General features: G+C 38.2%; 2 protein-coding genes across 7 annotated transcripts in view; one reads left to right on the top strand and one right to left on the bottom strand.

Annotated features, from left to right (window-relative positions):
- Positions 1-34600: 34600 nt before the first annotated feature.
- LOC131984728 (growth factor receptor-bound protein 10-like) lies at positions 34601-106287 on the top strand. 4 transcript variants are annotated; one of them, XM_059349661.1, is made up of 17 exons: positions 34601-34778; positions 37793-37905; positions 45482-45575; positions 58425-58653; positions 59417-59540; positions 78366-78522; positions 82803-82918; positions 85816-85890; positions 86320-86457; positions 86662-86772; positions 90102-90200; positions 90891-90968; positions 93779-93895; positions 95260-95326; positions 96608-96695; positions 98548-98641; positions 101996-106287. In XM_059349661.1, exons 2-17 carry the CDS (start codon positions 37855-37857, stop codon positions 102140-102142), a joined length of 1785 nt encoding a protein of 594 aa, XP_059205644.1. In that variant the 5' UTR covers positions 34601-34778; positions 37793-37854; the 3' UTR covers positions 102143-106287. The 4 variants fall into 4 exon arrangements, with proteins under 4 accessions (XP_059205644.1, XP_059205645.1, XP_059205646.1 ...); XM_059349662.1 differs by lacking the exon at positions 34601-34778 and adding an exon at positions 36915-37395; XM_059349663.1 differs by lacking the exons at positions 34601-34778; positions 37793-37905; positions 45482-45575; positions 58425-58653; positions 59417-59540 and adding an exon at positions 76872-76974 and having other exon boundaries at positions 101996-106286.
- Positions 106288-115571: 9284 nt separating this feature from the next.
- LOC131984720 (triple functional domain protein-like) overlaps positions 115572-144179 on the bottom strand; it is a 114667-nt gene continuing 86059 nt past the window's right edge. The window contains exons 35-63 of one of the 3 annotated variants that reach the window (XM_059349650.1): positions 143589-143618; positions 141987-142132; positions 141389-141488; positions 139681-139924; positions 139494-139601; positions 138477-138670; positions 137707-137877; positions 133421-133516; positions 132003-132151; positions 131849-131915; positions 131558-131661; positions 130770-130839; positions 130594-130683; positions 130418-130510; positions 129250-129300; positions 128963-129040; positions 128603-128794; positions 127395-127575; positions 127038-127286; positions 126437-126945; positions 125380-125627; positions 124114-124255; positions 123997-124024; positions 121959-122121; positions 121082-121203; positions 120915-120993; positions 119733-119933; positions 119113-119251; positions 115572-118190 (exon numbers count right to left, since the gene is read on the bottom strand). In XM_059349650.1, coding sequence (XP_059205633.1) covers positions 117633-118190; positions 119113-119251; positions 119733-119933; positions 120915-120993; positions 121082-121203; positions 121959-122121; positions 123997-124024; positions 124114-124255; positions 125380-125627; positions 126437-126945; positions 127038-127286; positions 127395-127575; positions 128603-128794; positions 128963-129040; positions 129250-129300; positions 130418-130510; positions 130594-130683; positions 130770-130839; positions 131558-131661; positions 131849-131915; positions 132003-132151; positions 133421-133516; positions 137707-137877; positions 138477-138670; positions 139494-139601; positions 139681-139924; positions 141389-141488; positions 141987-142132; positions 143589-143618 — 4602 coding nt within the window. In that variant the 3' untranslated portion in view covers positions 115572-117632. Of the gene's footprint in view, positions 118191-119112; positions 119252-119732; positions 119934-120914; positions 120994-121081; positions 121204-121958; positions 122122-123996; positions 124025-124113; positions 124256-125379; positions 125628-126436; positions 126946-127037; positions 127305-127394; positions 127576-128602; positions 128795-128962; positions 129041-129249; positions 129301-130417; positions 130511-130593; positions 130684-130769; positions 130840-131557; positions 131662-131848; positions 131916-132002; positions 132152-133420; positions 133517-137706; positions 137878-138476; positions 138671-139493; positions 139602-139680; positions 139925-141388; positions 141489-141986; positions 142133-143588; positions 143619-144179 lie in introns of all 3 variants that reach the window. The other 2 variants (XM_059349649.1, XM_059349648.1) reach the window with 2 other exon arrangements.

Genomic DNA, 144179 nt, shown 5'->3' on the forward strand with positions numbered 1-144179 from the left:
CCTGTCAGAAGTAACCACAACTGCATAAGATGACCTCAGCAATATAAAAACAGGAGACATCTGCGCTGCGTGGGAGCAAATAAGACTACGTGAACTGTAGACTTGAGCCACTATCTGTGACAAAACTGCTACAGTTTTTTTGTGGTTCTATTGAGCCAAAACTGAAAGCTTTGTTGGTCATCTGTCATCAGTTTCTACAGCTATGATAAGTATTGGACCGTAAGCATGAGCTGAAACAAAGTATCTTTATGAGCACACTGTGACAACAAAAAGTTTAGAGACAGCAAAAAGCTTTTATTCACATTAAATATAATCAAATCAAACTGCTCCAGCTTCTTTATACTGAACATAACCCTATAATTAGGGCCTCGGGGCAATGCTGCACTACTGTTATACTGTGGATTTTTCTTATTCCTCTTCCGGACGCAATTTCGTCCCGCTACTAGTCCTACAACTTGAAGAGTGGCAGGACAAATTATATATCAAAACGTGCGGTTTGATATATAACGGCCGAAAAAAAATGAGCAAAAAAGAACAATAATTGGAGATTTTTAAACGTCTACTCCTCCGGCATAATTTCACCTACAGACTCCATTTAAACTTTAAACAGTAGACACAAGTCTTGTGTATCGGTGTATTAATCCACGTTTCGATAGGTCATACAGTTTTTTATCAGTCCCTGTTCAATGAGCATGATCATTTTTGGAGAAATTCTGAGATTATAATGGGTGTGTATTGCACGGAATGTTCGTGTCACAGTGTGTGACATCATCGCCAGAGTGTAGAGGGAGAGAAGAAATTGTCAAAAAATAAATTTGAAAACTGCGCTCCAGGCCGCAAATTTCACTCTACAGAGATAATTTATACATAGAAACGTAGGAAAATTTGTCTTCTCCCTCACAATCCTCTGGTAAAGCTGTCAGAGTTATAGTTTGGGCGTACGACGCAGAGATGATCCACCAACACCACCAACAGCCTCATTGGCTCCCATATTAAAAACGCAGGAAGATTTCAGAAAAATTTAACAGTTTTTGTAGATCGCTCTAACAAAGCTATTTTTTCATTTTTCTCAAAAAAAACAAACATATGTAGACGTTCAGGAAGAACTCAGGAGTTCGCTCAAAGTGAAGTCGGATCAATGATAGGTATTATGGTTTTGCCAAAAATGCTTTCTGTTCGAGGCCAGAAATTTCAGTCTGTCTACCTCTGCTGTCACTGAGCCGTAACAGGTGTCAATTATTTCTGTTGATTGCTTTGATCTGATTGCCTTTGATCTTTGATGTGATTACAGTTACAGATACACACACACACACACGGACTAAAGTGCGCACACTCCTCACACATGCATACATATGCTTCAAACACACACGTGCACACACACACACACACACACACACACACACACAAACAGGTAACTTTATGTGATTTTAATTACACACACACACACACACACACACACACATACACACACACACACACACACACACACACACACACACACACACACAGGTAACTTTATGCGATTTTCTCCACACACACACACACACACACACACACACACACACATTTTGAGGTTAAAGGGCATAGTTTTAAATCTCTGAAGAGTCTCATCATAGTGTCCACACACCGGCAGTAGCCCCCGTGGCCCTTTCAGAATTTCCCCAGAGGAAATTTTCTAGTTTACACTTACAACTCTGTATGACTGGAGATTTCATACTGCCTGTATCCTCCAGTGGGTTTGTCTCAGTGGCAAAGATGCACCACTTGATGGCAGCATAACCATATTCATTTTAAGTAATTCTTGCAATTAATGTTGGTCTAATTGCTTGGTTTTATTTGCTTCAAACCTTTTGTATTCCTGTTTATACTGTTCTACATGCATTTGAGCATGAAATATGTTAAGTTACTGCACTGTAAACATATTTAAAATTGCAGTTTCATCATATCGGTCCTATATGTGGCCCTCTGGCAGTGTCAATGAAAAATTGTGGCCCCCTCCAGCAGTTAAGTTGCCCATCCCTGGTTTAAACCAATAGCGGAGAAGTCACACTTTCTCAGATCTGTATTTTTGAGTTATAGTGTCCTGATCCCCCAACTCTATATTATAGGTGACTTTTTCTACAACCTTCACCTCTGACAGGCCACATTGTTTCTTTCACAGCAAACAATGACAGGAAGCGTGCTCTCGTCTATAGAATTATTTGCCATCTTTTAAAGGAAAGGCAAGAATCAAAGTGCAACAGGAAGAGCAAATAATTCACAATCATCCGTCATCGGGTATTTATTTAAGCCTATTCAGTGCTTTCTTAACCCACCCATGCATTCTGTGGAAATAAAATACCATTGCAGGTTTATCCAGATTATTTTTGGCAAAATATGGACAGTGAAAAAACTCAATTTAGGGCACATTTGGATGATATTTTTATTATGCACCTTGTCAAATGCCGTCAAATGTTACGTAAGGCAGTCTGTGCTTGTGGTCATTTCCAGATCAGAAGTCTTGAGAACCAAAACAAAGTGCCATTCTTCAGGAAACGTCTGATGAGTGATGGGAAATCCTATTTATTTTCAGCTGCTACGTCACAGACGCTTTGTCTGGCTTTTCCTGTGGCCCTCTCTCCAATAACATGTTTGTCTGCAGGTCTATATTTGTGAAGCCAACTGCTACCGGAGGGGGAAATCCTGTGTGACCTCTTAGCTTTTTCTGATGAAAACACTTGCACTCAGTGACGTCCAGGAGATGGAATGTTAATTTTTTGTCTAAATCTTACATAATTCACAGCTCTAATCTTAGTTTGCCTTGCAGAAGGACCTATAGGTCCTTTGGTTGGACTCTGAAATATTCGTTACTATGAGAGCAACTCACAGTATACACATCAGTATACACTCAGATAATGAATGCTGCATCACACTTGCGTGAACACACATAAACACACACAGATGGTTGCAGTTAGACTGTAATATTTTCACTAAAGTTGCCCTTGGTGTTTCATTTCTGGAAAATCTGAGTCATGCTTGTTTGACAGATCATCTCTGATCTAATGTAGGCTTGTTTAATCACACTATAATGCATTAAAGCATGTTTGTAAGTGAAACAGATGCTCTTAAAATTAACACACAACGACATCATCATACTTGAGCGTGTACTTGCAGTATGATTAACTGTCCAGTATTCATTCATTCTCTTACAAACTTTTTATTGACTTCAGTTACTTATTTATACAAGATAAGCAGAGCTAAGGTAACTGTTAGCGCTAGCCATAGCACCAGATGTACAATCAAGGATCCAAGACTGACGATATTGTCAATCCTTTAAAAAAAATGCAGTTACTCAAAAAAAAAAAAAAAAAAAAAAAAAAAGTCATAAAAAAAAGTCATACTTTAGCATGGCGTTTTTTGTCAAAAACTGGCAAATCTTAAAATGGTTAAATTTGGTCAATTATAGTCTGTTGATACACATTAGAGCATAATATGGCCTGAAATGACAGAAAAACATATCATGGGATTTCAAAAATTTGAAAGAAAAAAAAAGTCATACTATAGCATGTCGTTTTTTTGTCAAAAATGGTCAAAATTTAAAATGCCTAAAAATGCTTAAAATGGAACAATAATAGTCTGTTGATACATATTAAACCATAATATGACCTGAAATGACAGAAAAACATCATATTATAGGATGTCCCCCTAAAAAAAAAGTCATATTATAGCATGGCGTTTTTTGTCAAACATTGTCAAAATTTAAAATGCTTAAAATGGAACAATAATAGTCTGTAGATACATATCAAAGCATAATATGGTCACAAATGACAGAAAAACATCATATCATGGGATTTAAAAAATTTGAAAGAAAAAAAAAAGTCATACTATAGCATGTCGTTTTTTTGTCAAAAATGGTCAAAATTTAAAATGCCTAAAAATGCTTAAAATGGAACAATAATACTCTGTAGATACATATTAAACCATAATATGGTCACAAATGACAAGAAAAACATTGGGATGTGTATTTAGTCAGATTTTCACATCCCTCAAAAGGAAATAATATTCAGATTTAATAAAATCTGAATTTCCTCGTAGGAGGATTTTGTTAGCGTCTGTTGGAGCCTAGCTGCTGGTTCCAGTTGTACAGTGGTATCAATCTTCTCATCTCTTGTTAATAAATAAATAAATAACAGTGCATTTCCCAAAATGTTTTACTATTTCTTAAAGTCTATTCTCTAGTCATTTCATTTTACTTAATATATTTGGTAAAATGTATTAAATATAAATGCATCCTTGATTTTGAAGCAGTTGTTTAAGTAAATTTAATATAAAAATGTTTGAGATAGAATCTCTAGAATCTACTTATTTTGATCACATTAAATATAATCTTTTTGTGTATGTAATTCTAAATCAAGAGAATTTTGAATGAATCCAACACAATAGAATCAGTCCGTTTTTAATTGACAGGCACTTCCTGTTAAGTTATTAACTCAACTTGTAACGTAGTTAGATTTAATTAATAATATTGTGTGCAATCTGTTGCCTCAATTTTATTGAGTAGCTCTTGTTTATCTTTTTTTTTTACAGTGTACTCATCATACAATGGGTTTGTAAAGCATATTTTTAACAAACCAAACACTGGACCACAAGCACTTTGGCCTTCTTTCTAAGATGTTCTTCAAATAAAATAAGCTGTAAAAACGTTTTTCTATAAATCTGAAGCATCAGGTCCTGTCCCCTCAGAAATCTGCTGTTTGTGGGTCAGTCTGCTGCTCTGTGTGTACAGTACCTCTGGTAGCTTTAATGCTAAGCTCTTTCTGGTATGTACCAATCCCTCTGACCACCCAATCAACAGTATGTTTGTTTGGGTGTAAACACTGTAGAGGACAACCGGAGGACTGTGTGTGTGTGTGTGTGTGTGTGTGTGTGTGTGTGTGTGTGTGTGTGTGTGTGTGTGTGTGTTCTTGTACGTCTTACATAGTGGGGACCACAACACGTTTTTAACCAACAGAGTGAGGACATTTAAGGGTTAAAGGTTAATGATAATTAACTGAAACTGTATTGTGTGGTTACAAAACTAACTGAAATTACAGTGAAAATGTCCTTCGTTTTCGTCTTTGTCAACTTTTTTCATACATAATGAAGATGGATAAGACAAAGGAAATAAAGGCAAAATTTACTGTGACCTCTTTTAATCTCCCACCCAACAAATACCCCATTACAAAAAAAACTAACACTAAAACTAATAAAAACTAAACTAAAACTAGCAAACTCATTCTGAGAACTAATTAAAACTAACTTGAAAACAAAAACAAAAATTCACAACAAAATTAAAACTAAAACTGATGAAAAATTCAAAACTTTTATAACTTTGCTAGGGAATGCATTGTTCCAATGAGGGCCCTCACAAAGATAGAAGTACAAGAATGTGTGTGTGTGTGTGTGTGTGTGTGTGTGTGTGTGTGTGTGTGTGTGTGTGTGTGTGTGTGTTCTTGTACTTCCTACATAGTGGGGACCACAACACGTTTTTAACCAACAGAGTGAGGACATTTTTGCAAAGTGAGGACATTTCGGCCAGTCCTCACTTCTTTAAAGGCTTTTTTGAGATTTCAGACTTTGTTTTAAGGGTTAAAGGTTACATGATAATGATAATTAACTGAAACTGTATTGTGTGGTCACAAAACTAACTGAAATTACAGTGAAAATGTCCTTCGTTTTCGTCTTTGTCAACGTTTTTCATACATAATGAAGATGGATAAGGCAAAGGAAATAAAGGCAAAATTTACTGTGACCTCTTTTAATCTCCCACCCAACAAATACCCCATTACAAAAAACTAATGAAAACTAAACTAAAACTAGCAAACTCACTCTAAGAACTAATTAAAAGTAACAGAATTTGAAAACAAAAATTCACGACAAAAATAAAACTAAAACTGATGAAAAATTCAAAACTATTATAACTTTGCTAGGGAATGCATTGTTCCAATGAGGGCCCTCAAAGATAGAAGTACAAGAATGTGTGTGTGTGTGTGTGTGTGTGTGTGTGTGTGTGTGTGTGTGTGTGTGAGACAAAAATAGTCAAAAGTAAGTTATTTGTTGTTGGGACATGTTGAAACAGGCCAGTGCTTGGTACACACAATCAGCGTGGTTAACAATATCTTTTGTGAATGAATATTTCTGTATTTGTATGTGTGTGTTTTGTGCTGTTGTGTCTGTCTGCAACTACTGATCCAGACAGACTGCCAGGCAGTCCCAGCAGGGGGGTTTGAGGGATTTTGGTGAGCCTCCGGACCACCACTTCCCATCATGCCCGTCAGTATGGTCACTTCTGAATGGGTGACTCAGCAAGCTCTCAGTGGAAGTGTTCATTTCGCTGCTCTGTAACAAAGGAAAGTAACACAGTGCTCCCTGTGGTGTGTGTCTGTGTGTGTGTGGAAGAAAGCAGGCTTTCCCCACCAATCAGAGGCCAGCTGTTGCTTTTACAGTCTCTAATGAAGACTGTGTCTTGTGTATTCAACTGTGATCATGTTTTCCTGCACTCCTGTATTTTAATGTGTACGGCCAGAGGCATACCGTTCTCACGCTCATTCACGTTAGCATCACAGAGACACTGGTGGAGGTTTTTCATAAAATAAAACTAGCAAACTCACTCTAAGAACTAATTAAAACCAACTGAATTTGAAAACAAAAATTTGCAGCAAAATTAAAACTAAAACTGATGAAAAATTCAAAACTATTATAACTTTGCTATGGAATGCATTGTTCCAATGAGGGCCCTCACTAAGATAGAAGTACAAGAATGTGTGTGTGTGTGTGTGTGTGTGTGTGTGTGTGTGTGTGTGTGTGTGTGTGTGTGTGTGTGTTCTTGTACTTCCTACATAGTGGGGACCAGAACACGTTTTTAACCAACAGAGTGAGGACATTTTTGGAAAGTGAGGACATTTCGGCCGGTCCTCACTTCTTTAAAGGCTTTTTTGAGATTTCAGACCTTGTTTTAAGGGTTAAAGGTTACATGATAATGATAATTAACTGAAACTGTATTGTGTGGTCACAAAACTAACTAAAATTATAGTGAAAATGTCCTTCGTTTTTGTCTTTGTCAACTTTGTTCATACATAATGAAGATGGATAAGACAAAGGAAATAAAGGCAAAATTTACTGTGACCTCTTTTAATCTCCCACCCAACAAATACCCATTCAGCCATCCCTTTAGGGCTAATTCATTCTTGATGAACAAATAAAAAGAACAATGTGAGACATGAGTGTGATTGTAGCACAAAGTGGGAGGATATATTCCTCTCTGGCCAATAAAACCTGACATGAAATCATTTATAAAGTGTTGCTGCTGGAAAATACAGTGAACCAACCAGCGTCAGTGCAGGTCTTATATAACAGGCCATATACAGAGCAAGTGGGCCCCAGCCCTTGTGAAGCTGTCATCTGCTGAAGTAGTAAAACAATGGAAGTGAAGGGTGAGAGATAACAGTGCACTACCCCTGCTGTGATAATAACACTGTGCTATAGCTATATTTAGGGGCTCACTTTGACAAAATTGCTTGGTGTGTGTGTGTGTTGCAGTGAACACTGCACTGCAAAAAAAGCCAACTTGTATTTTTTGGCCTAAAACAGTGATTTAAGTTGGTAAAACTTGGAAATATAAATTATTGACATTTAGGGCAATAATGTAAGTTAGCACAACAAAGGAAGCCAGTTGTCTGCTCAGAAACAAGTTTGTGAGTTGTTGTTACTTATATCTTTATGTTGGGGTTCACAACAAGAGACAATAGTTCTGCTAACTCTTATTTCTTTGTTGTGAAATGCGGGAAAGCGGTGAAATTCGGTCATTAGCGAAAGCTAGCGGCTAACTGATGCTAGCGGCTAACTGATGCTAGCAGCTAACTGATGCTAGCTGCTTACTGATGCTAGCGGCTAACTGATGCTAGCGGCGCTGCTAGTTACAGCTACAAGAGTATCCATTAGCGTATCAATGCTAACTCAAAATTGTGGTCGCAACATTAGCTGACATTTCATAGCGGCGTTACAATCGTGCCAGAGAAATTCAGAGTTGAGCAAACTCAAAAACAAAACTTAAAATATTTAGTTTAATTGTCCAACTTAAAATTTTATCGAAGTTTCTTGCCTTGAAATTTTGAGTTCACCCAACTTTTACTTTTTTTGCAGTGTGGGCTGTCCAGAGCCAGTGAAATCACTTTCAAATGCACTAATGTCTGCAGTTACACTTCCCCTGTAACAGACATGTGATGTCAAATAAAAGGATAGGTGAGTAAATTTCACAAAAAATAATAATTTGTTTGTTTGTTGCTTTTAAAACAAGCCTCATATGCTATTATATGATTTTTTCAGTGAGTTTTCCTCATGACAGTTCATGTCCAACAGAGGTTGGGTATCCTGATTCGAGGTATGATTGTGTTCACCACACACACACACACACACACATACACACACTTAAACTCCTGGTTTTAAACTTGACCTTTTCGTAAAGGGACATTGTGGCCTTTCTCCTGCATTCTCAGGCCGAAGCACACCGCTCATTAAACCAGCACCAGAGCTTGCTACCACGACCTTACCTCCAATAAAAAACAGCTCAGGCCTGGACAGCAGAATAATGACTTTTCAATAGATTTTTACTTGGGTTTGAGGCCAGCTGATGCATTAACAGGAGGTGCAAAAAAAAGCCCTCCTGCTTTCCTTTCTCCTCCTGTGCTCTTAAGTGAGCCAAACTACTGTTGGCTCCGTTTACACACAGACTAACCACAGTATAGACATTGAGTAGATTTTCCTTCATTTCATTAGATCTATGACATAAGCAAGGACAGCCTATTCTGGGATTTAACAAACAAGTTAAGCAAGTTTTAATCAATTTCTTTGAATCTGCAATAACATATTTTTGTGCCACTTGGAGGCAGCAGAAACAAATTATGACAAGCATTAATTTTTTTTTATTTATGGCAAAGGTGTTAGCAAACCATAGACCATAAAAGATGTGAATGAAGTCCCAGAGGCGTCACCCATTGGTTTGTTGACTACTTGTAGAACCTGATAATCTAATAAATTCCTGTTAATGTAATAAAAATCAGCACTTGAGTCCATTGAAAATGTAATAAAACCTGATAATGTAATAACTTCCCGATAATGTAAAAAAGTGCATTTCCCAATAATGTAATACACTTTTTTTTTTTTTTACCAATAATGTAATAAAGTATTACATTAACGGGAATTTATTACATTATCAGGTTCTACACTACTAATATGAAGCCTTTAGTTTGGCATTTTGGTGGCTACCATCTTGTCTTTTTGAATCAGAATTACCATATGTAGTGGCATGTACAGACTCTGCATAAGTGACATCTAACTCAATCTCCTGGTAGATTAAATGAACATAATAAGGTCAAACAATTTACATCTTCATCAGTGGCTGTGTCAAATATCCACACATCCCCCATATTATAGACACTTATAGGGAGCAGTTAGTGTTAGGCCTACATGACTAATCTAACCCAGCTGTTCTCAACCTTGGGGTCGGGACCCCAATTGGGGTCGCGAGATGATTTCTGGGGGTCGCCAAATCATTTTGGAAGTCAGCTCTGTCTCCACTGTGTTAATGTGATCATGTGTTAATGTGTTTTAGTCTTTTTGGTCACTTAATGTCTTTTTTTGGTCATTTTGTGTCTTTTTTGTTTCCTTTTTTGGTCATTTTCTGTCTTTTTTTCCCGTCATTTTCTGTCTTTTTGGTAATTTTGGGTTTTTTTTGGGTCATTTTGTGTCGTGTTTTGGTCATTTTGTGTCTTTTTTGGTCATTTTGTGTCTTTTCTGGTCATTTTGTTTCCTTTATTTGGTCATTTTGTTTCTTTTTTGGGTGATCTGAACTGTGCGTGTGAGATTCCGTTCAGTGAGCGGGGGTCACGACTCAAAATGGTTGAGAACTACTGGGCTAGCTAACATAGCTAGCTACTGTGTTCAACCATTATGAATGGATTTGTTTGGCTTCTTGGGGGCAGCACAAGAAGCTGTAAACACAAAGGGGACATACTATGATCCTGTTAAGTTGTTAATGTGAACACTAGTTACTAACATCATGTTCCACAAGCGTACAATGGGTTTATCAGAGATTTTCTGTAAACCAAAACAACAGACTAATACGTGCTAAGACCATGGGAAAAGATTAATGATTATTAATGTTATTCTATTTCTATGAGTAAGACTTTCCATTCTGTTGTGGGGAACTGCAGATATAGTCAAGCCTCATTCACATGCCCCATTTCTGGAGGAAGGAAATTGTTCTTACGACTTTGCAGTGTTAAGTCATAATGTGAAAACAACAACGATGTGTTGTATTTTATTGCTCAGAGCTCATTAGCTGTTTCCTACTAAGATGTTGGTTTACCAGGCTTTTTGGTTCTTTTTTCTTTTTCAAACAAATCCAGGTCTCTCTACATGGACAGCTGTTGTTACAACCGAAAACCATACTCTGGGAACAGGAATATACAATATGCAATATGTGAATTAATAAACTTGATACTAACTAACTAAATATTTAATTGAGCAATGTTTTGATTATTTTTTAAAATTGGAAATGAATCCTCTGATTAACTTACACAAAACTAACAACCATAACTTCTACCATTCATCGTATAACCTTTTATTTAGATAATTTAATATAATAAAAAGACAGTCCTATAAAATTAAAATAGATATGGTTCCCTATAAGCTGTCGGCCCCAGGTCGGGGAAATAAGTGCATTCTTTCTGTTCTTCTGAAGTCTGAACCAAGACGGCTCATTGTCATTAATAGTGCATTACACACTATTTATGTTTGGTTCTTTAAAAATGAAAGTTTACCAGGGAGAATTAAGCTAAGATGCATCTCAACAAGATAGTTTAGAACAGGGGTGGGCAATTAATTTTCCTAAGGGGCCACATGAGACACTGGAAAGTCTGAGGAGGGCCAGACCAACACTCTAAATTCATTTTGAGCACAATTAAGTTAAATCGCTTAATAAAATGCAGTAAATCATCTGGTTCTGAGCTGTAGAATACATGTTATGATAAGACTATGTTAGTTTGGAGTAAGTCGAATATAGCAGTAAGAAAATAGTAAAAATACTCCAATTATTATCTCACTTTTCCATTTAGTTTAAACACAACAACCTTGTTTTTGACAAGCCAACTCAGTGTTTTTTGTGGAACGCATTTCTGTGCAGGTGCATATATACGCATCCTTCAAAATAAAAGCACTGCGTTTGTATGGGTTTCTTTTTTCTGGGTAACCTCACGCAGGTTGGATAGGGACAGCCAATGGGCCGGATGTGGCCCGCGGGCCGGCTAATGCCCAGGTCTGGTTTAGAAGTAAATAAAATAGCTCACATCTCAATAAAATAGCTTGTGGCTTGTAATATGAAGTAACTTTCGTCAGGTAGAGGGAATGGATGGAATCATAGCTCTGAGATTGGGGTTCAAATTGGGATAAAGCGATGCGAACAAATTTAATGCAAATCGATGTACACTACCGGTCAAAAGTTTTAGAACACCCCAATTTTCCAGTTTTTTATTGAAATTCAAGCAGTTCAAGTCAAATGAACAGCTTGAAAGGGTACGAAGGTAAGTGGTGAACTGCCAGAGGTAAATAAAAAAAGGTAAGCTTAACCAAAACTGGAAAATAATGTACATTTCAGAATTATACAAGTAGGCCTTTTTCAGGGAACAAGAAACTTAACTCTATGGAGTCTTGGGCTATTTTGTCCATTTTTTAATTCTTTTCATGTCTTTGTAAGTCATATTGTGTCTATTTTGGTCATTTTGTGTCTTTTTTTGTCATTTTGTGTCTTTTTTTGGTCATTTTGTGTCTTTTTTTAGTCCTTTAGTCCAACATAAAATGTGATTTTGAATCTTTTTTTTACTTTCAAAACACTATCATGCTCAATCAAGAATTTTAAATGTTGCAAATGTGCATTCATTTCAGAGTACACTGAGACATTAAACTGCATAATTTTCGATTCAATTCTGGAAAAGTTGGTGTGTTCTAAAACTTTTGACCAGTAGTGTAGTCACGTAATCGACCGATCAACCCAAACTTAACTTTAATCCACCGTGTTTCTGTGTAATGTGACGTCGACTTACTTTGCTCACTCTTGTTGTTGGAGTTGTTGTTCCAAATTGAGGGGGCATTAACATGGATTATCCAAGTTTGGAACTGCTTTTTCAGATTATTCCACCATGAGCAACACAGCTAAAATTAAAGTCTTAGAATGAATAAACACAGTCTCAAATAGCAATGACGAGGTCTAGCAAGCACTGACAGACAGGCCATATCTACTGTACAGTAACCAAGACCTCAAGACCAGTGGCGGTTCTAGACCAGTTTTACTGTGGGGGCCAAGGAGGGGCCAGTGTTTAATCAGAGGGGCACATTAGCACATTAACAAATGGCAAAGATGATATTTAAGAATTCAAAATCTTTATTTTAGCTTATTTAAACATCTCATCTAAGTACATTTTTGGAAGATACAAATACATTGATCTAAATAATGACACTCACCAACAAGAACAGTTTTTTTTTTGTATGACAATGACATTTCTCATTTTTGTGCACAATCACTTTTTTTATTTTGAAAGTGCAGTAAAAACAAAGCAGAACAAAAAAAGACACAAAATTACCAAAAAGGACACTAAATGAGACAAAAAAAAGACAGAAAATGACCAAAAAAGACACAAAATGACAAAAAAAAGATACAAAATAACTAAAAAAGACACAACAACAGACACAAAATGACCAAAAAACACACAAAAGACCAAAAAAGACACAAAATTATTTACAAAGACACGTAAAGACATGAAAAGGATTCAAAAATTGACAAAATAGCCCTATAAGACTCCATAGAGTTAAACTATTATACAATGTAACATTCTGGGTTCCTTTTGTGTACAATGAGATATTGTTTGAACAAAAAAAAGGTGAGAATTGTTCCATTGTTCATCATTATAAATTGATCATTGTATTATTAATTTGACACAGGGGCCACAGCAGGGGCCAAAGGCTTCTTCACAGGGGCAGTGGCCCCTGGAGGCCCCTGTGTAGAACCACCACTGCTCAAGACCTGTGACTCCTCACAGGTTCACTCCATTCCTGTGTCTCAGCACAACATGTTTTCCTGCCATTGATTGGGGCAGAGTGTTCCCTGCTCTGTTTCTATTGGCTGGCAGCCAGGGTTTTTTGAAACCATCGTGAAGAGATAAGCCAATCAGAGTGGCCAGGTTAACCCCAGGGTTATCAACGCTACCGTTGACTTAACCCTGTTCACCACAGATACTCAACACGTGTGGATATGTGTGCACGTTTGCAGCTCCAGCTTTGTTAGCTGTGTACAGTACAGTGTTTCATTGTTATTGTATGAAACGAACCATCACAGGAGCAGATGTCCCAAGAAACTAGACACTTATTCATCTAGACACCTTAATACACACACACACACACACACACACACACACACACACACACACATTCTTGTACTTCTATCTTTGTGAGGGCCCTCATTGGAACAATGCATTCCCTTGCAAAGTTATAATAGTTTTGAATTTTTCATCAGTTTTAGTTTAAATTTTGTTGTGAATTTTTGTTTTCAAATTCTGTTAGTTTTAATTAGTTCTTAGAGTGAGTTTGCTAGTTTTAGTTTAGTTTTTATTAGTTTTAGTTTTTTTGTAATGGGGTATTTGTTGGGTGGGAGATTAAAAGAGGTCACAGTAAATTTTGCCTTTATTTCCTTTGTCTGATCCATCTTCATTATGTATGAAAAAAGTTGACAAAGACGAAAACGAAGGACATTTTCACTATAATTTTAGTTAGTTTTGTAACCACACAATACAGTTTCAGTTAATTATCATTATCATGTAACCTTTAACCCTTAAAACAAAGTCTGAAATCTCAAAAAAGCCTTTAAAGAAGTGAGGACCGGCCGAAATGTCTTTGCAAAAATGTCCTCACTCTGTTGGTTAAAAACGTGTTGTGGTCCCCACTATGTAGGAAGTACAAGAACACACACACACACACTGTCTTTATTTTGCACAGTCTTCCCGTCCTTCTTTTTTTCGTCTTCAAATTCTGGACAGATGCATCAGGGTTTGGGTGAATGCCAGTTCCAGAGATACTTCAGACATGGCCCTGCAGAACAAACTCTGTGTCATGCACACACACACACACACACACACACACACACATACACACACACACACACACACACACACACACACACACACACACACACCCATCTTCCTGTTGGATTTCATTCCTGCTGTTCTGAGAAAAATGAGGCTTGACTTTTAAAAGGGAATGTTCTGGACCTTGTCAGCAGGGTTCGGTACCGGTCATCCAGTCACGGTCCACCGGGACAAACTCGCAGCCTTACATGTTACATCATGCTCTCCAGGTTTGCTCATGTTTGACCTTTCCCTGCTACCTTAAACGGAAAGTCCCGCTGGGCTCTGACAAAGTCCTAATCCAGACTTTTCTGAGCTCTGTTGCAAAATCAAAGTGGTGACCATTAAGCTGCATTGAGAAGGTTGCCATTGTAGTTGTTTTATTAATATGGCTGAGCTTATTGTTGCAGCTGAAATAATAATGTGTACAATATGTACAAATCATGTCCATTTTTCCATGTCTGCCGAGGCCAGTGCACTAGATGTCACTGTTTTACATAGAGACACCCTTGCTGTGCATAACCCCACTAACTAACTGTATTTGCAGTGGTGGAAAGTAACTAAGTACTTTTACTCAAGTACTGTACTTAAGTACAATTTTGAGGTACTTGTACTTTACTTGAGTATTTCCATTTTATGTCACTTTATACTTCTACTTCACTACATTTTGAGGCAAATATTGTACTTTTTACTCCACTACATTTAGCTGACAGCTTTAGTTACTTTTCACTCGAGGTTTAACATAAAAAACACAATAAATTTAGGTGATTAGACACTTTTTTAAATAAACCTCATAACAGAATATTAAATAGTCAATATGAGCCCTACCTTGAGAAAATTAAAACGCTGTATACATAAATGCATCAATAATAATAATAATATAATATGATATTTGGAATATATAAAACAATCTAAGTGGCTCCATTCTGCATAACAAGTACTTTTACTTTTGACACTTTAAGTACATTTTGATGCTGATACTTTTGTACTTTCACTTAAGTACATTTTGAATGCAGGACTTTTACTTGTAGTGAAGTAATTTCACAGTGTGGTATTAGTACTTTTACTTAAGTAAGGGATCTGAATACTTTTTCCACCTCTGTGTATTTGTTTTAATGTGCTGAAGCTCACAGTAACACCACAGCACTTTCAGCATGAACGCAGTCAGCTCATACATGAAAAGCAACATTTACACTTCATTTTTGGCGAGATAACATGTTGCATAGTAGAGGCTAGATTGCAAACTGACATAAAACGAGCTGTAACTTCTAATCTAGTACAAAATTAAAAGTGTTTCTGATCTAAAGTGGTTGTTTGAGATTAAACAGCTTTTGGCTTCTTGGTCTTCCAGTTGATCTCGGTGCTGCTACCCTCACTCTGGCTTGGCCGTCGTTCAGCAGCGAGACTCCAAGTTGCTGGCTGACGCATGTACAGTGCACTCACTGTTACCGAGTTTAAATGATTAACCTCTTCAATCGACTTTTTTCCATCTGAGGCAGTTAGAACATCGGATATCTGTTTAGTTTATCTCTCATTCCTCCTCTTTACGCTGCCAGAGTCATTTGAGTTTCTCTGTATTGTTTAATGGACGCTGAGCTCAGCCTTGACCTAAACAAATGTGGTTTAGATTCGGGGAGTGTTGCTATTAATATCCAGTCTGTCTTTTGGCAGCAGATAGCTGATACTTAAAGAGGGAGACAGGGCATGATGGGAGGGAACTGCCTGCCTGCCTGGTGCACAGGGGAAAATCTGTAAATCTACTGAGTGTTTCACAGTCAGCAGCTTAATATATCAGGAATCTGCAATTACACAGCAGCATTTCCAGCAGAATGGTGTGTTTTTAGCCACAGTTGAAGTTGATAAGCACTGACTGGGGTGTAGTTTCTTCGTGATGCTCTGGGTCGGCAGTTTAAAGTGTTTAATGGTTGAGTAGTCTTTTGCAGTGGTGGAAAGTAACTAAGTACTTTTACTCAAGTACTGTACTTAAGTACAATTTTGAGGTACTTGTACTTTACTTGAGTATTTCCATTTTATTTCACTTTATACTTCTACTTCACTACATTTTGAGGCAAATATTGTACTTTTTACTCCACTACATTTAGCTGACAGCTTTAGTTACTTTTCACTCGAGGTTTAACATAAAAAACACAATAAATTTAGGTGATTAGACACTTTTTTAAATAAACCTCATAACAGAATATTAAATAGTCAATATGAGCCCTACCTTGAGAAAATTAAAACGCTGTAAATGCATCAATAATAATAATACAATATGATATTTGGAATATATAAAACAATCTAAGTGGCTCCATTCTGCATAACAAGTACTTTTACTTTTGATACTTTAAGTACATTTTGATGCTGATACTTTTGTACTTTCACTTAAGTATATTTTGAATGCAGGACTTTTACTTGTAGTGGAGTAATTTCACAGTGTGGTATTAGTACTTTTACTTAAGTAAGGGATCTGAATACTTTTCCCACCTCTGGTCTTTTGTAAACTCCAAAAAAAAGTGTTGTTTTATATCCATTATCAATGATTAATTAACAGTATTTATGACTGTAATGCAGATGTTTGAAATATGATTGGAATCCAGATAGATGCTCATTGTCTAAGAATGTAAGCCCTTAATGACAAAACATTAATATAGAAAAACAGACTTTGTGTTTCACTTGTAATCTCATTTACAATCACAGAGTGTTTGTTGTTGAACTTCACTCTCGACAAGACAGATATTTCATGCCAGCCTCGCTCTCAGGGTTCATTTGCTTTGCTCATAATGAAAATCCCTGGTTGGCGGGACAGACTCAGTTTCTGAGGTGCAATGCAAACATTCCAAGTGATTTAGCCAAGGCAAAATTAAATTCCTCAAATGATTATTGCTCAAGTCTTTTTTTTCTTTTTCTTCTGGTGCACTCATAAAAGAAAAGACTTGCAGGTGCAGGAAGAACATTCCCCGATCATGCTATCGCTATTGAAAGGGGAGTTGTGTTCCCTGCTTTCTCAGTACTCTATTCCTGTAGCCTACGGAGCCCGAGCCAGATGGAAGGGTGGCGTTCCACCACACGCCGTTCCAACCCAAACATCTGCCTGGCAACGGCCGAGGCCTTCTCACTGAGACAAAACACAGGCCCGCTCTGTGCAATACCATTACAAATGATTTCTCTGTTTGATCGGGAAATAGCTGCTGCATGCTGCTTCCGGCAGGGAGATGTTTGGTTGGAAATACACTATTGGTCAAAAGTTTTAGAACACACCAACTTTTCCAGAATTTAAGTGAAAATGATGCAGTTTAATGTCTCAGTGTACTCTGAAATTAATGCACATTTGCAACATTTAAAATTCTTTATTGAGCATGATAGTGTTTTGAAAGTAAAAAAAAGATTCAAAATCACATTTTATGTTGGACTAAAGGACTAAAAAAAGACACAAAATGACCAAAAAAAGACACAAAATAACCAAAAAAGACACTAAAAGACACAAAATGACTAAAAAAAGACACAAAATAACCAAAAAAAGACACAAAATGACAAAAAAAAACACCAAAAGACACAAAATGACTAAAAAAAGACACAAAATGACAAAAAAAGACACAAAATGACAAAAAAAGACACAAAAAGACACCAAATGACTTAGAAAGACATGAAAAGAATTCAAAAATGGACAAAATAGCCCAAGAGTTAAGTTGTTAACCCATTTCTTGTTCCCTGAAAAAAGGCCTTCTTGTATAATTCTGAAATGTACATTATATTTCAGTTTTGGTTAAGCTTACCTTTTTTTTATTTACCTCTGGCAGTTCACCACTTACCTTTGTACCCTTTCAAGCTGTTCATTTGACTTGAACTGCTTGATTTTCAATAAAAAACTGGAAAAATTGGGGTGTTCTAAAACTTTTGACCGGTAGTGTGGTAGTGTCGGTCTCAAAGTGGTTGAAGTATGAGTTTCTGTCGCTTTATCCACGGGTTATTGAAGTGATGTTTTTAAATCTTCGGCTTAAAACTTGCCCCGAGGTGTGTTTTCAAGTCCTATGCCTCGAAATTGAGTCAGCCTCAAGTAATAATTTAGTTGACTTTGGATTTGACAAAATAAATAAAAACTTGGCTATAACATTTGACACCAATGACTTGTGATTATAGTTGGACCTTGGCCTTGGAATAACTTGGTATCCTCCCCAAGTTGTAAATAAGCGTACAACCTGTCAACTCTTCAATCTCTTGATGCTGGATGGACTGTTAGAGTGGCTCCGTCTAGTTTTACCTTTAAAACGCACACTTCAATTATGGAGCGTGAGGATGTAGTTGACGCGTGTCTTAAGCCGAATAAATCCCACAGTTTCTTTCTTATGGTTTATTGAAATCCTTTCGTTTGAGTATGACAAACAATAAACTGCAGCAATCCAAAAAATAATAATAATTATGAGCACGGTCAAAAACTAGTGTGCTCTCCTCGTCTCCATAATCTTAAAATAAAACAAAGTACACAATTATGACGTTACACACATCTCAGCCAATAAGAAGAGTGCAATTACCACTAACCAATAGGCATTCCTACAACCTCAATAAAGAACTATGAACTACAAATCTGAGTTATTTATCAGCTTCTCCTTGCTCATACTCAAGAGTCAAGAGTAAACGTTTTTGTATTTGGCAACTGTTGAGATTTGCACTTCACACTACATTTTAGATTTTTATTTATTCATACAGACATACAGAAAAAATCATCTTTTCTATATCTTTTGAAGTATTTCGTAATATTGTCAAGAATATCGTTATCCTGAAATATCGTGATGTTCTTTTAGGGCCATATCGCCCAGCCCTACCTGCAATTACCGCTTATTGCCATAGGTGCTGCTGAGAGAACGAAACAGAGATCTTAGAGATTGTAACTTTAATATAATTCTCTTATATTTGTCCTGCAATTACATAATAATAATAATAATAATAATGCATTTTATTTATAGGCGCCTTTCAGGACTCTCAAGGTCACCTTACAATAAACAATTAAAAACAAAACAATAATAATAAAACAGCAATGGCAGTAATAATAGTACATACAGGGAAGGTGTGTCATTCTAGTGGCAGTTACATCAGCTATAATCCCAATGTAGAGCCCCTGATTAATCTGTGATTACCATTTGATTTGTGTATTGTACAAAACATTGTCATAATCATAGTAATCAGGCACAATGTTGCACAAGGGTACATGAATGCTCTCTAAGAAGGATAGTTTAGCTAAGTACTTTATATCATGTTCTATCCTTTTGATATTTATAATATTTACCACTCTGACAAGTGAAACAGAAGAGTCAAGTCAAAGTTTATTTATAGAGCAGATTTAAAAACAACTTCAGTTGACCAAAGTGCTGTACAGTTATTAAAATAGAATAAATCACACACAAATAGGTATAAATAAAAACAATAAAATACTAAAAAAACAGTAAAACAATAAAATAGTAATAAAAACTCAATCCTAAACAGAGTTAGAGATAATAAAAAAAAAGAGACAAATAAAAGGGTAAAAAAAAAGAGTCTCCACTTATTCAGTAGACATTGTAGTTGTGGTTGAATTTACTTTTCCTGAGTCCTGGTTAGAGCTCTGTGTTGGTGTGACTGCAGAGGCTCGGTGGCACTGACGTACCAGGCAGCCAGAATGAAAAGAATGTTCTGTTATTAGTGGAAAAGCTCCTGTTATGTGGATTAATCTACAGCTTCGACTTTGATCTCCTGGTTCACTCTAAGCGACTTTGGAGGGCCAGTGTTGGGGCCAGCGCACATTTCACACACACACACACACACACACACACACACACAAACACACTTCGCCACACACCTCGCCACACACACGCAGAGTGTACATGCTGAAAATAATGTCCATCATGAGTCACATAATCTGGGTTGAAAACGAAATGTAGTCTTTCAAAACAAGTCAAAATAATCTGTCAGATTCCTCAGTGTTTGGTTAATTCATTTAATCAACATAAATGTTCTATTGAAGTTTCCTGATACTGACACTTCTTTCTCTAAAATGCCTCAGACAATTTAAATTATTCTCAAAGCAAATACAATCCCTTACCCAATTAGCAAAAATGGTTTATCGCAAGGTATTACGTTTGATTTTTTTTTGCGCTGTGCAAATTGAATATAGATTTACTGTAAATAAAGCAATTAAAATGTACTTGTGTGCATGTGTTTATGTGTGTACATGTGTGTTCGTGTGTGTGTGTGTGTGTGTGTGTGTGTGTGTGTGTGTGTGTGTGTATGTGTGTGTGTGTGTGTGTGTGTGTGTGGCTCAGGGCTTATGATGAAAAAAAACGAAATCTCTGAAAGTCTCAGAGTGTTCCAAGCTCTTAATAAGATTTCAGTTTGTAATGTAGATGCCTGATAATATCCCAATCCCATGTGGAGGCAAAGGACAGAAAAAAATATTTTGTTACTAATTAAGATTTAATGATTATCAAGGGATTAATGACACTTAAAATATTACAACAACTATTGTGTAAAGTCCAGAGGACCCTGTCCAGATATGTTTTTAGGAAGCAATGACCTGAAAATCATAATTTAATTTTGTTGGCTAATCCAGGGGAAAATGTAACCTTAGAAATGGAAACCTTTGCAGTTGCAGATACAAATGATCAGGTACAGATGATTAAAAAACTGCTACATAAAGATAGCAAAAAAAAAGTACAAGTTTAATTAACTTGGTTGTGATTGACCCAGTCCCAGAACAGGCATGCAGCTCTGATTGGCCAAATTAAAAAAAATATTAATTTCAATCAATAAAAGTTCATTGTAACACTTTGGTTGCATACAGATGTCTTGATCAGTGTACAGTTGGACTAAGAAACACTAACGGCGCTTTCACAACCCTAAATTTAGTCAAGTTTAATTGAACTCTGCACTCAAAAAAATGATTCAAGCCCTTCTTAGATGTGACACATTAATGTATTGTTTATCCAATGAAAATATATCAATTAAAATCAAATCAAAAGTAGTTTAAGAAGTGTAACCTAAAATGTATTAATTTACTCCCCTGTCCTTCCCTTAAACCCAAAAAGAATGACTTTCGGCAACAGGAAACAGAAATACTATGAAGAACTACAAAGAGATGCAAAACAGAGACTAACAATGACTTTGACAATGGGGGGAACACACCCCAAAGAGACACAAAATGACCACAAAGAGGAAAAAAATAACAAAAAAGGGACAAAACATAATAAACAATAACTGCAAAAAGACTAAAACATTTACAAAGTGAAACAAAACAACTATCGAGAGACACAAACTACCTCAAGGAGACACAAAATGACCCCGAAGAGATATTAACTTAAAACAAAGAGACACAAAGCAACTACAAAAACACACTACAACATGACCACAAAGAGACTGAAGATGACCAATAAAAGGACAAAACATCCACAGATTAAAATAACTGCAAAAAGACAAAAGCATCTACACTCAAAAAAATGATTCAAGCCCTTCTTAGATGTCACACATTAATGTATTGTTTATCTAATGAAAATATATCAATTAAAATCAAATCAAAAGCAGTTTAAGAAGTGTAACCTAAAATGTATTAATTGACTCCCCTGTCCTTCCCTTCAACCCAAAAAGAATGAGTTTCAGTTTTCCAATTCTATGTTTTTAGGTTGAATGAACACAATTTCTTTATTTTAGCTCTCCTTGACATAAATGAGTTGAGGTAACTCAATTTAAATACAATACATACATGTTTTTAATTTGAGTTCGACCAAATGTAAAAAAAAGTGAGCTACCTTAACTCAAATACATTATATTGCATCGATGCACTTGTTTTGAGTTTGGGCTACATATATTTGTTGGATGGAAATTCTGCCCACAATTTAATTGAGTTCATCCAATGAGTTATTTTTTGGAGTGTGGTGCGGTTAAATCCTTGTCACGGTTGGTTTGGTTGCTTGTGAAAGCTCCAGTCGTGCAACTGGTTTGAGACCACTTGCAGAGAGAGTCTTGGTCCATTTCCAAACAGACCCTAGTGCGGTTCGATTCCACTGTGAAAGTAATCCAACCAGAATTCGATCCATTTAAAGGAGTATGACAAACAATAAACTGCAGCAATCCAAAAAATAATAATAATTATGAGCACGGTCAAAAACTAGTGTGCTCTCCTCGTCTCCATAATCTTAAAATAAAACAAAGTACACAATACAACAGTCATGCTCCTCAACTCACATGTGGTCAAAGTGGTAGACTGTGTTTTTCCAAACGCTGCTAGCAAGGGGTTTGTGTAAAAAACACACCTGCAATTAGGGGTGTGCCATATCGTATCGTTCACGATAATATCGGTATATTTTTTTATGGTTAAAAAAATGCATATCATGATTGGCAACATTCCTACTTCTTGATGTAGTGGTTAAAGTTGTTTTTATCACAAAAAGCTACTTACTCCCTGTCGCTAAACACATGCAGCTTTCAAAATAAGAGCACAGTGTGTTAAGAGAATCCACCACAGAATTTCCAAGAAGACTGTCAAAATAAGATGCCTTAAATAAAACATACAAGAACCTTTATTCTCCTTTACAAAATGTCATTTAAATATTTAAAGGAAACGAACCAAAACGCAGTGGATTGTGGGCTACCTGTGCAGCGGAAGAACTAAGATAATTTATAAACATTAAATTTGTGTCATCCAGTCTCACTCTGTAGGCTACCACTGAGCTAAAACGTATTTGTCATTGCAGAATTTTTAACATTTTGCTCAAAATAACATAATATTTGCCTTTGTGGTAGAAGCAGATGGTGGTAGGAGTATCAAGGTTTGCCTTCTATGATGATACAGGTGTCTAATCGCAGCACGTTGTAAATGATGGATCAGCACTTTATTGACGACCCGGAGCCTCAACAGGAGCTTGTTCTGAGCATTTCTCTCTAAAGTAGTTTGGTCGTTACACCAGAGCAGATTACGGCCGTATAATCAAACCTACTCAGTTTACACTCAGTTCCATGTTGCGTTGTTTACATTTTTCAACGACAACTTTTCAACCAATAAGAAATATTAGTGAGAGTAGATTTCCAGCCCTCTGCCTTCTTAAACGCCCCTCTTCAAATCTTTTTGTTTTATTTGGTCTGCTTATATTTCTGCACTATGAAAGCAAACCAGATTAAATACAAAAAGGAACCAAATGTATCAATTTCACTCTGATTCGGATTTACCAAACGGACTTGGCTTGTGAGAGCACCCTAAGGAGTCAGCTGTTCATTTTAAATAATGATTGCTAACCAAGCTGGCTAGCTACCACTAGCATTAGCTGATGGCATAGCAGCCCCTGGACTGCTCAGCTCATGCACTGGTTGCAAAAAGCCAATATGGTGACGGACATGAACCAAGATGGCAACAATCAAAGTGCAGAGATGTAGCTACACTGTAAAAAATAATCTGTTTAATTTACGGTAAAATACCGGCAGCTCCGGTTGCCAGAACTTCACCGTAATAAATAAAGTGAATGGTTTTCTGCTATAAATTTAAATGTAAATATCAGCAAAAACTGTAATCTAGACTGAATATTCCTGCTAGTTTTATGGCAAGTGTGTCATTTATAAACACATCATGATATTTCTCTATTAACTTTACATGAAAATGTTATATTTTAACAGCAAAACGGTGTTTCTTCCAGTTTATGACAGAAAAAAGGAAAAAGTTTGGTGCTATTCTTTGATTAATAGTAATTAAAAGTGTCTAATACGGTGATATACAATTTTTCATTTTACACCCCATTTCTGATGTATTTGACAGTGTTTTACTGTTATTTCTACAAACATTTTTACAGTGTACAGCCATCATTTTTTTACATTCTGTAGCCACACCACTAGCATGGCTAAAGAAGACTCATCCCTCCTGCTTTATACAGATCTCAGTCACATCTTCCACCTCTCTGCACTGAACCCTCTCTGTTTGATGCTATGTTTAGAGAAGTAGCGGCATTCCAGCTCGGAGGTGAAGATCACTAAAAAACAGCAGGTTGTCAACAACAGCTTTCAGACCACCCAACCACAGGAACACTGTCCACAAAGACACACCCACAAACACAGACGCACACAATGAATCACCTCCAAAACTTGCTGTGAGCACTAGTTGTACACTGGAAGAGATGACACACACATGGACACACAATTTCAGGATGACCCAGTTCCATGTGGCTGGACTTTGAGTTTTGTTTACTCTGCGGAGCGCTCAGAGGTTTCAAAACGGTCACAACACACTGAGTTTGTGACCCAGCCATTTATGGCATTTTAATTGTCTCACACATCAAAACGCACACTCAGACAGGGTAGCGCTTTGATGTCACTCTTTAGCCTGTTATGCTTCCCTTGTAAGCATACTGTACGCTGTATTTACAACTGGAGACAATTTAGCCCATGGGGATGGTGGCGTGAGTAGTGGTGTGTTGTGTGTGTAACTGAGTTGACCTCTCAAGACCTTGAGAGACCCAGATTCCACCACATCTGGGAAGCCTAACTATTTCCCAAAAAGGGTCAGTGGAATTTTTATGTAAGAGCCACGCTTCTCCAGTGTTTTCAAAACACTCTGCTTGTCCATGTGTTTGTTCGTCTGACCCATTTCAGTGGGAAGCATCAAGCTGTTTCTGTTGCCCATTGCGTAACTCTATTACACTTAACCTATGAATGCAAACAAACAGAGCAGTGGGAGTCATCGGTCATCGGACCAAGCCAGAACTCAGCCTTTAAAGTTTGTTGGCCTTCCTCGAAGGCACTGTGCTTTGAAGTGGTGGAGGTTTTTCGTCTCTTAAAGCTTGTGCTTTGGTTTCCACCAGCACACAGAGTTTTATATTGAAGCCCATGAGCGGTGTTCCAAGCTAAGCATTCAAACAAACCTCAGATATTCCTAAAATCTTCTCTAACTGAGGCTTGTTGTCAATATCTTTTTTAAAAGTTCGAAAATCTGCCAGTTGGAGCCAGATAACTACAATTGCTTCCAAACCAATATAGCTTGTTTAAATCAGCATTTTAGCTATATCCTGCATTCTTTCAAGACACTTTTTATAGATTTTATACATTTATTTAAACAGGTGATGCTGCAGGGAAAATAAAAACTACAAAGCTTTACTGGCAGAAATATACAGTTTGTCCTTAACATATTCAGTTTCCCCAAAGTAAATATTTTAATATGAAACTTTTTGCAATCTGCATGCATATTTAAGATGATCCAATTGACTGTTTCTCCTCACCCAATAATAAGTTGCAATATGTATATATGTACAAGTGGCCAGTAGTTTAATGTTGCATGTAAGAGGGTGTCCATGATTGGATGCGAAGTCAAGGGAGTTGTTGTATTTACACCGGCTTGTTAACCTGATTGAAAGGAAATATAAAATGCATTCCCTTCCTGGTACAAATACATCACAGCTTTGTACAGGGTTCAGTCTACACTCTCTGGCCACTTTAAGAGTTACATCTTGCTGGTACCAAGTCGGATCCCCTTATTGCTTCAGAACTGTCTTAAATATTTGTGGCATTGATTCAAATAGGTGCCGGAAACATTCCTTCCTTCCAAAGATTTGGTCCATATTGCCATGATAGCATAACACAGTTGCTGCAGATGTGTCGGCTGCACATCCATGATGCAAATCTCCTGTTCCACCACGTCCCAAAGGTGCTCTATTGGATTGAAACCTGGTGACTTTGGAGGCCATTTGAGTAAAGTGAATTCATTGTTATATTCAAGAAACCAGCTTGGTGATTTGAGCTTGGTGACTTGGTGCATTATCCTTCTGGAAGTAGCCACACTGCAAAAAAGCCAACTTGTATTTTTTGGCCTAAAACAGTGATTTAGGTTGGTAAAACTTGGAAATATAAATTATTGACATTTAGGGCAATAATGTAAGTTAGCACAACAAAGGAAGCCAGCTGTATGCTCAAAAACAAGTTTGTGAGTTGTTGTTACTTATATCTTTAAGTTGGGGTTCACAACAAGGGACAATAGTTCTGATAACTCTTATTTCTTTGTTGTGAAATTCGGTCATTAGCGAAAGCTAGCGTCTAACTGATGCTAGCGGCTAACTGATGCTAGCGGCTAACTGATGCCATCGGCGCTGCTTGTTACAGCTACAAGAGTATCCATTAGCGTATCAATGCTAACTCAAAATTGTGGTCACAACATTAGCTGACATTTCATAGCGGCGTTACAATCGTGCCAGAGAAATTCAGAGTTGAGCAAACTCAAAAACAAAACTTAGAATATTTAGTTTAATCGTCCAACTTAAAATTTTATCGAAGTTTGTTGCCTTGAAATTTTGAGTTCACCCAACTTTTCTTTTTTTGCAGTGCATCAGAGGATGGTACACTGTGGTCATAAAGGGATGAACATTGTCAGCAACAATATTCAGGTACGCTGTGGCGTTTAAACAATGCTCAGTTGGTACTAAGGGGCCCAAAGTGTGCCAAAAAGATATATATCCCTACACCATTACACCACCACTACCACCACCTTGATACAAGACTAGATGAAGCCATGCTTTCATGCTTCCCAAATTCTGACCTTAACATCTGAATGTTGTTGCAGAAATCGAGACTCATGACACCAGGCAACGTTTTTCCAATCTCCCATTGTCCAATTTTGTAGAGCCCTTGCCAACTGCAGCTTCAGTTTCTTGTTCTTAGCTGACAGGAGTGGCACCCGAGTGACTCTGGCAACATGAAGGGAAGCTCAATTCATCACAACGACACAAACCAAGTTGAAAATTGGCAAAGTTTCCATTTTAAATCATCATCATCTTTCAATGTGGGGGGAAAAGTATCAAGACATCCAGAGAAAACTCTCAAAGCATTCCTGCAGCATAATTTATTTCTCCACTGTCCATCTGTATGCTCAGCTTGTTCCAAACACTCGAAATGTATCCAAAAATTGGACTAAATACAGACATTTTGTGTTTTGCTCTTGCCCTCCTTGAAGCTCAGCTGGACGCAGGCTACTGAGTGATGTAGAACTACAAAGACGTCATGTTTGAAAAGTATACAATGTCAATATTGGGATGTTGTCATGGTGGTTCTAATGGTTTGTAGGGATTACTCAGAAGAGTAAGCTGTCCCACAAAATGTTGTCAGTTCATGTTGTCTCTGTATGTGCATACAGAGCTTGGATGCATTAAGGATAGATGATGGATGGCGCATATCCAAGGCGTTGGTGTCCTGTTGGAAACTTTGGCTCACCGAGGTAACTGCATCCAATAGTTCGGTGATTTTAAGCCTAACCCTGTTATTTTTTCCTAACCCAAAACAAGGGATTTAGTTATTTAATCAATCAACATTACCAACATGTTTAAAACAGTGTCTGTCAAAAGTATTCCAGAAAAGTTTTAATAAAGATCCCAAGATGGTAATGTTTGGACTCATACCAAATTACATAACTGGAAGGGAGAAAAAATATCTTTTACAAATATTACTGATTTCAGCTCTTAAATGTATTACTGTTAAATGGTTAAAACCCGACCCTCCAACATACAATATGTGGATTGAGAAGGTCTGGGAAATTTATCACATGGAACAAATAACTTACTCCGTGAGGCTTCAAAAAGATATATTTGTTAACAGATGGAGACCTGCCATGACCATACTAATGCAATAATCTCATGTTACCTTTATTTTATTTTACTTTATTTCACTTAATTTAATTTGATTTATTTCCATTAACACAGTTTATTATTTAATTACTTATTGTTTGTTTGTGTTACTTTGGTTTAACTATGTCATTTATACATATTTGACTTGATGTATATGCTTTAATGCTGTATTAAGCAGATTACAAATGAAAAACAGCAGACTAAATGTGAATTTGTATATATATGTTTGTATATGCTGCAAAAATTGAAATAAAATTTAAGTTTAAAAAAAAAAACAGTGTCTGTCAGCTGTTCGAAACAGCAACTGTTGTTTTGTAGGACATCGTACAACTCACATTGCAAAAGTTTTTATTAGATATCATACAAGCTCGTTCATGAGAATACACTACAATGTTATCTTGGTCCTGAGTTGGCAACAATGATTTCTTCAAAGATAAAGGACAACTTACCCTGATTGTCCTGTACACTGCAAAAAAAGCCAACTTGTATTTTTTGCCTAAAACAGTGATTTAAGTTGGTAAAACTTGGAAATATAAATTATTGACATTTAGGGCAATAATGTAAGTTAGCACAACAAAGGAAGCCAGTTGTCTGCTCAAAAACAAGTTTGTAAGTTGTTGTTACTTATATCTTTAAGTTGTGGTTCACAACAAGGGACAATAGTTCTGATAACTCTTATTTCTTTGTTGTGAAATGCGGGAAATCGGTGAAATTCTGTCATTAGTGAAAGCTAGTGGCTAACTGATGCTAGCGGCTAACTGATGCTAGTGGCTAACTGCTAGCGGCTAACTGATGCTAGCGGCTAACTGATGCTAGCGGCGCTGCTTGTTATAGCTACAAGAGTAGCCATTAGCGTATCAATGCTAACTCAAAATTGTGGTCGCAACATTAGCTGACATTTCATAGCGGCGTTACAATCGTGCTAATTCAACACATTTCAGAAGTAAGGATTAAAAGTTATTACAATGTAAAAGTATAAGTTCAAAAATCTGAATTCAGAGTTGAGCAAACTCAAAAACAAAACTCTAAATATTTAGTTTAATTGTCCAACTTAAAGTTTTATCGAAGTTTGTTGCCTTGAAATTTTGAGTTCACCCAACTTTTCTTTTTTTGCAGTGTATGATTCTATTTTAACATCTGTAAAGAGACAAACACATTGGAGAAGACCTGAAAAAAATGTAATTCCTGGGAGGTTTTGAATAGATTTAATGATAACCTGCATTTTCATTAAAACTTCTTCAATGGTGATGATGTTGAAGATGATGTTAATGAGAACACACCCATTGTGTGCACAGGAAAAATATCCATTGGCTGTGAAAAATGGACAGCAACTTGACCCAGCTGCCAATGGTGTAAATACAGCACCGTAAAAGCTTAAAGCTGTCACCACTATCGCTACTGGCTACTTGGATAACACACTCTGAGCAATGGTAAAGTAAGCCGAGGACTTAGAGAACTGTAGCAACCAGAATTATATTAGAATGCAAAAATCTTTTGTGTCAAAACGTCCATAGAAACTTCAAACTTGTTCTGCATCACAATCAACTTTTTTGCTATCCGTACATATGTTCAAACAATCACTGTCTGGTTAAATACAGAGGTGGAAAAAGTATTCAGATCCCTTACTTAAGTAAAAGTACTAATACCACACTGTGAAATTACTCCACTACAAGTAAAAGTCCTGCATTCAAAATGTACTTAAGTGAAAGTACAAAAGTATCAGCATCAAAATGTACTTAAAGTATCAAAAGTAAAAGTACTTGTTATGCAGAATGGAGCCACTTAGATTGTTTTATATATTCCAAATATCATATTATATTATTATTATTGATGCATTTATGTATACAGCGTTTTTATTTTCTCAAGGTAGGGCTCATATTGACTATTTAATATTCTGTTATGAGGTTTATTTAAAAAAGTGTCTAATCACCTAAATTTATTGTGTTTTTTATGTTAAACCTCGAGTGAAAAGTAACTTAATCTGTCAGCTAAATGTAGTGGAGTAAAAAGTACAATATTTGCCTCAAAATGTAGTGAAGTAGAAGTATAAAGTGACATAAAATGGAAATACTCAAGTAAAGTACAAGTACCTCAAAATTGTACTTAAGTACAGTACTTGAGTAAAAGTACTTAGTTACTTTCCACCACTGGTTAAATATAATGCAATTTACTGCACGGAAGTGCAAAGATTTTGACTAGATCTTGAAGCTCTGCCTTTTACCTTCAGGGGTGTCTCAATACGGATTCTTTCCAGACTTCACTGGACTGGGTTTAGGTTGTTGATAGTGCTGTGTCCCATTCACAGATGTGAGTACAGAATACTCTGGGCTCCAGCTGCTGTGAACCCCAGGCTACAGCAAGTACAGTCTAACCTAAAAAAAGACCATCACAAACTGATTAAAATGTTCAATCTGATATGTGATCACAGCCAGCACTTTAATGAGTACAAATGCTACAAAAGTGCTGCAGAGTTCTGTAAGTGAGTATAAACACTTCCATGTGATTGTTAGGGGGGTTTGATACTCCATGTGTTTTTCTAGTGTACCTCCCGGTGTTGGTTTTGTAAACAAAGGCCTACGTAGAGCACTGATTCTGGAAATAGCCTGTACCATTGACCTATTTACAGAGCAGACTTCTTCCTGAGAAGGCTCATGTTGGATTTTGGCATGCTTACACATATGCAGTGGTGGAATGAAACTAAGTACATTTACTCAAGTACTGTACTTAAGTACAATTTTGAGGTACTTATACTTTACTTGAGTATTCCCATTTTATGTAACTTTATACATCTACTTCACTAGCCTACATTTTGAGGCAAATATTGTACTTTTTACTCCACTACATTTAGCTGACAGATTAAGTTACTAGTTACTTTTTGGGTTAAGATTTAACATGAGAACATGATCAATTTAAAGTGATTAGACATTTGTTTTTTAAAATGATAAAATTATCAGCTCTATCTTTACAGAATTAAAACGCTGTTTACATAAATGCATCAATTCAAATAATGCAATAATATATTTAGAATATATAAAACAATCTCAGTGCACTGCAAAAAAGCCAACTTGTATTTTTTGGCCTAAAACAGTGATTTAAGTTGGTAAAACTTGGAAATATAAATTATTGATATTTAGGGCAATAATGTAAGTTAGCACAACAAAGGAAGCCAGTTGTCTGCTCAAAAACAAGTTGGTGAGTTGTTGTTACTTATATCTTTAAGTTGGGGTTCACAACAAGGGACAATAGTTCTGATAACTCTTATTTCTTTGTTGTGAAATGCGGGAAAGCGGTGAAATTCTGTCATTAGCGAAAGCTAGCGGCTAACTGATGCTAGCGGCTAACTGATGCTAGCGGCGCTGCTTGTTACAGCTACAAGAGTAGCCATTAGCGTATCAATGCTAACTCAAAATTGTGGTCGCAACATTAGCTGACATTTCATAGTGGCGTTACAATCGTGCCAATTCAGCACATTGCAGAAGTTAGCAGAAGTAAGGATTAAAAGTTATTACAATGTAAATTATAAGTTAGTACAACTTACAGTTGAGTTGACAAAAATCTGAATTCAGAGTTGAGAAAACTCAAAAACAAAACCTAAAATATTTAGTTTAATTGTCCAACTTAAAATTTTATCGAAGTTTGTTGCCTTGAAATTTTGAGTTCACCCAACATTTCTTTTTTTGCAGTGTGGGTCCATTCTGCATGACAAGTACTTTTACTTTTGATACTTTAAGTACATTTTGATCCTGATACTTTAGTACTTTTACTTCAGTAAGTTTTGACTTTTACTTGTAGTAGAGTAATATCACAGTGTGGTATTAGTACTTTTACTTAAGTAAGGGATCTGAATACTTCTTCCACCACTGCACATATGTGGCCTGGCTGTCTGTGTGGCAGATAAGGTGCCAGGTTACATATATGTCTAACCTTGAAATAAGTGAATGTTGTGTGGTTATATGAATAGCTAGGTTTCAAATAAAGTATCCTCTCTCCTGACTTGATCCACTTCTCCAAGCCCAGTCCTTATCTGCTGTCAACCCCAACATGTGTCTACATACTGCAGCTCTGAAAGCAGATAAGGTGAAGGCTTTAGTTAACCTGTGAGTGGGTGAAACCCGAGTTTGTGAATGGCCGCTGGATGATGGATGGGTGAAATGAGAGGAGGTGCCAAGGATTATCTAACACCGTACAAACAATTTATGGCCTGCAAAAGAAGTTTAACTGCATTAGAGGCAGCATGTGTACATAGTGTTGGTGGAAGCTATGAAATTGTACCACTGCCAAAGCTTTTTTCACATTTAGCTGCTTGAGAAATGGGATATTCAGCCATTGAGGTGAAAAAAAGATGACACTTCTAACAAAATTTAAAAAAAAATCTCCAATGTGTGGCCAATATACACTACTGGTCAAAAGTTTTAGAACACACCAACTTTTCCAGAATTTAATTGAAAATTATGCAGTTTAATGCCTCAGTGTACTCTGAAATTAATGCACATTTGCAACATTTAAAATTCTTGATTGAGCATGATAGTGTTTTGAAAGTAAAAAAAAGATTCAAAATCACATTTTATGTTGGACTAAAGGACTAAAAAAGACACAAAATGACCAAAAAAAGACACCAAAAGACACAAAATGACTAAAAAAAGACACAAAATGACCAAAAAAAGACACAAAATGACAAAAAAAGACACCAAAATACACAAAATGACCAAAAAAAGACACAAAATGACAAAAAAAGACACCAAAAGACACAAAATGACTAAAAAAAGACACAAAATGATCAAAAAAAGACACAAAATGACTTACAAAGACATGAAAAGAATTCAAAAATGGACAAAATAGCCCAAGACTCCATAGAGTTAAGTTGTTAACCCATTTCTTGTTCCCTACTTGTATAATTCTGAAATGTACATTATTTTTCAGTTTTGGTTAAGCTTACCTTTTTTTATTTACCTCTGGCAGTTCACCACTTACCTTTGTACCCTTTCAAGCTGTTCATTTGACTTGAACTGCTTGAATTTCAATAAAAAACTGGAAAAATTGGGGTGTTCTAAAACTTTTGACCGGTAGTGTATGTGTGCAGACAAATACCATACACTTCCTATAGTATTATTTTTTTATCATGGGTTATAAGAAGGGCTGTAACTACCCCTGGCACACTAATTTAGAAGATTTGGAAAAGTTGCTGACACCTAGTCTGGAAACCATGTTTTATTTGCCCTGGCAACTGCATCTGGTCACTCTCCCATTCACACAGATTTCTAACCAATGTGAACTCTGCCATGCCAAACACAACCATTTATCTCATAAAGGATCTAGTGCAACTCACAAACTCACACACAGCTCACTACACAGTGCTGAATCAATATTCTGTCTCGCCTTAAAAGTTCTTAGAAACATATGTTAGTGTTCTGTTTAGCTGTAAAATAACCAAGCCACCATGTTTTTACCAGTTGAAAATAAACCAAGACCTTCTTGATTAAGTCTTATCAGTTACGATATCATCCTTCCTATCTGGATACACAGCATAATCTGTAGTGTTGTTTTTTCAGTGTTAATAATTTTGAGTTGGTGGGTTGATTTTGGAGTTGTTTTAACATTGTAGTGATCAAAAAACTCTGCCAGCGTTGTTACATGTTAACACCTGAGTTAGATTCACTTCAGTTGGAGTTGATTTTCAGATTTTGTGACTTGTATGTTCGGCTAAAGACAGACTGCATTTTTAATGTATCGTAAAACAAAAAAATGAATGTTAATTATCACATTAGTGAAAGGAAATAACATGATTTTAGGGTTAAAAATACACTTTAATGTGTCATAAAATAACACGATGTATGTTAAAAAGTAATACTTGCAATGCGCTGTATAGATTTTTTTCTACTTTAAGGCAAATAAAATGAATACTAATGCTTTAGTGTTTCTCATCAGGGTTTATTCATAGTAGGTGGAAGGCTACTAAACAAAATTTAGACCGACATGTCAGGGAAATATAATTTACAGACAATATATTTGAACAAGTTAATACAAATATTATAAAAAAAAATGTTTTCCTGCTAGCTCTTTAATGAGATACATTTATAAATTGAACAATTCCAAATGTGATGTGTTTATGGTACTTTGTATTAAGTTTAGAGGGATTTTTACTGAACTGCAATATTCTGTTGGGATCTTTTTACAGCCCTCAATACTGTAGTCAAGTTCTCACGGCACACAGTGTGTTTATGGTGCTCAATAGTGAGATAGTGAAATTAACTCCTGTGGTATGGCTGTTATATGCCTGTAGGAACTTTAGTTCTGAGTTTGGCTGTTTTGTTAGTCTGCTGTTGTAAAGGAGTGATGAGATTTGACATAAAGAACATATGCTGCAGGCAACAGTGCAGGTATACAGTACTGCAGCAGTGACACCAGATAGATGGATGACTGTAATGACTACACAGGTCAGGTCTAGAACACACTGCAAAAAATGTCAACCTTCACAGTTATTTTTAAGCTGAAAACCAACATGACAATTCTTTTAAAAATCAAACAACAACTTCAGAAGAGGGGATTCTTCCTTATTACTCTCTAATTTTTTTTAAATTAGTTTACTGACCAGCTTGGAGAAAAAAAAGTCTATTTTTTGCAGTGTGCTGTTGTGAACAGGGCGGGGCGGAGAGAGGAGGTTTCCTTCAGAGTGTGCGCGCGCGTGTGTGTGTGAGCGTGCGCGCAGAGAGAGAGAGCAAGAAAAGTCAGCTGGTCGAGAAAGTGCAGGTTGAGAGAGCAGTGCACGTGTGCGTGTGTGCGTATGTGTGTGCGTATGTGTGCAAGGAAAAGCACCTCGTGGGGGAACAAGGTGCAGACAACAGAGGAGCTGCAGAGTTTTGTTGGAGGAGCAGTTTGTGAGGAGATCCAGACGAGGACAGTCGAAGCGCGCCGGGTGCTGCTGCTGCTCCGCCGCTAGACCTGGACACGATTGTTGAGCTGCTGCCCTTTGATTACCGTAAGCACTTTTGTATTATTTGTTTGGGAACTCAGTATAGAAGGCATATGGTTTAACTCGGGGCCAGACATTCTTCCTAGTGAAACATAATGTTCGTGCACAGGGATGCAGAGGATGAGACGCGTTTTCTTACTTTCCCAACGCTTTAGTTGGTTGAAATAAGACATTTTTTAGCAGTGGCATTAGATATAAAGTCACTGTTTATATCTAAGAGTATGTAGGTGTTACCAGCCATGCAGAGGTTGACAATTAAAAGACACAGAGCATGCATATCTGCAAGAGAAGATGTTGACTTTATGAAAGTCAGCTGGAGTTACTTTCTGACATCACTGCAGGCAAACTGGGACTGTATTGGTAATGATTGAAGGGATATGGGTTTTTTTTTTTACAAGAGAAAGATTGACATAACTTCACATCACACCAGTCAGTCTCCATCAGTGTCAAAAAGCCTCTACACAGTGACTGTTTCATCTTCTCCCTGTAGCTGCACTTTGGGTTTTTTCCACTAATTGCTACTTTGTAAGGGAGTTATATGAACCCACAGCATATACAAGAACAGCTACATCAAGGCGGATAAGTGAGTCTGTGTGTGTGTGTTGATGGTCTGTCATAAAGCTCCATTAGCTGTGACTTAATGTAGGCTAATCTCTGCATGCTGCTAAACTTCCTCCTTGCTTCCTTCCTTGTGCATAAAGAAGACTACAGGTCTGTTTATGATCAGGCAACATTAAGGCCTTTAAAAGGCCCTGAGTGGTAGAATTATACCACTGTGTGTGTGCAGATGCACAATATAGCTTTAAAGACTGTCACTGGTGAGGTTGCAGTGCAGTCCTTGTATTATTTCTGGAGAAAATACAGTCATGATCAGTGAAAAAACTGCTGCTTAAATGCACTCAATGTCATAATCTGAGCTGATTTGTACTTGGAAACATGTAGGTGTGCAGTGTGTTATATCCACACACACACACACACACACACACACTTGTGGCATTATTAAGTTGCACTCTGCTCCAATTAATTCTCTAGATCTCCCCGTATGACCAGTAAAGCTGAATTACTCCCTTTCTCCGCAGGAGGAACTACAAATGTCAGTAAATGTCAAGCACTCCGAGCTTTGGCTTTGCTTTCAGGCTTATTAGCCACACATACGATCAGCCCCGCTTGCCCTTTTGGCCAGCAGTTTGATTGGTGTGAACACACGCATAAGCCAATGGGAGAAAGTGTGAGATATAAAACCGGTTGCATTAAAAAAAAAGTATGCAATTATCAGCAGTGTAGAGGCTGTCTTTTCAATGTGTGTGCAACTGTGCACACACATTTAGGCACAGATTCTCAGTCAGCAGAGCGACCTAAAGATAGCAGAGCCCCAGTGGAAACAGTAATTAGTGGGGTGAAAAGAGAGGGAGAAGAGGGGAGGAGGAGGAGAGGAGGTGGAGGAGGAGGAGGAGGAGGAAGAGATATTGTTTGAACCATCTGATATCTGTTATATAATGACCTGTACAATGGAGACATGCTGGGAGAGAAAGTGAAGAGAAACCAGCAGAGTCAAAGAGTGAGTGGAGCTATTTAGTGAGAGATGCAGAGTTCAGTGTGTGTGTGTGTGTGTGTGTTTGTGTGTGTGTGTGGATTCAGTTTGCTGAACCTTTGTTGAAAGCAGTATCGGTTGCAGCACTTCCCTGAAATTTTTATGTGGGCTGCAGAAATATCCATCTTAACAAGTAATTTCTTCCTTTGTGGAGCATTAGTGTTTTTCTTGAATTGAGAGCTGGACATGTCTAACATGTTATTGTAGCTTTCCATTAAAGTAGATGAGCAGAAAGAAGGCATCTAAGAACCCATTTATCCTCATATTTAAAGGGACAGTTCACAGTTAAAATACACCGTTTTTTTCCTCTTTCCTGTAGTGTTATTTAGCAATCTAGATAGTTTTGGTGTGAGTTGCAAAGTGTTGGAGATTCAGCCATATAGACGTCTACCTTCTCTTGAATATATCGCACTTCGCTTGGTGTACTCAAGGTGCCAAAAAAAGCATTTGAACATCTCTTTCATGTCACTTTCCAGAAATCATGGCCCAGTTACTGAAGATAATCTACGACCTTGTTGTGAGCAGTTTCACGAGGGAACTATTAGGGTTTGGCGATATGACTGTATATTCCGCTTCAGATTTGGCAATGCCGTTTCCACTGCGGTAGCTATTCTTACGTGATCTTGTGCGGTCTCGTAATCTTGCCAATCCAACGTTGTAAATACATTACAATTAACTGGAAATGTACATTTTTGTTTTCAGGAACATTAAAGATTCAAATTCTGAACGTTTTCTCAAGTGTTATCTCATGTGGAAAGTTGTTTTTCTTTGTAAGCTTCAAATAAGAAATATGTTTATTTTAGTTTTTTCTTGAAGGAAACAATGCAGCAGAATAAATTGATAGCTGTGTGATTGCTGTGTGTGTGTGTGTGGATCCTCTTTCCAACACACACATATATGCACAGCTTCCTCTTGCTTTCTCACAGCAGATAATGCTGCACAATGCAGTGGATAGCCGACTCCTATTTCAAGTTTCTTCAGAGGCTCTCCCCCTTTTCCCCTCCTTTTGCCGTCCCCTTCAATCTGCAGGTGGTGAGTGGTCATGTGTTGTTAGCTTGGAGAGGGTTTCTTATTTAGTCTTAAGCCCCAGGCTTTGTTTGGGAACTGACTTGTGTGTGTGTGTGTCGTACACAATGGCTGTGTTTACATTGGATTCGGTGTGCACATGTTCATCCATGCACGCACATGCAGGCTTTGTTTTCTCTTTACCAGAGAGAGGGGTGCAGGGTTTTTGTTTCTTGTCTTTAGGAATACCAAATAGATGCCGTTTTTCCCCCCCAAAGCTGTTGCCTTGTGTTTAACATGGATCACAACACTCACCTGGGAATTAGTGTTTTCTCTTGTAATCTTTATTCAGTCAGTTTTAGTGATAGGAGCTTTCTTTCCTCTTTTTCACTCGTCTGCTTTGTGTGCTGTGGTCTTCCTTCAGGAGCAGGGTGCTGCTGAGACCAGAGGCTGTCATTCCCTCCAGAGGGAACACTGAAGGACAACATGGCCTTAGCGGGATGCCCTGACTACTTCTTACGTCACTCAAACTACCAGGTAAATATTCTGTGTGTTTTATGTACTATGTATGCCTGCATGTCAGTGGTGAATGAGAGGATATTAATCAAGAACATGTTAGTCATTTTAACCTACAGTCTAGAGCAGGGGTCTCAAACTCAAATTACCTGGGGGCCGCTGGAGGCAGATTCAAAATGACCAAAAAAAGACACAAAATTACAAAAAAAGACTCAAAATGACAGAAAAAAACTAAATTACTTAAAAAAAGACACAAAATGACAAAAAAAAAGACACAAAATGACTAAAAAAAGACACAAAATGACAGGAAAAACTGAATTACTGTAAAAAAAAAGACACTAAATGACAGAAAAAAGACACTAAATGACAGAAAAAAGACACTAAATGACAGAAAAAAGAATCAAAATGACTGAAAAAAGACACAAAATGACCAAAAAAGACACAAACTGACAGGAAAAAAACTAAATTACTCAGAGAAACAAAATGACCAAAAAAAGACACAGAATTACCAAAAATGATAAAAAAAAAGACACACAATTATTAAAAAAAGGCACAAAATTATTTTAAAAAAAGACACAAAATTACCCAAAAAAGTAATTAAAGGGACCTTCCACACACAACACGGTAAAGTGCCATTCATATAAAACTCACATTAAACTTTCATATCAAGGTGGGGGCCACAAAATATTGTCACGAGGGCCGCAATCGGCCCGTGGGCCGCGAGTTTGAGACCCATGGTCTAGAGAAAAGCTCATGCTGGACTACAGACCTTTTTCGGGTAATGATTTAAATATCTATCTACAAAAGTAAGATGGAGGTTGTTAAAGTGGCTGTACATGGATTTCAGAGCATATCGATTTTTTTGCTCGAGGCTCTCCACATGCAGTGAAATGCACACACAGCTGGACCACCTACCACAAAAGTGTGTTGTTTATTGTCAACAAATAACAAAGAAGGTGTTTAGTTTTCAAATGATGCACCTGGGACTTACACAACAGGTACAACACAGCAGTTGTGGTTTAGTGGTTGTTTTCAGCCATGGTTTATAATTGTGAGACAAAAGAAATGTTTTGGTATCCACACCAGCTCATCTTGTTGGGGGGTAATGCTAATAAATGCAAATGATCCTGTGGTTGTGAGTAATGCTATAAGTCCAATACGCTCCCTCTCTTTTAGCTCTGTTTTGGCCCCCTCCAATTTTAAGACATTTTTGGTTCTCTAGCTTATTTTTCCTGTGTTTACATGCTAGCTGCTGCAGCTACATTGTCTGTCCACCGTTTGATGCCGACATATCAGTGCACAGTGGGTTTAATATTATGCAAGAATATCTTATTAAGAATCAAATGTGTGTGGGGTAGAAAACCAAAATAATGAGCTAAAAAGCGGCGAAAACACTTGTTGTTGGTCCAAAATTTCATTGTGAGTTGTCATTTCTACTTCTTCTTCTCTTGATATGATAATATTAAAATATATTGGGGGGTGGGGCTGTGTTTACAGGAAGTTCTAACAGTGACTCTACAATGAGTCTACTTGCTTCACAGTGAATGACTCCTGGCCTAGTTGGGTGAAATATGGCGTTGCTGCAGCACAACAGACCCACTTCCACTGTCCAACTCCTGCAGAATGAGCCCTTTGTTTCTGAGCTTGGATTTTCTCCTCTCCAACCCTCCAGTAACCTAAAGAATTTGGCTTAAGAGCGTCGTAGAGGTCTATAAATAGAGCACTAAACAAACAGCAACAACAAGCTGTGGGCTTTGTTGTGTGACAGGCTTGAAAGCTCGGGATTGATGGCGTGACGTCTTACTGGGGCCGATGGGACGATGGAGGTGACGTAGCCTCAGCTGCCTTATTCCTCTTAGCGGAGGTACAAAAATGCAGCTCCCTGCTAACCCAAACCGTGGGACCGCTGAGCCCCCGTTGAGCTGACATGAAGTTGGATTGGTTCATGTTAGCTTCCAGGAAAAGGGTTTTGCACCAGTAAGACTGCAGTGAATAGTGAATTGAATCCCCATAGAAAACAACATTCCTCCACCCTGCATCTAGCGCAGAAAAAACAGAGTTTGATAGTTAGAGGGAGAAAAGTGGGTTACAACATTGCTCTGTGTGTGTGTGTGTTATGTAAAGCTTGCCAGTTGACGTGACACAGCATGGCACACACGCACACATACACCCCATGGAGTCTCTCTGTAGGCAGCCACTGTAGGTTTAGTGTGCATAGATAAGGAGCAAATGAGCCCTCTTTTTCTGCATACTTACATAATGCTATACATAACGCCAGGCATGTTTGGGAATCTGGGCAGCGTTCCAGGCCTGTGTGGCCTCCAAAGTGTGTGTGTGTCTGTCTATCTTAGTGAGAACTTTGGATCTGTGCCAGAGATGTCTCAGAGGAAGCAGCCAGCAACTCTTTCTCTCTTTTCCCTCCCATCTCCTTATATATGAGTGTGTGTGTTTGTGAATGTGTATACACACATGCAACTGCAGAGAACTGTGAATCCACAGTCCACGGACGGACTGGAAGCTCAGCTGTGTTATAACCAGTCAGAAGAGCAGAAAGAATGACTCGTTTAACCAGAACGTCAACATTTGTGCCGACAGTCCTGAACGTGTCCGTTCTGATTGAGAACATGGACTACAGTTCTTTCTTTATCTTCTGAAAAGTCAGGGGTCAGTGACTGTACGCAGTAGTCGCTAAGGCAACAGGCACGCTCAATCTTGCACTTGTGCTTTCGAGGAAGCTGAGTCTTTGATTCTCCCAGAGAAAGTATGCTGAAATGTGGAGATGTTAATGTCATGGGCTATAGAGGGAAAGGGGAGCTCGTCATCAAAGAGATGTCAGGAGCTGTCATGACTATCCAGAGCAACCCAAATGTGTCAAGCTGATCGAAGCTCCAGGCGAAACTTTTCCTCCACAAGTTCTGCTGACTCCAAGAACCATAACATTGATCCATGCAAATGTATCTTCAAGACGAGAAATAACTCAGTCGGATCCAAGAAAATCACAGGGGTTCGTTGACTCTTTGATTTCAGCAGGACAGAGGATCAAAGCAAGCAGTAATGTGGAGAAAAAGAACAAGCAGGAGGAGACGAGACCACGCTCCAAGCCAGAAACCTTAAACGAGATTTCTTTGCACTCCCTCCAACAGCAGTTTTCCACTGTTCATGGCTCTGTGGATGGCAATGTTGCTCGTTGGGTTGGTTGATTGGACCACCACATATCTCACCAACTCAAGTTTTGTGGATTGCCTACAGAGAGAGAGACTACAGACATATAGACACATACTTGCAACTTCTCATCACTGCAACAATTAGTCAATTAATTGATTAAGATTCATTGTCAAACTAATTTTTCATGCAAAAATGCTGCTTTCAGCCTCCAAATATCGAGATCTTCTGCTTTTCTTCGTTTTTATATCCTATTTACCCTTTATAGGGCACTCCTGGAAATTGAAAATGTCAACCCTGAAGTGTTATTAGAGGATATTACAAGACTTTTTGCAAAATGTTTCATTTTTATATTGCAAATCGAGGTCAATTGAGTCATTATTATTATAAGATTTATTATAGTCTCTTTCCCACAGCAATCCTAAATAGACAATAACACATAATTTGCATCCATCACCACTTTATCTTTTACCTTTAAACTATTTATTATCTTTCTAGACTACTTATTACATATGCGTAATGTCTGAATGTCTTTTTTAAAGCACCTTATATATGAGAAGCACACATAAATTTAGTTGTATACTTTTTTAATACAATGACAATAAAGGAAAGCTTGAATCTTGTGTGATTTACTGATTGGTCAGATGCCACAGTGTCACTATCTGTGATGTAGAAATCCATGTGGTTCTATGACTTCAAGTTACCAAATATGGTTCTTTGCCTGATAAAGGGTTAAACTGAAGTTGGGTCTTGGACAAAAAAAAAAAGACATTTGCAGACATCATCTTGGACTTTGAAAAACTGGGATTGACATTTATTACTATTTTATCGACCAAACAATGAATGAATGAATTAATTAATTGAGGAAATAATTAATTATTCATTCATTCATTATCAGAGTGGCGGGGTACACCCTGGACAGGTCCCCAGACTATCACAGGGCTGACTCATAGAGACAGACAACCATTCACGCTCTCATTCACTCCTACGGACATTTTTAGAGTCACCAGTCCCAAACCTAACCAGTCACCAAACCTAATTAAACCACTAAGTGGTTTAATTAGGTTTTAATTAGGTTTTTTAATTTAGGTTTAATTTTAGGTTTTTAGGAAATAATCAGTAATGAAAATAATTGTTCGTTGCAGCCTTAGTAATAAGCAAAAGCTAGCATGCTAACATGCTAAGCAAAGGTAAGCATGGTAAATTAATTAATTAATTAATTAATTAATTGAGGAAATAATTAATTATTCATTCATTCATTATCAGAGTGGCGGGGTACACCCTGGACAGGTTGCCAGACTATCACAGGGCTGACTCATAGAGACAGACAACCATTCACGCTCTCACTCACTCCTACGGACATTTTTAGAGTCACCAGTCAAACCTAAGTGGTTTAATTAGGTTTTAATTAGGTTTTTTTAATTTAGGTTTAATTTTAGGTTTTTAGGAAATAATCAGTAATGAAAATAATTGTTCGTTGCAGCCTTAGTAATAAGCAAAAGCTAGCATGCTAACATGCTAAGCAAAGGTAAGCATGGTAAACAAAATCGTATAAGCATCAACAAGGTCTGCACACTTTATCTACTCTATGTACTCAATCTATTAACATCAGTCAACAATCTATCTACAAGCTTCCTAGATCATTTCATATTTAAAAGAATTAGAAAAGTAGTTTTTTTTAATATAATTTTATCATGACTAATGGAAATTGGTGATACAACTACACACAGATTTTAGCTATATATCAACTTAGTGGTCAATCTATCCTGTCACTGAACTGAACATTTTCTGCAAGAGTTATGCTGTTGTGAAACTTAAAACACAAAAGTCAAAGACTGACTCACAATCCATAAAACTTCAAGAAGAAAGCCTCAGTTTATGTACTGTGCTACTTACACCCTTAAGACTAGTAATATCAAGAATGTTGTTTATAACTATTGGCACATTGTGCAGAACAATCCACATCTGGAAAACGTTCTTACTGAGGAACCAGTGGCTACTTTTAAGTTACTTTGTCAGTTCCTGTCACTTCGGGACCTAGTTAAACATTGAGGAGCATCAGTACACTCGCTCTGCAGGCTATAGAGTCGGAGAACGTGCATTACTGGGACCTCACAATCATGTTTTTATGGGGAATGTAACCGTTAAAGCTGACCCTTTTACTGTACGAGTGCTGCCGAGAGGAGGGTGTGTTTACTTGTAGCTATATATTAACACTGCTGATATCTGTCACTAGATCCAGGACACTGTCCTGAACCAACACCACACAGTGTACACAATTACACTATTATGTGGGAGAAGGCCATCTGAAGCACTGCTGATAGTGCTGAAAGAGGAATGACAGACACACAGGCCTTATAGATTTAATGTTTATAATTTTGTTAATTAAATAAAATGTAAACTCTTGAAGTTTCTTAAAATTGAGAAGGCAAGCACATACATACACTGCAAAAAAAAGAAAATGTGGGTGAACTATTAAACTAAATATTTTAAGGTTTTTTTTTTGAGTCTGCTCAAAATTCAGATTTTTGTCAACTCAACTGTAAGTTGTACTTACTTATAGTTTTACATTGTAATAACTTTTAATCCTTACTTCTGCTAACTTTTGTAATGTGCTGAATTGGCACGATTGTAACGCCGCTATGAAATGTCAGCTAATGTTGCGACCACAATTTTAAGTTAGCATTGATACGCTAATGGCTACTCTTGTAGCTGTAACAAGCAGCGCCGCTAGCATCAGTTAGCCGCTAGCATCAGTTAGCCACTAGCTTTCGCTAATGACCGAATTTCACAACAAAGAAATAAGAGTTAGCAGAACTATTGTCCCTTGTTTTGAACCCCAACTTAAAGATATAAGTAACAACAACTCACACTACTAACTTACATTATTGCCCTAAATGTCAATACTTTATATTTCCAAGTTTTACCAACTTAAATCACTGTTTTAGGCCAAAAAATACAAGTTGGCTTTTTTGCAGTGTACATATTATCCATGCGCTTGTCCTAACTTGAAGCTAATGGTTTCACCTTTATTCATTTTGTTACCAAGATGTTGTATCTTCATGGCTGCTGTTTAAATCAAAAATTGAAAGAAATCTTGTCCTTTGTAGCTAAAGTCTAATTAAACTGCTGTTTAGAGAATAATGACACCACTATAATTAATATGTTGTATTTTGTTTGTTTAATCTGTGCAAAAAATAAAATGCCAAAACCACAATTTGTTTTTTTATGGGTCTTTAAATACTGGACTATTTCCTAGCTCCATTAAGTTACTGCTTTTAACCCAGAGTAGTCTGGCACGAAACCTGGCATGACACATTTCAGTATTAGAAACAAACAGAGGTGTTGTAACCACATTATTTACCTCTGCACTGTCAGGTTAGCTATTTCCCCATTTCCAGTTGATGCTAAGCTCCACTTACTGTTGGCTGTATTCAACGGACGTGGTTTGAATAGTGCTTGGCCATGCAACATTTAGGCTTCAGGCCCTACCTGAAGGATTTGGCAGAGTCAAAGAGGTGAATGTGGAGATATCTTGTCCACTCTGTGGATTTCAACTAATGCTTATCGTGATTGCATGTTTGCTTGAATGTTTCTGACATGATGAGTAAGATATCCGAGGGAGTTTCGTGTGCAAGTTGTTGTATCTTTAGCTAATCAGCTCTAGCTCAAGCCTGCAGACTTTCTTTGTCAGCACACAGGCCCTGCAGCCAAGTTGCCTTCCTTGGAAAGCTCTTGGCTGCTGCTTCTCAGAGCTATAAATCGTACTCTGGGCATTTATGGATGTTTTCGAAGCACTGAGAGGAGCTGCGAGTGTGTGTGTATGTGCATACATGCACAACGGGACCCCTGGCCACGAGCAGTTCCTGGAAGCAATGCTTCCTCGTTCTTCTTTTTCCTGGAAAAGGGAAGATTGAAAATTTGTTTGGCTTTCTTCCCTCTCTTTCTCCTCTGCAGCTTTCCTGCCTCAAGGCTGCTTCAAATTAGACAATGTGTGAGGAACTTGGCAGTGTGTGCGTGCATCTCCAGACGTGTGAGATTGTATAAGTGTGCCTTAGCTGGTATGTTTTTCCTCTTAGAATGATTGATAGTATTTTTTTTTTTATGCGCACAAATCAGTATCTGATGTGAGTTTAACATGTTAGAGTTTAGTGAGTTTGTGTGCAAAAGTGCATGCGTCTAAGAGAGACAGAGAGAGGGAGGGCAGGGGTCATAAAGTCACAGTGTCAAAGTGTCACTGCTCTCTGAACTTGATGTTCCTCGAGAGCAGAAGCATGAACCCACCCTTTGTCTGACCCTCTGAACTCTGTGAAAATAACATGTTTTGTCTTAGCCTTCACTGAAATAACTGACGCGTTAAACCCACTGTATGGTTTTTACCGCATTGGCCTTCGCCTTTTTAAAAAATCATTCTTTTTTTTGCTTTTTTTGACAGGAAAGCATGGACCGCACTTCCACTCGCAGGCCTGAGGAGCTGATTGTTCCAGGCTTTCAGCGCTCTGCCAATCAAAATTTGCCACATCACCATGGTAACTCTTTGCTCCTCATCCAACCTATGTCAGAATCTATGAAATACAGTCATTATCCCCCAATCCCTTTATCTACTCCTCTATTCTACATGTATATATGCTATATATATATCTATATATATATAGAGAGAGAAAGAGCATATAGTATATATATATATATATATATATATATATTATATATTATATTTGTTGTATTTAGGTGTTTTGAAGCGCCATGTATACTGACCACGTATAAACTGGACAAAAGGCATTCAGTTAGTGCTGATATAGAGTTTTTTAACGCTAGTAATCTTAGAACAGCTGACATGTATCACTTGCTTAGTGATGCATGTCAGCTGTTCTAAGCATTACTTACATTTTTATGGGAATTTTCAGCTTTAGTAGACAGTGCCAGGGAGAATGGAAGACATACAGTAAAGGGACCTCAATTCAATTCAACTTTTATTTATAGAGCGCATTTCATGCACAAGGCAGACTCAATGTGCTTCACAATGTATACACATAATTACAGTTGTAGAGAAAAAATAGGTTTTTAATCTGTTTTTAAAAATGGCTACTGATGTGGCATGTTTAACTGTGTCAGGCAGGGTGTTCCACTTTTATGTGTTCCACATAAATACTAAAAGCTGCTTCTCCTTCTTTGGATCTGGTGTGAGGGATGAGTAAGATGAACACTTTTCAACATTTGAGTCTTAGGATTTCATTACTTGTTGTCAGAAACTAGTCGACAACTTTGTTGTCATAGCCAAACATTAAGAAAGTACAACAACACAAGACATAGCAAGTCAGCTTATATTTACCAACTAATTAGTCCAACAGCAAGAAGACCAGCTCAGAGCAACCTTTTGTTCCACAAAGATCTCTTAAAGCCAGTCCGAGATTATCTCTTGTCCGGCAGCCTCTTGCTCGGTCACTCTATTTTTTTCTCTTACTTCCCTCTGTCAACGTCCTCTTCTGCCTCTTCGCCTCTGCCATGATGTCCATAGATGCTTCCAAACCCGGTTTCTTTTGTTACATCATGCCTGTCTCCGATATCCCCTCCTGGGCCTGAAAGCTTACTCCCAGAGGTCCAAGGCTCCTATGCCAGCGATGTAAACACCAACACTGCTCCAAGCAGTTCTGGCAGCAGAGCAAATGTGACAGTAAGCAGCAGTTAGCTTTACAGCTGGAGGACAAATATTTTCTCCATAAAATGTGATCCGACCTCAAGTGTGATTTTGCTATATTGTCCTAGGCATTGTTTTTTTTGTTGTTTTTTTAAAAAGTAGACAATCTTCCAATAATACATTTTGGTGCTGCTTATGAACCTTTAGATTTTATAACTATTTAAATTTTGTTGCACTTGATTTCCTCTGAGAGCGTAGAATCTCATGGTTCAGACACATTTCAAAGCTTACCTCAAGCTCGAACGGTTCCAGAGTTATTCAATGTTTTTGTAGAAAGTGAAGCATAGCATCGATGCTCCTTGAGGGTTAATGTTTTAATAAATGGGTGACACAGTTCTATCCATATTTCACTCGTTTCCCTTTTTCATACCTTTCTTTATGGGATCTCTCCACAGCCAAAATTAATTTGCTGGCCCACTGAATGTTCTTCCTGTGTTCCTAGAAATCCCCCCTCTTCTCTATCTCCATCTCCATCTAGGACATTGTGTATCCCTTCATCATTGCAGGCTCTGCTCTCCAGATGGACAGGTTATAGACAAATGTTAAAGTGCCTCTCCCTCGTTTTTAGCAATGCTCAGCACTTTTTAAAAAAAAAAACCCTCCACACACACACACACACACACACATACATGCATTACCCTGCTCCCAATATATTCCCAGAAATCCCTTCAGCCATCGTGGAAAATCATGGGAATCCTTCTTGGAAAGCAGCCAGCTTCTGGAGAGGAGAGGGTGTAAATTCTCTGTCCCAGACCTTTTTTTTTCTCCTCTCATTTGGCTTGGTGGTTTAGTGGATTGTCTGCTCTGCTGATGTGTGGAGGCCATGCTTGTGTGAGAGCATTAAATATGGGTTCACGTGAACGGGGTGAATGGACGTGGTGTTTATATAGGCCTGTAGGTCACCCAGTGCCGGGCAGAGAGGAGTTTATGGTAAGTAGGCCATAGGTCTGTGGGGCGGGGGTACAGATAGTACAAGGTATGCAGGGCCAGACTGAAATACAGCCAGTGACACCACAGACGGTCCAAGAGTGTTCAAGCAGGTTTTTCTGCCTTTTTTTTTTAGAAGTGGAAAAACTATTGCAAGATTATTACTCCTGCTCCTTTCAACTACACATAAAAATATCGATTGCAGCAGTTTCATATCCACTTAGTGGTTGTTATAAATGTAATCATGGGAAGGGAAAAAGCAGGCACTGCAGTACAGCTGGTGAGTTAGAAGAAGTCAGCTACAATTCTTATCATGAATAATTCCTAGACTGCATTGAATCAAACCACCGTTTGATGACAAACTGGTGAAAATCTATTGGACGTTCACGGATGAGTTCATGTATCATAGTTTTATTCACGTTTAATCCTATTATGTAATTTAAATCTAATGAAGTTACACTAGCTAACATAATATTTATTTGCCATTTTCCCATTAGATGAGTTGACTACGCATACAGCTACTGTAGCTAACAAAATTCAGTCGAGGTATAGCCCAGCACTGTTATCTGTGGTCGAACCAGTCATACTAATAATACATTTATAGTCCTGTATAATTACTTTCTGAGGTATCATCTGGTGTTTCTCTTGTTTCCTGGGAAGTAAGAGCCATTTGCAGCCTAATATTGTTAACACACTGTTTAGTTCTGTTCTAAGCTGCTTTAGCTTAGCAGTTAGCAATGGCGTTTTTTTCTCCCTCTCCATTTCCTGTTCCTGCTAAAAGTTCCTTTGCCTCCATTTCTGATAATGATACGTGGAGGCGCGGCTTGTTGAATTGGATGTGTGGCTTTACACTGTGGACAAACTGCTGAAGTTAGCCAGCCCCCACCAGTGCAGTGTGGGTCGACCTAATGTAGCTCCTGTTAACTGTCTCCCTGCAGCTCCTTTGGGGCCGGGAAGTTGGGCTGGCTTGGTAAAAGAGATGGCCAACTGGTTTGTAATGAAGGATTTGAAAATTCACTCATCACTCATGCTAAATAATATGTTTCAGTGGGCAGACACGCTGCTCCATCTCAAAACATCTCTGAATGCACAGTAGATTAGTTAGTTCTGATGGTAAGTTGATTGCCTTAATATGTGTGTAAGAAAAGTTATCGTCAGTCATCCCTTCAATCGCTGAGTACTGATCTGATAGCCAATTGGCCCAAGTGGCCTGAAATGTTACATATTGTACCTTTCAAAGCCATGGACACTCAGATCTTACGACCTCCTTTTTTTTGAAAAAGTCAGTGTACTGTAGGTCTGTGCACGCCAACTCATCCACACTAATCTATGTTGATTACATGCACTGGCAGCAGTTTGCATTTTCCTCATGCTACTTCAAGTTAAATTAATATACATGCAAGAGAGGAATTAAAAAGAGTTGTTTGGTCAAGCACTTATTTCACTGAATAGTTATTGTTCAACAGAGTGAACACCAGCTCCAAAAAAATAAGACGAAGACTATATCTGTGTGAATGAGTTAGATGTGTCAGGTTGGCTGTATAACCAGGTCAAGTCTATCAAATGTCTTCAATGTTTACAAGGTGAAAAGCAAAAGAGTTAAAGACACCCAGCTGCTGTTTCATTCTGACTTTGCACTCCAGAGAAACATCACATTAACCTCAGCGATGGAAGTGCTGTATATTTAGATCATGCCAGGCTCAGGTTGCATGCCGTTCATTTATGCAGGGCCTGTCTTTCTGATGATCTGATGACATGTGTCTTAATACATACCATGGTGTTGACTGCATGTAAGCCAGCTAATATACTGTACCAGATTTAATGTTTTGTTAATTATTGTTATTTGAAGCCTCTGGGGTTTTTTTGCCTCACTTTTATGGAGTTATTTAATTGAGTTGCTCAGTATAAATGCAGGCTTGGCTTAAGAGTTCAGTAACTTGCATCTCGGTTATGATTAAGAGAGGAAAACTTCTTACTGACTTTATGCTTTATGTCCGTCAACATCTTTGCTTTTTGAAACCGGGAGCAACCATATTTGGACTGGGAGGCGCAAGGACTGCTTTCTTTGTCCCATTTTGTATTGAGATGGATGGGACTGGAGTGTTGTTGCACCCGGCGTTAGTGACCCCTGTTGGAATTTTTAATAGAATACAGGCTCCGGGTTTGCTTCACTGCTCAGATCCGGAGGTTATGAAAACGTGCATACACTGACAACAGCAAATATCAGTGTGGTCTCAGTACAGAATACAATAATTTGTTGAATTCTTGTACAGAATACCACAGTGCATTTTGATGCTCAATATAACTGTGTTGTTTTTATTGCATATAAAGAACCTCAAATGCACTTTGCCTTTAAAAAACTGAACGTCCAGCTCTCTTCTCTGACCTTCAGACCAGTAGTTCTCAACCTTTTTGAGTCGCGACCCCCAATTTAACATGCATGTTGTCCGCGACCCCCGCTCACTGAACACAATCTCACGCGCACAGTTCAGATCACCCAGAAAAGAAACAAAATGACCAAAAAAAGGAAACAAAATGACCAAAAAAAGGAAACAAAATGACCAAGAAAGACTCAAAATGACCACAAAATGACCATAAGACACAAAATGGCCAGAAAAGACTCTAAATGACCAAAAAAAGACACAAAATGACCAAAAAAAGACTCAAAATGAACAAAAAAAGACACAAAATGACCAAAAAAGACACAAAATGACCCAAGAAGACACAAAATGACCAAGAAGACACTAAATGACCAAAAAAGACACTAAATGACCAAAAAAAGACACAAAATGACCCAAAAAAGACACAAAATTACCCAAAACAGAAACAAAATGACAAAAAAGACACAAAATTACACAAAAAAGACCCAAAATTACCCAAAAAAGAAACAAAATGACCAAAAAGGACATTAAATTAAATGACATTAAATGACCAAAAAGACTAAAACACATTAACACATGAACACTTTAACACAGTGGAGACAGAGCTGACTTCCAAAATGATTTGGCGACCCCCAGAAATCATCTCGCGACCCCAATTGGGGTCCCGACCCCAAGGTTGAGAATAGCTGCTCTAGACTGCTGTCACAGATCAATGACTGCAGGTTGTCGTGGCCAGAGAGCGATCATTCAGTGTGTTTGGGGAACGGTTGTCATGTAGGACTTATTGTCGGGTGCTAACCAGAGTGCTGCAGCAGTTCATCTGCATTTAAAGTTGCAGTTAGTAAAAAGGAGGGAGAACGAGACATTTTCATGCTATATGTCCTCTGGCTTCCCTGACTGAAGCAGTGCAGTGTGGGCCGAGTCGGCAACAGGAGGAGGGAAAGGAATGCCAATGATACCATCATTATCCTCTCAAAGCTGCACTCGGCTACATTTTTATGTAAAAGTCCGTCCGGGTTATCAGCCTTAATCACAAAGTGGTGCTTCAACAGAGAACAGCTGCACCAGAGAAAACATTCTTGCGCCCCAAATTAAGATGATGGAGGATATTTTTGCCTTGACGAAATGTTTGTTTTAAGTGTAACCACATGAAGGAAATCTTGTTTATACATCAAATGTGACAAATTGGAAATTTGCTGCCTGACTTTCAAAAGACACTGAACCAATGATTCTTCACCTCCTCCTCTGCTGTCAGAGCTTATGTTTAACTCCCACAGAGCCATCTCAAAAGGAATAGCTGTTTCCAATCACAGTGCAGTTTGCACTTCAGTTCAATGAAAAGTAAAATCAGCTGGCCTTGGCTAGATATCTGACCAAGGTGCTTCCTTAGTTCAAAATTAAGGAGCGAATCTTAATACATTTTAGTCTTTTACTCTGAAAAAGACACTTAGGTGACCAAAGTGTTACAATTAATTTTGCTGAGCTGAAAACACACTGTGAAAGGGTCAAAATTGAACATGAAGACAAAAACAGAAAGAGTACCATGGTCGCTTCTTGTCAATCACAAGATAGCCTTGCCCTAAAACATACCCCTCCATACTGTCTATTTCTATATAAATGGGATCTTGATTTACAAAAACGCATCATGGTTATTGGCTTGAGACCATAAACTCATTAAGAAAAAGTTGACTAAGTTAATAAATCAAGTAGGGTCATTCTTCTATTCAAGACTTCTATACAGTCATACTTATTTTTTTTGCAACCAATGAAGTCGCCCCCTTCTGGCCAATAGAAAGAGTGCAAGTTTATGGTACTTTCATATTGGCTTCACTTTTCTAAGTATTGGGCAAAATATTTGGCCAGATGATGGAACCAAATGAAAAGACAGGCTCGCCAAAATCGATGGTTATCGTCCTCTGGAAACCATGAATCTGTATAAAATGGTCAAAAGGTCTTTTGATTGATTTTTTTCCCCAATTCGGAATCAAAATCGGGAGAGCCTAATCACAAGAAACCCAGAACTCTTCATAACCAATCTTCATGGTTTGTCTACATTCATTCATTCATTATGAACCATTTATCTGGACTGGGGGGACTGGAACCGATCCCAGCTGACACTGGGTGAGAGGCGGGGTACACCCTGGACAGGTCACCAGACTATCACAGGGCTGACACAAAGAGACAGACAGTCACGCTCTCATTCACTCCTACGGACAACTGGTGACAAATAGAGTCACCAGTTAAACCTAAGTGGTTTTATTAGGTTTTAATTAGGTTTTTTAATTTAGGTTTAATTTGAGGTTTTTAGGAAATAATCAGTAATGAAAATGAAAATGAAAATAATGCTCTCATTCACTCCTACGGGCAATTTAAAGTCCAATTTAAATGAAAAGACAGGCTCGCCAAAATCGATGGTTATCGTCCTCTGGAAACCATGAATCTGTATAAAATGTATAGAAGTCTTTCCAGTGGTTGTTGAGGTAGTTTAATCTGGACCAAAGTGGACGGACATCTCCACAGCCAGGCTGCTAGCTTGTCGGCTTCCAGTACCTTCCTCGACTGGAACAACTGAAGGTGTGCTTTTTAAGCCCAATACTCTGAGAGTAATGCTAACTCAATTTCACACTTTTATGACTTACTGGGACACTCGAATAGGACAGAGGGCCACTGTTTATGCTATCAGTAACACCTGTGCTTTTCCAACTATAGTCAAAATGTCTGCTGTGGAAAATGCCTTCAGTATATTGCAGCTTTACATAATAACCATCTCTGCCTGTCCTCATGTGCTCTCTTGTTCTTTTCCAACTGTGCGTCCCTCGTCCATGTTCCCCCCAACCCATGTCCTACTCATGAACCCCAGCATCACATGACCCTATGTCCCAGACTGTCCTTTCTGTGTGCGTATGTGTGTCATGTGTACTTCTTTGTGATCTGAGATCAGACGTGCCGACTCCTGCTGTTTCTGGTACAGTGGCTTTTTTTCCACTCAGTAGGCTCAGCATGTATGTTCACTGTGTGTGTGTTTGTACTTTCAGTACAATGCGTGCTCTTTTCCTCTTAATTATCCTGTATAATTACATGCACATGCTCATCAACCCTGCATAGTGTACATGGCGTCCTAGGCTCTTCAGTGTGCGTGCGTGTGTATGTGTGTGCGTGTGTTTTGGTGCCCCACTTTGTCCTGATCATTTGGCCACCATATGCCATGAACAGGCTGGTGAACGTTCCCTGAGTGCTGTAATTTCTTCCTACAGGAATGTCAGGAATTCTGTGTGTGGTGTCGGGGTGGGACGCACACAGGACCAAAGGGCTTTGGACACACACATACAGAAACACATTGAGACATACCACACTTGTGAGGACATTTTAAAGGACGTACTAAATCTTGCACTCATTCTGCCCTTAACCCATAAGAACCCATGGTGACACGGGCGTAAGAAAAACTTTAAATCTTCTAGAATCTCACATATTCAGCTTTATGCTTCACCTTAACTCATTCAGTCCCTTAGCAAGACTGTTTGACTGTGACAAGAAGTGACTTCTCCAAAATGTGGCTGTGACTGGAAACAGAAATGTGAAAAAGTAGCTATTTTCAAAAAGTGTATTTTTTTGTTAAAAGGCTAAGTTTAAACCCATTTAACAATTCTAATCCGTTAATGTCCTGTATTAGCCTGGGTATACCCATACTGCCTTGCGCGCTCGAATTTCATTTCGAACCTCCAGGCAGTCTGGCAACCAGGGAGGTTTCTTAGCCCAGTTTTAGGGATCCAATCACAGAGCGGGGAGGGACGGCAAGACGATGACGTGTACTACTCGGCACTTGGAAGCTTGTAGTTTTCTTACGGATCCAACATGGCTGCTGCAGACGCGAAACTCTCTTTAGCTGTAGATGGTGTTTTGAATAGTTTAGAGCGAAAGTTGAAAGGACAATTAAACTAAATATTTTAAGTTTGTTTTTGAGTTTGCTCAACTCTGAATTCAGATTTTTGTCAACTCAACTGTAAGTTGTACTAACTTATCATTTTACATTGTAATAACTTTTAATCCTTACTTCTGCTAACTTCTGCAATGTGTTGAATCGACACGATTGTAACGCCGCTATGAAATGTCAGCTAATGTTGCGACCACAATTTTGAGTTAGCATTGATACGCTAATGGCTACTCTTGTAGCTGTAACAAGCAGCGCCACTAGCATCAGTTAGCCGATAGCATCAGTTAGCTGCTAGCATCAGTTACCCGCTAGCTTTCACCGCGATTTCACCGCTTTCCCGCATTTCACAACAAAGAAATAAGAGTTATCAGAACTATTGTCCCTTGTTGTGAACCCCAACTTAAAGATATAATGTCAATAATTTATATTTCCAAGTTTTACCAACTTAATTCACTATTTTAGGTAATACAAGTTGGCTTTGTTGCAGTGCAGTGCACATTAGCTTGTAAGAGGTGTCAGTTTGTGAATAATGAGTTTCAGTCTGCAAGGTCAGCACCATTTGTCCCTGGAGGTCAATTGATTTTGTAATATTTCTAAGTATAAACCCTGGACTGACTTCAGGTAATTACTAACAGGTCAGGTTAAAAGACTAGCAGTGACTAGTGTCTGCCTTGTTGATTGTCCTGCAAGAGCAGCTCCAGAAACCCTTTCACCCTGCTTTGGTTTGGTGTGGATTCAGTATGTGGTTGACTGTTGGTTCCAACTTCCACTTCCTGATGGACAACTCTGCCCCTTGAATGACAGGTTTCACATAATTTGACCAATGACAGGCTAGTGAGTTAGTCTACTACACAGCCATTGGAAGAAATCCAAACCAAAGTGAAATCCAACATGAGGACGAGTGAAACTTCAAAACAAGACTGTGTGTTCTCTCTGCTCTGGTTCAGGACCACAATGTGCTTCTGGCAATAGTTTGACTGTTGAGTGTGATAAATTACAACTAATTAAAGGTACGAGTTAGAAAGCTGTAGCACAGTCTCAGTATGTTCAGTAACTGTGGGACAAAAGGTCAAAATGCTGAGCTGTGTGCTCGGATTAAAACAAGTTTCATCCCAGCAGGATCCCTTTAAAAATTATTTCTGACAATTTGGCTTCCATAGTACACAGTCGGCCATAAAGTTGGAATTAAAATATTTTGACCTCTCTACATTAAATGATTGATTAATAAAAGTTTGAGAAGATAATACAGTTTATCTCTCAAGAATAAATGACATTGTCACAATTTCGTCCAAACATATCACAATGAAAATTAAACCACAACTAACAGAGGATTGTGTCTGAGAACAAAATTATTCCAATTTAACTGGTGACTGTTTATTCATTCTGTCAGCTTTTAAATACAGATATATAAGACAAGACACATCACGAGTAGGAGTGTCAAGGTTTTCAAATCAGTAATTCAATATGACTTTTGAGTTTACGGTCATGATTCCATTACATTTTTCATTCAAAATTGTAATGGCATGACACATTGTGACACATTGACTCCTATGCCATGTTAGACATAATAATATGATATAAGAGTCTTATTTCGTAGCATCAGAGTATTGGTTTTATGCCCTGACAACTAGGGTTGGGCCAGTCACGGGACCGGACCAATAGATTGAATTTTACCACTAGGTGTTGCACCTGACTCAGCACAAACTGCTGAGTAGATCATAATGAGATTGAGAGAGAGTCCATAAATGAAATTGTATGAGGTAGATGGTAATGCAGCACTTCCTGTCAGACATAGTGGCTCCACTACTACTATAATTGATAAATATTATCATTGTGTTAAACTTGCTACAGATGCAATAAAAGTTGGATTTAATGACATGATTTTACGCTGTGATTTCTGCTGTTTTCTGTCAAAGATGTGTTCATTGTTTACAATAACTCGTGGAGAAGGCTGCCACATCTGTGACTTCAGGGAAGCAGGAGGATATTTCAGTTTTGTTGTTTCTCTGTCATCTCTGACTCCTGCAGTGGCCATGCCGTCTTCATAAGTGCAGCTGCAGGCTACCATTAAGCTATGCTGTGTCATCTTTGAAGTGTTGTTTTTTTTTCTCCAGACGAGAGCAAGTAGGCGGGGTCGGAGAGTAAAAAAACATTGGGAGAAACGCTGATCCTGCTCTAAATTTCCATGATGGAAGTTGAAAGGTCTTTTTGATTGATTTTTTTCCCCCCAAATTGAAATCAAAATTGGGACAGCCAAATGTATCTGCATACACTGATCATTATGGGCTGTTCTTGGGGGACTGGCATGGAAATGAAGCGGGTTCATTACAGGGAAATGTTTACTGGAAGACTATTTGTAGACAGTGAATGAACATATTGAGCATGGATTAATTGTACCTGTCTTGGACTTCTTATGTACTTATTTTTATTTTATTTATTTATTTGTATTTGTGTTTTATTATCATAAGATTGTGTATCTTAATCTTGCCCATTTTTTCCTTTTCTTTCCTTTTCTTAATTTGTTGTTAGTGTGGTCTTGTAAAAAATTGTAAAAACTCAATAAAAGTTGAATCATAAAACAAAATTGGGACAGCCTAATCACAAGAAACCCAGAACTCTTCATAACCAATCTTCATGGTTTGTCTACATTCATTCATTCATTATGAACCATTTATCTGGACTGGGGGGACTGGAGCCGATCCCAGCTGACACTGGGTGAGAGGCGGGGTACACTCTAGACAGTCACGCTCTCATTCACTCCTACGGGCAATTTAGAGTCACCAGTTAAACCTAAGTGGTTTAATTAGGTTTTTTAATTTAGGTTTAATTTTAGGTTTTTAGGAAACAATCAGTAATGAAAATGAAAATAATACTCTCATTCACTCCTACGGGCAATTTAAAGTCACCAATCCAACCTATGCTGCATGTTTTTGAACTGTGGGATGAAGCTGGGGTACCCATAGTTTGTCTTGTTTTACCTTATTAAAAACTACTTTGCTGATTTTGAACCAGCTTTGTGTTACCGCAGTGTGGGCAGTGTGTGCAGATGAATGATGTTTGGCTCCGGGGGGAAGCTGCCCACACCATGGTAACAACAAGCTAGTTCAAAGTTGTCAAAGTAGCTCTTTAAGTCTTTCATATCAACTGCAGAGACTACTGAGAGAAAACATGAATAACTGATCATTCTGGTTCTTCTTTAGAGAGGTACCACCACAGTCTAAGGCCCCGTTTACACCAGGACGCTTGCGGGTAAAAACGACAAAATATTTTATCAGAAGTGCCTTTCGTTTAGACGGTGACGGCGTTTTGGGGGCTTAAAAACGCAAAAATCTGAAACCACCCTCCAAAGTGGAAAAGTTAAATCCTCTCCTCCGTAGCGTGTCGTCTACACTGACAAGACACAAAACTCTGATCTGATCTGCTCACGTCACGTATGTGTTTACGTCACATACATGCTCCAGTACAGGAAAATAAACAAACGTGGGATTATTTCCATGGTGGGACCTTCAAGCTGCTCTGGCAGCTCTAATAAACTTACAGGAGTCTTTCCACCAAATGTACAGGATATGTACAGATAGTATTAGTGAACAGAGAAGGATCTGGAATTACCTCTATCACATTCTGGATGCACCGATTGGTGGGAGGAGCCAGACGGCTTTGGACGAGACCTGGGAAATCTAGTGCAGCTGTTCTCAACCTTGGGGTCGGGACCCCAATTGGGGTCGCGAGATGATTTTTGGGGGTCGCCAAATCATTTTGGAAGTCAGCTCTGTCTCCACTGTGTTAAAGTGTTCATGTGTTAATGTGTTTTAGTCTTTTCGGTCACTTAATGTCTTTTTTTGGTCATTTTGTGTCTTTTTTTTTTTTTGTCAATTTGTGTCTTTTTTGGTAATTTTGTTTCATTTTTTTGGTAATTTTGTGTCTTTTTTGGTCATTTTGTGTCTTTTTTTGGTCATTTGTGTCTTTTTGGTCATTTTGTGCCTGTTTTGGTCATTTTGTTTCTTTTCTGGGTGATCTGAACTGTGCGTGTGAGATTCTGTTCAGTGAGTGGGGGTCGCGGACAACATGCATGTTAAATTGGGGGTCGCGACTCGAAAAGGTTGAGAACTACTGATCTAGTGATGGTGGAGAACTTTGTGGAAGGATTAGCTGATGAAAATACGTGGTGTGAAAACATCTGCATGCCCAAAGATGCTCTTATCGCTTTAAGTGATGCCGCCTGGCTGCATACAATCCAATTCCACACACTTTTGCGTCACCGTATGCAGCAGATTTCCTCCCGAAAACGCTCGTCTAAACGCGGAATAAAAAGTGAAGACGTGACGCCACTTTTGCGTCTTCTGTTCAGACCGTCATCATGTAAACGGAGCCTCTGATGGATGATTCTGCCACTGTCACTCACTTTCTCCACCTCTCCCATCCCCCTGTCCCCCCACTTCCACAGATGACGACGTGGACCTGGAGCAGCTGGTGAATGACATGAACTCCTCCATGGAGAGTGTGTACTCTACACAGGCAGACACTGCGCTGCTCCTGAACAATGGCCATGTACACACTCCACACCACCAACACCACCACCACCCTGGGGTCCACCGTCGTCACACACCACCCCTGCCCACTTCCTCCCCCTCCAGGCTGCTGCAGTCTCAGCCCATGCACATCCAAGCCGTCAGGTAGATGCACGTCACCTACACTCTTTTATTTTGGATGTTGTGTTATCTTTGAAGTGTTTTTTTCCTTCAGATGTGCACAAGTATAGGCGGGGTTGGAGAGACAAAAACCTCAGAGAATTATTGATGCTGCTTTTGATTTTCATGGAATCAGTAGAAAACAGATTTCAAACCACTTTTTGATTCAGAGTTTAAATTTAGTGGATTCTCTTGTATATATTTTATTTAATCAGGTAGTCACAATGAGATCTCACCTATAAGTGAGGCCTAAGTACAGAGAAAAAACATATATTACATGACAAAAAATATAATAAAAATTACAAAGATTATAATTATACATTCATATAGACAACAGTATGACACATATTGGGTAAATGCATTTTGAATATTCTTTGTGTAGCTAAAAAAGTAATAAAACAAGCCATTTATGTTACAATATATTAAATATTTAAAAGTAAATGTTCAGATACAGTAGCCTTTTTATGTGTGAATAAATAACAGTATTTTAAAGTGTAGCAGCAGCAAAATAAAGACTTATTTTAAACAATGTTACTATGAATTAGTAAAAAAGTGTCCGCCATTACTTTTCCTTTTTTATTATTATCCTGTTAATCAAAGATCAATGATAAAAATGTAAGTTTTTAGTCTAATATGTGATGTATCTTTTTCTACATCCAAATGTTGCCCATCATCATGTGTGTACAGTATTGTCAGTCTTTCTCTGGACACCCAGCTCCAACATTAATGTGTGTGTCTCCCTCTGCAGGTGCCTGCAGGAGGAGCACCGGCTGCGTCCAGCCTCGCTGCCTGCCATCCCCAACCCTTTCCCTGAGCTCTGCAGCCCAGCGGGCTCTCCTGTCCTCAGCCCCATACAGACCTCCAACAACCACGTAAGCACACCTGTAACCAGCTCACCTGCACTCATACACACTCACTAAGGGACTTTTGGAGAGGGAATTAAAAACAGACCTTTTCTATGTCGACTATGCAGCAATTTGCACTGATATGTTTATACAAAGGGACTCAGAAAGCTGCTTTCTGAAACAAATAACTATTAAAGAACACTGCAAAAAAAGCCAACTTGTTTTTTTTGGCCTAAAACAGTGATTTAAGTTGGTAAAACTTGGAAATATAAATTATTGACATTTAGGGCAATAATGTAAGTTAGCACAACAAAGGAAGCCAGTTGTCTGCTCAAAAACAAGTTGGTGAGTTGTTGTTACTTATATCTTTAAGTTGGGGTTCACAACAAGGGACAATAGTTCTGATAACTCTTATTTCTTTGTTGTGAAATGCGGGAAAGCAGTGAAATTCGGTCATTAGCGAAAGCTAGCGGCTAACTGATGCTAGTGGCTAATGGATGCTAGCGGCTAACGGATGCTAGCAGGGCTGCTTGTTACAGCTACAAGAGTAGCCATTAGCGTATCAATGCTAACTCAAAATTGTGGTCGCAACATTAGCTGACATTTCATAGCGGCGTTACAATCGTGCCATTTCAGCACATTGCAGAAGTTAGCAGAAGTAAGGATTAAAAGTTATTACAATGTAAAATTATAAGTTAGTACAACTTACAGTTGAGTTGACAAAAATCTGATTTCAGAGTTGAGCAGACTCAAAACAAAATTTAAAATATTTAGTTTAATTGCCCAACTTAAAATTTTATCGAAGTTTGTTGCCTTGAAATTTTGAGTTCACTTAACTTTTCTTTTTTTGGAGTGAACTTTATATAACATTATATAAATATTTATTATTATTATTATTATTATTATTTTTTTGTATATTTATTTTAAGAAGAATAAGTTATTTTTTTAAGAATAGGTTGACCATGTATACCTTGTATGTACAGTATCAGGCAAAAGTTTGGACACACCTTCTCATTCAATGGGTTTTTTCTTTATTTTTATAATATTTTCTACATTGTAGATTAATATTAAATACAGCAAAACCACGATGGAACACGTATGGAATTATGTAGTGAACAAAAAGTGTAAAACAAACCAAAATAATATGTGCAAAGCTGTCATCAAAGCAAAAGGTGGCTACTTCAAAGAATCTAAGACATAAAACATATTTTGGTTTCTTTGTGTTATTTCATAGTTTTGATGTTTTCATTATTTATCCACAATGTTGAAAATAATAAAAAATAAAGAAAAACCATTGAATGAGAAGGTGTGTCCAAACTTTTGACTCATACTGTACATACAAATGTATACATGGTCAACCTATTCTAAAAATGAAAATAAAAAATATATAAAGAATAAAATAAATATCTAAATATTAGTATTGTATGTTAAGTATCCAACAATTGCTTAAAAATTTTAAATAAAGAATAAAAAAAAAATAGCTAACACAATTTTAAATCACCCCAAGCATCATCTTCTGCATTATATGTTCTGTAAAAATGTTTTCATATTATTGCATATGGGAAAACATTTATGTTGATACTGATAAGTACTGATAGGAATGATAGGCCAGATATAATCAGCTGACCGATAAAATAGGCGGGCTCTAATTTGATGTCCTTAACTTGACCACGATCACGAGGGAGAGAGAAAGCGGCAGAGAGAGGGTGTGTGTGTGTGTGTGTGTGTGTGTGTGTGTGTGTGTTTTGAAACCAGCTGACTGGCCTGTTATGTTCAGGTCAGAACAGCATGTGTTGACTTTGGCTGCCTTTCCTTCCATTGCACAACTGCTCACCCTGGGTTATCTGACTGTATGAGTGTGTGTTATTGTGGAATCATCATTATCAATCACATGTATATACACACACACACACACACACACATGCAGAGAGACAGACATGTTTGGCTGTGGACGGAGGTGGGCGATGTCTCCAGGATGCTGCAGACAGAGCGCAGACTTCCGTAGCGGAGCCGGGAACGCGGCTGGGAACGTCTGCAGGTCGGATCTCTCTGAACCTTCTGAATCTGTCTGCCGGCTCAGGCAAGACTTGCGCCCATTTCCGGTTCACACGCTTCAACCTTGGCTCTTAACGTCACTGTATGTGTGTGTGTGTCATAGCCTTGCCCTTCCTTCCCCCGGTAGAGCCTCCTGTCCCAGGAATGTTCCATCTTCCCTCTTAAAAAGATGTTTTCAGGATGCCCACCCTGAACAATGAAGGTTATTTTAGATGCTCACCCTTTCTTGCTTTCTCACACACATCAATACTCGCACAGTTGGCATTATTCATCCCACACACACACACATACACATACTCATGATAAGGGAAAGCGATTTTTTTTTTCATTTTGTTGACATCATCTCACAAGGTCTGGAGTCAGAGAGCAAGTTTGCCGTTTGTACAAAGGATCTTTTGTGCGTTTGAGCCTATGAGAGCTGACCAGATGTTGCAGCATGTCTCTTTCCCAGAAAATCTTCATTTTGTCCAGTTTAGTTCATTTAACTGTTGTCTTCTGTGTCTAAATAGACGAATAATCACTCAATAGTTGCTTTAGAGAAGAAATACATGTGTATTTTGTGATCACTTGCGTTTCTGAATGCAGTTTGGTATTTCCTTAAAGCTGCTTTGCATATGCTTTGTATCTGAACTAATGAGACATCAATGTCAAACAGATTATGGCTCAGAGTGCTGGCAGCACTTTGCCTTTTCTTTACTGCATTTTTCATGGCATGTCACCAGCTTGGAGTAGGCAGGAAATTCTCCAAGACTGCTTAATGGCACAAAAACAGGAAGATGGTAGTATTCTTCCAGCGTGAACAGCGATAAAGCTCTGGAAGGAGTAGAAAGCACACGGAAAAATCACTTCCAACATTCCATCATGTTTATCATCGTCAGCGAAAGAGAAAAAACCTTTTGGCTGAACAAGCAGAGGAGGTGGCTGGGAGACAGATTAATGTGTGGCTGGAGGTGATGGGGATCATGGGAAACAAAAAACACCATTGTAAAGACATATCACTAAAGTTTAGTTTTCAGCCATTAATTGATATGGCAGATATGCATGAATGCTAAAGATGCTACGTGGAGTAACTTTATTTACATGGTTTGATGATTGGCAATGTTCATCCAGACTGAAATAGCAAAACTATTGGATTGCCTTGGGATTTTGTGCAGACACTGATGATTCCCAGACAATGTATCTTAATGACTTTTGGTCTGTTTTATGGGCAAAAACCTGCAAAACTAGTGTCACACATTACGATCAAACTCAGCCGTACGTTGTGTGTTTTGCTAATTAGAGTTGTGTGCTCATGCTCATGAAATATAACTTCAGGTTATATTTCGAGAAAAAAGTTGCAAATTTACTAGATTAAAGTGGCAAATCTACAAGAAAAAAAGTCGCAGATTTAAGAGATTTAAAGTGGCGAATCTGTGCGAAAAAAGTTGCGGATTTACGAGAAAAAAGTGTGAAAAAAGCAACTTTTTTCTCCCAGATTCACCTCTTTAAATATCATAAATCTACGCATTTTTTTCTCGTAGATTTGACACTTAAATCTCGTAAACTTTTTTCTCAAAATATTATTTTCGTATGTTTTTTTACACATTCTGGCTGCATGTAATATCCTCCAATATTCTCTAGGGTTGAAATTTGGAATTTGCAAGTATTTCAATGAGTGCCCTATTAAGGGTTAACACCTTATGCATCAGTACTTACTTGTACGATCCTCGGGCAGAGGTCTCCTGACTGTTCCACAGGCCCGGCTGAAAACTAAGGGGGACAGAGCATTGGCAGTCAGGACCCCCGAGGCTCTGGAACAACCTGCCCGAGGAAATCAGGCCGGCTGAGTCAGTGATCTCTTTTAAGTCTCTTCTCAAAACATACTTTTATTGGAGAGCCTTTCCTGATTTTACTTGAACTTTCTTTGAACTTTCTTGTTTTCATTTTTCTTATTAGACTCCTTTGGTCTTTATACACTAAAATTACTGTTGCTTTTTATGTCTGTTTGAATTTGTAAAGCACTTTGTAACCTGTGTTTTGAAAAGTGCTCTATAATTAAAGGTTACTGTATATATGTATATATATATATATATATATATTTCAGTGTCAGGATAGCTCATTGGTCAGGTGATAGGACCTGAATAAATTGGGTAGTGGCTATAACCACTAAATACAACAGCAAAATAAATATTATCCTTCTTCCTTTTTAAATGTACTACAGTGTAATAAATGATTCTGTAGTCATTTCATTTTGCTTAATATATTTGATAAAATGTATTAAATATAAATGCGTCCTTGATTTTGAGGCAGTTGTTTAAGTAACTTTAATCTCATTTTGATCACATTAAATATAATCTTTATGTGTATGTAATTCTAAATCAAGAGAATTTTGAATGAATCCAACACAATAGAATCAGTCCGTTTTTAATTGACAGGCACTTCCTGTTAAGTTGTTATCAACTCAACTTGTAACTAGATTTAATGAATCATATTGCGTGCAATCTGTTGCCTTAAATTTTATTGAGTAGCTATTGTTTAATAAAAACTGCAAAGAAATAACCAATCTTCTCCCTGACGGTCTCGTTTGATTATGTTCATATTGCATATGAAGCCGTTTCATTATGAGTTAGAAACTCCTTGTAGTACACTGTAAAAAATGTTTGTAGAAATTAAAGTAAAACACTGTCAAATTGCATCAGGAATGGGGCGTAAAATAAAAAATTGTGCATCACTGTAGTAGGCACTTTTAATTACCGTAAATCAAGGAATAGCAAATTTTTTACTTTTACTGTCATGAACCGTAGGAAACTCACATTTCTGCTGTAAAAATATAACATTTTCATGTAAAGTTAATGGAGATTTGCTATGATGTGTGAATGAATGAAAAATTACGTGAATATTCAGTCTAAATTTCAGTTTTTGATAGTTACATTTAAATTTACAGTAGAAAACCCCCTCACTGTATTTTTTACGGTGACGTTCTGGCAACCACAGCTGCCGGTAATTTACCGTAAATTTAACAGATTATTTTTTGCAGTGTAGCTGTAGCTGTGTTATGAACATCTTCCTAAACCAGTGTCAGTATTAAGTGGCCTCTTTTGGTGGTTGCGTGTGGAACCATCTTGCACTTTAATCCTTTCTAATGCCATGGCTAGTCTTCAGCTGATTGAATGAAACCTTCACTGATCAAATCACTTAAGTTCAGCAAGACCAGCGTCACACTGGCTACGACTTTAGCTCCAGACTTTAGCGTCTCTGTTAGCATGCTACGTTGTGTAACGTCATATGTAATCGAAGATCAAGGCCTGTGAAGATGTTTGAGAATATGTATGCATGGGTGTGTGCAGTTGTCTGCAAAGCACTGAGGACGGCTTACACAACAATGCAGACGAGACTCTGAGACGTGCTGTGCGTTGGTCTGCAGACATAGTTGCATCTTATTTGCATTGGCATGGCTTTATCATAGGATCTCTCTCCCTCCAGCTGCAGAGTTGCAGTCTGAACATTCTTCTCTAAGCTTCAGTCTTTCTCAAAGGGATACACAGCTTATATTATGAGGCAGTAAAACTCTGTGTGTGCGTGACATGACAGGTTTATGGCCCGCGTTATCTTTGATAACATGAATGCATTTGTCCTCAGGGCGTCGTGAACAGGCGACCATGAACAGATAATGAACAAGTTTCGAGGAATACCTATCTCACGGTCAATCTTATTTAACTCTTTACATGAAGTCTGGTAGCTGCTTATTCAGCAGGCTGACTGTAGTCAACGCTGATCTCTGATAGCAGCAGTGGTGGAAAGTAACTGAGTACTTTTACTCAAGTACTGTACTTAAGTACAATTTTGAGGTACTTGTACTTTACTTGAGTATTTCCATTTTATGTCACTTTATACTTCTACTTCACTACATTTTGAGGCAAATATTGTACTTTTTACTCCACTACATTTAGCTGACAGCTTTAGTTACTTTTCACTCAAGGTTTAACATAAAAAACACAATACATTTAGGTGATTAGACACTTTTTTAAATAAACCTCATAACAGAATATTAAATAGTCAATATGAGCCCTACCTTGAGAAAATTAAAACGCTGTATACATAAATGCATCAATAATAATAATATAATATGATATTTGGAATATATAAAACAATCTAAGTGGCTCCATTCTGCATAACAAGTACTTTTACTTTTGATACTTTAAGTACATTTTGATGCTGATACTTTTGTACTTTCACTTGAGTACATTTAGAATGCAGGACTTTTACTTGTAGTGGAGTAATTTCACAGTGTGGTATTAGTACTTTTTTTTTTTTGAACATATGTTTATTGACATTTTGAGTAAGACATGAACAAACAATACGAACCCCACCCACCAAAGACCTCATCCATCAAGGTCCAAAAAAGAAAGAAAAAAAAGAAACAAAAACTAAAACTAAAACAGGAAGACTAAATGAGCAAGTGGAAAATAATAAAAAATGAGGATACATAGAGCCATATAATCACACATACAATGCAATGCCATTAAGATAACAATAGCAGCTACAAAACAAAAAAAACAAAAACAGATGCAGACATCAGAGCAGCAGTACAGACAGTATTAGTACTTCTACTTAAGTAAGGGATCTGAATACTTTTTCCACCTCTGGATAGCAGCCGTTTCCCACGCAAGTTGTGGCAGTCTTGCACCATACAGTTCAGTCATGTTACAGCGGGTTTCACAAGGATTTGGTCCTGTCTGTCATCACTGGGTGAACGGGTTTGCTTTGGCATCATGACTGCGGCTGTAACGCAACTCCTGCTTTTATTTGTGGCCAGAGACGCATCACGACGTACATCAGGGATGGCAGCGAGGCCCACTGCTTAAAGAGACATCTCTCAAGCAAAGGTTTGAATGGATGAATGAAGATGGTTGAGGGTTTTTAGAGTCTTTACACTGGCTCCCAGTATATATTACAATCAAGTTTTAGGATTTAACTGATTACTTTGATTAGTCACTCCCTGCTACATCTCTGACCATTTAACCCTTTATCAGGCAAAGAACTATATTTGGTAACTTCAGGTTATTACTGTGTTAAAGTGTTCATGTGTTAATGTGTTTAAGTCTTTTTGGTCACTTAATTTCTTTTCTTTTTGTCATTTTGTGTCTTTTTTTGATCATTTTGTGGTCAATTTGTGTCTTTTTTGGTAATTCTGTTTCCTTTTTTGGTAATTTTGTGTCTTTTTTGGGTAATTTTGTGTCTTTTTTGGTCATTTTGTGGCTTTTTTGATAATTTTGTGGTCAATTTGTGTCTCTTTTGGTCATTTTGTTTCCTTTTTTTGGTCATTTTGTTTCTTTTTTGGAAACTGCAATATCTAGTTCCACACCTGCCATAGATGTGATCCAAAGAACTCATTAAAAAGGTTATATTTCGAGAAAAAAGTTGCAAATTTACTAGATTAAAGTAGCAAATCTACAAGAAAAAAAGTCGCAGATTTAAGAGATTTAAAGTGGCAAATCTGCGCGAAAAAAGTTGCGGATTTACGAGAAAAAAGTGGGAAAAAAGCAACTCTTTTCTCCCAGATTCACCACTTTAAATCTCATAAATCTGTGCATTTTTTTCTCGTAGATTTGACACTTTAATCTCGTAAACTTTTTTCCCAAAATATTATTTTCGTATGTTTTTTACATATTCTGGCTGCATGTAATATCCTCCAATATTCTCCAGGGTTGAAATTTGGAATTTGCAAGTATTTCAATGAGTGTCCTATTAAGGCACTGGTTAAAGAGACATCTCTCAAGCAAAGAACTCGGGTTCAAGCTCCCTGTGTTGGCGAGCATCCACCCTGCTGAAGTAGCTTTGAGCAAGACACTGAACCCCATCCAGCTCTGGGTTCACTGCTCTTTAAATGACCCTGACCTTTGTCCTCCCTGTGGAAGAAGGCAAGAGAAAAGACGGGTTTAACTGGAAAAGGGGATGTGAAAGACTCACTTTCTCATGGCATGGTCTGTTTATTGAAATATTTGCTGCTTGCGAAATTTAACAAACATTCACAGATTTATCGATTGGGTGTGTTTTAGCCATACCAGCAGCTGGGGATGTTGGTCGATTTAGTCTGTCCACCACTTTGGTCCAGACTGAAATACCTCCACCGTTTGATAACTCCCGTGAAATTTTGCATAGACATTCACAGTCCCCAGAGGATGAATCCTCAGGATTCCAGTGGTGCTCGACTTTTCTAGGTGTTGTTTCTGAGCGGGCCTCAACACACCATATAAAAACTGTAACATTATAGTTGCTAAACATGAACAAGTCATAAAGGAAAGCAACTCCAAATCCTGAGTAGTGTGTCAGGGTGCACGATAGTGGCAAGAATACAAAGGAACAATATTTTTATAAAGACTGAATTTGAAGATGGACAGCCTGAATGATCCCCAAAAGTGAAGCCAAAACATCTTAAATGCCCCCTGGTGGCCGGCTGTAGTATAGGCCAGCTATTCTCAACCTTGGGGTCGGGACCCCAATTGGAGTCGTGAGATGATTTCTGGGGGTCGCCAAATCATTTTGGAAGTCAGCTCTGTCTCCACTGTGTTAAAGTGTTCATGTGTTAATGCCTTTTTGGTCACTTAATTTCTTTTTTTTGTCATTTTGTGTGTTTTTTTGATCATTTTGTGGTCAATTTGTGTCTTTTTTGGTCATTTTGTGTCTTTTTTTGATAATTTTGTGGTCAATTTGTGTCTTTTTTTGGTCATTTTGTTTCCTTTTTTGGTAATTTTGTGTCTTTTTTTGGGTCATTTTGTGTCTTTTTTGGTCAATTTGTGTCTTTTTTGGTCATTTTGTTTCCTTGTTTATAGGCCATAAATCCTTTCCCCTCCATGTCAGCAGATGAGACATGGGCCAAACAAAAAAATTGCATACACGAATCAATTTTGCTCAAAGAGGATTTCTGTAATGTTAGGTAGTTCTTATCATGCTTTTTTGAGCCAGAGTGTGTGCAGCAGTGGTCGGCTGGTGGAGCTGCAATATCTAGTTCCACACCTGCCATAGATGTGATTCAAAGAACTCATTAAAACCAAAGTTATCAGGACAACTTGAACAACATCACAAGTGCAAAAATGTCAGCTGCTGTATCCAGGATACTTTGGCTTAATTGCATGTCAAGCTTTTTCTTGGTGTTTGCAGGCAGTTTTGACCACGCTGTCCTCCTCGTATGAAATGGTCGGATGCATTTTGAGATTATTCAGCATTGAAACACATTGTAAAACACTATAAAATTATTCTGAAAACAGATCTTAATTAGATTTTCTGTGCTTAGTGGTTTTATAATACTGTATTTTACCATGTATAATGCCTTTTATGGTGTCAATTACAGCTTAAAGAAAGTTTTTATAGCTTATTGCAATAGTTGACAGTACCGCCAAAACATGAATTTATTTATCTATGGCAACAGTATAAATGCTGTAGCACTGTCATAAAACTAATTTAAGTCTAAAACTCTGAGTCACACACTGTGTCTGTTTAGGACTCATACCTCCCCCTCTGTCTGTGGTCAGCTGATTAACTTCTGCACGCAATGGTCTGCTGACCCACTGCAATCAGATCAAGTGCATGTGCACATGTGTGTGTATGCGTGTCTGTGTGTGTGGAGATGGCAGTGAAAGCCTTTTTCAGCAGCATGAGCTACTAATGACATAGATATATGAGCTCTATGGTCAGTAAGACACTGCACTGCAAAAAAAGAGAAGTTGGGTGAACTCGAAATTTCAAGGCAACAAACTTCGATAAAATTTTAATTTGGACAATTAAACTAAATATTTTAAGTTTTGTTTTTGAGTTTGCTCAACTCTGAATTCAGATTTTTGAACTTATAATTTTACATTGTATTAACTTTTAATCCTTACTTCTGCAATGTGCTGAATTGGCATGATTGTAACGCCGCTATGAAATGTCAGCTAATGTTGCGACCACAATTTTGAGTTAGCATTGATACGCTAATGGCTACTCTTGTAGCTGTAACAAGCAGCGCCGCTAGCATCAGTTAGCCGCTAGCACCAGTTAGCCGCTAGCATCAGTTAGCCGCTAGCATCAGTTAGCCGCTAGCATCGGTTAGCCGCTAGCATCAGTTAGCCGCTATCTTTCGCTAATGACCGAATTTCACCGCTTTCCAGCATTTCACAACAAAGAAATAAGAGTTAGCAGAACTATTGTCCCTTGTTTTGAACCCCAACTTAAAGATATAAGTAACAACAACTCACCAACTTGTTTTTGAGCAGACAACTGGCTTCCTTTGTTGTGCTAACTTACATTATTGCCCTAAATGTCAATAATTCATATTTCCAAGTTTTACCAACTTAAATCACTGTTTTTGGCAAAAAATACAAGTTGGCTTTTTTTGCAGTGTAGGTAGATGCTTTATGTTATATTGAATTGTATTCAACCAAGTAGGAAATTCAAGTGTGTGTGTGTGTGTGTGTGTGTGTGTGTGATGAAGATTTACAGGACTTTTGAGTTTCTGCCACGTAGTAAATGTTTTACATGCCAGTGCAATGTGATGACACAACTTGCAATTTCTCAGTGAACATACGCTTCTGTGACACACACACACACACACACACACACACACACACACACACACATGCTTCAGTGTGCTGTCTGATGATTACACGTGTCATTACTGTCAAACTGGAAGTCACTGCTACAGGCAATTTTTCATAAACAAACCAAATGCAACCAGATATTGATGAGAGCTAATTGTTTTAAATTTGTAATTACTCCATTATGCCAAATGCTCCAAAAATTAGTGGGTAGTATTCTATCTTGTGCAGGTATGATTTACTAAAAGCAGCAATGATACTAGTCATTATGTTAGACACGCAATCAACCTTTCAATGTCTTAAAAAAGGTTAAGCGAACTTTACAAACTGACATTAAGGACTACACCCAAATTTATATCCCAAAATTTAAGAAACTGTATTAAGTGGGGCTCAGAACTCTGTAATGTAGAATAGATTTACTCTTATTTGAGGTAATTTCTTCCATTTTGGTATTCAGAAATTCTTATTGTCAACATCTAATTGCAACATTTTTAGTGTTAAACTTTTTTAATGGACAGAAGATGCTAATAAATGCTAATTCACCAGGCATTCATTTAGCTGTGGAATTGGGGATGGAGAGCTTTGTGTTGAGGATGATGTGTGGATGGGATCTTTGCATGGAAAATAAATCACTGTGTAAAACCTTTCTGCCAAATCAACTCAAGTATTTTTTTTTTTTACTGTCTGCCAGGTCAAAATGTGATTCATGTTCTGTTTTATTGGATCAATTTCACCAACGCCCACATGACTTTATTTTTTAAAACCTTCTGGTTATACTTACACGAGAAGGGATTCCTAGAACTGACTAGTAGATGTCTGTCAGTCTGTCGGAGGCTTTTTGTCTGACTGTGTACACATGTATCTGTGTGTGTGTGTGTGTGTGTGTGTGTGTGTGTGTGTGTGTGTGTGTGTGTGTGTGTGTGTGTGTGTGTGTGTGTGTGTGTGTGTGTGTGTGTGTGTTAGGAGGGAGAGACAGGCCGTGTCGTGTCACTGTTGGGTCGTGGGGAGGTGGGGAGGTGAGCCACTCAGTGAGGCTTTGTGGTGGCGCTCCAGTGAGGTGAAATTGAGTTTGGCCTGTCTGCAGAGCTAATCAGCTCTGTCTGGCTTGAAACCCGACCACTCACAGACATGAAAGACAACTGATGCTGTAATAGACCAGGGTGGGAAGTCACCACCAACCAGTATTCAAAGGCAGCTGTCATTTGGAGGTTTGTAGCTGTTGGTATAACAGTAAACTGTACTGTAGCAGGATAATCAAAGAGTTAGTTGGTCTATGGCTTATGTTAAAGGTATAATATGTAATTTGTCCAGACTATACGGCTATATGCATAGCAAAGGTGCCAAGCAACATGGTCTCACAGAAATCCGTGAAATAGCCACGGATTTCGCTTAACTCAAAATCCGTGGAATAGCCACGGAATCGCTCAAATTTCCGTGAAACTGACACGGATTTCGCTACAATGCAAGTTAATGACAGTCATATCCCGTGGCTATTCCAACATACAAAGTGATTATGTACATTCACTGAGTGAATATTTAGAAAATAAAACATATATTTCTCGCTAGAAATGTGATCAAAATCCATTTTTATGCAGAAACTAAGTCAAAATATAGATTTTTCACTAAAAATGAGAGAACTGTCCGCCATGTTTTTTGTTCTGACCGCTGGGACCTTGAAAGTCACGTGACTTGGAACAAACCAATACTGTCATTAACTTGCATTGTAGCGAAATCCGTGTCAGTTTCACGGAAATTTGAGCGATTCCGTGTCTATTCCACGGATTTTGAGTTAAGCGAATCCGTGGCTATTTCACGGATTTCTGTGAGACCAGGTTCGTGCCAAGATAACACAGACATGAACACAGGACACAGACCCTCTAGGTATTGGTGCAGAGCTTTGTTGGACCAAAAGGCAAAGTATACCCAGGCCTTAAGTTTTGAAATCTTATCTTCCAGTCAGCTAGGTACAGATAAATTATTTGGTTAAATAGGTACAGATACAGGTGTAGTCCCTCATCCCTACAGTGTGTTTCATTATTTTATACGCTTTTCTACATTTTAATTTTGCTGTGGTACAATTCGACTTGACACTTGCTTAACCCATTTAATATTATTAACCCACTGAAGCCTGGAAAGCGGGTATGTTGTTTTGTAGTATTTGTATAAGCTCTCAAATACTTTTTGAATTTCATTTCTATCTGCTACAGAGGCTGAAAAAATCTATTATTTAGTAGAAGCGTTGACACTTCTGTTGAATTTCCAGAAAAACTTCAGGTTTTAGGGGCTGATTTTAAAATCGCCCAGAGGTTTTACAGGCGTTCTAGGCCTTAGTGGGTTAATAATATATTTATAATAATAATAATAATACTAATTGATTATGATGATATAAGAAATCATGACTGTTTATGTCTTATATTACTTTATGTGTTGTTGAGTACCCTGAAAATTGCAATATATAAAATGCATTATTATTATTATTTATTATTATTATTATTATTATTATTATTATTATGATAATAATTATTATTTTTATTACAGTAGGCTAATGATAACTATGTCTTGTTCTTCCAATGGTCATATCATGTTTGCTTCTTGCTAATGGGCATCTATTAGTATTATGCATACAATTTTTTTATTCAGTCAAATGTAACATTTGCTGAGTTTGTTGATTTTTTAAAATACTTTATTGAAGGTTTGGACAAATAAACTCAACTGCTCATGAAAGCCACGGGTATAAGCTCTCAAATACTTTTTGAATTTCATTTATGTCTGCTACAGAGGCTGAAAAATCTTCTGTCGAATTTCCAGAAAAACTTCAGGTTTTAGGGGGTTCTTTCAAAATCGCCCAGAGGTTTTCCAGGCGTTTTAGGCCTTAATGGGTTAAGATAGCAATCTATTTGTGTTAACGTCCTACCTAATTCCTCTCCTGCCACTTATTTAAAGGAGCGGTGTGCAGGATTTTAGTGGCATCATGAGAACATTAAAGACCCTCTCTAGAGCCAGTGTTTGGTTTGTCTGGCCTAGGCTTCTGTAGAAACATGGTGGTGCAACATAATGGTGTCTTACGAGGACCTGCTCTCTAATAGAGAGCCGGTTTGGTGCTGGTTCCTAATCTTGGACCAGTCGATTTTTAGCAGCTGAAGAACCAGCTCTCAGCCAGGAAAACTAGTTCCAGAGTGGCGTGTAGTCAGATGTAGTCCGCCATTGTTGTTATTATAGTTGTAGAGACCAGCTATTCTCAACCTTGGGGTCCCCGATCCCAGTTGGGGTCGCGAGATGATTTCTGGGGGTCGCCAAATCATTTTGGAAGTCAGCTCTTTCTCCACTGTGTTAAAGTGTTCATGTGTTAATGTTTTTTGTTTTGGGTTTTTTTGTGTCTTTTTTTTAATCATTTTGTGGTCAATTTGTGCCTTTTTTTGGTCATTTTTGTGTCTTTTTTTTGGACATTTTGTGTCTTTTTTTTTTGTCATTTTGTGTCTTATTTTGGTCAATTTGTTTTCTTTTTTGGGTGATCTGAACTGTGCGTGTGAGATTCTGTTCAGTGAGCGGGGGTCGCGGACAAACATGCATGTTAAATTGGGGGTCGCAACTCAAAAAGGTTGAGAACTACTGGCCGAGACAGTGGAGGCATAAACAGTGACGTAATGACTTGAAACCTGTTGAAAAGCAAACTACGAACCAGCAACAGCCCAGCAAAAGAACTAGGCTCGCTTTGGTCGAAAAGGGGTCTATGTGGATATAAAGGGTTCGTTCTAAACTTATAAAAACATGGCCATTCTTAGCTTAAGGGGACTTCTGCCAATAGGTCCCCCTACATCCTACACACTGGTCCTTTAACATCTTAAGATTATTTGATGCATAATTGTAGTTAGCATCTACATTTTCGAAATGTTTTTCCCATGAAGAAGCCAACGTTACTATCCCATCACCTTTAACCCTTTATCAGGCAAAGAACTTATATAATTTACTAGGTTAAAGTGGCAAATCTACAAGAAAAAAAGTCGCAAGATTCAAGAGATTTAAGTGGCAAAATCTGCGCGGAAAAAGTCGCAGATTTACGAGAAAAAGTCGGAAAAAAGCAACTTTTTTCTCCCAGATTCACCACTTTAACCCTTAATAGGATTCATTGAAATACTTGCAAATTCCAAATTTTAACCCTAGAGAATATTGGAGGATATTACAGACTGTCAGAATGTGTAAAAAAAAACATACGAAAATAATATTTTGAGAAAAAAGTTTACGAGATTAAAGGGGCAAATATATAAGAAAAAAAAAAGCGTAGATTTATGAGATTTAAAGTGGTGAATCTGTGAGAAAAAACGTTTTTTTTTTTTTTTACATTTTACGAGATTTACGAGAAAAAGTCGGAAAAAAGCAACTTTTTTCTCCCAGGTTCACCACTTTAAAGAGCAATAAGTACCAGTTTATTCTTTTCTTTACATCAACATTTATTTGCCAGGTTTGATTTTGTGCTGTAACCTCAGTCAAACAAAGTCCAATCGGGACATTATTTTGCACATTTTACATTACCTTTTGCCACAAAGGTGCATAAATAATGATACACCCCAGAATGTGTCAGTGGTGCTTGTATATATTCAAACAAAAAGACAGTGGCCATCACTAGCCCTGCCCCCTTCCCTCTTAATGAATCAAGATTGCTTTTACAATCAGTGGGTCGTATTACTGTGGAATAGATCTGCTCTGGCTTAAACAACCAGATCGTGTGTGTGTGTGTGTGCATGTTCTGTGTGTGTGTGTGTGTGTGTGTGTGTGTGTGTGTGTTTGCGTACACCCTGATAGGTTTAGGGGCCCATAAACCTCTTGGTCAAGTGGGCCTGACCCTGGCACAGATTATTGTGTTTGACCTCTGACTCTGTACATTCTGTGCTTGTGTGTGTATGTCTTTGTTTATAGGCATGCAGGTGTCTGTCCATGACCCTTCAATCCAATATGCTGTGACTCCAAGCCCTCTTTACGTCTGTGCGTGCGTGTGTGTGTGTGTGTGTGTGTTGCCATAAGCAGCATAGGAGACCAATAACCCTGTACATTTCCACCCCTCACCCTCCTCTGATGGAGAGAAAAAGAGGGAAGTGGGGGAGGGGAAAACCAGGGGGGAGGCAAGCCAAGGTGAGTTAAATTTCATCATGTAAGGATAAAACCTGGTTAAAATAAGAGTGTTTAAAGGACTTATAGGGGAGACGCAGTTGTTAGAAACTTAAAGAGCAAGTACACAAACAAATGGAAATCAGAAAGAAAAGGAAGATTAAACAGAAGGAAAGTGAAGTTGTAATCGCTCCTTATTTTCACCCTTTTCTTTCTATGTTCTCATCCCATACATGAACATGCATTATCCACACACACACACACACACACACACACACACACACACACACACTCTCTCTCGGTAAGAGGACAGTGTTATACTGCTCCCTAGATGGCTGCAAAACTGCAGCGTGAGACTGGAGCAAAAGTCGAGCAGTAAAGTGAAAAAAAAACTGCCAGAGCTGGTTGTCAAAGTTTACATTTTGTCTTCCCCTTTTGAGAATGTGTGTGTGTGTGTGTGTGTGTGTGTGTGTGTATACGTGTGTATGTGTGTGCTGCTCATAGTTCTCATGCACACTGTATTAGGGGCCAGCTGGGTTGGCCTACGCTCTACACATGAGCCTGATTATGACTCAGTATTGCATTACTGACATTCCTCCATAGCTCTTTTCTCTTTCTCTATTCCTCTCTCTCCCACCCTCCCTTCTTTTTCTTTCTCTCTCTCTCTGTCTCTCTCTCTCTCTCTCGGCTGGGCAGATTTGCTGAGCAACCACCTACCCCCCTCCCCTCCCTCCCTACCCCTCCCTTGACCCCCTCAGCAAAGCCCAAACGCCCGACACGTGATCCCTACGGCTTCAGATCGAATCACCCCACCGTTTTCTTTCAACTGCCTCCTCTGCGAACCTCGAAGCCGTCAGTGTGCGTTACACATGTTGCTCTGGTCCTAACACTCTCGCATAGTATTTCACATACAGCTGAGGAGGTGGAGGAGGAGTAAGAGGAAGAGGAGGAGGATAGGATAGGAGGGAGGGGGTAGAAATTAAAACCGTCAGGCAGCTCAAAGAGAAATGTCAATGGATGCATAAGAATAAGGGATGTGTGTGTGTGTGTGTGTGTTCAGTGATTGGCTTAGTAGTTTGAGCTTGTTTCCCTCTATCCATGTATGTGTGTGTGTGTGTGTGTGTGTGTGTGTGTTGGGGGGGGGGGGGGGGGGTTGTGGGCGTGTTTTAGGGAGAGGGACTGTTACTTTTGGTGCAGCGCCATCGGTAAAAGGAGCTGACGGTGATCTTTTTCGGGAGGGATGAGGGGATTTGAACGCAGCACTGACGATAAGAGTGTAGAGTACGTGACAGGTAGCAGCTCACCGTTTAAAAATCCCACACTGGGTTAATCCAGTGTGAGGAGGAGGAGGAGGAGGAGGAAGGGGAGGAGGAGGAGGAGAGGAGAGGAGAGGAGCCGCGGCTCATACCACTCCTCGCAGCTCAGCCTTTATGCTGCCCAGCACGAGAAGAAGGGGCAGGCTGTCTCTCTTTCGCTCTGTCTCTCTTTCACTCTCGTCCTTCCTCTGTCACTTCCTCCCCCCCCCCCACCCCCCCCTTCCCTCTTACCTCTCTTGCATTCTCCTTGCCAATCTGTCCCTCCCTCCCTCTCTTCCTGACTTCCTTCCCTCCCTCTCCTCTCCTCCTCCTCCTCCTCCCCCTCCCCTCCCTCCCGCTCCCTCTCTCCCTCTGTCTCTCTGTGTCACTGGAGAGCGTCTCAGTGTGAAAATGCCATCCTGCTCTCCAGACTGTTGCCTCTTTCAGGCTGTGGAGGTAAGAGACTTGTGTGCGCGTTCTTTTCTTTTCTGGATGTCCGTCGAGAGCGGTGTGTGTGTGTGTGTGTGTGTGTGTACACATGTGTGTGTGGTTAACAGTTTGCAGCGTTGAGGACCTTTTGCATCCCCCCCCCCCCACCTCAATGTTTCTAAAACTTTTCTCAAACAAAACTCATGCGTCATTAAATCACTTTTTTCTTACGGGGGCGTGAGGGAAGAGAGGAGGGAGTCTTCAGGCTTTGCAGGGGCAGAGAGCGCTGTGACGTTGTTTCTGGTAGCATTCGGAGTCTCTCTTTGCAACGCTGTGCTGGTGTTTTGTGTCATTTCTAGGCCACCGTTGCTGTCGTTTTTTTTTTTTGCTTTTTTGTGTGTTTCCAATTTGTGGTGCCATTGTTCGACTTAATTTTCCCCAAAAACCACTCCGGCCCTCGCCCATCACTAGCTTTGTGTCTTGTTTCATGTAATTTTCAACAGTTGTTCCCTGGTGGTTTTGTGTGACGCGCAGGGCAGCAGGATCCCTGCTGTGGACAGAAGATGTTAAGTATGTGGGTGTGTGAGGATACACACACAAACATACACACACAATTTGCCTCTGATGTATGGAAGACAGTCTGAGTGGTCTTGCTGGTTTGCAGGCACTTTCACATGTTCATTTGCTCATATTTATGTTTGTTTGTGTGTCATGCTGCATGTGGGAGCGAGCGCTCTGTGGCATGTGTGAATCTGCTCATACAGTGGTGTGAAGCAGCTGGTCTGTGCAGCAACACACTCAGAGAAGACAAAATTACACCCGGTTTAAATGTCGCTTTGGGCACTTGGCTGAAATGGTTCAAAATGGCGCAACAATGGGAGGTACTCCATTTTTGAACTGTACCCGCTGGCTGCTCCCAGCGATGACATTTTTAAGGACAAAATGCAACATTTGTTAATGCACCGAAGTCCGAATGTGAATATTTTCTACTTTTCCAATTGTGGATATTCTTGCCTGTGTCGTTGTTGTTTGTGCGTAAGCAGGTTTACGTGTGTGTTTGTATGTGGATGTGCTTGTGAGCAAGTTTGGTTGAGCTGTGGACAAAAGGGTTGAACTGAGAGCGCAGGGGCCGGCCGACCTCTCCTGGACATCATCCTCCCTTTTTCTTTTTTTTTAAGAGGTTCACATGTTGTAATGTGAACAGGACTTTTTTTAAAGAGTGGACTTGACAAAGCGCCTGGTCATGGAGGTAAATGTAGCCTCTGATCTGTTACTTTCTCCCTTTTCTCTGCAGTTTTAAATTCCCGAAAATGGCTCAGGCCGCGTCACGCCTGCTGACCGTTTATTAGACTTTCTCCAGCCTGTCACAACATGACCTTCACTCAAATAATCTCATTATTTTCCCAATGTGTTTCCAGATAGTGAAGGTGTGGAGCGAGGATGGGGCCGGTAAAGTGGTGGAGATCCCGGCGGACATGACGGCCAGAGATGTGTGTCAGCTCCTGGTCTACAAGAGCCACTGTGTGGACGACAACGCCTGGACGCTGGTGGAGCACCATCCTATCCTCGGCCTTGGTAAGAACGCATGTGTATGTAAACTGCATATGATGTGAGTGTGTGCACCCAGGAACTGATTTGTCACACTTTTGTGCTATATTCATACTCATCTTGGCAAGGACTCTACTCTTTGCATCTCTTTATTTGCATTGGTTATGTGCAGTGATATAGCAGTTTACAAAACACCTAACCATCACTTAAATAAGCCAAAATCTGCTGTAGTATCAGTTTAAAAGGCATCTTTTTTTTCTTCTTTTTTTCTGTAAAGGGTTATTTCTATTTGAAGCAAATTTTGACACATGCCAGTAAAATATGTTCTGATTTAATTTGGAGAAAGTTTTTAAAAGTAAATGAAAAGAAGAGTAAAGTGAGTAATGGAGGGTTTACCTTCCACTACATCCCTGTTTGTTTGTCTGTAGGGGTTTTTGGAGTATATGTCTTTTCTGCAGGTGTGTTTTGGGCTTGTATGTGTGCGTGTCTGTTTCTATACCTCTTTTGTGTGTCTCTGCATGGTTGGGGATACTCTCTTGTGTGTACCCTCAGTGTGTATGTTCACTTGAGCATGGCACAAGTGCTTGTATGCCTTCTATCCGGCTCGGGGCGGGAGGTGTGGTGGTCGTAGGATTAAGTATTTTCCGTGTTCTGCTCACATGCCTGTTCCCTCCCAACAATTTGCTCTGAGGGGGGAAAAAAGGAAGAAAAACCCCCCACAAAACTCATGCTTCTTCACTTTTTGCCATGTCCTTGTTTGAAGCTTTATTTATTTTTTAATTTTTTTTATGCTCTGGGTCTGTCTTTGTCCTCAGTGAGGCTTTCCTACTCCTGAGTTGTATTTTTAGAGTCAAAGGATCGCTTTGTGCTTTGCTGCTTGATCTGCGTTTCTGGAAAAAAAAAGTGCACTGGAGAGATGGAATGTGAGGTGAGGAGAGGGAGGAAGGGAAAAAGAGAGAGAGAGAGCGAGAGATGAAGGGAGAGAGAAAGAGAGACACAGAGAGGGAGAGATTGAAGGGGGGGGAAGGGAGAGGCCTGGACTAAAGCGTCATACCAGAGCTGCGAGGAACCAATCGGGTTTCTCCATCGGACGAGCCCCTAGCCTTCCCAGCCAATCAATTTTTCCTTGACCCTCCACAGAAAATTCCCCTGCTTGCAGCCAGCGCACACACACACACACACACACACACACACACACACACACACACTCAAAAAGAACTCAGACATTTCCACCCCTAAACTACAGACGGAGTACTTTTTTTGGCAAGAAAAGTGAGTATAGTTTCAACAAAAGAAATATGGTGTGTGTTTTGTCTTAATAAAACAAGACTAAAACAAGGGAGAGTTGGTGCTAAATACTGGATGCTATATGTGTGTGTGTGTGTGTGTGCATGCAGAAGTAGAACATCCTGTCACTATCTATTTCTAAGCGGCCTCAGTCTGAGATCATATGCCTCAACTTCAAGAAACGAGGAGGCACACAAACACACACACACACATGCATGCACACACACACACACACACACACACACACACACACAGAAAGTAAGTGTGTGTCTGTGGTGGTGCACAGTGAGCAGGTTAGGCCTGGGTGAGCTCTTAATGTGTGGTTGTGTGTTTGTCTGTGGCTTGTACTTTGCTTATGGCTTCGCTTCTCTCAGCAATCAGCCTAAATACATGACATCATCTTCCTGCAATACCCTCACCAGCACCTCCTCCTCCTCCTCCTCCTCCTCCTCCTCCTCCTCCTCCTCCTCCTCCTCCTCCTCCTCCTCCTCCTCCTCCTCCTCCTCCTCCTCCCCCTCTCCATCTCATACCACTTCTCCTCTCCACCTTCACCTCCTCCCTCTCTGCCTCACAGTGCTGCTTCTTTTCACAGCCCCTCCTCATTTAACCTCTTACTCCCTCGCCCGTCTCTTAGGAACAGGCGATTTTCTTTTTCTTGCTGTGTCACCGTATACGACGACAGTATTAACTGGTGCCGTGTTTGTTTATTTGTATCTGTAGATGTCTCAGGAGAAGAACAAAAGTTACAACGCGTATGTAAACGGTGAATGGGCTTTTCTAGTCGTAGCGACCACACAAAGCGCTTTCACACTACAGATCATCATTCACCCATTCACACACACTCATTCCTACACTGGTGGCGGCGGCTGCACAAGGTGCCACCTGCCACCGTGAGGAATTAACAATCACACATGGATGCACAGCACGAGGAGCAATTTGGGGTCCAGTATCTTGCCGTGGTCAGGGATCGCCCCACTGACCTTCTGATCAGTGAGACGCCCATGTGATTATAGAATACATATCTTTTTTTTTTTTCTATTATTTACTTTTTATTCGTTTTTTCTTAGTAACATACACATAAGTGCCAGTGGGCACAAGAACATACAACATAACATAAATATAAACATAACATAACAAGGGGAGGATTGTGCATTAAGTAAAACAGCAGAGTCGACATAAGCACATCATACATAAAGATATAAGGATGCTGCTTGAAAATAGCGAAGTAATTAAAAAAAAAAAAAAATCTTAATAGAGGGTTTGATGTTATCTTTGCGATCTATATGAAATCAGGTCTTACAGTCAACACATAGCTGAGCCATTTTGACCAGTTCTCTTCAAAAACATCAGTTTGGTTTCTTAGTTTAAATGTAATTCTTTCCATAACATATATATTGTAAATTACATCAATCCAATCATTTGTTAGAATACATATCTTTAACGACACGTATTTTGTGATTTATGAAGTGATAAAAAATATATATCTGTCAAAACGTTTGACTCTAACCTGGCTGTAAGGCAAGGCAAGTTTATTTGTATAGCACAATTCAACACAAGGTGATTCAAAGTGCTTTATATACACATTAAAACAGCAAGACACAATTGAAAACAGTAAAAACAGTCAGTTGAAACAGGGAAATATAAATAAAAATAAGATAAAATAAGATACAGCAGGATAAAAAAGAGATAAAATAATAAAAAGCACAAGTCAAACATTGCGTAGTTAAAAAGTAAGGGCAGTAGAGTAGAGCAGATAAGTGTTAAAGTTAAGAGTACGCTTCAGTAAACGATAGTGTTTTTATTTGATTTAAAGGGCTGTATTCAGTGTTTAGATTCTTCTTCTGTAAATATAAGCTAATTTGCAAATATTGCATAAGATAATGCCATATTTTCCTATTTAAACAAAAAGTTTGACAAAACGTAGACAAAAAAATAATTGTCTTCATTTATGTAATCATTGTAATCACCTGGGGAAATTTCATTGTGATGTCTATTAGTTAGATTTTTTACATTTTTTTTTGCCTTATTTACCTGTAGTGACTCCTTTGTTTTTCAATTATCATAAAACAGGCAGTATATAAGACACACTAACTATGAATTTGTTATTATTCAACATAATCTATGAGACTTACAAAAGGTGGTAAACTATTTTCTTGGTGTAAAAATTCTTTCCAATAAGCTGAAAAACATTTATATATTTAGTACCATATAAAGTTAAACTGATTTCCAATATTCTAGCACATCAAAAAGTTGCTGTTAGAGGACACTGTTCAAAACATTTTACAGCAAACAAGGTCCTCTGGTGACAAGGACACCTCAGAATATGCTTTCAATATTAAAAGGAGAAGAGAAACATGAAGAGAGAGGGGACATGCATGCAAAAGAGCTGCTTGTTGTGCTGCAAATCAGAAAAAATGACAATAAACAGGGAACCATAGCAATAGTGTTGATTATACTGTAAAAATGCTCTTTTGGTTGCTGGAATAAAGGAATATCTGGTAACACTTTACAATAACCATCTAAGTGATGTTTATAGATGGTTTATAAACCAATTATTATTAACCATTTACAAAATGCTATACATATTTAATCTTTAAATGGTTTCAAGCTATTTCTTAAAGGTATAAGAATCATTTTGAAATCATTTACATACTAAATATGGTGTTAAAAATGTCATAATGTGTGTAAAGGTATTAATAAACTAATAATTATGTTTGTTTATGGTAAAGTAATCTATTTGGCATTTATAAATTATAGTTCAACATTATTCCATTTTCTATTCACCATTCTAAATGGCCTATATATGGTTTATAAATGATGATTAAACATTAATAAACTATCTATTTACCATCTATAAATGATGGTTATTGTAAAGTGTTACCGAATATCTTATCTTTACCATATGAGTAAGCCCTAAAGCAGTGTATATCATTTTAAAATCTGTGTTTTTCTCTAGTTACACAGGACAATATAAGCCGTTGAGATGACTAACACGGTGTGTTTTTTGTGTCCTCATACAGAGAGATGCCTGGAGGACCACGAGCTGGTGGTTCAGGTTCAAGCCTCCATGAGCAGCGACAGTAAATTCCTCTTCAGGAAGAACTATGCCAAATATGAATTCTTCAGGAACCCCCTGGTGAGTCTCTTGCATCCCTAAAAAGTCCTTTCTGTGACAGCTTCGGTTTAGCACGCATCCTCACACACCCACGCACACAGCTGGGGTTCAGCCGATTTTACAGCCTTGATATTTTTGGATTGGAGCTGCTGATAGCTAATTTCATGCTGACATTCAGAACCTTTGCATTTGGTTGTTTATAGCCAAAAAACGGTTTCCAACAGAATATTTCTTCTCGGTTTGGTGCGCTGACCTTACCGTCACAGTAAATTAATATCCAACATCAAAGCACAAACTATTTTTTAAGCACTCAAAGCCACAAAACCACAAGAAAACAACTTTAAAAGAGGAAAGTGCAATCATGTTCATGGGAAAGTGCAGTATATTATGTGTATGTAGGGAATATTATATTCCCTGCATCTTTATTATTTCAGTGGCTCCATCACCTGTCCTCAAGGTGACAAAGCAACAGGCTACAAGTCTTTTTCAATGGATGCTGGTGCTCACAGTGGCCATGACCTTAAATATGCATAACTTTAAGACTTAATATTATTCAAACAGGCGAGTTATATAAAAATTCATCCCCTGAACAGTTGTCATGAACGCAGAAATTAGCTACAAAGACCAAAAAATGTTTTTGTCCCAGGCTGTAAATATGTTTATTTCTGCTTTAAAGTTGGACATTTTAACATGGGGCTCCATGGGGTTTGATGGAGCCAGCCTCAAGTGGTCAGTGGAGGAACTTCAATTCAATTCAATTCAAACAATTTTATTTATCCCAAATAGGGCAATTCTGTTTGTAGTCTCCAGTCAGACAGCGCACGAGACAACGCAAAAACAAAACAACAAACAAAACAAACAAACAAAACAAAAGCAGGACAACACATAAACCAAACAATTCCCTCTGTCAGTGGCAACAAATCAGTGTGAGGGTAGCAGCAATATCCAGTCCCCAATGGACCACAGTGCAAACAATCTCAGGACAAAATGAGGGGAAGAGTAATAAATAAATAAATACATTTCCACCTTATGGCTGGAATAAATAAATAAATGACTAATTACTGCTATCGGTAGCATTTAGCAGCTTGATAGCTGAGGGAATAAAAGAACTGGCGTATCTATTGGTTCTCCTTGGAGGGGCAAGATACCGCTGTCCGGAAGGCATTAAGCGAAACTCCTGGCTAAGAATATGGTCAGGAACTGCAGCTTTTGCATGTCCAATGGCTTTGTTTTTCAGCCCTGGAGGTTGTCGCCTGGTTTTACCAGCTATAACTGGAGTACACTTTAATCACAAAATGGCTAGCTGTGGTACTTTGTCATTTTGCTAATAGCTGATGCTATGCTAACTTTCTGTGTATTGTGATGCACACAGGGATGCAATGGGGTGGCGTATTGTCAAATTGGCACAATGTAGCTTTCCATGCTTGGTCGTCTTGTTGTTTTTATCACTGGTAGTCTGAACACAGCCATGCCAGAACCACTTTGAGACTCAACTATCATACTCACGGTGACAATGCTACCAAGCTGATGTTTACCATGTTCACCATCTGTTTGGTGTGTTAGCATGCTAACATTTGCTAATGAAACACAACATATGATGAGATCATTGGTTTTGCAAGTCCTGCAAGTAGCCAATGTAATAGATAGATAAAATATGTTATCTGATAATGGGCAACTTAAAAACGCACCAAAGTGATTATCATTTTTTTTTTTTTTTTTAAACATTTGTTTATTGACTTTTCAGTGACATAACAAAATTAAGAGATGACATTACGAGAGTCAAAACAGTGTCAAGTGTAACAAGTAAAAAAATAATAATAATAATAAAAATAATACATAAAATAAAATGAAATCAGATAAGGAATAACTAATAGTAAGAAGAATTACCAAAGAAAAAAAAATAAAATACAAAAATTTAAAAAATTATTAAATAAATAAAAATGGAAGCGAACAACAAACACACAGAACAAAACAAAAACACAAATAGGTCACCCACTGCTAAATAAAAGTCTAATAATATGTTCACTTAAGCAGAGATAAATAAAAAACATTCCCAGCATGCTACAAAATCACACAAGAAAAACTCACAACTAGTAGACAATCAGGGTAAAGTGATTATAATTTTAAGATTTCTCTAATACCTGTCATGTTGCTAGCATGACTGGCTAGCATGACAGAAAAAAAGTAATTTGCCCTTCTGTTGAATGAAGCTCCATAATGTACAGTTGTGGAGTCTATTGACCTAGTCTCTGATCTTCAAGCTGAAGCTCATTTACTTCTGCACCCATTTGAAGTCTGTTTGGATAAGAGCTGAACTATAGTGTGCAAAGCTGTTCATCAGTTTAAGGACACGGAGCTGCCTCTGACAGCCAGCGAGTCAGCGTTAGCCCGTTTGCGTGGCATCTTTTGCTGATGTGGGCTCAGCATGGGGCTCTGCCGTTGCGTGCTGGCCGGGTATACGGTGACATTATTTCCCCGGTGATTTAGGTGTGTGTCAGAGCCAGCAGGTGACCTCAGCTCTGTGGTAATGAGCACAGTAAAACACCAGAGTGCTGGCCGCGGCCTGTCAATCACGCTAAGAGTAGCGCTGCTGGCTAAAGGAGATTACATCAGCGGGTGAGATCATACTGCATCTACTCCCAGGCTGGAGTGCCCTCTCTCTCTCTCTCTCTCTCTCTCTCTCTCTCTTTCTCTCTATCTACCTCTCTCGCCCCCACCACTTTGCTTCTGAGTCCTTGTGCTCATCACACACACACACACACACACACACACACACAAGAGAAAGAGAGACGTATTCTGCATAGAGAAACACTACCCCTCTCGGAGCTTGCATATGAACTAAGTGGTTTCTAGTGCCTCCCTCTCTTTCTTTCTCTCTCTCTCCCTCATTGTCGGTCTCTGTGTGTTTTTCCATCCAGAACTTTTTTCCAGAGCAGATGGTGGCTTGGTGTCAGGAGTCTGATGGTTCAATCCCTCAGTCACAGCTCTTACAGGTGAGGCCATGACTCAGTGAAAAGGACACATATAAATATCTTGAATTGCACAGATGTAAGAGCTTGATTGATTGACTTTAAATTCATCCTAAATCTAATTATCATCCTAAACCTAAATCCTAACTCTATAAGGTAGAAGCAGAAAAATGCTCTCACTGAACAGGATTTTTATCTTTATGAGGACATCTGGTAGTCCAAAAATATGCATGCACACTCACATTTCCTGAAATCTGCTAATTACATTCACCCAGTGGTGTCACTGCCAGATTTTAAGGAATATAGACAAAAACCTGTCTCATTATTTCACTGCCATCTCTAAACACAATCATTTTTTAATCATCTATGTAGTTTCCATGATGAAACACAAACATTTGTGTTGTGTGCATTCAGTTCCCCTGCAGCAGTAAACACTGTTGTGTGTTTTTGCAGAACTTTCTGAACTCCAGCAGCTGTCCAGAGATCCAGGGCTATCTGTACGTGAAGGAGCCTGGACGTCGGTCCTGGAAGAAGCTCTACATGTTCCTGCGACGCTCCGGGCTCTACTACTCTACTAAAGGAACATCCAAGGTGATTTATTACTGCTGTGATACTGAAATGCATATGGAGCACATAGTGGTGGTGATGGTTTAACTTGCTGCTGAGACATTTCATCATTGACTTTTGCAGTGAACACTTTCTGTCATGAAAAATCCTCGCTAAAAACTTTTAAATCCACTTTTCTTTATATTGTTGCTGAGATTCCTTTATCTGTGCCTCCACCCAACTGAACAGGAGCCTCGACACCTGCAGCTGCTGTCAGATCTGGAGGACAGTAACATCTTCACCATCATCACAGGCAGAAAACTTCACAATGCTCCCACAGACTACCAGTTCTGCATCAAGGTAACACACAAAAAAAACACAAGAAAAGCAACCTGAGCAACTCATGCATTCATAAAAAAACCCCAAATGAGTCAGGTTGGATATGTTTATTTTATTTTTAAAGGACAACACTGCAAAAAAGCCAACTTGTATTTTTTGGCCTAAAACAGTGATTTAAGTTGGTAAAACTTGTAAATATAAATTTTTGACATTTAGGGCAATAATGTAAGTTAGCACAACAAAGGAAGCCAGTTGTCTGCTCAAAAACAAGTTGGTGAGTTGTTGTTACTTATATCTTTAAGTTGGGGTTCACAACAAGGGACAATAGTTCTGCTAACTCTTATTTCTTTGTTGTGAAATTCGGCCATTAGCGAAAGCTAGCGGCTAACTGATGCTAGCGGCTAACTGATGCTAGCGACGCTGCTTGTAATGGCTACAAGAGTAGCCATTAGCATATCAATGCTAATTCAAAATTGTGGTTACAACATTAGCTGACATTCATAGCGGTGTTACAATCGTGCCAGAGAAATTCAGAGTCGAGCAAACTCAAAAACAAAACTTAAAATATTTAGTTTAATTGTCCAACTTAAAATTTTATCGAAGTTTGTTGCCTTGAAATTTTGAGTTCACCCAACTTTTGCAGTGAAAGTTGTTTGCAATTTTTAGCCATTTACCAGTATTTTTTAATGATCGTGCTGTCATGTATCTTGATAGCAACAAACACAATTATTATTTTCATCTTTTGCATGAATTAATTCCCTCAAACCCCATAAAATAAGACAATCCCTATCATTAAGTCACCCTATCGGAGGTGAATGTTGGCTGTTAGGTAATCTGAACAGATGCACCTGCTTCCCTCTGCATACATTGTATCTTGTGTGTGTCAGTGTGTGTCACAAGGGTTAAAACCGCCCAGCGGGGGTTCAAACACACACTCAGCACCAGGAGTAATCTGTGGTGGGTCACCTGCTGATCTGGGATAAGCCCACTGGGATAAGCCAGGATAGTACAGGGAATCTGGCCCGCCTAACCCCCTCACCTCACTCACACACACACACACACACACACACAGCAGACGAACAGCGTGTCAGATGCTGTCAGCGGGGGTGACAGTGCAGGATTGGGTAAGGGATTTTACTTGGCGGCTGGGGGTGGCTGGATTGTTGCTATGGCGACATGAATTAATTTATCGGTAGGGGTTGCATCTAAGGAGCAGTGTGTCTGACGTCCTTGTTACTGATTGAGGGGAGAGGAGAGTCTTTGCTGTGATGCTGCCATTGTCCTTACGAGTGTGGACTTATTGAGACATTTTTATTATTAAGTATAGTTTTATGTCGATTAAAGAAAGAGATTTGATCATTTGCATTTTTAAGATATGAATGGTGAAGCTTAAAAACACACTTTTTGCACATTTTCTCCAAGAGGAAGAATGAAGACTGGAATTATTACCGACCGACTTTTTTCTTAGAAGTACACTACTGGTCAAAAGTTTTAGAACACACCAACTTTTCCAGAATTTAATTGAAAATGATGCAGTTTAATGTCTCAGTCTACTCTGAAATTAATGCACATTTGCAACATTTAAAATTCTTTATTGAGCATGATAGTGTTTTGAAAATAAAAAAAAGATTCAAAATCACATTTTATGTTGAACTAAATGACTAAAAAAAGACACAAAATGACCAAAAAAAGACACAAAATGACAAAAAAAAAACGACACCAAAAGACACAAAATGACAAAAAAAAGACACAAAATGACAAAAAAAAGACACCAAAAGACACAAAATGACTTACAAATGAAAAGAATTCAAAAATGGACAAAATAGCCCAAGACTCCATAGAGTTAAGTTGTTAACCCATTTCTTGTTCCCTGAAAAAGGCCTACTTGTATAATTCTGAAATGTACATTATTTTTCAGTTTTGGTTAACCTTACCTTTTTTTATTTACCTCTGGCAGTTCACCACTTACCTTCGTACCCTTTCAAGCTGTTCATTTGACTTGAACTGCTTGAATTTCGATAAAAAATGAAAAAATTGGGGTGTTCTGAAACTTTTGACCGGTAGTGTATATCAAACTGTAAACACTGAATTGTCTAGCAATCATTGACATGACTGTGTTATTAAAATGCTTTGGTTAGCATTACTGAGTGGAAGAGGAATTTGTTTATTGGGTGTAACAATATTAAACTTACTGTTACTGTCAGCATGCCATTGTCCCCTTTTAAAGTGAAGCTAACAGCTCTTTGAGTAGAAATAACACATTCTTCCTTTTACAAATTAAAAGTTGAATTTATTGGCAGTAAAATGAACTCTTGTGGAATTTAATACACTCAGAGGTTTAGCAGCAGCAGCTACAGCGTGATCTGTTATGACAAGATTAGTTTATGGTGGCTAATGTTAGCAAACTGGGGACTGCACATTGTTCCGCAACCCACTGGTCCAACAGGTTGATATACTGAGATACTAGAGATACACACTGAAGTCCAGTGACTGCTAGCATGCTTCATAAAAAATAATTATGGTACAACACTGTGGTTAACCCTTTATCAGGCAAAGAACTATATTTAGTAGTTAGAGTCAGGTAATATTTCGAGGAAAAAGTTGCAAATTTACTAGATTAAAGTGGCAAACCTACAAGAAAAAAGTTGCAGATTTAAGAGATTTAAAGTGGCAAATTTGTGCGAAAAAAGTCACAGATTTACGAGAAAGAAGTGGGGGGAAAAAGCAACTTTTTTCTCCCAGATTCACCACTTTAAATCTCATAAATCTACGCATTTTTTTCTCGTAGATTTGCCACTTTAATCTCGTACTTGTTTTTTACACATTCTGGCAGTATGTAATATCCTCCAATATTCTCTACGGTTGAAATTTGGAATTTGCTAGTATTTCAATGAGTGTCCTATTAAGGGTTAAAGTGGTGAATCTGGGAGAAAAAAGTTGCTTTTTTCCCACTTTTTTCACGTAAATTTGCAACTTTTTTCGAGCAGATTTGCCACTTTAAATCTCTTAAATCTGCGACTTTTTTTCTTGTAGGTTTGCCACTTTAATCTAGTAAATTTGCAACTTTTTTCGAGCAGATTTGCCACTTTAAATCTCTTAAATCTGCGACTTTTTTTCTTGTAGATTTGCCACTTTAATCTAGTAAATTTGCAACTTTTTTCTTGAAATATTACCTGAAGTTACCAAATATAGTTCTTTGCCTGATAAAGGGTTAATAAAAATGACAGTAAAGGTGGCGATATGCCTCGTTTCAGCGGGTCACAGGTTTGCAGGTTGAGATGTAGAGAGTAATGTTATGAGTATCTCATTCACTTAATGTTCCACTCTTATCTTCTCTGTTTGGTTTACAGCCCAGCAAAGTGAGGAGCGACTGTAAGGAGCTGAAGATGCTGTGTGCTGAGGACGAACAGAGCAGGACGTGCTGGATGACCGCCTTCAGACTGCTCAAAGTACTTCCTTTACTATGTTCTTGTAGTTAAATCCAAAGCCATGGGTCGTATAACTATACAGTAATTTACAAAGTACTTTGCCTTCCTGCATCTTTACCTAACTTTTTTCATAGTTACTTTGAGTTTAATTCTCATTATCATGCACATCTTACAAGAAGAAAGAATGATTTACATATTCCTTTCTGTAGGACCTCTGTTGCCAAATTCTCATTTGTTTATCAAGGTGCTGTGGAATGACATAAAACATCAAACAGAATCATGTTCCTCTTTAAATACTTTTAAGACCAAGCTCAAAAAAATCCCTATAGATGTTATACACCTTTGTATTTGTTTTGTTTAAATTTTGTTTGTATTTCTTCTATTTTCATCTAGCTATGTAATTTAAGTAAAGTATAGTTACTTATAGGTTTAAGAGGGAGGGTCGCGTATACGTCCTTTGGGTTTTTTGATCTTTCTTGCATTTTCTTTTACTGTTTCTTGTACTGTTATTTCCTAACGATTGTATGTTTTTTTAAGTGCAAAAAATACAGTTCAAAGAGGGTGGTCACATCCTACTAATTGGAACCCATACCTAATAGTTCAGCTTGCCCGTAATGGGTGAATTCCCTTTTCTTGAAGTGTTAACATGAATTGATTTGTCAGCTTTTGAAAACACAAGCTGATGCCGTGTCCTCCTTTGTGTCCTCACAGTACGGGATAGTACTGTATCAGAGCTACAACGTCCCCCAGCAGAGGAAGTCTAACCTCTCACCTTTCCCAGCACCTGTGGTGAGTATCTCCTCTCATGCCCTCTCAACACCAATTGATCCATTAATTAGCTGATGGTTAATTGAATCACTCTGGTGCTACCTTGAGCCTTGCCCTTGAAGGGATAGTGCAGATTTTTTTAAAGTTGGGGCAGCAGCTAAACATATCAGTTTAACCCTTTATCAGGCGAAGAACCGTATTTGGTAACTCCAGCAGATATCCAAAATAAAAATATTTCGAGAAAAAAGTTGCAAATTTACTAGATTAAAGTGGCAGATCTACAAGAAAAAAAGTTGCAGATTTAAGAGATTTAAGGTGGCAAATCTGCGCGAAAAAAGTTGCAGATTTACGAGGTTTAAAGTGGCAAATCTGCACAAAAAAAGTTGCAGATTTACGAGATTTAAAGTGGCAAATCTGTGCGAAAAAAGTTGCAAATTTACTAGATTAAAGTGGCAAATCTACAAGAAAAAAAGTTGCAGATTTAAGAGATTTAAAGTGGCAAATCTGCGCGAAAAAAGTTGCAGATTTACAAGATTTAAAGTGGCAAATCTACAAGAAAAGAAGTTGCAGATTTAAGAGATTTAAAGTGGCAAATCTACAAGAAAAAAAGTTGCAGATTTAAGAGATTTAAAGTGGCAAATCTGCGCGAAAAAAGTCACAGATTTACGAGAAAGAAGTGGGGAAAAAAAGCAACTTTTTTTCTCGCAGGTTCACCATTTTAAATCTCATAAATCTGCAACTTTTTTTCTTGTAGATTTGCCACTTTAATCTAGTAAATTTGCAACTTTTTTCTCGACCCCATTTTGATATCCACTGAAGTTACCAAATATAGTTCTTCGCCTGATAAAGGGTTAAGATCTATGTTCTCTTCAAATCCACCAGACTCCATTGATAAAAACAGTCATTTTCCCTTGCAGAACACAGGATTGGCTGGTCTTCTGCTGCCTCGATTGTTCCCTTTGTTTATTTTATTGTCTGAGGTTAATTAAAAAGTTAGTTCAGATTCACCAAAGTCAGAAACAAACTTACCGCTCAAGGCAGCAGTGACCAGTAACTAAAATTACAATTACTGCTTTTGTCAAAGGCAGTTTTGAAGATATAGATTTTTTTTAGGTGGCTAAAACCAATATTTTCTGCTGCCTCCATCCCTGGCAATACATTGCTCAGCTTTTGTGCCGATCGCCATCTACTGTAGAAATAAATTGACCAGGCATCAGGACCTCATATGACCCCACTTGGGGAAAAAAACAAGCTATCCCTTTAAGAGGAAACACTACGGGCTAGATCACTTTTCTGTTGTGCATAAGAAGGATTTGTTAAATGCTGAAATCATTTTCAATCCAAAAGAATCTGCTGCTTTTGACCTTTTGGTAATGAGGTGACAACAGTGCTCTTTAGCAAAAGGCTTAGTGTCCAGATTCGGGTCAGACTGCTCATACCAACAAACAACAGTCTATAACTTAAGTAAATCCAACACAGAACATCTTATCCTAGAGTGATTTAACAAAACGAACATTTACATAATGCTCAGACACACGTAGAGGGTTAAAATACAGCACATACAGCACTGTGTTCAGTGTTGGGCTCAAAATTAAATAAGTAATGTAACTATTTCAATTACTTAAAGGGTGGGTCCATTTTATTTGTGTTTTTTTTTTTTAGGTTTTTATATCATTCTGCAATATGTATGTTTTGTTGCCAAAATTGTACTTTTCCAAGCCCTTCTGAAAACTTTTGCCCATGTGATTTGACGCAGGAAAAAAAGGAAAGAAGAAAAGATCCATAAATAAATCATATCATATTCGGTAAAACAAATGGCAGAATCCAGATAAAGTTTGTACTGGAACTTTTAGTTCTTTTTGAGTTATTAACCCTTAATACACTCATAGAAATACTTGCAAATTCCAAATTTCAACCCGAGAGAATATTGGAGGATATTACATACAGCCAGAATGTGTAAAAAAAACATACGAAAATAATATTTTGAGAAAAAAGTTTACGAGATTAAAGTGGCAAATCTAGAAGAAAAAAAGTTGCAGATTTAAGAGATTTAAAGTGGCAAATCTGCGCGAAAAAAGTTGCAGATTTATAAGAAAAAAGTGGGAAAAAAACAGCTTTTTCCCCCCAGATTCAACACTTTAAATCTCATAACTCTTCGCATTTTTTTCTCGTAGATTTGCCACTTTAATCTCGTAGACTTTTTTTCTCAAAACATTATTTTCGTATGTTTTTTTTTACACATTCTGGCAGTATGTAATATCCTCCAATATTCTCTAGGGTTGAAATTTGGAATTTGCAAGTATTTCAAGTATTTAACCCTATTGAGGGTTTAAGTGGTGAATCTGGGAGAAAAAGTAGCTTTTGTCCCACTTTTTTCTCGTAAATCTGCGACTTTTTTCGCGCAGATTCGCCACTTTAAATCTCTTAAATCTGCGACTTTTTTACTTGTAGATTTGCCACTTTAATCTAGTAAATTTGCAACTTTTTTCTCGAAATACTACCTGAAGTTACCAAATTCTTTGCCCGATAAAGGGTTAACTGACTTTATTGTCAGACAAAGGAACGACCTTAGTAATTAATTAAAGAAAACCGTCAATGATTTTAGCTCCAGGAGGGGTTTGTGCTTTTCCTCAGAGGGACTTTTGTGGATTGACTCAAGTGGGTCTGTGTGCAGACAGGATTTGTCATGCCCCAGTGAGTGTGTCTGGCTTGTTTGACCTCTGACCCTTGTCTACCCCCCCACCCCACCCATCACCACCCCCTACTCCTTGTGCACCACCTCCCCCCGCTCCCCACATCTCCCCCGCCACCTTGCCACGTCTCTTTAACAGCGGAGTGTATCTGAGAACTCCCTGGTCGCCATGGACTTCTCCGGGCGGACCGGGCGCGTCATCGACAACCCCGTGGAGGCCCAGAGCGCCGCCCTGGAGGAGGGGCAGACCTGGAGGGTAAGGAGGGGGGGTGAAGCCTGGGGAGTAAAAGACATCTGAAGCCAAACATGAACTGATTTTAGCATTGAACAACAACAAAACTATTTCAAAACATCTGAAAAAACTTTCACACAACTCGTGCAGTAGCATCCAGTCTATTTTAATAATAAAACATTTACTGTCATTTTTATTAAAACTTTATCAGGCAAAGAACTACACTACCGGTCAAAAGTTTTAGAACACCCCAATTTTTCCAGTTTTTTATTGAAATTCAAGCAGTTCAAGTCAAATGAACAGCTTGAAAGGGTTCAGAGGTAAGTGGTGAACTGCCAGAGGTAAATAAAAAAAGGTAAGGTTAACAAAAACTGAAAGATAATGTACATTTCAGAATTATGCAAGTAGGCCTTTTTCAGGGAACAAGAAATGGGTTAACAACTTAACTCTATGGAGTCTTGGGCTATTTTGTCCATTTTTGAATTCTTTTCATGTCTTTGTAAGTCATTTTGTGTCTTTTTTTGGTCATTTTGTGTCTTTTTTTAGTCATTTTGTGTCTTTTGGTGTCTTTTTTGTCATTTTGTGTCTTTTTTTGGTCATTTTGTGTCTTTTTTTAGTCCTTTAGTCCAGCATAAAATGTGATTTTGAATCTTTTTTTTAACTTTCAAAACACTATCATGCTCAATAAAGAATTTTAAATGTTGCAAATGTGCATTAATTTCAGAGTACACTGAGACATTAAACTGCATAATTTTCAATTAAATTCTGGAAAAGTTGGTGTGTTCTAAAAAGTTTGACCAGTAGTGTATATTTGGTAACTTCAGGTAATATTTCGAGAAAAAAGTTGCAAATTTACTAGATTAAAGTGGGAAATCTACAAGAAAAAAAGTCACAGATTTAAGAGATTTAAAGTGGAAAATCTGCTCGAAAAAAGTCGCAGATTTACGAGAAAAAAGTGGGGAAAAAAGCTCCTTTTTTCTCCCAGATTCAACACTTTAACCCTTAATAGGAAACTCATTGAAATACTTGCAAATTCCAAATTTCAACCCTAGAGAATATTGAAGGATATAACATGAACTGATTTTTGCTCCAGTTGCACAACACAAACAATCTCACCTTCAGTGTTTAAAAATGCCAATTTATCAGCAACTCTCCTTTAGTTTAGACTCTATCAGACCCTGATCTCATCTATTTTATTCTTTGTTTTGTGATTCAAGCACATCTTTTTCTTTATTTGACCAGTTGATCATTGGTTAGAAGCCGTTTGCTTTTTGAACTTGCTTATCTCCGCCCCTTGCATCTTTTCTTAGTAAATTCAATGTGCAACATAAGTCAAAGGGAAGGACAAGGATGGTAAATATTCCATGTGCTTTCTTCCTTTCACATAGAAACGGAGCCAGCGTATGAATGTCCTGGGCAGTCCCAGCCCTCTGCACCCATCCTCTCTGAGCACAGGTAAGTCTCACTTCAGACCTCTGACAAATAAACATTAAAAAATACTTCCCATGCAAAGTGTTTTTTTTAATTAGTTACTCACCCCAGGGTACCTTGAATTCTTGAAGAAAACTGTTTTCCTCCTATTCCTCCATGGCAAACAGAGAATAGAAAAACTGAGAAAAATCTAAATTCAAAACATCTGAAAAAACTTTCACACAACTAATGCAGTAGCATCCAGTCTAGGGATTTTAATAATAAAACATATACTGTCATTTTTATTAACCCTTTATCAGGCAAAGAACTATATTTGGTAACTTCAGGTAATATTTCCAGAAAAAAAGTTGCAAATTTACTAGATTAAAGTGGCAACTCTACAAAAACAAGTTGCAAATTTAAGAGATTTAAAGTGGCAAATCTGCTCAAAAAAAGTTGCAGATTTACGAGAAAAATGTGGAAAAACACAACTTTTTTCTCCCAGATTCACCACTTTAGCCCTTAATAGGGCACTCATTGAAATACTTGCAAATTCAAAATTTCAACCCTAGAGAATATTGGAGGATATTACATACAGCCAGAATGTGTAAAAAAAAAAACATCCGAAAATAATATTTTGAGAAAAAAGGTTATGAGATTAAAGTGGCAAATCTACAAGAAAAAAATGCACAGATTTATGAGATTTAAAGTGGTGAATCTGGGGGGAAAAAAGCTGCTTTTTTCCCACTTTTTTCTTGTAAATCCGCAATTTTTTCGCACAGATTTTCCACTTTAAATCTCTTCAATCTGCAACTTTTTTTCTTGTAGATTTGCCACTTTAATCTAGTACATTTTCAAGATTTTTCTCAAAATATTACCTGAAGTTACCAAATATAGTTCTTTGCCTGATAAAGGGTTAAGTCTCTCACATGCAGTAATCATTAATGATAGTATATTATGTCATATAAGATATTGTAAACTTATATAGTGTCCAGAAGTATTATAAACACTTGTGTAAACATTTTCAAAAGCTTGCACAGACGTCATTTTTGACTTCAGTGTACTTCAATTTATGAAAGATTTCCTCAGTTCTCTGATTCTCCTTTTATCATTAAGGCAAGCTAGAAAGTTTTTTTTTTTCAAGAATTAAAGGTAACACAGGGTGAGTAATGGGTGTAATTGTCATTTTGCAGGTGAAGTATCCCTTTAATGACCTTGTATAAACAGTCTTAGTGTTTTCTTGTGTGTTTAGTGTTTACTTACACTGATATGAAGTGCTTTGAATATGAGGAATTGCTCATAACAAAAAAGATGTCTGTGTTTCAGTGATCCACAGGACACAGGTATGGTTTCATGGTCGCATCATGAGAGAGGAAGCCCACAAAATGATCATTCAACAAGGCCAAGTAGACGGGTAAGAACAGCTGCATGAGTGTGTAAAGGTTGGGAGGCTTTGAGAAATAGAGACATCACTGCTGCCAAGAAAAGCTTAGATCTCAAAAAAAAAAAAAGTTGGTGTCTAAAAGCAGCTTTTTGGCACGACAGTCGCACATTTTAGCCTTTACCCAGAGGATTAAGATAAAGTTCTCACAGAGCCACAGCTCCCTCAACTCACGCAGAGGCATCTCACTAAGCATTTAAACGTGACAAAGTTACAGTAGTAGAGATAGATGGATAGATAGATAGATAGATAGAGAGATAGAGAGATAGAGAGATAGATAATTTATCCCAAACTGGGAAATTACAGTGTAGCAGCAGCATTACACACAGAGACAATAACAACACAATTAAATAAAAAGAACAACCTAGGCATACTTCAAGCAATAAAATATAAAAAATACAATAAAAATAAAGTGTCTAAAGAAGGAGTATGTATTAAGGCAGGGGTGTCAAACTCAAATACACAATGGGCCAACATTATAAACTTGAATAAAATCGCGGGCCAACATTGAACAAATAAACCTTTTAATATTTACCAAACATGTTTTGCTTTAACATTAAATATGGAACCAGCAACACTTATAAACATACAATATATAACTAAATAGTGCAGACATGCAAAATTTAATTTCAAATAAGAAACACATCAATGTCATTAATTCATTAAATAAAAATTAAATAAAAATTGTACGCCTCTTTTCTATTTGCATCCTTCTGATTTAAATATCAAAATAAAGTTTTTCAACAGGTTAATACATTTAAAAATAAAATAACAATAATAAATCTAGTATTAGCGGTAAATGTGCCGTATAATACCGGCGGGTCAGCTTTTATAGTACAACAATAATATAATAATTTGGTATTGCCTCGCGGGCCAAATAAAATTACACTGCGGGCCAAATTTGGCCCACGGGCCAGAGTTTGACACCCCTGTATTAAGGAGTAGAATTCCAGTGCAGAATAAATATGAATATGCAGTATAAAAATGTTGGTGCTGTGAAACAAATAAGGTGCAATGAACAGTGTGCATAAAAAACACATGAAGTGCATAACGACGGTATGTAATGAACCAGACTATTTGTTATTGTACAGTGTGATGGCATGTGGCAGGAAAGATTTTTTGTATCTGTCCCTTTGGCAGCGGAGCTGGAGCAGCCTGTGAGAGAAGGTGCTCCGCTGTCTTTCTACTGTGTGATATATTTTTATTTATATACACTACTGGTCAAAAGTTTTAGAACACCCAACTTTTCCAGAATTTTATTGAAAATGATGCAGTTTAATGTCTCAGTGTACTCTGAAATTAATGCATATAACAAATAAACAATTGAAGTTAAAAAAGAAATCAGAGAATCAATTTACAAAGGAAAATTTATTCTAAACTTTTGACTGATCAAAAGTAGCCACCTTAACAGATAGAACAGCTGAACACACTCAATGGAAATCAAATATTCTTCAGAAAGTTCTTCCCAACTCTGTTGCAGTAGGTTGTAAGTGATCAAGAAAAGTTGGGACACCTGTAGGAATTGGTAGCAACTTAGCAACTTTCAAGGCTTGATCAACCTCCGTTGCTGCAGAACTGCTTTAAGTTGTTAATCCATTTCTTGTTCCCTGAAAAAGGCCTTTTTGTATAATTCTGAAATGTACATTATTCTTCAGTTTTGGTTAACCTTACCTTTTTTTATTTACCTCTGGCAGTTCATCACTTACCTCTGTACCCTTTCAAGCTGTTTATTGGACTTGAAATTGTGGTGTTCTAAAACTTTTGACCGGTAGTGTATTTTTCATGAAGCAGTTGAATCATTTCTTCCTGATGTTCTGTGTGTCAGGTTATTCCTGTTGCGGGACAGTCAGAGCAATCCCAAGGCGTTCGTGCTCACCTTGTGCCACCACCAGAAGATCAAGCACTTCCAGATCCTCCCGGTCAGTCAACACAGTCACATTCACTGCAGGAAATATCACATGCTCACTGGTAAAATCCACTAAAATAAGGCAGAAGTGAGAAAGATCACTTCTTTAATATGACACAACTCAAAATTGTGCTTACAAATTGTTGTTACATTCCATGTTATAACTCAATTCCTAAACTGCAGCCGCATTCTCAAAAGCCAGCTGTCACAGATTGATCAAGTCAAGTCAAGGTTTATTTATCCGCGACCCCCGCACACTGAACAGAATCTCACACGCACAGTTCAGATCATACAAACTCAGTTAATACAATGAATTTTGGACAAATAATGAAGCAGACAACAACTAAAACATCTCTCTGACCAAAATGACCAAAAGTTACATAAAATTAAGCAAAAAAGGACTCAAATTGGCCACAAAATGACACAAATTTACCAAAAAAGACACAATATGACCGGAAAAAAGAAACAAAATGGCTCTAAAAGGAAACAAAATGACCAAAATAAGACACAAAATGACTAAAAAAAGAAATAAAATGACCAAAAAAGGAAACAAAATGACCAAAAAAGACAAATTGACCACAAAATGACTAAAAAAAACCCAAATGACTAAAAAAAGACACAAAATGACCAAAAAAAGATATAAAATGACCAAAAAAGGAAACAAAATGACCAAAAAGACACAAAATGACCAAAAAAGACACAAAATGACCATATTTATTTATAGAGCACATTTAAAAACAACCTCAGTTGACCAAAGTGCTGTACAGTTATTAAAATAGAATAAATCATACACAAATAGGTATAAATAAAAACAATGAAAACAATAAAATACTAAAAACAGTAAAACAATAAAATAATATAGAATAAAATAGTAATAAAAGCTCAATCTAAAACAGAGTTAGAGATTAAAAAAAGACAAATAAAAGGGTAAAAAAGTAAAAAAGAAAGCCAAGGATTCTTGCCTAGCTGGGACTGAAGCCATGGAGAATAAATAGGTTTTTAATAATGACATTGATGACATCAAATGTCCTTTTCCTTTTCTAAATGCTGTGAGAAACAGCCACAGACTGTATAAAAGAAGTGGGCGTAGCCGCTCTGACATCACCCGTTGGTTTGTGGACATTTTTAAGCCTTGAGTTTGACATTTTGGCCGTCACTATCTTGTTTTTCTTGGAGCAAGAAGAGACCATATTTGGACAAGAGGTTGAATCGGACTGAGAACAGAAGAATAGAAAGGATAGCACTAGTTAGCTAGCTTGGTTAGCAAGGTCAGCATCTGTAAATCATGTAAATCATAATATCAATGCTAATGGTTAAAACAAAGGTCCTCGACTTGTAAATGTAAAAAAAAGAACACCCTACCATGAATCATACCCTGCTTTATTGTCTATTTTACTCTAAATGGGACCATAATGTAAAAAAATACCATTGTGCTGTGTTGAAGAAGACTTCAGAATAAAATAGAATAGCCTTTATTGTCATTGTGTATATATACACAACGAAATTGGAGTGCAACTCCCATTGGTGCAAAATAAGAAACTCAAAATATACATACATGGAAAAAAAATAAAATAAAAATAGAATAAATAAATAAATAAAACAAAATAGACTTTCAAACTAGCAATAAAGCTTAAAAGTTCATTAGGAAAATGTTTACTGAGGTAATAAATCAAGTGAAAAGTAGGGTAAATTTCCAATAGACTTCTATTTGTTCAGAATTGTTTATGCAACCAATGCAGTCGCCCCCTGCTGGCCATTACAAAGAATGCAGGTTTAAGGCACTTCCACATTGGCTTCACTTTATAGAGCCGGAGGCTTATACAGTCTGTGGATGCAGCTTAATCTAATAGTATAAAATGAATCCACAGACGGATCTGGCTTTCTGTATTCACTTATCATTATTAACAACCATTTTCCAAAGCAAACCATGCCTTTTTAAGAGAAGAGAATAAGTTTTTCCTTCCTCCCAGGCAGCCATCTGTTTGAATTTACTTTTGTACTGTTACACAAATCAACTTAGACTGGCTCAAAGGGCCACTTCACCCAAATTACAGCAGACACATACTTTTTCACTTTCAGAGAGTTTTGACTTGAGGATGGGGCAAGATGCAAATTCAGGGGATCACCGGGGATTTATCCTCTGTGTTTGGATGCCAATGGAGGCTCGCAAAGCCAGGAGCAACATTAGTAAAGAGACAACGTTGTCCACAATTGTTGTTATGCTTGCGGATAGCGGAGACATATTCAGTGACATAATGACAAGGTTCTCTAGAGCAGTAGTTCTCAACCTTTTTGAGTCACGACCCCCAATTTAACATGCATGTTGTCTGCGACCCCCGCACACTGAACAGAATCTCACACGCACAGGTCAGATCATACAAACTCAGTTGATACAATGAATTTTGGACAAATAATGAAGCAGACAACAACTAAAACATCTCTCTGGCCAAAATGATCAAAAAGTTACATAAAATTAAGCAAAAAAGGACTCAAATTGACCACAAAATGACAACAAATGACCACAAAAAGACACAAATTGACCAAAAAAGACACAATATGACCGAAAAAAAGAAACAAAATGGCTCTAAAAGGAAACAAAATGACCAAAAAAAGACACAAAATGACTAAAAAAAGAAATAAAATGACCAAAAAAGGAAACAAAATGACCAAAAAAGACACAAATTGAACACAAAATTATTTAAAAAAAAACTAAAATGACCAAAGACACAAAATGACCAAAAAAAGACACAAAATGACCAAAAAAAAGAAATAAAATGACCAAAAAAAGACACAAAATGACCAGGAAAAAAACACAAAATGACCAAAATAACACAAAATGACCAAAAAAGACACAAATTGACCACAAAATTATAAAAAAAAAACCCAAAATGACTAAAAAAAGACACAAAATGACCAAAAAAAGAAATAAAATGACCAAAAAAGGAAACAAAAAGAGACAAAATGACAAAAAAAAAACCCACAAAATGACCAAAAAAGACACTAAAACACATTAACACATGAACACTTTAACACAGTGGAGACAGAGCTGAATTCCGAAATGATTTGGAGACCCCCAGAAATCATCTCATGACCCCAATTGGGGTCCTGACCCCAAGGTTGAGAATAGCTGCTCTAGCCTGTGGAAAATCAAACGGGTTCTGAGAAAGTTTGCAAGTTGAACTAACTGCAAACCTGCTCCTGGTCTCGGTTGCGTTGGTCGAAAAGAGATATTAGTAAAACACGGAAAGGCCGGTTGTTCCCTCCACTCTCACCTGTCAGATAAAATCACATGTTTTTTTAGCAGCTCATAGATAAAATAAGCTATTTCTCTGTTGATGTGATGGCTGACTGTCCTCTCTGGTCTCAGTGTGAAGAGGACGGTCAGGTGTTCTTCAGCCTCGACGACGGCGCCACCAAGTTCACCGACTTGATCCACCTGGTGGAGTTCTACCAGCTCAACAGAGGAGTGCTGCCCTGCAAGCTCAAACACCCGTGCACCGCCGTGGCCTTGTGACACTCCACACCCCACAACACCTCCGCCCCCTTTTTTGCACACCTCTCACCCTGAGACCCCGACCCCCATCTGCCCCTCCCTCACCAACGCAACGAGGTCGAGGAGAAAAAAGAGAAAAGTTAAGTCAAGTGTTGGGGATGTGAGCGACTCAGCAGGCGTCGGAGGTTTGATCCCCCCGACGCTCCGGAGCTTTTCTCCGCCTTACTTACCGCTGTTTGGATGTTTAAACGTTCAGGCAGTTCGAGAGCTGCAGATTGTGGATCCGACTCCTGTGACGGAGACTCGATTGTTTCGTCATTGCCATTTTGACCCTGGAGACCACAAACACAAGACAGCTAAGGTCTGTTCAGCAGGAGTGATGCGGGTCTTCTGGATGGACCCCCTCCCTCAGAGTCCCTCACCCTCCAACCTCCCTCGTCCTCCAGGCCTGATAAGCTGTGGTGCCCGCCCCACCCTCGCCCCCTTCGCTATCGAGGCGGGCGGGGAGCGCCACCCTCTGACTTCCTCATCGATCATCAGGGATGGACGGGAACCTCTCTGGGTCTTTATCAAACTCGATCCAGGAGTTTTCTCAACCTGTGCAGTCCAGTCTGGATAAGCTGACACCCTCGTCCCCCGTCCCGACACCCGAGCGGGGCTTGAAGCGGCCTCTCGGCTGCGTCCTGTCCCAAACCCCCCTACCACCCCCCCTCCCAGTGCAACCCACGATCCCGCCTCTCCTCTTCCACAGAAGCTCAGAGAAAAGTCTGGAGAGAAGTAGCTAACGGCAAGATAAGCAGAGCAGTGTGGAGGGTTTGCTGAAAGGACAGAGGAATGTTTATCAGGAAGGCTGTAACAAGCCTCTCTTGTAGAGTTGATTACTTGATGTCATTTTAATGCTGTTTTATTACTGTTGATTCAATGCAGAACTAGTTTTGCACTCCCGGGCGGACAGACGACAGCTGTTCTCTCTAGCTAAATGAAGCTGCCTGCTCTCCGTTCGTCCTCCTCCTCCACCTCCTTCTGAAAAGCAAAGCATGTGAATTTCCACCAGTTGTGATTGGATTACAGTGGCGTGGGAGCAAAGAGAGTTAGGGCTGAATATGCAGTGCCTTTCACGAAGGTTTGGGGACATCTTTGACCTCCGTATGGCTGAACCATCACCACCATGCTTTGGTAAAATCGAATGTGCATCTCGAGACCGTGATGATGAGGAGGAAGACTGTTAAATAGACTCCTGAAAAGTGTGTCCACCCCCAAGCTTCTACCATCTTTTTTCTAAAATTGAAAGGGTTAAATCTGTTGGTGAATTTGTCTTTTGAATGTCATTTTCTTTTCCTAAGTCTGTTCGGAGCTCCCTGCTTGCACATTTTTAATTATTGATTTGATATTGATGGGTTGGAGCTGTCATGTTCGGATTCTGACCACTGTTCCCTCACTCCAGAAAAGACAAATCAACAAAAGCACTCCCAGAACGTTTTTTTTTTGTTTTGTTTTTTGTTTGTTTTAATATGGAATTGATCAAAATGACTTGAAATGTGAACTCAGTTGATTGTGCGTTAACACACAGTGGAATGAGTTTCACTCGCCTTAAGTGAAAATTGTGAGCCTTGTGTATGAAATCGAAGCTATATTATAATGCACATACAGTAACATAAGTCAGATAACAAAGAGGATGGAGTAACATCAGGAGAGTTAAAGATTTTAGATAGTTTAACATTTTTGGAAATATTCTTTCACTTCCGAGAGTTAGATGGGAAGATGGATACCACTCATGTTTGTACGCAGAATATGAAGCTACAGCCAGCAGCTGGTTAGCTTAGCTTAGCTTAGCATAAAGACTGGAAGCAAAGCAAAACAGCTTAAATTGTCAGTACAAAGGTGACAAAATCCACCTATCAGTACCTATAAAGTAGAGCCCGACCGAAGCTGGCGACCTTATTTTATCAGCCAATATTGGCCTATCACACACTGCAAAAAAAGAAAAGTTGGGTGAACTCAAAATTTCAAGGCAACAAACTTCGATAAAATTTAAGTTGGACAATTAAACTAAATATTTTAAGTGTTGTTTTTGAGTTTTCTCAACTCTGAATTCAGATTTTTGTCAACTCAACTGTAAATTGTACTAACTTATAATTTGACATTGTAATAACTTTTAATCCTTAATTCTGCTAACTTCTGCAATGTGCTGAATTGGCACGATTGTAACACCGCTATGAAATGTTAGCTAATGTTGTGACCACAATTTTGAGTTAGCATTGATACGCTAATGGCTACTCTTGTAGCTGTAACAAGCAGCACCGCTAGCGTCAGTTAGCCGCTAGCATCAGTTAGCCGCTAGAATCAGTTAGCCGCTAGCTTTGATACGCTAATGGCTACTCTTGTAGCTGTAACAAGCAGCCCTGCTAGCATCAGTTAGCTGCTAGCATCAGTTAGCCGCTAGCTTTCGCTAATGACCGAATTTCACCTCTTTCCCGCATTTCACAACAAAGAAATAAGAGTTATCAGAACTATTGTCCCTTGTTTTGAACCCCAACTTAAAGATATAAGCAACAACAACTCACCAACTTGTTTTTGAGCAGACAACTGGCTTCCTTTGTTGTGCTAACTTACATTATTGCCCTAAATGTCAATAATTTATATTTCCAAGTTTTACCAACTTAAATCACTGTTTTAGGCCAAAAAGTACAAGTTGGCTTTTTTTGCAGTGCAGATATATCCGTATTATGGCGTACGAAAATAATATTTTGAGAAAAAAGTTGACGAGATTAAAGTGGCAATACGAGAAAAAAAATGCAGGTGTTGCAAAAAAGTTGCTTTTTTCCCACTTTTTTCCAATAAATCCAGCATCAGTCGTGCTCTACTATAAATGAAAATGTTATATATTGTTGAAAATGAGTGGTTTTACCAGTCACTTCCTGAGCTAAGCTAGCCCGCTGTTGGCTGACCACAATAGGAATAAGTGTTTGACTTTACTGTGTAAAATAAACTCAACTAAAGACATGACATTGGTGTCAATCTACCCATCTAAATCTAAAGCAAATAAGTATATTTCTCAATATGTTGAACTATTTTTAAACACTTGAACATGATTCCGAAAACAGGTACTGGTGATGCAACCTCACATTTCTGGGCCTATTTTCCTGTTGGGTGCTGTACTTCTCTTACTTCTGAAGAGAACTGGCTAAAATGTAACATCACACCCAGATATTTCCAGCAGCTCATGGGAGTTTTCTAGCATCAGGTTGTGGTGTCAGTCCCTCGCAGTCAAACAGTCAGGACAGCTCTCTGGAACAGACATTTTGTAATAATCGTACAAGGGAAAAAAAGATAATTGGAAGCCATTTTTCATACCAGCAGTCGCCTCAGTTGACCAGAATGCCTTGCAGCCATCAGACTTGCTGTTAGTAAGGAGCTATACAAGTTTATAATTATTTTGAGGTGAAAATTAGAAATATAATTGGCAACATTTTGGGAAAATCAAGTTTTTTGGGGGGCAAAAATGCCACAAATATGATGCTTCAAGCTTCTTTTTTTCATCTGCTTCTTCTCCTTTTCATAGTAAACTGAACCTCTCTGGGCTTTGGACTGTCAGATGAAAAAAAAACGTCACATTGGGATCAAGGAAGTTGTGAGGGACATTTTTCGCAATTAATCAGTACATTAAAGGAACAGTTTATCCATAAAAGCATGTCCCTCTTACCTGTAGTGCTATAAATCTAGATTGTTTTGGTGTATCAGCCTTCTCTTGAATATAATGATGGCCAAAAAATGCATTTGAAAAACTCAACAGCAATGTTGTTTTCAAGAGATCATGACCCAGTTTCTTAAGATAATCCACAGACCTTTTTGTGATTTCATATAGGTATTATTCTAGAATGAAAATTGTTCTACATGAAACTGCTCACAACATGTTCATGGATTATTTTAAGTAACTGGGTAGGGTTCACATCTCAACATCTTGCACCAAAACTATCTAGATTGATAATATCACTGCAGAGAAGAGAAAAAATATGTATTTTTGAATGTTGGGTTGAACTGCCCCTTTAACCCTTTATCAGGCAAATAACTATATTTGGTAACTTCAGGTAATATTTCGAGAAAAAAGTTGCAAATTTACTAGATTAAAGTGGCAAATCTACAAGAAAAAAAGTCGCAGATTTAAGAGATTTAAAGTGGCAAATCTGTGCGAAAAAAGTCGCAGATTTATGGGAAAAAAGCAACTTTTTTCTCCCACTTTCTCACCACTTTAACCCTTAATAGGGCACTCATTGAAATACTTGCAAATTCCAAATTTTAACCCTACAGAATGTGTAAAAAAAAAACATACGAAAATAATATTTTGAGAAAAAAGTTTACGAGATTAAAGTGGCAAATCTACAAGAAAAAAATGCGTAGATTTATGAGATTTAAAGTGGTGAATCTGGGAGAAAAAAGTTGCTTTTTTCCCACTTTTTTCTCGTAAATCTGCGATTTTTATCGCACAGATTTGCCACTTTAAATCTCTTAAATCTGCGACTTTTTTTCTTGTAGATTTGCCACTTTAATCTAGTAAATTTGCAACTTTTTTTCTCAAAATATTGCCTGTTAAGTTACCAAATATAGTTCTTTGCCTGATAAAGGGTTAAGAAAATCAACAAATTAAACAACAATTGAAATAGGCTTAAGTGGCAGTCTTACAGATGGCTAGCTAGCTCAGTTTCCGTGGCTGTATGCTAACATTTCATTGGTGATGCATATTTCTGGTTGAAGAAAAGCATTCTGGGAGATAAAGTGAAATGGAGACAGGCAGGGATATTAGGCAAAGTTGGTCCATCAAACAAGAAGACACACAAAACAAATCCAACTTAAATCCAGCATGTGTAGGACTTGACTTTGGCACCTGTGGCGGTTCTAGACCAGTTTTACTGTGGGGGCCAAGCAGGGGTCAGTTAAGGGCCACATTAAAAAACAGCAAAGATTATATTTAAGCATTCATTGTCATTTAAGTATATTTGGAAGATACAAATACATTGATTGAAACAATGAGACTCACCAACAATAATAACTATTTTTGTTCGACAATGACATTTCTCATTCTGTGCACAATTACTTTGTTTTATTTTGAAAGTGCAGTACAGTGAGAATGATATATATATATATATATATATATATATATATATATATATATACACAAGCTTTTATTGCACAATTAAACTATTTTGGGTACACATTCTGGGTTCTTTTTGTGTACAATGAGATATTGTTTGAACAAAAAATAGGTAAAAATTGTTCCGTCGTTCGTTATAAATTGATCATTTCATTATTAATTTCACACAGGGGCCACAGAAGGGGCCAAGGGCTTCTTCACAGGGGCAGTGGCCCCTGGAGGCCCCTGTGTAGAACCACCACTGTTTGTTAGCCCCTCGTGGTAACAACAATTTCCACATTCTATATTGACAGAGAAGACATTTTTTTATGTCTTTTTGTCTTTTTCCTGCCTGCTTCTTCTGTCATGTGACCAGTGAATGAGAATCCTGCAGGCATGTGACTTAGCCTCACCTGCTGAGCCTCACCTGCCCCACTGCTTCCACTCCATCCTGTGCCAGACTCCCAGCCAGCCGGGCTAACTAAACTCTCTCCAAGTACTGTATTGACTCACAAGCCACTGCCACCACCAGTCGACCAATCACGTGACTTGATTGACTCACCAGCTCTGCGCTCCACCAATCAGGCCTTTCTAATTCAGCCAGGGCAGACTCTCTCCAGGGATTGGATAATGCTTGAACCCCCTTGCCCCCCTTTCCCACCTGTGTCCAGCCTGTAAGCTATGACCCTGTGGTGAATATGTGTGTGTGTGTGTGTGTGTGTGTGTGTGTGTGTGTGTGTGTGTGTGTGTGTGTGTGTGTGTGTGTGGATGGCCAGACTGTTATATTCACTATTCAGGATTGCTGAGTCTGCTGGTTATCATAATTTGCCTTTTTTTAGAGACAGTAAGTTGCTTGTCGGTTGGGTAAAGTCAAGCTAAGCCGTGGATTTAGAGGAGACAGGAGTTTCCCAGCATTCCCAGCATTCCCAGTATCAGTTGAGGTTCTTTCCTGTCTGTCAGAGAGGGACGCCAAGGCCACATCGCTATGGGGACAAAGCACCGTCCTCTCCTCCTCCCTCCATTTTTAATCACTGTGCTACAATGCAATCCTATACACAAGCCCAAGTATATGAATATACCAGTATACAGTATCATTTGTTTTCTAAGTATGTGAAGCTATGGAAGACGTAGATCTAACACTGTACCTAGGTCACAGATCACTATGTATGGGGCGTTATGCTTTTGCTCATAACTCCGTGTAAAATGAAGAATGATTTATTTAGTCCTTTTTTTTTTTCCATTATTTGATTGTGTGTATATTGACATTATTGTGTATTTTCTTTGGTTTGCCACAAAATGACCTTTTATATATATATATATAAAAAAAGAATATACCACAGTATATACAGTATTAAATTAAGCTGTTTTTTTTTATTTTAAGAGATCAAACTGGATTTTTGGCATATGTCAAATTTCTGAACATCAGTTGTGTGTATAAGCTGACCGGCTGAAACTCAGTCGGCATCCAATTCTGATGCCATTTTGCTTTAAGGAGAGACACTACAGGTTTATGAGGTAAAAAAAAATTAATAAATAGAAGCAGCAGATATCGTGAAACTTCCCCAGTTACTTACTCACATTAAGACAATTTTTTTTGTATTACAAGGTTTCTGAAATTGTATGTTTAAATATGCAAATGAGGCATTATCTAATGCTGACTTTTGGTGAAATTGGGAGAAAAATCTACAGACACAAATAGATAAAGTGTAAAATAAACACCTAAATGTGTATTTTGGATGTAGGACTGCATGATTTGGAAACAATCTGATGGAGAGAATGATTATTTTAATGAACAACAAACTATATTGCAGCATTTTGGATTAATTGTACTCCCGAGTTAGAATTTTTTCTTTCCACTAGTCTGAAAGAAGATGTCCTGAAAAGTGAAATGGCCCAAAATTTACCAGTGCATGAAAGTTTTTGCCTGTAGTGTCTCACTTTAATACCACATCTTTTGAATATCCTCTCTCTGTCTGTCACGTCTGATTCCACTCATTAACTTCAAGAAAACATTAACATTACACACACACACACACACACACACACACACACACACACACAAACAGTGGTTTTCCACCTAGAGCACACACATCAACGCTTCACCTTTAGGGATATTCTTAGCAGCTTTTGTACACCTTTCATCACAAGTAGTGCAATTATACGCTGTAGCTCAAGAGGGTTGTGCATTTCAATTTGTCCATTTACTCTGATTTTAAGGTGCATAACAAAGTTTTTTAATTCTTTTTTTTTAACCAAGCCTATTCTTGCAGCAGGTGCCTCTTGTTTGTGAACAGTATCAAGTCCTTAGTTGCCATCCGTCCACTCACTGCGTTCATTTACAGTTAGCTGTAACTGTGAAACCTACTGGAACTAAATCCTAACATCAGGTCAACATCACATTCAAGTCCCATCCACAGTGGTGACTCACAGTGTAGGTGCAGGTGGAACTGACTCTGTGTTTTATTTCTGGGTTGAAGTCATCATAAGCTGAAGTCACATAGACGTTTCAGGGAAAGAAAAAAAAGAGCAAATGAACCGTAATACTTTTTTCAGATAACCCCACTGTGCTTTGCTTCATTCTGTCTGTACGGCTCCTGGATCTACATTGTATCCTGTTCAGGTATTTTTGTACAAATAAGGGACTGATATATTCTCTGTTTATTGGAAATTAGAATAAAAGACAACATTGCTATAAACCAAAAATGGCTGACCTGGTGTTGTGTTATTCTCCACTTCCCACAAACTTCAAATGAGTTAGAATGAAAAAATTAAGAGCTCTTCAAATTTAATTAATGGTTTACTACTGATATATTATTATAAATGACATTTGTTAATAGTCAGCCAGTAAAAAGCATTTTACTGCTGTAGCTGCTTAAGGTCGAGATAGTTTTAACTACTTGTATGTATTCGTGAACTTGCTAATGGTGAGATAGCACATTATGCAGTATGCTGCACTAAAAGTACATTTACATGAACCCAATTAGCTGATATACTATATTGCATGTACGTATCTCATATCAAATGATTATGGGCATTACGCTAAGCAACATGAATATCATCCCTGAATTACATAGTAATAGCATGCTAATCGCTCCATAAAACACTTACTTTTCATAAGGTACCACACCATCCAGCACATACACATTGAACATTGATATTAGCTGGAAACTATTTGAATATTATTGGAAAATCGAACCTTTTAGCGCACTTTAAAACTCAGAAAGAGTGAATTGTGTTACTGACCAGGTGTAGGCCTGTCACACAATGGGGCGGAACTCCACTAAAAGGGGGTGGAGCTCCCCTAAAAGGCGTCCGATCAGAAACAGTGCAATGCCGCAACACATCCTATGTAAATAATGATATTTTGAAAAATGAATTTAAAAATCTTCAAAGTCAAGGATGCACACCTTCGTGCCATGCGCAAGACACATACGAGATCTGAGTCTGACGTCAGTGAGATATGCCCTAGACCAGCTGTTCTCAACCTTGGGGTCGGGACCCCAGTTGGTGTCGCGAGATGGTTTCTGGGGGTCGCCAAATCATTTTGGAAGTCAGCTCTGTCTCCACTGTGTTAAAGTGTTCATGTGTTAATGTGTTTTAGTCTTTTTTGGTAATTTCATGTCTTTTTTTGGGGTCATTTTGTGTGTTTTTTGGTCATTTTGAGTCTTTTTTTATCATTTTGTGGTCAATTTGTGTCTTTTTTGGTCATTTTGTTCCTTTTTTAGGTCATTTTTTCTTTTTTGGGTGATCTGAACTGTGCGTGTGAGATTGTGTTCAGTGAGCGGGGATCGCGGACAACATGCATGTTAAATTAGGGGTCACGACTCAAAAAGGTTGAGAACTACTGCCATAGACACACATGCACACACACACACACACACACAGACGCTTCTTGCTTTTATAGATAGATTGATAAAATTGCTGTTTTGTCACATTCACAATGATTTATCCAGTTCCTTCGTAAGAAAAACATGGTTTATGTTGAACTTCAGACATTTCTATGTTTCTGTCTGTAAAAACAAAAAACAGAAATTGTACTGTTAGTTGAATTGTGATATAAGCGTGTTGTTAATAAAGTTTTGAAATAGTGAAACTCTCTCCTGTACACCGGGGCGGGCTTTTTAAATCAGCCACGTGCTGCCCACCTTTGTCACACCTGCGTCACCTGCCGTTAATTAGTCTCAGCTCGTGCCGCCGCTGCTGCTGCTCTACCTGTGTTTGAGTCCGGATGAAGCTAGCTCGGTTCAAACATGTTGATGTTTCTTCAGTTTGGTTTTGTGGAAGAATGAACCGTGTTTACTACCTGGAGCTGTTGTTTCCGGTGTAGTTCAACAGTTGAACTACTTTTCTTCTCACCGCTTCACTTCACCGAGGTAAATATTTGCTGCTTGTGCTCGTTTCTGCTCTGAAATTGCTGTTATTAATCAGGTATGTGTAATTATGTATTCACAGTGGAGCTAATATAGTTTGTTCATTGTCGTTGAGTATTATTGGTACTGATGCTGAACTGAACTGTCAAAAACATGTCCCCTTAGTGCTTGCTTTATTGGCTTTAAGAAGGCATGGCATTGTCTTACAAAGCACAAATGTCTAATTATTTTTATGATGTCACTATCATATTGATCAAAAGTAACCATTCAGAATAACCAGTACTTATACTTTTGATGCTGGTACTTTTGCAACTTTACTGAAGTAAGTTTTGAATGCAGGATTTTTTTTAAATTTGTAGTGGAGTAATTCTGCAGTGTGGTACCGACTACAGACCAATTTGGAGTCAACGTCACGGCTACCTCACGGGCAGTTGCGTGCGCAGACTGGTGGCAAAAAACATAAGGAAACAGAGGAAAACAGACACACACACATACACATATTACTACTGATACTGTTTTATCTTTTTTCCACTCAGAAACTTGTGATATCCAAGTATCGATCTGACCGTCCTGAGACGTGTGAAGGTGATATTGACAGAGGTGACAATGGTCAACAAACCAGTAAATACAGCCAGTCGTGCAGAGGGCTAAAGGTAAGAAAAACATTTTGTTGATTCCTAGTGTCTTACTGATCGACCACTCATACATTAGAGCAGCTATTCTGAACCTTGGGGTCGCGAGATGATTTCTGGGGGTTGCCAAATCATTTTGGAAGTCAGCTCTGTCTCCACTGTGTTAAAGTGTTCATGTGTTAATGTGTTTTAGTATTTTTGGTCATTTCATGTCTTTTTTTGGTAATTTTGTGTTTTTTTGGCATTTTGTGTCTTTTTTGGTCATTTTGTGGTCAATTTGTGTATTTTTTGGTCATTTTGTTTCCTTTTTTTGGTCATTTTGTTTCCTTTTTTTTGGTCATTTTGTTTCCATTTTTTTAGTCAATTTGTGTCTTTTTTTGGTCATTTTGTTTCCTTTTTTGGTCCTTTTGTTTCTTTTTTGGGTGATCTGAACTGTTCATGATTCTGTTCAGTGAGCGGGGGTCGCGGACAACATGCATGTTAAATTGGGGGTCGCGACTCAAAAAGGTTGAGAACTACTGCATTAGAGGACCTCGATTGGTGTTAACAGGATTATTTTACTCAGATTTCAGTGTTCTGCACAAAGAGGCTTTTACAGGTTGTGAAGATGAAAAAGAAGATATGTCATGAAAGACAAACATGTTGATGCAATTCCTGACCATCAGTCCCCATAATGGACCATAGAGGATGAAACATAAATATAAAACCACTTCCTATTATGCAGAAAAAAATGTATAATGCCCGTAAAGCAGCTTCTTTGACAGCAAAGAGCCACTTGAGGGCGGTGCAGACCACATTTTTTTTTAGAGATCATAGAAGGCTATGTTTTATTTTCTTTGAATGGCTCCTTTATAAATACTTCAGATATTTTCAATAGTTTGAAAAGAAACTGCAAAACTTGATTGCGATCTGCCAAATACAATATAGCCGGGATACCAACACCTTAAGGTGCACAGGCCAGCCCTTGAAGTTTAATGAGGATGTTTGGGAGTTAAGCAAATCTGATAAAAACTATATCAACAAACGTTGCTCATGAAATGAACACCTTACATTACAAATATCCCTTAAATTTGTATATATGAGAAATGATTTGTCCAGAAACAGCAGTGACATTTGAACATGTCCTGAGAGGGACATTACAGTTAAAGTTAGCTTGCCACTGCTCTCTGCTGGACAAACTATGTAATAGTAATAGTATCTAAATATTATTTCTCTATGGCAATTTCAGTTTAATCATCAGCTGTGCTTGCAGTTATTAATCCATTTCTAATTAATTAAAATCAACCTGGCTGCCTTATTGGTTGAGCTCTATTAATACCAAATCTAGAATGTATTCATTCAGAAGATAATGAACATAATTGAAGATAATTACACGTGTGTACAGTTGAAACCAGAAGTTTACATACACTATATAAAAAGACACATATGCTTTTTTTTCTCACTGTATAAAACAGCCAGATTACAGTTTTGTCAGACCACAAGACATTTCTCCAAAAAATAAGGTCTTTGTCCCTGTGTGCATTTGCAAATTGTAAACTTCTGACTTTGAAGAAAGTAATAAAAAAATTGTCTTAAAAAATCCTTCTCTCATTATTCTGGCGTTTAGCAAATAGAAATAATTTTGGTAATCCTAACGGACCTAAAACAGGAAAAATGATTGTCTGATTTCATGTCAGACAGTGAGAAAAAAAGCACATGTGTCTTTTTATATAGTGTATGTAAACTTCTGGTTTCAACTGTATATCTCTTTTACATCACATGCTGCAGAGCTAAAGTTTAACTTTAGTTAAAAATATGTTAAAGTTTAAGTGACAAGAACGAAGCATGTTTTCCTGTAGATACATCAACGCTATGAACATTTCATAAATAAACAAAACAAATACATTTAGCAGCACTTTGCAATTTTTGTTGGAATGGAACATTAAAATAACACCATGAAATCAAACACTGTTTTAATTATAATAAAAATGTGTAAAGGTAGTACTAACCCTCTGGAGGTGTTTTATTGTCTGTTTCGTGGTTAAAATTATTTTATAACAATCTATAATTTTGTTTAATAAAAGTTTTTGTGGTTGTGTTAAACCAGTCTTATTTTTAAACTCTTAAATGTTATATTGGCGACAAAAATCTAGTATTTGGTGTGAAGAAGTCTGTTGGAGAACTGACTGAATAGATCAATTGTCCTGTTAACCCTTTATCAGGCAAAGAACTATATTTGGTAACTTCAGGTAATATTTACTAAATTTACTAGATTAAAGTGGCAAATCTGCACGGAAAAAGTCGCAGATTTACGAGAAAAAAGTGGGGAAAAAGCAACTTTTTTCTCACAGATTCAACACTTTAAATCTCATAAATCTGCACATTTTTTTCTCGAAGACTTGCCATTTTAATCTCGTAAACTTTTTTCTCAAAATATTTTTGTATGGGTTTTTTTTTTTACACATTCTGGCAGTATGTAATATCCTCCAATATTCTCTAGGGTTGAAATTTGGAATTTGCAAGTATTTCAATGAGTGCCCTTTTAAGGGTTAATCTAATATCCTTCAGTATAACGGAAACCAAGTCGCAATATTCAGCTTTCTGAATCAAAGTTTGAAGACTCAATTAAAAGCAACAGCGCTCCTAATTAACTTACTGTGAGTAAGCGGTGACAAACAAGCCACAGTAGTGTAACTACGCTGAGATTCGGACAGAAAAATGTACATCCAAATGTTAAGTAGTCGAGTAATAAAATTAATTTTATAAGGATGCACGATTCTGATACTTAACCTCGTAACTCTTGGCCTATACCGAGCAGATAATTTCATAAGCTCATAACCTGTAGTTAATGCACTAAAACTGTGAAAAACATCCACACGGCGATTTTATTTTTTGATTTCTAGTCAGCATTCGGCGTTTTTTTTTCTGTGCATTGAATGTGCAAGGGAAGCAATGTGGCTTTTAGAAACACCAAACAAACAAACAAAGTTGGGATAAAACACAAATGAAACAGAATGGAGGTCTTTTGTCAATACTTTGTGGCATATTTTCAATTGGGAAGTGTAGAGACGATGTATTTAATGTTGAACCTGATGACCGTTTGAAACTTTTGTAAATTTACTCTGAATGTGATGCTTGTGTTTATGTTTTACACAGCCTCCCATCTTGTACTGTAGTATTTCCAGCTCTATTTATTGCTGCAATATATATCGTGCATCCCCAGAATTTTGTAGCAATTTTCTATTTAGTTTAAAAGGAATCTGTGAAATGTAGCTGTTCAAATAAATAAATAAATAAAACACAAATAAACAATACTTAAAGAAACAAAATGTCAAACAAGGTACATGTATTCATCGTGTTTAATTTTCAAATAACTGATGGCAAAATGAGTATTTACAGGAGAAAATATGTATGATCTGTACAAAGTAATATACATGCAAAGATAAAAAACATAAAAACAAATAGCAAACATGTAATTTATGAAACAAACATGACAAAATGACAAACAATGGAAAAACCAAAAAAACCTAAACTGAGGTATCCAGTCCAAGTTTCCTTGTTTAATGGCCTGTACAAACCTTTTAAAATAAATAAAAAGGTAACGGAGGACTGTGACTTCTGTACCTGGTAGGACCGGTTTAAACGTGACACATCCTAACCTCATACTGGATTAATGTATAGTTAAGTGGTTATGCCAAAGCTAATTGGAAAGAAAAGGAATATAAAGTCGCCGTTTCAGGGTGTTTGTGTTGTTGTAGCGAGGAACAGAAATTTATGGAAGAAATATTTTGGCAACAATTATCTGTACATAAAGTTAGAACACCATTTAGTAAATGATGTACAAAAATCTCCCATTAAACTCTCCAAATGAAACAGCAAGGCTCCATTCTCTTTGAACAATAAATCTCTTATCCCCTGCCTTTTTAAAGAAAGGGTACAAGACACTAAAACTATTCCTCCACAATGGTGTTTAACATGTGTAAACAATCATTCCACATGGTCATAGATTACCTAACTCAAGTGAAACAGTCACAATAAAACATTTTTTATTAAGTACTATAAAGCTAGAGCAACTTTGGTGTACCAATACTACAGAGGCATACAGTACAAAAAGTGTTAAATAATGTTTTGATCAAACCGTAATGATTGTAGATTGTGGCCTGGAAGTCAGAACACTCAGCGATCAAATAAACACAAACTACCAGCAGTGCTTGCAGTACCAAGTACATGCTTTTCTCTAGATTTATTACAGATACAACAGATGTCTTCATAAATAGTTGCATAAAATGTTAAAGCCGCAACATTGCACATGATAATCAAACATAACATACGAGTGCATTTACAGTAATTTGTCTTCCTCTGCCTCCACATTCACTCCCATCTGATAGGCAATCAGCGCTGCCACTCAGTCTCCGACAGTCTCTCGTCCCGCCTTTTCCGAAAAAAGCAGGAGTCCGCGGTGAATGTGAGGGGGAAGAAGGCAGAAGTCTATATACAAGGTAAGGCTTAAACATCTCATATCTGCGCAACACAAGTTTTGTTCTAGGAAAAGCAAATGATGGATGTCTATTGTTTCTTCTCAGATTGGACAGTGCAGCATTGTTATTCGCGACATGGTCATCATGGTATCTTAGATTAGGTACATTATATAAGCGCAGCCATCAAAAAGCTCTGATCGGACGTATAAATGTCTCAATAAACTTCAGTTACTGTCTCCAGGTGTCTACAGAGTCCAAAAGTAGCACAGCAACTTTCAACTGATGAGCATTTTCTACAATTATTTTTTTTTTTTCTTGGAAACATAGACAGTACTTTTTCCTTTTTGTATACATTGTTTCTATAAGAAAGGGCTGCTTCTCAAAAGTCTTTGAGTGACGGTTTTAGTGTAAAAGAGCAAAAACACACAATGTTTGTCCCCCTGGCAACAAGAGGAGGGGGGGGGGCAGTTTGCTCTGAGCGCCATCACTAGCTTTGTAGCATCACTTTCTCCTGAAAGCTCTGCGTCTGTGCAGTGGTGTCAAGGCTCGATCAATTGGCTCTTCTGATCAGCTTTAACTCTTGCAAAGGAAAATAAATTACTTCATAATGGTTTTTTTTGTTTTTTTTAAAGATTTTTTTTTAAGACTTAACTACAAAATCTGTTTTGAGTTGAAACCAGCAAGCAGCAGTAGACAAGGGCATCCATTAATTTACGTGATTGGTGAGAACTCTGTTCTCTGTAGCTGATTGGCTAAAAGACCTCAGTGGGTCTCAATTGGTGAAAGGACTACAGGACTTTAGTGGATCAACATTCTGTGAAAGAGGATAAGATCAGCATTCATTTTTCTCCTTCCTTTTTTAGATCTAGACCATCAAGATGCTCAGTTCCAGACTAACCTGCAGCCCTGAATCCATCCGTTCATCTAAACCCGGGGCTGGAGGCGACTCTGGATAAAGCTCCTGACTCCTCCGATGGCTCGGGCATCAGTCTGATGTTTCCTCCTGTCTATGAAGGAGATGAGGCGGGAGGTGTCCAGGCAGCCCTCTGCTCTGGCCCGGCCGTCAGCCAGGCCCGCCTGCAGCCACGGCTCCTGGATGCAGAGCCCGGCTGGAGGCCTCCTGCCCGGGTCGGTCCTCAGGAGCAGGCAGATGAAGTCCCGGGCCGCCTGGCTGACGCCCTGGAAGTAATCCCTGGGGAAGCTGAAGTCCAGCCGGCAGATGTTCAGGCAGGTCTCCTCGGCGCTCTCGTCCAGAAAGGGGGAGGCGCCGCTCAGCAGCACGTAGGTGACCACGCCCAGGCTCCACAGGTCAGAGGTCAGCGACACCGGCTCTCCGAGGACCAACTCTGGGGAGGCGAACTCAGGGCTGCCCAGCAGAGGGTGGACATAGTGGGCACTGTTGAGCTGCACCGCATCACCGAAGTCTGTGAGTTTGACGCTCGGCTGACCGCCGGAGCTGTGGGCCACCAGCAGGTTCTCAGGCTGAGACAAGAAATCAGAGCGTCACGTTAACTTTTATTTTGTTGTTGCAGGTGAAACATCATGCAAAGTCTGTAACTCTGAAGATCCAACAGCAGGCTGGAAAAACACTGTGACCTTTAACCACCATAATATAATACCAACTGGTGATCAAGGTAAGTGCTGGATTAAAGGACAATCCTGACAGCTGACCTTTTACTGTCTAAAGGTGAAAAACAGTTTGAAGTCTTTTTGGGAAGTATCTTTATTTGAGGTATGAGAAGTTTTTATAGCACTCATGTTTGTACAGTAAATATGAAGCTATCAGCTCTTAATCATTAATACCTAATTATTGTCTTTTTGGTAAAAACCAATACCTTAATAGTTGTAGCCTAGAAATGAAAATGGCATTGATATTTCTCATCAAATTTGTCAGGAAAGCAAATAAACATGATAAACAATTAGCTGTCCTGGACTAGAGAAATCTTTAGATGACTAATTGATTTGAGAGATTTGTAAAACTGGTTCACATATGATGAATGAATCCTTTAGAAATAAGTAATTCAGCATGAAAAAAAGACTATTGTAAGTGGTGGCAGACCTACTCTGCCCTACAAAGCAAAAAGGCAGTAACTACACCGAGTGCAGAACTGAGAAAAATGACTTTAAAGTTATCCTGTCATCGAGCCGTTTAGTTACTGTACAAACGACTACCATTTTTCTCCAAAACGACACACATTTGAGATAAGATGTTTTGTCACATAACAAAGGATGCCTTGAAAGTCATGAAAATGATAACTCATTTTTGACCAAAAATGCAGTTACTGCCTTCTTGCTTTGTAGGGCAGTACTGTCCAGAAGTTGATGTGTAATGCCAATTTTGTACACTCAGCTTAGTGTTGCCAAGTGCACTTTTAAAATTAAGCACAGTTATAAAACTACTTACTTTAACGTCCAAATGCACTATCCTGCTGTTGTGCAGGTAGTGTAAAGCTTCTAAAACATCCCTTAGGTAGCAGGCCACTTTCTCCTCCGTCAGGTTCCCCCAGCTCACGATGTAGTCCAGCAGACGACCTTGGTCAGCCCTGAAAAACAAACCAGCACATGGTAGAAATGCAGTTTTTATCAAGGCTACATGAACTACATACAGTACAGGCCAAAAGTTTGGACACACCTTCTCATTCAATGCGTTTCCTTTATTTTCATGACTATTTACATTGTAGATTCATCAAAACTATTAATGAACACATGTGGAATTATGTACTTAACAAAAAAGTGTGAAATAGCTGAAAACATGTCTTATATTCTAGTAAGCAAAGGGTGGTTACTTTGAGGAATCTAAAATACAAGACATGTTTTCAGTTATTTCATACTTTTTTGTTAAGTACATAATTCCATATGTGTTCATTCATATTTTTGATGCCTTCAGTGAGAATCTACAATGTAAATTGTCATGAAAATAAAGAAAAACGCATTGAATGAGAAGGTGTGTCCAAACTTTTGGCCTGTACTGTATGTGTAGAGTTTAATTCCCAAAAAATCTGTGTTCTTCTGGGCTGCACTCACATGTCCAGGACGAGGGCGTAGCTGCTGGGGGTCTCATACGTGTCTATCAGGCTGACTATGTGGGGGTGTTGGAGCCTCTGGAGCAGATTGAGTTCCTGAGTCACGCGGTCCCTCCTCATCAGCTTCTTGTTCACCTGTTTGACCGCCACAGAGCGCTTGGTGCCCCGCTGGTCACAACGCTTGACAACAGAGAAACGACCCCTGGTGACGGACATTCAGAGGTCAGTTTATTTACGTCAACAACCTTTGTAGTATGTTTAACCTCCTGTGACCCTGCGTCCTCATATGTGGACATTTCATTTGAGGTTTTCTGGACCTTATACTTAATTCTGCTTAACTATGACCTGTTGTCCTCAGTAGTACACACTCTAGAAAAAGCACAATACATCAAGGAGTGTAAAAATCAGATCAGATTTCATGGTTAAAACTTGTTTATTTGTGCCTAATAATGTTTGTAGTTTGATGTTCTGTGCAAGTTTGACTTTTTTTAGCAATAGCGACAAGCTACGACACTGCTAATCAGGAAGTATTCATTTGAAAAGGAATAGACTTTTACTATTGTTCTTTAAATAAGAGGGTGTAAATGTAAGGGAAAAAAATGTGTTATACGGTAAAATGACAGCAAAAAATACAGAATTATTTAGAAAATACACAAAAAAAACCTCTTTGAGTTGCAGGAAAAATCCACAGTATATCAATAGTGCTCGGGCTGATTGCCCCTGGGCCCTAATTAACATGTAAATTAAACTAAAGTTATTTCAACTCTTTAACAGCCATAATCATGGAGTACATGTTTATTTGTGGCTAATAATGTTTGTAGTTTAATATTCTGTGCAAATTTGACTATTTTTAGCATTAGCAACAAGCTACGACACTGCTAATCTGGAAATACTCATTTGAAAAGGAATAGACTTTTACTATTGTTCTTTAAATAAGAGGGTGTAAATGTAAGGAAATAAAGTTTTATACACTGGCAAATTAATTGTGTTATACAGTAAAATTAACCCATCATTTTTTTTCAAAAACGACTTTCTGTTCAAAGACAATGCTTAGTTTTTGTACTGATCCAAAATATCTAGGCGAAACTAACAACACATACCAAACAAAAGCTTGGGTCTCAGGAGGTTAAAACGTTTAGTTAAGATAAATAAATGATCAATCTGAGTGTTTTCCTTTAATTACCTGCCCAGTTCAACCACCTCAGTGTAGTGAGACTCAAAGTTGTCCTTCCAGCTCACTCTGACTCCATCAGTGGACACCGCTGAGGCACATAATGGATAATCAGTTCATGAACACATTTATCACCAGCATTATAAAGAAATAAGGGATCAGATCCTGTGTATTGTTACCTAACACTCTGAGGCTGGCTGATGACGTCACACTGCCCAGCTCGTTTGTGGCAACACAAGTGTAAACGCCATCATCCTCCGAGGCGACGCCGATTATCCGCAGCGTTGCTTCACCCGTATCACTGAAGAGAGCATTTAATTTACATTTTAGTGCCAATTCTCTTAAAACTCTCTGTAACACTTTACAATAACCATCATTTATAAATGGTAAACAGACAGTTTATTAATGTTTAATCATTTATAAACCGTATATAGGCCATTTAGAAGGGTAAATATATAATTTATTAATGTTTAACTAACTACATCATTTATAAGTGGCAAATAGATGGTATATTAATGTAACTTTACCATTAACAAACAATTAAATTACAGTTCATAGTTTTTTCAAAGTTTTAGTTGCACTCATTTTAACATTTTTAACACCATAATAAGTATGTTCATGATTTTTGAAATGATTCATATACCTTCAAGAAATTGGTTGACATTTTTCTTTAAGATTAAATATGTTTAGCACTTTGTAAATGTTAATAATTGGTTAATAAACCATCTATAAACATTATTTAGTTGGTTATTGTAAAGTGTTACCAAACTCTCTTAAAACAATCACTGTGCCTCCACAAAAGCCATTTTTTAAATTGAATTTTCTGTGTTAAATGCAGCCCGGTCCTTTTTTTAATTGTATTAACGATTTAGTGTGTCAAATTATATTGAAAATTCCCATCAAGTCTAGCCAAAGCCAATGATTTTCTAATTGTCCAAAATGTTTCACATTAAGAATTTATCTTCCACCAAAAACAGACTTTGGCTTTTATTTTCTAAACTGCCCTCCCTAAAACAATACTGAATGTTTAGATCTTCACAGGAAGTCCTTATTTACCTGTAAGCGATGCTGAAGTGCCCGTTGTTGGTGAGGTTGCTCTGGTTGGGGCCCTTCCAGGTGACGGCGGCCCGGGGTCGACCACAGACCTTACACCTCAGGGTGACGCTCTCTCCGTTGTCACACGTCACATCACTGAGAGGAACAAGGAACTCTGGGGGAACTGAAGGGTAAAAAAAAAAAAAGTTAAATCCTGTTGAAAGTATTAAACAGTGCTTTTGAAAATACACTCAGGGAAATAAAAAATGCATGAGTGGGGGAGGTCCCAGTAGCTCACACTGGTAGAGCATGTCCCCCCTTGTATTCTCTGTTACTATCTGATAAAGCAGCTATTCTCAACCTTGGGGTCGCCAAATCATTTTGGAAGTCAGCTCTGTCTCCACTGTGTTAAAGTGTATTAGTGTCTTTTTTTTTATCAGTTTGTGTCTTTTTTGGTCATTTCGTTTCCTATTTTGGTCATTTTATTTCTTTTTTTAGTCATTTTGTTTCCTTTTAGAGCCATTTTATTTCTTTTGTGGTCATTTTGTGGTCAATTTGAGTCCTTTTTTGCTTAATTTTATGTAACTTTTTGGTCATTTTGGTCAGAGAGATGTTTTAGTTGTCTGCTTCATTATTTGTCCAAAATTCATTGTATCAACTGAGTTTGTATGATCTGAACTGTGAGATTCTGTTCAGTGAGCGGGGGTCACGAAGGGGGTCAAAAAGGTTGAGAACTACTGTGATAAAGCATGCAAAATGCCCAAAAATAATCTTTAAAAAAATATTTTTACTATACACATTATGCACTAATTAATTATAATTACTTCACATACATTTTGCACTCCATACACGCATATAAAACTTTTTTCTGTGATAAGGTTGAGTGATTTTGGTCCAGAAAGTGAGCAGTTACGTCCTATATTTTTCTGACTGCTGCAGATGAATTATCATGACAATTCTCGCACATGATTCTTGCCTAGAAAAGGCACCAAAAATTACAGTTCTACAAGATGCCACGACTGACAGAAGCACAGTGGGAATAGGCCATTGTCATGGACGAGGCCAGACAGGAAGGATCCAGAACAAGATCCAGACTGATACAATCCCCCAAAATCAAAGCTGGCAGTATCACAGCTGTCCTGGCTGCAAGATACTGAGCTGTAATAGTTTATATATGTATATATTTTAATAATATTTGTTGTAAGGAATTCATTTTAACATTTTTAGATTATAAACTTAAGATGTATACCTACTGAACACATTCATTACAATAAAAGCTTGATGCTATTATTTAAAAACCAAATCCAGCAGTCACATCACTCAGGTTCTTCCAGCTGTTGGAGAAAGTGTGGCTCCCAGGAGGCAAATCATTACCACTTGTTCTGGGCCTGTCCAAATGTAAATGCTTTCTGGCGTAAGATCTACATAGAAGTGGTGACAATATTTGGGACAAACATTGCTTTTAATTGGGATGAATTTCTTTTTGGGCTTCTGCACTCTACATCCTCAAATAAAAACACAAAATACCTTTTTGGCATACTGAGTGTAGCTGCTAAAAAAGCCATAACAAGGAAATGGCTTAAGCCAGACAGCCCATCTATAGACGAGTGGTATGACATCATCTATGACATTTTTGTAATGGAAAGAATCACTTTCTCTGTGAGGCTTCAAAAAGCCAAATTTGAGGAAATCTGGGAGAAGTGGAGATTGTACATCGCCCCGAAACGCCCTTCATTTGTTTAATATTGTGTAACTTTCTTTAAAAAAAAAATGTTTTAATCTGTTTTTTACTACTTACTGTAGATGGAAACACCCCCAAGTTCTGTTCGTTCGTTTGTTTGTTTATAAAAATCTGAAAATATGGATCACAGTGTCTATTATCAAAACGGTGATGACTGTTGTAATGTGATATTGAAATGTGATTCTAAATAAAGACAAAATGTAAAAAAAAAAAAATAAAAACCAAATCATGCTTTTCTAATTTCCTTGAGTGTAAACTTAATTCAACAGAAATTTTGTTAATCTTTAAATAAACACAATTCCACAAAGGTAAACTTACCATCGTAGATGTAATTTGGATTTAGAAGCTGAAAAGGAAAAACAAAGCATGTCAGAGAGAGTAGCGCAGCGTGGACCAGACTCACTGGAGTTTCCTCAGATGTGACCATAAACTCACCTTTACAGAAACCTTATTAGCCAGGCCTTCTCTGGACTTCCTGTAACCGTTTTCCAGCTTGCTGTCTTTCTTGGCCTCCTTATCCTTCTTCTCAGACTTCTTGCGGATGCGCAGGGACGTGTGCCAGGATGAAGACTTCCTACTGGAACAACAAGATGGATCAAGTCAAATCAAACTGATAAACAAGTAGGTGAAAGCAACCTCGGTTTGAACTGCCTCCCCTCCACATCCATGCAGCACCATGCAGTCCCTAAAATGTTGTTAAATCTCACTTAAAAACCGCCTCTTTTCTCTTGCCTTCAATTAAAGTTTTGCTCCAGCAAGTGCTAGGGAATAGTGTCCCCTAGTAATCCCACAGTGCTTTTAAAATGATCCCTTAATTCAGAGGTGTCAAACTCTGGTCCGTGGGCCAAATTTGGCCCGTGAGGAAATACCAAATGACAACCAGAGCTGGCCCGCCGGTATTATACAGCGCAAATAATACTACAAATCCCAGAATGCTCTGCTCGTGTTTTGGCTTGAACACAGTAGATCAGTGTGTAGCAAACTGAGCAACAATTAAAGTTGTCTTTATGCACTTTTTCTTGCTAGTCCAAGGCTTGAATGGCTGCACATTCATTGAAGGATATTATTATTAGTCATATGGTTTATTATTGTTATTTTATTCTTACATTTATTTTTAGCCTGTGGAAAAAGATTACTGTTAAATTTAAAGAAGGCCGCATATAAAATAAAGGGACATTTAAATTTTATTTAAGAAATGAATGCCATTGATGTGTGTTTGTTTTATTTGATATAACTTAATATTGCAAACATGCAAAATCGAATATCAAGCTTTGCTTGTTGCATTTCGTTTGAACTTGTTCAGGTCAATTTTTTCAATAAATATCAATGTTGGCCCGCGACTTTGTCCAAGTTTTAAATTTTGGCCCACTGTGTATTTGAGTTTGACACCCCTGCCTTAATTTATTTTCAAATTAAATTTTGTTTTTTTTGTTTCTTTCACCTTTGTCAATTCTGTATTTGTTTGCACTTTTATGTGAAGCACTTTGGTGCGGCTCAGCTGTCTGTAAATGCGCTAATAAATAAATTTGACTTTGAGGTAGACTGCCTACATGTAGAAAACACTGGAATTCCTTATCAACTTACTAAAACATATTGCTTTGCCAACATCAAGGACTTTAACATTTTAAAAATCAGTTTGGGACAACTGCCTCCAACAGAAAACTAAAATGAATGTGATCTTATCATTGTCAGTGCTCTTACTTAATGGATCCCTCGGGGCAATCGGGGACGATGGCTGAGGTGTGTCCCAGCACAAATCCGGGGATCCAGCCCTCGGCAGCAGGGCCCTGCTCCGTAGCCGCCCTGAACACCAGAAACATGTTTTGCTGGTTGCTGGCCAAGATCTGGACCACCTCTCCCTGACTGACGCTGATCTCATCCTCCTTCACGGCCATGTAGTCCTGGGTCACCAACATGGTGGATACGCTACTGCTGCTGCTACTTTCACTCTGCACCACAGGGAGGAAACACCGACAGGGGGGACATTTTAAGTACAAACTTAAATGGTTCAGTGTCGGAAAAATCTTAAATTGCCATTTTACTTTAGTCAGAATTCAGCTTTTATATTAAAGTTGACACTAATATAATGTAAAAGTGAGAGAAAGCTGAGGGAAAACACTGGAAACAGGTTTGATTAGTGTCCACTTGAGTCTTCGGAAAGAGGGGATAAGAGTGAAGTACCAGAAAGACTAAAAAACACCGATGCATTATTGTCTTCTTGGAAGAAAAAACAACAAGTGGGTGAAGAAAGGCAGGAATAACATGAAGATTTCCATTAACTCGTCTTTGCTGTGCAGCCCCCAGGCAAAGACGAGAGGAGCATTAGGCTGGATGAGAAGATCTCTGTCAAGTACGTTTGTAGGAGAACCACAAACGTTGGAGGTTAGTTGCAGGAAAAGTACATTTGAGTAACACACCATGAAGACAGCAGGAGGTGAAGGACGGCCAAGAGGAAGTCAGGTGTTAGTAGAAGCTTTGTTAGAGTTAAGAGACTAGAGACAGCCTTGAAAGGGAATCGCTGAAGAGCTGATTGAGGTCACTAGAGAGGTTTTGGACCTGAAATCATGTGGACAGTTTTGCTATAGATTGTCTTCAGAGAAAGCTAGAGAGGATGATGTTGAAGAGCAGTGAAGTTTGTCAGAGATGCGTAGTAGGGGACAGATTAGTAGCACTGGCTGCAGCAGGACAGGAGACAGACAGGACAGACCAGGCCTCCCTCTGCCGGGGTGTTAGTCGGTGCAGCAGGTAGTAGTCTTACCCCATTACTCTGGGTGGACTGGATGGACTGCTCACTGGCCGATGAGCACGTACTCATGCGGTCGGCTTCCTTGCTGTGCGTGGAGTGTCTGTGGGTTTGGCTCCCAGATCCAGAGCCGGTCTGGATCTGGTTTGAGTTCTGACGGACCGGAGTCTCTCCCGCTTCCCCTGGGAAGGTGAACGAGCCAGGCCGGCTGGCTGGAGAGCCCGGCATCGAGCTCCAGAATCCAGATCCGGACTTCTGGCCCGGGCTGGGAGGGGGAGGAGGGAGGCCGTCCTTGCCGAAGGCAGGAGTGGCCACGGGGGGCGCCATAGGGGACACGGCTCCTGGCCGTGGTTTGGATGTGGGTGTAGAGGGCAGGGGCCCAACCGTGGCACGGGGAATAGGGGCTACAGCACTGGCAGGAGTGGGGGTCTGTGCTTGGTCCTCTGGGGTCTGGATGGGGCGCTTGCCCTGTGGGCTGCCCCCTGGTGGGAGGAGGACAGGGGGGACCGGACAAGGGGACGAACCTGGATCATAAGTGAGCAAAACTCTCAAACCTCAGTCAAATCTGTCATCTTGCCATATAAAACAGATTTGAACAAATCCAAACATTTCCTACCTGACATCTTGTTTGGGCCGTCGGGGTCGGCCCCGGGGTGGTGGCGTAGGGGCTGGGGCAGGCGCGAGGGCTGGGGGATCCTGGAAGGCCGCCGAGAGCCACCCTGGGGCCCTAAAGGGATGGCGCTGCCCTGCGAGCATCCTCCTCCGAGTCCAGCTGCAGCACTAGACCCACTGCTGCCTCCACCTGGGGCCCCCATGCTGGGCACGCAGGGCCCACCACTCGCCCCTACATGGTTCCTCTGGTACTCTATTGGCGAGGTCAGAGCTGGTAAGGTACAAAGAAACAAGGGTGGCCATGTAGCAAACAGTGTCTTTGCTCAAAACGTATCCTGTGTGTGTGTATGTGTCAGCCTACCGTTGAGGAAGTTGCGTTGGCTCTCCAGTATCTGGCTGATCTGAAGGGTCCAGACCTCTCGCACCCCTGGGTGGGAGGAGTGCAGGATAAAGGACTCCATGGCGCCGTTTGTCGACCGAGAAGTGAGGATGAACTTACAGGGATCGCTTTCCATATCCTCCTCTAAACCCAAACAGCTTACCTAGAGGGAGACAGTACCGTTGTGTATATAAATGAAAACATCCCAATCAATTTTAAGAAAATTATATTAACTTTTTGTGGTAATAAGTACATTAATGTCTTTCCTCCATTAACTAAGTCTTCCAAAGTAAACATTAAGGACCTTAAAGTTCAACTACAAAAATGTTATTTGCTTTATGGAAGAGGCCCCAGACAGCAAAATGTTCAATTAAAGGCTGCCATAAACAGCAACAAAAAAATTTGAAATTGCTCAAGCAAACAAGTTTATTTAACTTAGCGCAGTATACATATTTTTGATAACATCTGGAGCCCCTTTAGAAATTTTCTTTCGAATAAAGACTTGTCAGGTTTGGTGGAAACACCTGGGGATGACCCATAAGTAGCCCTCTGCAGCCCATTTTGGAAAAATGTTTGTCTGGTGTTGACTGACCACTTTCTAATTTATGTGTTTATACATTTATATGCAGTGTATGGTTGGTGTTGTATTTATTCCCCCCCATCTGTACTCTTATTTCTACTATGTATTATTTTATTATTTATTTTTATTTACTTATGTAGTATTTGTAGCGGTTTTTTATTTATTTATTTTATTGAGTATTTAAGTTTCCTTCCTTCGTTTGTGATTTATATTTACTATTTGTGTTTTACATGATTTGGGGCATATGTTCGGAGTCCCAGTAGTTATATGTATGTGTTATTATGTCTGAAAATAAATAAAGATAGTGTTGGGGGGGGAAGAAAAAAAAAAAAAAACTTAAATCAATTTTTTTCAACTATTGTGGAAGTTTATATTAAGATGTCAAGACTACAGATTCTCCACCAGGGGGCGCTGCAAGCCCTACAACCGACAGGCTTTATACATCCTGTTTCCATAGATCCTGAACTCCAGTGGCCTTAATGATAACTGGAAAAGGCCTTGGACCATGTAAAGAGTACACTTCCTACTCCTTTTAGGACATGTAAAACTTGTTTACTAGTTATCTTTTTATTTTTATTTTTAACATATTGTACATTCTTTATGTTCTTACCTTGATGCTGTTCTTATAGAGGAAGCCTGGCAAGGAGAAGCCCTTCTTCTTGTCAAGAGGCTCGCTAAAGATGACCAACTGCTCGAAGAGGAAGACTCTCCTCTCCCTCATCCGGCCGAGCACGCTGCCCTCCGGATCACACACCATGAACGTGTCCTGCAGTAGAAGGCGGCCCTGAGCCACAATCTTCCCCTGGAGACAGAGAGTGAATGGACAGATCAGGTGTTATAGGAAGCAGGAGAGACAGTTGAACATTAAACTGATGTGAGATAAAGTGTTTGAATAATGCAACATGCTGTGAAGAATGTGTTGTGGATTGTATTGCATTGCATTCATTCATAATTCAATGTGATTTCTTACCTCAAATCCCTGAAGCCGGCCAACATTCATCATATCGTTACATCTTTTTGGCACGATGCACATGACCTCCACTGCTTTCTGCAAGAGTCACAAAGGACAGAAATGGGATTTAGGAACATATTTTGCTTGATTTTCCAGTGATAAAAAAAATTTTTTTCAGCCAATGTGATTGGAAGAAAAATCCTACAATGAGTTTCAGTTGAGAAAGTTTTTTAAATTGTAGTGATTTACAGGAAAAGTATTTATTTTACTGAGAGGTAAAGGCTTGAATAATCCTAATATCTTACCTCTAACTCCATAGACTCCAGCCCAGCCTTTTTAGAGTGTTTCAGGAAATCCTAAAACAGGAAAGATAACTTTGTAAGAAGATACATAGCAAGTCAATAGCAGATGCCACATAAAAGTGTTGTACACCATCTGAAAGCTAGTAACCTGAAGATTAATTAGAGATGCATCTTAGAACTGTGTGTCAATTTATTCTAGTCACTCTGTAATAAAAATGAATTAAAATTCTGAAAATGTTAAAGGGCTTAGTCCATTATGAGCATCTGAAGGCTCAAGTTGTTGCTTCTATTTTTAAGATGACCACATTAACCCTTTATCAGGCGAAAAACCATATTTGGTCACTTCAGTGGATATCCAAAATGGTAATATTTTGAGAAAAAAGTTGCAAATTTACTAGATTAAAATGGCAAATCTACAAGAAAAAAAGTTGCAGATTTACGAGAAAAAAGTGGGGAAAAGCAACTTTTTTCCTGCAGATTCACCACTTTTAATCTCATAAATCTGCGCATTTTTTTCTCATAGATTTGCAACTTTAATCTCGTAAACTTTTTTCTCAAAATATTACCCCTTTCTACACATTCCACAGTCCACATTCTGGCAGTATGTAATATCCTCCAATATTCTCTAGGGTTGAAATTTGGAATTTGCAAGTATTTCAATGAGTGTCCTATTAAGGGTTAAGACTAACATTATCACACAGGAATAAGATCTCAACTTTTAAGTGATACACAATTTATGAAATCCCAGACTGTTAAGGAACCCCAGTGTGAAGAAATACTTAAATAAAATAGGTGAAAATAATACATTTATACTGCATGAGAAAAACTTTTCTACCCAAATTTGTATGGGATAATTAAAGATCAGAGGTCAACGGACTCCTTTGAAAGGGGCAATGCATTTGTAAAAGCTTATAAAGATGAACCTTTTAAGAAGATAATTTCAAAATTATACACAAGTCTTCAATCTCTCAACAAAGAAAATGTATCTAATGTAAAAATCAAGATGGGAAACTGAAGGCAACATCATAATCTCACAGGAGAACTGGAAGGGAATTTTCAAACAACAATGGAAAACAACAAATTCTCCACTTTGGAGAGAATATTCATGGAAAAATCAGTCAGGATGACAAGACTAGTTAAAGCGGTGCATAAACAGCAGCTAAAGACCAACCTTGAGCAGCAGCTGGTACTTCATGATCCTCTGGACCGGTTTGATGAGCAGGTCTGTGATCTGCAGCCGGTGTCCCAGCCGCTGCTTCATGTCCTACAGAGTCACAGGTCAGAGGTTACTCAAGAGCCAGATGCATTTCTGCAGTGTCTGAAATCCTTAAAATAAAAGGTTCATACCTCAAAGTAGGTGTCGATGTACTCCGAGACTATGTGCTCTGACTTGGGCTTGTTTTGACAGTACACCACATACATGTTTAGTCTCCGTTCCTGGATACAAAAAGTCCGCTCATTCACAACATGATCAGCCAAAAAATGTACAATTAAAGAAGGTTTGAAATTCACTGTGGACAAACCTGTTTGAGAAAGAGTGTTGCCAGTCTGTCAGGGTCCTCCAAACATTTCTCCAGTTCCCCAAGATAGAAACTAAGCAACACAGATACAGGAGAGACAAAAATGAAGCTGCTGTGCTAATGGATCTGAAGCTCTGACAGCTCTGCATTATCCATATACACTACTGGTCAAAAGTTTTAGAACACACCAACTTTTCCAGAATTTAATTGAAAATGATGCAGTTTAATATCTCAGTGTACTCTGAAATGAATGCACATTTGCAACATTTAAAATTCTTTATCGAGCATGATAGTGTTTTGAAAGTTAAAAAAAAGATTCAAAATCACATTTTATGTTGGACTAAAGGACTAAAAAAAGACACAAAATGACAAAAAAGACACCAAAAGACACAAAATGACTAAAAAAAAGACACAAAATGACAAAAAAGACACCAAAAGACACAAAATGACAAAAAAGACACAAAATGACCAAAAAAAGACACAAAATGACTTACAAAGACATGAAAAGAATTAAAAAATGGACAAAATAGCCCAAGACTCAATAGAGTTAAGTTGTTAACCCATTTCTTGTTCCCTGAAAAAGGCCTACTTGTATAATTCTGAAATGTACATTATCTTTCAGTTTTTGTTAAGCTTACCTTTTTTTATTTACCTCTGGCAGTTCACCACTTACCTTTGTACCCTTTCAAGCTGTTCATTTGACTTGAACTGCTTGAATTTCAATAAAAAACTGAAAAAATTGGGGTGTTCTAAAACTTTTGACCGGTAGTGTGTGTGTGTGTGTCTCATACTCTTTGTGCCAGTCGTAGATCTGGTGGATGTTGCCAAACACGATTTTGTCTTTTCCCTTCATATCATCAGGGACTCCCTCCTCCTTCATCCGGCTCATGTAGCCCTTATGATGGAGGCACACAACCACATTAACACATATTTACAACAGCAAGCCTGTAAGAGGTCAGCAAATTAATTCTCATACTTTCAGTGACATTTTTAAAATGCCAGTCAGAATAATAAGCACCACTAGAAAGCTAACAAACCTTCATATTTTAAGTGCTGTAGCAGCTAATAAAGCATCAACTCACCTCCACCACCAGGCCCAGGTCTCTGACATAATCCCTCTCCGTCTCCACCAACTCCAGCAAAATATAACTAAACAGAAAAAAAAACAGAAATATGAAATAAGCCAAGAAAAAAGGCAATATGCTGATGTAAGTTGGTGACAGGAAGCTAACGTACTGTCTTTTTTTGAGGATGCTGGTCCTCCGCTCGTCCATCTCTTCGATGGGGGAGGAGGAGGAGAGCAGGGAGTTGTCAGAAGGGTTGAAGGAGGGAGAGCTGCTGTCTCCCTGTTCTACCGACAGGGAGCTGGGTCTGTCCTCCAGAGCCTGGAGCAGAGGAGAACACAATACATATTTAATAGCTTTGTCTGTTAATCCAGCTGTTCTCAACCTTGGGGTCGCGAGATGATTTCTGGGGGTCGCCAAATAATTTTGGAAGTCAGCTCTGTCTCCACTGTGTTAAAGTGTTCATGTGTTAATGTGTTTTATTCCTTTGGTCATTTTATGTCTTTTTTGGTCATTTTGTGTCTTTTCTGGTCATTTTGTGTAATTTTTTGATCATTTTGTCGTCAATTTGTGTCTTCTTTGATAATATTGTTTCCTTTGTTTTATCATTTTGTGTCTTTTTTTGGTAATTTTTATGCATTGTTTTGGTCATTTTGTGTCTTTTCTGGTCATTTTGTGTCTTTTCTGGTCATTTTGTGTCTTTTTTGATCATTTTATGGTCAATTTGTGTCTTCTTTGGTCATTTTGTTTCCTTTGTTTTGTCATTTTGTGACTTTTTTTGGTCATTTTGTTTCTTTTTTGGGTCACTTTGTTTCTTTTTTGGGTCATTTTGTGCTTCATTATTTGTCCAAAATGTGTTGTATCAACTGAGTTTGTATGATCTGAACTGTGCGTGTGAGATTCTGTTCAGTGAGCGGGGGTTGCGGACAACATGCATGTTAAATTGGGGGTCACGACTCAAAAAGGTTGAGAACTACTGTGTTAATCAACTCCCTGTCAAATTTCCTTCAACACTGAAGACCTTAAAGGACAAAAATGTCCCCATTAAACCTACAATTTTGATCCCACAACCATTACAGCATAAAATAAATATGTTCCATCATATCAGGCTTCAAAACTGTAGTATTTTCCAACTGAGTCAAAAAGTTGCACTACAGTGTTTAAGGCAATGCATAAAATTAAAATGCTGTTAATAATCACTGACATATCCCAAAGTGTAAAAGAAAGAGGTGTTTTAAATGTATTTTGTGATTTCTAAGTAAAAAAAACAACAGCTTCATTACAAAAACTGTCATTTAAAGGATTCAAATGCTGAAATGTATGAATATTTTGGTAGTTATGATCAGCATTGAAATCAGTTAAAAGATTAAACTCAATGAAAGAAGACAATAATGTATAATTTTACATTAGTGTAGTTTGAAACGTATGCAACACTTCAGAGATGTAATTTAACTGCAATGAATACCTCTGAAGGCCTTTCAGTGAATGTATATTCAGATTAAAGGAATCAAACTTTTCTTTGGCAAAATAACTATGTATGAGGGGAAATGTCAGGCTGGGAGTGTTCTTTTGTTTCCTCCGTTATCCTACCATCTTGCTTTTGACCAGCTCCTCAATGGCGCTCACCAACTCTGCAGCACTGGGCGTCTCTGAACTGGATGGACGGACTGACAGACGAGAAGAGGTCTGGGCACAAATAGAGAGATTAAAAGGGAGGAGGGGGGGGAAAGAGCATTAGAACCTGATAAAACACACTCACAACTATTCCTGCTAACTCTAAAACTGCACTTTGGCTAGTGTATATGCAACTCATCCTATAGAGAAAATAGAGGATTAAAGCAACCACTCTATACTTCATAACTGATACAAGCTTTGTTATTTGAATATATTTATTAATCAAAAAGAAACTTATAAAATCTCTAAAACAGACAATAAATGCTGTTATCTGTATTATGTGGAAACCTCAAGGCTTACTGAGCCCATGAATGTGATTTTTCATGTCATTGTAAGTTGGAATTGTCCAAAAAAATGAATAGCAGAAGAAATAGCCTAAGATTATTATACAGATAAAGGTCAGGCTTATGTATAAATTCAATATCTGCTTTTGTTTAGCTTATTGCCTTTATTATAAGTGAATGTTTTATTGTAGTTATTTGAGTGAGCAATGACTCAGTGAAAATGTTTGTTAAATAGTCTGAAGAGAGATCCAGAAAGATCTTTCCACAAGTGAAACCCCAGTGAAAGCAAGAGGTTTATATCTAAAGGTTCAAAGAAAGTGAAAAGGAAAAGTATATGAAGAAAAAAAGGTAAAGAAAAGGTCAAAACATGAGGCTGAAATTGGGACGAACAAAATTAAAAATATGGAGAAAAAGTGAAATGTTAGAAAATGGTGATGGGGAGAAGGTCAGGGGAGAAAAGTGATGCCTGAATGGAGGATGTTTCCGTTGCTTTTTTCAGGTGATGATGACGAACAGCCTTTGAAATAAAGAAAGGATGCCAACAGAGCGAGGATGAAAGAGGAACATGTATGTATGTATATATAGTTCAGGAGACTCTCACCCTTGCTGTGCTGTGCTTCAAGACTTTCCCCAATTAGGTTTTCTGGGTGAGGCTGTGTGCCCTTCTGGCCTCGCCAGCGTTTAGAGATGCCAATTACTCGCATGGGTAATGAGGTTAACGCACAGAGGGTAAAAGGGAGATGAGGACGAGCGGGCGGGGCGGGTGAGGGAGGGGGTGGTGGGGGGTTGGAGGATGATGGGAACAGGGGGAGCTTTTGAATTTTCACCTCAGCGTGGGGTTATTATTTAGAGCTCTATCCAAGGGAGGCTTCTATGCCTGATGTGCTGACGGGGAATCCAACTTTCCTCTTTGTATTTACATACACATCTACTCAACCTTTTCCCAGCCAATCAGGGATAAACGTGCAGAAAAAGCCGCCCTGTGTAACCGTAACAGGCGTTACAAAATCCAAAATGTCCTTGAATTTCTAGAAGTCGATGCAAATAAGGTGTTATAGCCTTTTGATCTGTTTCTAAAACTGACAGAAAAAAAACTCCACATTGCCATCGGTTTAGAATGAAGAGCTACACGCGTCTTCTCTTTATCTACAATTTCCCATGATGCTCTTGCTCATCTGCCAGGCGACTCTCTACAGTGGTGTGTTGTAGAAACGGGGCAGAAAGTACAAGTCAAAATGAGTGAAACTAAAATAAGATGGAAGGAAAAATTCTGCACTAAAGAAATTCAGGAATGTTTAAGAGTTCAGAAAAATATAAAAGTTAGGAAGAGTGACTTTTAGGGGACAGAGGAAGGTGTATTTTTAAAAAGAACAAAGTCGGGAAAAGCAGCTAGCTTCTTTTCCTTTCATTCTAGAAACTTGTTGTTGTAGAAACCAAAGAAAATGCTTTAGCGAGTAGCATTTAAAGCTGAAGAGTAGGGGGAAAAAAGAGAGAATTAAAGAAGTGACCGAGGGAAGAGACAGAGGGGGAAGAGCGGGGCATTTCAAATGGAGAGGTATGGAAACTGAGACAAAGCAAAGACAGGACATAAATCAAGGTAATGCTACAGCGTGGCAAACAGCAAACGATACAACCAGGAAACAAAACAAAAGAGAAACAGAAATTAGTGTCAGAGGAGCCTCCGCTCAGTCGAACAGGAGACTTGGAGTGGCTGAAACTTTTCATTGATTTCTGCTTTAGAAGAGACGGGAGAATATGATGCAACATGCCAAGATAAAAATGTTATGCTTAACAGAAACTAGGGAGGCACTCAAAACTGTGTCAGGAAATGCCCTTTTTGGGGGAAAAGTGGGAGACTGAAATGAGCGAAAAATGTACCCTACCAGAACTAAAATTAGAACAGCAATGAGAAGAAAGAACCTGTATGAGGAGTGTTTCATTTTGAATTTAAGATGATTACAGATGGTGCTTAAATAAGTTGGTGTCACCCTGTTCCCGTGGACAAAGCATGTACTGTATGTATATATATATATATATATATATGTTCTTATAACCTACGAGAACATTCTAAATTTGTTCTGCGAAAATACTCTATGATGGTCTAACACAGTAGTTCTCAACCTTTTTGAGTCGCGACCCCTAATTTAACATCCATGTTGTCCGCGACCCCCGCTCACTGAACAGAATCTCACACACACAGTTCAGATCACCAAAAAAAGATACAAAATGACCAAAAAAGACACAAAATGACCAAAAAAAAGACACAAAATGACCAAAAAGACACAAAATGACCAAAAAAGACACAGAATCACCCCAAAAAGACACAAAATGACCAAAAAAGACACAGAATCACCCCAAAAAGAAACAAAATGACCAAAAAAGAGACAAAATTACAAAAAAAAATACACAAAATGACCAAAAAAGGAAACAAAATGACCAAAAAAGACACAAAATGACCAAAAAAAAGACACAGAATGACTAAAAAAACACAAGAATGCTCTAACACAGTGGAGACAGAGCTGACTTCCAAAATGATTTGGCAGCCCCCAGAAATCATCTCGCGACCCCAATTGGGGTCCCGACCCCAAGGTTGAGAACAGCTGGTCTAACAGATGTCAGTGAATGTTGATCTCATTTAGATTAAAAGTGAGCTAAAAAGTTCCGAAAACTGTATTACTTCACTGTAATGTAGCTTCTAGACCGCAGACAAATAACAACATCTCGGCTTATACAGAATATAGATTCAACCAGTCCCAGTTTAAAGGGATTATTTGGTTTTTACGGATTACCTATCCACAGACAGTAATGACCTACAGTAGAAGGTGATCAGCACACAGCAGTACTAGCAATGTAATGTACTGCTGTAGATGGAGGCAGCAGCCAGACATATTTTGACCAACAAAAAAAAAAAACAGCTTCAGTTAGCCAGAATTTTTAATGCTTTACTTCTGCATTTTTCGACAAGGAGCTGACGTTGTTTATGCTCTCTTCAAAAGCTACCAGACACTGTTGAAAAAAACAGTAATTTACCTTGCAAAAATACCACAAACAAACCAACCAAGTGAGGCAGAAGTAGACCAACTTCTGTGTTCTGCGAGGTAAAATGACTGTTTTTTTTTGTCAATGGAGCCTGGTGGCTTTGAAGAAGAAGAAGAAGAAGAAGAAGAAGAAGAAGAACAAGAAGAAGAACCATAAGAAGAAGAAGAACAAGAAGAAGAAGAGTGTCAGGTAGCTTTTGAAGAAGAAGAAGAAGAGTGTCAGGTAGCTTTTGAAGAAGAAGAAGAAGAAGAAGAAGAAGAAGAAGAAGAAGAAGAAGAAGAAGAAGAAGAAGAAGAAGAAGAAGAAGAAGAAGAAGAAGAAGAAGAAGAACCAGAAGAAGAAGAAGAAGAAGAACCAGAAGAAGAAGAAGCAGAAGAAGAAGAAGACGAAGAACCAGAAGAAGAAGAAGAAGAAGAACCAGAAGAAGAAGAAGAAGAAGAAGAAGAAGAACCAGAAGAAGAAGAAGAAGAAGAAGAATGCGCGGGAAAAGTGCATAGATAGATCAATGTTGTAAAAGGTAAAGTGGTAAAAATCTTCTAAATATAGCATACACCTATACTGATTCTTTTAGGTGGCTAATTTTTTTAATTTTGCTGCTGTCCATGTCCTCAGCAGGACATTGCATAGATTTTGTGCCAGTAATCCTGCTTGGTCCTCCAAACTGGAGGGGTGCCGACCACTACTTCTATCCAAACTATCCCTTTAAAGTTTTCTATGGACCAACTTTGTTGCACCAGAAAATAAAGAAGAATCATTTGTGTTCCTGTCTCTAATCATTATGTCTCCTGTGTCCCAGTGTCCTCTGCTTCTCCTGTTCATCCTTCTGTCCCTGTCTGTCCCATCTGTTGTGTCCCCACTAAATGTCTTCCCTCTCCTCACCTTGTCGTCCTGTGAGTCTGGCTGCAGCAGGCTGTGCTGCTGGATGGCCATGGGTGGAGGCAGAGGTACTGAGTCAGCCCCCTCCTCTCCCTCCTCCTCCCCGCAGCTCTGCATGCCCGAAGAACTGGACTTGGACAACGTGCCGCTGGACAGGCCCTCGTTACGAACCCGCTACAACACACAGGGGAGGGAAAGCAGAGATTATTACACAATACTAGATAGCAGTGGTGGAATGTAACTAAGTACATTTACTCAAGTACTGTACCAAAGTACAATTTTGAGGTACTTATACATCTCCTTCACTACATTTTGAGGCAAATATTGTACTTTTTACTCCACTACATTTAGCTGACAGATTAAGTTACTAGTTACTTTTTGGGGTAAAATTTAACAAGAGAACATGATCAATTTAAAGTGATTAGACATTTGTTTTTTAAAATGATAAAATGATCAGCTCTATCTTTACAGAATTAAAACGCTGTTTACATAAATGCATCAATTCAAATAATGCAATAATATATTTAGAATATATAAAACAATCTGAGTGGGCCCATTCTGCATGACAAGTACTTTTACTTTTGATACTTTAAGTACATTTTGATCCTGATACTTTAGTACTTTTACTTCAGTAAGTTTTGAATGCAGGACTTTTACTTGTAGTGGAGTAATATCACAGTGTGGTATTAGTACTTTTACTTAAGTAAGGGATCTGAATACTTCTTCCACCACTGCTAGATATTGGGAGTTTGAAGTGCCGTGTATCCACCCACCTCCTCCACAGTCTCGTCCTGAGGCGTGGCGGCGCTGTCGTCAGAGTCTTTCTGGGAGCCGATGGTCATCTCGCCGCTCTTCCGCACGTCTCGGCTCTTCTTGTGCTTGTGTGCCAGCTTCTTCACGTGGCCGTCTGCCTTGCCGCTGCTTAGCCGACGCACCGGGCTGGTGAGCCACTTCCGCAGCGTGTTACCTAGGAAATAAACCAAACACACACAACTCAGTTTGCTGCATGGAGGATTACTTGGAGACGGGTTGAAACTTCTTTTTACGCTCTGATCTTGCTAGCTATCTTCGATTTTTTTTTATTTTTTATTGGTGAAATGACGTAACAAACAAGGTGACATGAGAGACAAATACACTACACCATGTGGACCACAAGTAGAGACAGCAGACATACAGCGCAAACAACAACAAAGAAAAACATAAATGATAAACGATTTGCACAGAGGCATCACAAGTGTATGTGCGTGTGTGTGTGTGTGTGTGTGTGTGTGTGTGTGTGTGTGTGTGTGTGAATGTGGATGAGGGGCAGATGCTAAGACATATATATAAATATATATAACATGGCTCACTTATATGTATAACACAATGAAAATAAATAGGTAAACAAAGCAAGAAGCGCTAACGCGAGAAGAGAGGGAAGACGGAAGAAAGAGAGAAAACAAATAAACGAGAATAAATAAAATAACTAATTAAATAAATAAATAAATAAAAAAATTTAATTAAAAAAAGATAATATTTAAAAAAAAGTAATAATTTTAAATATAAATATAAAATAAATGTAATAATTTTAAATATGAATATAAAATAAATGTAATAATTTTAAATATAAATATAAAATAAATGTAATAATTTTAAATATAAATATAAAATACATTTAATAATTATATATATATAAAAATATAAAATACATTTAATAATTATATATATAAATATAAAATAAATTTTATTTAATAATTATATATAGCTATCTTCGATTTGATGTGGTTGGAGTCTGGCACAGGTGAGCCTACCTGGTCGTTTAGGCCCAGGTGAAGTGTGGGAGCCGATGCCGTGGCCAGGCTGGAGCGTAGCCGACGACCCTGGCATGATGGAGTCATTGCTGCACACTGAGAGAGTGTCTGTGAAAGACAGTGAGGTTAGTTTGAAGTTTGCTTCATGGTGCAGACTGATACAAAGAAACCTAAATGATCTGTGTACCTTTGTGGTTGTAAATGCCCTCCATCTCCATGGAGGACCTGGAATGGGCGATGCAGAGCATGGAGCAGGGCACCAGGCCCTCCATGGCGGGGGAGCGGTCCGTGGTCCTGACCAGGCACCAGTCTGGCTTGTCGTGGCAGCGCTCCAGAACCTCCACTGTCTGGCCGCGCCGCACCGTCAGCTCGTTGCTGTTGCTGGCCATGAAGTCGTGGATCACCACGGTCAGCTCACAGCCACCAGAGAGCTGAGGGAGGAAGGATCATTACACTGCTTTAGGATCCTACTTATAATCAACGCATCATTTCTGGTCGCGTGTGCGTCCCAGTCCCACCAACTTTTCGCCTCTGTGACTACCTCTGGAGGCGGAAAACAGGTGGGATCATTTGATCCTGGCATACAGCTTCAGGTGCGTTCGTATTGCAGGCGAGACGTTTTCAATTTCGTTGTATAGTGAACTATATAATGACAATAAAGACCATTTGATTTGATTTGATTTGATTTGATTTGTTACAGGTAGGATGGCCTGCTCTGGCCACTCGAAGGGCTATTCATTGGTATACTTTCATTTATAAGGCAATATTGGGACTGCTGCCTTCGTACATTTGCAGCTTAATTACTGTGAGAAATGCAGGATCTTATTCTCTTCATTCACAAGATCAATTGTTGCTTTCTGTCCCTTCTGCTCGTACGGAGTTGGGTAAAAGGGCATTTGTTTACTCTGCACCTTATGCTGGAATATGCGCCAGAAAGAATGGAAATTAACTGAATTTGTTTCTTTGAGCACTTTTAAATCCAAACTAAGAGTTATTGAGGCCAATTCCACAACATGCACTTGTTTCTCATGACATGTTTAAGGTCTGTATGTTATGTAAATATGTAACTGTATTCTATGTTTGCTGCCTCTTGGCCAGGGCTCCCTTAAAGAAAAAGAGGTTCTTTAACTCAATGGGATATTCCCTGGTTAAATAAAGGTTAAATACAAAAAAAAATAATACAGAGCCGTAAATGTGCCAGCATGAAATCACTACGAAAGGGGCTGTTTACTGCATTATGATGAATTAAAACAAAAACTTGACTATTACCTCTTTAGTAGACTTTTGTCTCTCACCAATACGCATTTTTTTTTTTTTTTGGTCAACTGGTCTCCACTGCATCTTATTCCCTTCCTGGATTTTTATATGGTTCAGGTAATTGGATATCAAATGGCATTCATCCTTGTAGCGGCACTCCGTTTGGTCTTCCTTCTTAACTGCGCCACTTCTATAGTCAGTCGATAAAAACACTCTTTTTCCACGCGAGCGACGAGACATGACAACTTCTTTGTCTTTTAAAATGTTTACTTAAAAACAACAAAGTATATTACAAGTCTGACGCACGGTCAAAAGACTGTTGCTTCCACCATGTTCTGACTAAAAACGAAACTTAAGATACACAGTCAGTTACCATAGTTACCACTATATAGTGACATCACAATGTAAAATTTAAAGGCATAGAAACATTTTTAACCCTTTAACCATTTCTACTTGTATATTTTAAACTAACATACTCTTACCATTGCATGAATTACAATGAAATTATTATCATTCCTTTTTAACTGTTTTTAACTTAAATTATTATCGATGAACTGGCCCTTATTGGCCCTTACAATCCTAATTGTTCATGTGTGTTACCTCTGTGCATGCGTGTGTGTGTGTGTGTGTCGGCTCACCTTGTCGCTGTCCAGTGTGTTCTGTGAGGTGCGGGATGCCAGAGAGATGGTGTCTGGTTGGCTGCTGCCTTCACCCTGACTGTCCAGGTCCTCTCCATCCCTAATAACAGACACACAGCGGTCGATGAAAGGTGTGAGTGTAAAATCACTTCAGAGTGAATGTGACTGATCTGATCATCACTTTCTCATGTTCCCTCAGAACTACAGTACAGGCCAAAAGTTTGGACACACCTTCTCATTCAATGTTTTTCCTTTATTTTCATGAGTATTGACATTGTGATTCATCAAAACTATTAATGAACACATGTGGAATTATGTACTTAACAAAAAAGTGTGAAATAACTGAAAACATGTCTTATATTCTAGTAAGCAAAGGGTGGTTACTTTGAGGAATCTAAAATACAAGACATGTTTTCAGTTATTTCACACTTTTTTTGTTAAGTACATAATTCCATATGTGTTCATTCATAGTTTTGATGCCTTCAGTGAGAATCTACAATGTAAATAGTCATGAAAATAAAGAAAAACGCATTGAATGAGATGGGTGTGTCCAAACTTTTGGCCTGTACCGTATTTAAAGTGGAGGCGAGGTGTTTACCTTCCCCGGCCCTTGTGGTGCTTGGCTGTAGTGGTTTTGGGGATATGAATGGGCTCCTTGAGGGCTCCTCTCAGGTGGATGGTGCGCTCCTGAATCACCTCCCTGATGTGCTTGATCCAGTCCTGCTTGTTCTCAATACTTGATGCCTGTTTTTTTGATCAACAATGAAACGAGTTTAACATGTCGAAAGTTAGAGTGGTCAGGAAATGATCTTCCTGAGGAATTCTTGGTTCACTCTGTGTGTGCCACACAAGTCTGAATTAACCTCTTGTCAGCTCGTATCGACTCAAAGCAGATAAATCTTATCTTAGTGTATCTTACTTTTTTTGTCAGCTGTTCTCCTCACAGCCATATGAAATTAACTCAAGCACTGATTCCAGTTCCTCCACATCCTCTGACATGTTCCAAATTTGAATTTATTTTAGACTGGAAGCTATTGAAAGCAACTACAAGGACTTTAATTTTTTTTTTTTTTTTTTTTTAATCAATCAATCAGACTTTTTTTTCTTACTTTTCATACACGGCAGCTTAGAAATTAATTAAATTAAATAAATAAATAAATAAAAAATAAAAAAATAAGGTAAGATAAAATAAAATAAAATAAGTAAATAAATAAATAAAAGTAAAAAATAATAACAATTAAAAGTTTTTAAAAAGCTTGATAAAAAGATAAAACAATAAATAAATAATTAAGAAGTAGAGCATGATAAAAAAAAAAAATAAATAAAAATAATAATAGACTAATAAATAGAAGCAAATAAATAAATAAAAGAGAAGATGTTATAACACTAAGATGCATGAGCAGAAAAATCTCTAAAAATGGTTCAAGTAAAAGCCAAATTAAAAAGATAAGTCTTAAGTTTGCTCTTAAAAAATATGAAATGACTTACAGCACAGTTGCATGTCTACAAAGAGGGTAAAATCTGTGACAAATGCCTCATTTAACCATTTGATTTGTTTTTTTTTACAATGACTTTTTAACTGGTTATGAAAAAGTCTCCGTTTGATAATTTGATGCCTTTATATGATCTACATGAGCAAATGAGACAATCAGCGATACTTACTGTCACTGTGTCAGATCCCCATGAAATCTGACCCGATTCTTAGAGGAAAAAAAAGAACTGACTGAATGAATAAAAAATCTAAAAGGGACAGGGATAAAGATTTAAATGGATACATGATCTCGTCACTATGCATCCTGCAAATAGCTGTATTTAAAAAAAGACAAACAGACTTAAAAGAAGTTGTATTTTTCTCTTGTTTCCAAAACAAATACACACACTCACCAGATCAAGATCTTGACAAACACTACTACTTTTGTCCACAGGGGGCACCAAAATCAAGACTAAATGCAAGTTCCTTGTAGTTGCTTTTACTTTTTTTTTTACTTCCATCAAAGTGCATACATGTTGTTACGATCATGTTTTCATATGTTTTGAACTGTCAGTGTTTATGTCAGTTTGGTAAAGTTTGCTCCAATCTCTTTCTCTTGTGTGTTTTAAAGCTAATGTTGAGGAAGAAAGGAGAAGATAAGAGATTCTAAGAGATTTTGTTTCAGACTTGTGAGAAGTGGCTGAGGGCTGTGTTTTAGTTTGTACTCACCATTGCTCCATGTTTGGATCCCTGACTTAGCTTTGAATTTGAAATATAAAATAGAGAATTTCACTGGTTTGGTTTTAGAAGATATACATGACATTTTTATGCTGACAAAATGGTTTGACACGCTAAAAATGCACAACACTCATAATTTGCCTCAACAGCGGACTGTAGGCCAATTAAATGTGAAGCAGATTGTAATGGATGGTGTGTGTGTGTGTGTGTGTGTGTGTATGCGTTTGTGTGTGTGTGGTTGTGTGTGTGTGTGTGCATGTGTGAAATGTGTAGTTAGTAATGAGACACTTCATTTACAATACACATACCACAAGAGTGCTTCTCAGCAGTTAGTTTGGTAGTCAACATGTAATATAGAGTTGTAACGCTCAGAATTAAACGTGTTAGGATTTTGGCTTCATGCTGTTCCAACGGCTGACACAGATTTAATCCATCTGTGACAATATTCAACGGGAAAAACACACAGAAGATGTGAAAAGTGGGGCTTGAAATTTTTACCCATGGAACTGAAGAATATAACGCCTTGTCGTACTTCAACTATGGCATTCAAATCATTAAAAAGCTTGTTTTTCTGGTAGAGAA

Source organism: Centropristis striata, chromosome 14, assembly GCF_030273125.1.
Source record: "Centropristis striata isolate RG_2023a ecotype Rhode Island chromosome 14, C.striata_1.0, whole genome shotgun sequence".
In the NCBI taxonomy this organism is placed as follows: Eukaryota; Metazoa; Chordata; class Actinopteri; order Perciformes; family Serranidae; genus Centropristis; species Centropristis striata.

What these genes read in the sequence shown, in the direction of transcription:
- LOC131984728 (XM_059349661.1), top strand. Translation starts at nt 37,855, where the DNA reads ATGGCCTTAGCGGGATGCCCTGACTACTTCTTACGTCACTCAAACTAC. An exon ending in CTACTAAAGGAACATCCAAG is followed by an intron (nt 86,458 to 86,661) that starts GTGATTTATTAC and finishes CCAACTGAACAG; the next exon opens with GAGCCTCGACACCTGCAGCT. An exon ending in CAACAAGGCCAAGTAGACGG is followed by an intron (nt 96,696 to 98,547) that starts GTAAGAACAGCT and finishes TCTGTGTGTCAG; the next exon opens with GTTATTCCTGTTGCGGGACA.